At 39.9% G+C, this 144,179-nt stretch overlaps 8 protein-coding genes and 1 long non-coding RNA gene across 15 annotated transcripts in view; 3 read left to right on the forward strand and 6 right to left on the reverse strand.

Annotated features, from left to right (window-relative positions):
- The window catches only part of LOC124257507, a 6,858-nt gene extending 3,535 nt beyond the window's left edge, over positions 1 to 3,323 (forward strand). Inside the window, exons 3-5 of the mRNA XM_046691588.1 lie at positions 169 to 235; positions 1,096 to 1,263; positions 3,098 to 3,323. Of these exons, the coding sequence (XP_046547544.1) occupies positions 169 to 235; positions 1,096 to 1,263; positions 3,098 to 3,190 (328 nt within the window). The 3' untranslated portion in view covers positions 3,191 to 3,323. The remainder of the gene's footprint in view (positions 1 to 168; positions 236 to 1,095; positions 1,264 to 3,097) is intronic.
- Positions 3,324 to 31,057: 27,734 nt separating this feature from the next.
- On the reverse strand, positions 31,058 to 42,621 carry LOC124257490 (DNA damage-binding protein 2-like). Of its 5 annotated transcripts, none has more exons than XM_046691567.1 (10): positions 42,589 to 42,621; positions 41,392 to 41,798; positions 39,970 to 40,164; positions 38,790 to 38,938; positions 36,532 to 36,631; positions 35,705 to 35,882; positions 35,068 to 35,210; positions 34,176 to 34,340; positions 32,709 to 32,754; positions 31,058 to 31,374 (listed from the first exon to the last, which is right to left on the reverse strand). In XM_046691567.1, the coding sequence occupies exons 2-10, from the start codon at positions 41,761 to 41,763 to the stop codon at positions 31,160 to 31,162; spliced, it is 1,563 nt and encodes a 520-aa protein (XP_046547523.1). In that variant the 5' UTR covers positions 41,764 to 41,798; positions 42,589 to 42,621; the 3' UTR covers positions 31,058 to 31,159. The 5 variants fall into 5 exon arrangements, with proteins under 5 accessions (XP_046547523.1, XP_046547524.1, XP_046547520.1 ...); XM_046691568.1 differs by lacking the exon at positions 42,589 to 42,621 and adding an exon at positions 42,369 to 42,555 and having other exon boundaries at positions 38,790 to 38,934; positions 39,966 to 40,164; XM_046691564.1 differs by lacking the exon at positions 42,589 to 42,621 and adding an exon at positions 42,369 to 42,554.
- A 41-nt stretch (positions 42,622 to 42,662) lies between these two features.
- On the forward strand, positions 42,663 to 50,939 carry LOC124257492 (triosephosphate isomerase-like). The gene is made up of 6 exons (XM_046691570.1): positions 42,663 to 42,855; positions 44,548 to 44,671; positions 46,816 to 46,900; positions 47,350 to 47,482; positions 48,861 to 49,040; positions 49,846 to 50,939. Exons 1-6 carry the CDS (start codon positions 42,741 to 42,743, stop codon positions 49,965 to 49,967), a joined length of 759 nt encoding a protein of 252 aa, XP_046547526.1. The 5' UTR covers positions 42,663 to 42,740; the 3' UTR covers positions 49,968 to 50,939.
- Positions 50,940 to 57,223: 6,284 nt separating this feature from the next.
- On the reverse strand, positions 57,224 to 73,699 carry LOC124257491. Its single transcript, XM_046691569.1, has 4 exons — positions 73,520 to 73,699; positions 63,648 to 63,812; positions 61,165 to 61,416; positions 57,224 to 57,537 (listed from the first exon to the last, which is right to left on the reverse strand). Exons 1-4 carry the CDS (start codon positions 73,668 to 73,670, stop codon positions 57,308 to 57,310), a joined length of 798 nt encoding a protein of 265 aa, XP_046547525.1. The 5' UTR covers positions 73,671 to 73,699; the 3' UTR covers positions 57,224 to 57,307.
- LOC124257493 lies at positions 58,951 to 73,868 on the forward strand. The gene is made up of 3 exons (XR_006893288.1): positions 58,951 to 59,110; positions 59,397 to 59,401; positions 73,858 to 73,868. It is a non-coding gene; the product is annotated as an uncharacterized LOC124257493 (long non-coding RNA).
- An 11,881-nt stretch (positions 73,869 to 85,749) lies between these two features.
- LOC124257506 (arylsulfatase B-like) lies at positions 85,750 to 96,887 on the reverse strand. Its single transcript, XM_046691587.1, has 14 exons — positions 96,733 to 96,887; positions 96,472 to 96,583; positions 95,917 to 95,968; positions 93,065 to 93,168; positions 92,592 to 92,698; positions 90,901 to 90,965; positions 89,802 to 89,903; positions 89,428 to 89,491; positions 88,657 to 88,754; positions 88,113 to 88,249; positions 87,643 to 87,701; positions 87,069 to 87,192; positions 86,336 to 86,478; positions 85,750 to 85,958 (listed from the first exon to the last, which is right to left on the reverse strand). The coding sequence occupies exons 1-14, from the start codon at positions 96,827 to 96,829 to the stop codon at positions 85,786 to 85,788; spliced, it is 1,437 nt and encodes a 478-aa protein (XP_046547543.1). The 5' UTR covers positions 96,830 to 96,887; the 3' UTR covers positions 85,750 to 85,785.
- Positions 96,888 to 99,889: 3,002 nt separating this feature from the next.
- LOC124257504 (arylsulfatase B-like) lies at positions 99,890 to 106,913 on the reverse strand. Of its 2 annotated transcripts, XM_046691583.1 has the most exons (15): positions 106,883 to 106,913; positions 105,787 to 105,888; positions 105,483 to 105,594; positions 105,105 to 105,156; positions 104,068 to 104,171; positions 103,358 to 103,464; positions 103,165 to 103,235; positions 102,924 to 103,025; positions 102,486 to 102,549; positions 101,988 to 102,085; positions 101,438 to 101,574; positions 101,157 to 101,215; positions 100,861 to 100,984; positions 100,501 to 100,643; positions 99,890 to 100,098 (listed from the first exon to the last, which is right to left on the reverse strand). In XM_046691583.1, exons 1-15 carry the CDS (start codon positions 106,899 to 106,901, stop codon positions 99,926 to 99,928), a joined length of 1,467 nt encoding a protein of 488 aa, XP_046547539.1. In that variant the 5' UTR covers positions 106,902 to 106,913; the 3' UTR covers positions 99,890 to 99,925. The 2 variants fall into 2 exon arrangements, with proteins under 2 accessions (XP_046547539.1, XP_046547541.1); XM_046691585.1 differs by lacking the exon at positions 106,883 to 106,913 and having other exon boundaries at positions 105,787 to 105,934.
- Positions 106,914 to 110,380: 3,467 nt separating this feature from the next.
- Positions 110,381 to 123,044, reverse strand: LOC124257505 (arylsulfatase B-like). The gene is given in 16 exon segments (XM_046691586.1): positions 110,381 to 110,588; positions 110,930 to 111,072; positions 111,307 to 111,430; positions 111,601 to 111,659; positions 111,900 to 111,967; positions 111,970 to 112,017; positions 112,020 to 112,037; positions 112,436 to 112,533; positions 112,932 to 112,995; positions 113,378 to 113,479; positions 113,608 to 113,678; positions 113,807 to 113,913; positions 117,601 to 117,704; positions 118,223 to 118,274; positions 118,603 to 118,714; positions 122,922 to 123,044. Coding segments are annotated over 16 exon segments (1,464 nt in total). The 5' UTR covers positions 123,043 to 123,044; the 3' UTR covers positions 110,381 to 110,415.
- A 1,727-nt stretch (positions 123,045 to 124,771) lies between these two features.
- Positions 124,772 to 140,619, reverse strand: LOC124257483 (arylsulfatase B-like). 2 transcript variants are annotated; one of them, XM_046691547.1, is made up of 14 exons: positions 140,475 to 140,619; positions 139,458 to 139,569; positions 139,132 to 139,183; positions 138,856 to 138,959; positions 138,508 to 138,614; positions 137,637 to 137,701; positions 135,200 to 135,301; positions 134,834 to 134,897; positions 127,235 to 127,332; positions 126,331 to 126,467; positions 126,073 to 126,131; positions 125,668 to 125,791; positions 125,306 to 125,448; positions 124,772 to 125,121 (listed from the first exon to the last, which is right to left on the reverse strand). In XM_046691547.1, exons 1-14 carry the CDS (start codon positions 140,578 to 140,580, stop codon positions 124,949 to 124,951), a joined length of 1,446 nt encoding a protein of 481 aa, XP_046547503.1. In that variant the 5' UTR covers positions 140,581 to 140,619; the 3' UTR covers positions 124,772 to 124,948. The 2 variants fall into 2 exon arrangements, with proteins under 2 accessions (XP_046547503.1, XP_046547504.1); XM_046691548.1 differs by having other exon boundaries at positions 124,969 to 125,121; positions 125,302 to 125,448.
- Between the last annotated feature and the right edge of the window lie 3,560 nt (positions 140,620 to 144,179).

Here is a 144,179-nt window from a genome sequence, read left to right on the forward strand (position 1 = left end):
AAACAACACCCAGAAATGCGAAATGCAAATACACTTTAACCGCACTATCCAGGTGAGGTATCTATTTTTAACACTGATATAAGAGTGGTGTACTTATTTATTTTGACATTTCATGTATCCATGGTTAACGTAGGTTGATATTCAATGTTTTTGTTCTCGTCTTTTAAGGTTTGTTAGTGGAGGCGTATTTACTGGCTGGAGTCCACAGCCGGATGATGAAGCTCCGTGGCTTGAGGTAAATAAACTTACGTACAAATCAAAGTACACACCTGACGATTTGGTAAAATATTTTCTTAAAACAGCGTTAAAATTAGAAAAGTGTTTTGATTGTGGCTTACAAGTGACAAACATTGTGTGCAATAACACCAGATATAGTATCCAATTACAATGTTGCTAGCAAATTATTTGTTTATTTGGGAATAGTCCCAAAACACCAGGTGTGTGCTTTCATTTGTACGTCAGTATATTATTTTTCGAATCAATGAGTTAAACGTAATGCTTACAGAGAATATCTGGACTAAACATCCTGCACTAATAACCAAACTTTCTGTCACCAGGGCAATACAGCCTTTGGCAGCATTTGTGTTGTACATTCAACCAGTGTGGAAAGACCATGTGGTGGTATAGACTATATACACGTGTTGCAAATTGTTAAATTCCGTGACATTATTTATCAATACACTTTAACATTAGGCGCTCTTTGTTAATGTATTTGGGCGTTATGTATATTTAGTATTGTGGTTTGAAGTTTTCGTTGACTTCCTGTGCAACAAGTACTGAAAGGCGCTCATATACGAGCAAGAATTGGCCTTCAGCAGCCTTTGTCGTAACAGATCGGGATTGGGTTTTCTGGTTTCCTGACTTGGTTGATGCATGTCATTGTATCAAAATTGCGTACATCGATGCTCATGATGTCAATCACTGTCATGTCAATTATTTGTAGATCGCCGCAGATCTGGAATATTGCTTACAGCAGCATCACCATCAAACCAAGATTACACAACATGTCTCAACAAAATTATTTGATCTGCAATGATGACAAAATAGAATTAAGTTGGAACTGTTTACTGTTTACAATGGCTGACTCTTCAACAGGTTGGGCTTGGGAAGTTCCTGTACTTTAGTGAGGTTCGAATCTCTTCCACCCAAACCGCTGCCATGACGGACGTCTGGTTCCGGGACTCCGGCGGAAACTGGATACACACGTGGACGAAAAACGACAAGGAATCCGTTGACGGCAGCTTTTTGTTCCCACATTGTCGGGTGGGTTATGTATTGTAAATCTTGCTGAAACGCTTTCCAGTTATTAAAGGGGTGGTCGGGTAACCCAGTGGTTTAAGCATTCGCTCCTCAAGCTGATGATCAATGTATAAAGCCCATTTGTTATATCTCCCGCCGTGATATTTCTGGGCGATTGCTAAAACTACTTCAAGCCTGTTTAGGGGCAGTGGGGTAGCCTAGTGATTAAAGCGTTGGCTCGTCACGCCGAAGACCCGGATTCGAATCCCCACATGGGTACAATGTGTGAAGACCATTTCTGGTGTCCCCCGCCGTGATGTTGCTGGAATATTGCTAAAAGCGGCGTAAAACCAAACTCAGTCAGTCAGTCAAGCCTGTTTGAATATATCATGCGTTGAAAGGCTTTATGCCTCAATAACTGTCTATATATTGGATAGTCTGGGAGACTAACATGGTCACGAGTTAATAAAGTATAATATTTAGCCTTTCTGCCTCAGTTCGACTACGTGAAATAAGAACCGCTAAATGAACCGATTAATAATTGTGTTTTTTTATGAAGGTATATATATACTACTCAAACTTTGATAAGGATCACAAAAAATCACAACTTTACTTAAACGTAGATGTATAATATGAAATTGTATTCATTTAAAACAGGATAAAAAATAATATGATAACCCCTCTTTAGGCAGACAGCCACTTTCTTCTAACCTTATGCACTTGATACATGAGTAACCATAAAAATGGTTTTCATGGCACCAATCAACCATTTTACAAATCATGGAACGATTCATTGACAAATAAAACAACACCTGTCTATAGCAGGTATGGGATCCACAAGATGCAGTGACATACTGAAACCTAAGAACCATGCTTACAATAAGCTTAGATATTTAAACCAAATTTCACCCCACATCATAGTTTTCTGTTGAATCCATGATTTGATCCTTAGGAAAGTGTGAATAGTATATAAAATTCGGAGCGATCACTATAAAAGTCTTTAAAGTTGGTTAACCGATCAGGTGTCGTGGAATCACTTGTAATCACCGTATGTATTTATCAACAGCTGTAAGCTATTGTGTGGGGATGATTACGTCACAGTACATCGACTGTAATATAGCCATGTGTAATGTGTATTCCCTCATTGTTGTGCTGGGAATGATAGCTCACAGTACATCGACTGTACTGTAGCCATTTGTATTCCCTTGGGATTGTGGTGGGGATGATTACGTCACAGTACATCGACTGTAATATAGCCATGTGTATACCCTCGGGATTGTGCTGGGGATGATTACGTCACAGTACATCGACTGTAATATAGCCATGTGTATTCCCTCGGGATTGTGGTGGGGATGATTACGTCACAGTACATCGACTGTACTGTAGCCATGTGTATTCCCTTGGGATTGTGGTGGGATGATTACGTCACAGTACATCGACTGTATTGTGGTGGGGATGATTACGTCACAGTACATCGACTGTGTATTCCCTCGGGATTGTGGTGGGATGATTGGGATGATTACGTCACAGTACATCGACTGTACTCGGGATTGTGGTGGGGATAGCCATCGACTGTAATATAGCCATGTGTATTCCCTGGGATTGTGGTGGGATGATTGTGGTGGGATGATTACGTCACAGTACATCGACTGTAATATAGCCATGTGTATTCCCTACATCGACTGTAATATAGCCATGTGTATTCCCTCGGGATTGTGGTGGGGATGATTACGGCACAGTACATCGGCCGTAATCTAGCCATGTGTTGATTACATAGTTTGATATCCCCGTCAACCTTGATTAGTGTAGTTCCTAGTAATAATACGTCAGTTTTGTTATACATCAGCCTTTGTTTCAGATGCTGACCGTTCGCACGGATGCAGTCAGAATAGCAACGAAGAAAGGCTTAACTGTCCAAATTTACAATATACACGTGTACGGTCGGATGTAAAACATAACATTACACGCCGTGATTTGGATTATTGTTAACTAATCAACTCACTAACTCGAATCGCTATTCGGCTTGTCCCAGTATATTATAGTTCGAGTTGGTCCAGAATGCCGTGGCGGAATGTGCAATCGAATGACTGCCCGTTTGACTCCAAATGAGAACGATAAATTGAAAACTATTTCAAAACCGGAAATGGTTATTAAATGTCAATAGGACACGCTGCAATTAATACCCTGTTTCCAGTAATATATGCCGTTACCTACTATTTATCACTTGAATACGTTGTTGTGGAAAATGACATTTGATAGGTGTACAAGCTCTCATGTTTAACATCCTTACCGGAGGGGACAGGAGGAACTCCTTCCTGCACGGGCTGCCATGAAGCGTCACTGTTGACAAGATGCGCCAATCAACGATGTGAAACAGTTGGTGTTTTAGGTGTATGAAACCATTATATGTCATACTTGAAATGAGTTCCTTGTATGTCTGAAACAAGCTGATAAATGTTGTCCATCGACGTAACAATAAGGCCAGCAGGTGTTGAACAAATCAATACCTTGTCGGATCAATAAATTAGAAATTAGAATCGACGAAATATCAAGCCAAATGTGCAGGTATTAAACTAGTTACTGCATTCAGAATACAGGACACGGCATAAACACTCTTAAAGAAACTGAACTGAACATTATTGTTACAAAATACAAACTTTGAAAACTTAGAATAGAAAAGGAAAGGTGGTGAAAATAGGACCGTGTTACGTGGACGATCTGACATCGTTCTACACATGGCTGTAATGTTCCCGAAGGAAAACTGAAAAGAGTTTGGAACATATCAGAACATCTATTTATTTACTTTTAGGCCACTATCCGTGGCATGTCAAGTCCAATGTACAATATTATTTAAAAATACCCATGTATTGTGATAGGACAGTTGGTTATATTTATACTACCCATCAAAAGTTTAGACTCACTTAAAGCACTTACTATATGTTATGTAAAAACGTATGGTTACATCGAAGATTGATTTCTCCACTAACTTGGGGGAACCAACTTCAAACCTTATGCAGATGAATTGTACGAGGATCATGCATCAAATTGGGGAAAAGCATGTGCAAATATTGTGCCTGTGAACAGATGCGTTTTGGTGTCAAGTTTTGTAAAGAATTTATCCATTTTCACTGGGTTTCATCATTTATTGAACTTATGACAACAATCTTTTCAATCTTACAAACTTGTTTTCAATACATCAGTTCATGTGTAAACAATACCTTTACACAGTATGGAATATTTGGCAAAATCAAGTTTAGAACAGTTGACTGAAGAAAGTGGCTACATTTACACTAGTGAGTCTAAACTTTTGATGGGAGTATACGTACATACCAACTCATAAACATTATAGACAGGAGAGTGCTTGTTTATCTAGAGGACTTGTGGCATAGCATGAGGAGAGAGCAGAGTTTACAGATTTGTTCTTTTAAGTAGAGGACCCTTGTTTTTTTCTGTATTCGCTAAAGCAATCGCAACACAAAAGTGCGTGGTGTTCATCATCAATGCAGTTACTCTGACAAAGGTTACAGGTTCGTTCCATTAAGGGTATGTTGTTCCATCTGCCTAGTTCAACTGGTAATCTGTGACATGATGTCCCAATTTAAATAAGTGGATACCACTGGCTTTTAGGGAGCTTACTAAATTATGGTACTAAAAGAGCTTAGAGACGACAAGGGGGGTCCAAGTTGCAGACATCGTCACTTTGCGGAATGACGTCTGTACCTAAGCCACGTATGTATGTACATTGCCGGACATTCTTATTAGTTACTGTGTTATAATCACGAGGCACCCTTTTGCATTAAAAGTTATTTTGTCCACGTCGAGATATGTTAGATTTAAACTCTACCCCATTGGTCAAGTTCTATTTGTACTGTCACATACTATTTGACTACATCAGAAGTCCCTGACAGAGGGTATTAAAACTTACGTAATAACTTGCGAAGTAATTCTTATTCGATTGTGGGCTGTACAAACTATGTGAGAACGAATTTAAGATATTGACAGGGTTTGATTAAAACCTGATTTGTTAGTCACAGTGCTGAAAACACCTGAACATGATTAGTTTCGTTTGTTTATGTGTATTGTTATATTTCAATAAAACATGTACATCATTTCAGTCCTTGATTCCTGATTCGTAATAATAATAATAAAAAATCATGAATGACTTATTCTCAAAATATATGTTAGGCAGATATTGTCCGAGATAGTGCTTAAAACACAATCGATTGTATAATTGCGCCTCTGTCCTGACCATGGGTTTATGACTCATTTGCTCCCTCCCTCCCTCATTCATTCATGCTCACTCATGCTCCCTCACTCACTCCCTCACTCCCTCCCTCCCTCCCTCCCTTCCTCCCTCACTAACTCACTAACTCACTCACTCACTCACTATGAAATAGTGTTGATACTATTCAGTAAGTGTTGCATTTATGCCAAACACAAATTAAACCTCCGTCATTTCAAAAACCCGCTCGAGAAATAGGACGGACATAATGTTTGAATTGTTTGTATTGACAATACCTTGATTTATGACTGCCAATTCCTTATACACATTCTTATTTATTCTTAAGTATGGCTTGGAAAAATAAGTAAGGAGATATTGGAATCACGTCTGTGTTGTTGCAGCAATAAGCATACGGGAGTTGGGAGAACTCAGGTAGTTGGGAGAAGTCAATATATCGATCTTTATACAGTCAAAGCCACGCGAAGGTAATTCGCCTCTTTTAATCAAAACAAACAACTCTGTACGCCCAGCGTCATATATTAACCATATTTATGAAGTAAAACCTGATTGTCACAAATGTTACAAGAATAGTTAAGACTCAGTTCTTTATTCACGGATTTGAACACACCACTTTTTGTAAGGTATTAAACTTCCCATAAAACGATATTGAACGGACTTTTATGGATAACAAATTCTTTATTTCGTGAGTGCAACGTTTCAATACAGATTCTTGGCAAGCAGGAATGATATATGAAGAGGAGGAGATGCATATACACTGAATGTAAGAAAGAAAACAACGTAATTGTCACAACTGGCTAGCTAGAGAGCTAATGGAGGCAGTGAGTAGACAAAGGAAAGGGTGTGGAAGCCAGAGATGTACAAGAGAAGGAGCAGTTACAATAGAGAAGATGTTTACATAATAGATTGGGCTTGGTGGAGGATCGGATGGAATGAAGTATCCTTCGAATCTGTATCGAAACGTCACACTCACGAAATAAGAAGTACTGTTGTTAACCATAAAGCTTGTTCAATATTGCAGTCCCAACTTCCAAAATGCCACTCAAACAAGTTATTCCCATAAAAAGTACAAGACAGCCCACGAACTATCCAATTCATCTTTAGGTGTCCAGTCCGTAACGTATTAAACTCCCCAAGAATTATCCAATTCATCTTTAGGTGTCCAGTCCGTAACGTATTAAACTCCCCAAGAATTATCCATGTCATCTTTAGGTGTCCAGTCCGTAACGTATTAAACTTCCCAAGAAGTTTCCAATTCATCTTTAGGTGTCCAGTCCGTAACGTATTAAACTCCCCAAGAATTATCCATGTCATCTTTAGGTGTCCAGTCCGTAACGTATTAAACTCCCCAAGAATTATCCAGTTCATCTTTAGGTGTCCAGTCCGTAACGTATTAAACTCCCCCAAGAATTTCCAATTCATCTTTAGGTGTCCAGTCCGTAACGTATTAAACTTCCGTATTAAACTCATCCCAAGAATTATCCACGTATTCATCAAGAAGTTTCCAGGTATCCATTCCCATACGTATTAAACTCCACACAAAGTATCCAGTTCATCTTATAAAGTATTTAACTTATCTAAAGTTACCTTCTTATATATATGCCAACTCAACATTCTTCCGCAGTACACGCACGCCGTAGTTCGCTGTGGAAGGTTGCTTCCACAGAAATCTATGATCGAGAGTTCGAATCCCTATTCGTCCATTTTATGTTTTAAGTTTGTCAGAGTCATAACTCGTGCACACAAGTAATGAACATTTAAGACCTACATCGCCATTCCTCTCGTATTTAGCTAACCTGTCTTAGCATAACATTATTTATTCACCAGATTTCAGGTGATTGTAAAGGGAAGCAAATTGACAGAGGTGATGTCTTTCCACACGCTCAGTTATGATTCTTGACAATCCGTCTAAGCGCTTGAAATTACGCAATCAACTTAACAGTATAAAGTCCCTTGAAGCATGGTAAGTCAGCGGCCCTTCCATAATTAGTTGTTGACATTGCATGTGCCCTGCTGTTAACAAGTATGTATGACACTTGTGTCAGTGAATGTGTGTCAAAGGCCAATCGATTGCTGTGTATGTTCTATTACGCCATAACACTCTTTCAACAAAAGCAATTTCGCTTTATGTCGATATCAAACAAACAGGCTTTATGGGAGGTCAAAAGACTTTCAGGTAGTCAGGTCTGGGGCCTCAGAAGTTCCTGCTGTTGTATTCAAAGCATTCTGAAATCAAATGACGCCTACTGTGACAAACGTCAGCCTCAAACACCGAGACAAGATATGGTTGGAGCGGCAGAATTGGGAAATATTCATATATCGATTTATACCTGTGTTATTAAATCACCGACGACCTAACTTGTCACACTGATTACCTGATATATAGCCTGTAACGCTCAGACCTACCTGTCACACTCAAACCTACATATCACACTCAAACCTACTTATCACACATTACACTCAAACCTACCTGCCATACTCAAGCCTACATGTCACACTCAAACCTACCTGTAACACTCAAAGCCATGTCTCACTCAAGCCAACATGTCACACTCAAACCTACCTGTCACACTCAAGTCTACAACACTCAAACCTACCTGTCTCACTCAAAGCTACCTGTCACACTCAAACCTACCTGTCACAGCAACCTCAAACCTACCTGTCACACTACAAGGCACAGTCACCTGCCTTTCTCAAACCTCCAAAGCAACCTCTGTCACACTCAAAGCAAACACACCAAGGCAACCAGTCAAACAAAGCAACCTGTCACACTCAAACCTGCCAATACTCTACAAGGCACAGTCAAACCTGCCTGTCACACTCAAACCTACCTGTCACACTCAAAGCAGTCACTCCCGTCACACTCAAAACCTGTCACACTCCAAGCCTGTCACCTACCTGTACTCAAGTCTACAACCCGTCACACAGTCAAACCTACCTGTCACACAAACCTACCTGTCACACTCAAGTCTACAAGTCACAGTCAAAGCAGCCCTCACACAAAGCACACACAACACCTCAACCTGTCACACTCAAAGCTACCTGTCACACTCAAACCTACCTGTAACACTCAAACCTACCTGTAACACTCAAACCTACCTGTCACACTCAAAGCAGCCCGTCACACTCAAACCTACCTGTAACACTCAGAGCAACCCGTCACACTCAAAGCAACCCGTCACACTCAAAGCAACCCGTCACACTCAAAGCAACCCATCACACTCAAACCTACCCGTCACACTCAAACCTCCCTGTAACACTCAAGTCTACCTGTAACACTCAAGTCTACCTGTAACACTCAAACCTACCTGTCACACTCAAACCTACCTGTCACACTCAAACCTACCCGTAACACTCAAGTCTACCTGTCACACTCACACCTACCTGTCACACTCACACCTACCTGTCACACTCACACCTACCTGCCACACACACAGTCATGCTTGTCACCGGAGAACCGTCCTGTCACACGGAAACCTTTTACACCTGTTTTGCCCTTTATAGCGAATGGAATCAGTTTGTGGGCACAGTCAAGAAGGAGTATTTATTTGAACTGACGGTATATATACTCTTTAAAAAAGTAGGGGAATCTGAACTTTTGGAATTTGGATAGTAAGTATAAGCGTTAATAAACCTGATATATTATGAACGCACCACCATTTCTCTTTACCACCCCCCTAAACACAAGGTATGGGGTGCACGTGCATTACGCAGTAGCCCCATACACGTGCATGGGGTGTTATTCTTCATTTTGACGGTTTTCAAAAAGGGTTGATAAATCAATGTTGACCATTCATTTTGACAATCATCTTGCATCACACAGTTGTTATTGCAGAGGTTAAAACATAGTCGGGCCTTCACCTTGAACACGTTTATTGAATTATTGTCCGCAGACTCTTACATGACGCCGCAGCGTAGGTAGAATTCAACTTGATACGGTTCAAACTGTATAAATAAAATAAACAATTATAAAAATACAGCTGAACAATTTCCACTGCTAAATCAATATCTTGACTACTCAGATAAATGCAATGTATCTGTAAATATAACGAAAATATGAATCACGAACCCACGTGCCTGACCTGACAAAACTGAAATTATTCTAAACTCATATAAATTCATCAAACTTAACACGCTTTGTGACCCTATCAACAATGTTCATCAATAAATAACAACCATCAACTACTTACAAATTTTCTTGGCCCCTTGACCCTCTACAAAATTGAATCACCGCAGTGACACCAGCCATGTGCTTTAGTCGACCTCAGTCGCCCGGATCAAACTACCGGCCGGGACCACTTAAAATCCGGATCCTTACCGGCGGCAACATAAACAAAGCCCGGATCAGTTTACCGGTAAAAACCAAATTAAATTTTATCCTTAACAGTTGTTATAGTACTGTCGGAAATGCTAGAAAAATGCTTTTTGACTTTTATTTAAAATTCATAGGTATTACAGTTACTTAAATAACAAATATCACTTCAAGAAACATCTACCTAATGTAGACCGAGGGAATAAATTTTGAGACATGCTCTAAAATGTGATTTTACTGATGAAAATACCAAAAACTTAGAAAAATAAGGGGTAGTGGGACGTTATTTGATACAAACATTAACTGCCTGTGTTACGTCATCAGCATGCACGGTATCGACAGGTGAAATTGACACCTGAGCACACGCTCGGGCGAGGGGTCATCTCAATAGATGTTTTTTTTCTGCAAAATGTTGAATATGTGTACGTATAGTATACGTATCGGTTATGTAAGGGATCATTTGTGTATGTGTATTTGTTTTGAATTAAACATAAGAATTACTGTACATTGGAAAGAATCCTATCACTTGTGTTATCTTATCGATTGATTGTAGAACGTGCAACGTTTTAATAAATGTTTTGCACGTCAACAGTATATTTCATTGCAAAAACAACAGTATATTTCATTGCAAAAATATGGATGTAATACGGTCAGTTTAATCTAGTTGTGAACATTGGCCAAAGATTTAACGAAGTCACTGGTGTAGCTTCTTTAGAATATATATATTTTTCTTCTCATAAAGTTTGTAGACCGCCCGTCTAAGCACTCCCTTGTCAAAGTTTTCAAGGATGGTTTTACGTCCCGGTTTTGCATTTGAGATGGTCCCTCTCTTGTCTGATTTGTTTACAATATTGTAAACTTGTTGGTAAGACATGCCAACAGCTCTACAAGTTCTGTAATAAACCCTTTCTAAACTAATGAAAGGTTTACCTCTGTCTTTTTTAAGCAGAAAAAACCTATAAACCTTTGCAACAATAGACTGCAAATAGTTGGCCACAGTGGACGCTGTGATAAAGATGTGCATGCATGACGGGAAACTTATTTATCAAGACTTAACATTTATATTAATATTTCTTCAATAAAAAAACGATAATTAAGTAAAGTAACACAAACATTCAACATTTATTTGTTTAGGAAAAACGTTAATTCATATTTTTACACCACCTGTATTATTAGCATAAATGTAAAGACTATTTCAGATTTAAGTTGCTGTTTTGGTACCAAATTCTCTCCTGTAAACTGCCCTTTAAATGCATGGGAATGTTAAATCGGTTGAAATAAAAATTAGGTAGACAATAGACGAGTTGATATATTGACAACATAGTACATGTATCACCTTTATCAAGATATTAAGGCTAAAAAGCATTTTTCTAGCATTTCCGACAGTACTATAGTATGTGTTTCTAGCCGTTTTTCGTTTGAAAATAAAAATCGTAAAATGTGTGTGTGTGCGCGTGCGTACTAGCGTGCGTGTGTGGTGTGTGTGTGTGTGTGTGTGTGTGTGTGTGTGTGTGTGTGTGTGTGTGTGTGTGTGTGTGTGTGTGTGTGTGTGTGTGTGGTGGGTGTGAGTGGTGGTATGGGTTCTCACCCAACACGTTATGGCTTTCAGATCACTTGTTTAGAGGTATATACTATTCATATAAATGGTAATATTAAAATCAAGCCGACACTCACCAGTAGCCTAGTGGTTAAAGCGTTGGCTCGTCACGCCGAAGACCCGGGTTCGAATCCCCACATGGGCACAATGTGTGAAACCCATTTCTGGTGTCCCCCGCCGTGATGTTGCTGGAATAGTGCTAAAAGCGGCGTAAAACCAAACTCAGTCAGTCTATGCCCTGAGCAAACATTCAACATGTGAAGCGTCCTATAAAATCTTATATAATTTGTTCAGTAGGTGAACTGCAAGCGCATATAACGCCACTGAAAGGGACGTTCTGAGTATGTAGTGTTGCTGGTCCCGGTAAAGCAAAGCATTTGCCTGATGTGAGTAGGGTAAGTGCGCGACAAGTGTTTCCATAGTCATAAAACCTCAGACTAAAGCAGTTCAATGTACCACTCCGACGATATAATAAGCAATATTTATGATTCACTTTCAAACAGTAATGTACGGGCTTAGTAAACGGTACGGAGTAAAATCTGCATTTAGCTACCAGGAACAGCTACAACACAAGGAAACATACTCCATCAATATTTTTTAGAATCTCTTTTCGATCAGATTATCGGTTTAAACTCGACTGAAAAGGTAAGGTTACACATTTCGTACAGAAAGGAAACTATAAGCTGAAGGTTGGGGTGATACTACAATACAACTAAAACCGCTTCACCACACCCGCCACAGTGGGAATTCAGATGCTAGTTCACAGCTCAATTTTGTTAAAAGAATGATTGAATACTTCCGAGCGTCAATGGAGTCAGTGAGTGAGTGAGTTTTGTTTTACGCCGCAATCAGCAATATTCCAGCAATATGGCAGCGGTCTGTAAATAATCGAGTCTGGACCACAATCCAGTGATCAACAGCATGAGCATCGATCTACAAAATTGGCATACGATGAAATGTGTCAACCAAGTCGCGAGCCTGACCACCCGATCCCGTTAGTGACCTCTTACGACAAGCATGGGTTACTGAAGGTTCATTCTAACCCGATCTTCACGGGTTACTGTTTTAAGACGTTCGTGACCTTCTTCTGTATGTATCACCCCAACGATGACCATGAACGAGGTCTTCAGATCATACTAACTTGTTCACGCGCCCGCAATAAATGAAAGCAAGTACATCACATCTTTATTAAAAGATTGACAGAAATACTGGCCTACACAAATACATCGACCTTTCATGAAAACGTTAACATCAGGAGTGACCTCTTTCGCACATGAGAGAAAGGTAGGACCCTTTATGGGTGACAAATTATTTATGATATGACGTGTCTGGCTGTGGGTGTGTGGGTCCGGGTCCTGGATGGGACTCAGCCCGGTGGGGGTGCGGGAGTCTGTATTTTGCTGGGAGGTCGTGATCCCAAATAGAACGTGTTTCATATGACCACATTCTCAATGCATTGTGTACTGTAGTGCATAGATTACAGCGCTATGAAAAACTGTACTTAACATCTTAAACTGTACTCTAGGCCTCCTTTGCTACGAAATACAATAAACTTCTATTATTCTGTTATTATATGAGGTGCCGGTATAGATGCCTTCACTGTTGTTATAAAATAGGTAAGAATGACGTTACTACATGCTGGCGATGCTCTGGAGATTTAACGTACGCTTCCCGACATGACGCGTATTTCGAACCCGGAAGTACTACAGCGCGGAACATACAGGGTTTAACAAGGACAACGTGGTAGTTTGCATGAAAGGATTAACAATAGCTCTACAATGGATACTGGAAGTTAAATGTTCATGAGGCGGAACAAAATTATTTTTACAAAACTGATAAGATCAATTATGAGTTCATTGTAGGCGGATCCTATCCTTTGTCTCTGATTGATGTGAACTGTTTTTTCCAGTTGTCTTTTAGTGACTTCCTGGAGGTTTCTTGATACTTTCACTTCATTGTCCCACTTGATGTTGTGGTTAGGACAGTTGATAATATGGTCTGACATTCCGCATGAGATGTAGAAATCAAGAAATACCCAAAGGCTTCAAAATCATATCTGCCACTCATCGGCTTCTCGAGTCATTCTCTGTACTGCCTCCAAAAGACTTGTAAGGGAAATAATTCAACATCACTGAAAGCCCACTGAAGGCCAATGACAGGAACACCTTCAATCAACAAGAACCAATAGGCGTTGTCTACAAAATCAGCTGTGACTGTGGTGAGGCCTATGTAGGTGAAATCTCTCGCACCATTAAAATGAATTTTAAAGAACACTTAACTACGACCAAACCAGAACGAAAATCTCAGACCACGTCATCAAATGCACTAATCAAAACATCAAGTAGAGAAAACAATCTCCAAGACTTCATAAAAAACCCTCGCAGAATCATACTGGAGCGACGTAAAATGTGCAACCCCAACAAACCCTTTTCATATAAACATTCTTTCTTTGCATCCTATTTCAATATTGAATTAGTGAGGCTTCAACTTCAATAACAGCTGCTTTGCTGCACGTTAAGGTGTAATTACTCTACCAAAGAGCATGGGCAGATTGCAATATATTGAATCATGCTGTGTAATGTTTGCATATATAATTTCGTATTGAAACGTAAATATTAGCTTGAACCAAATGAAGTCAATTTGCCAGAATTGTCCTGGTTTTTCCAATTAATTGAAAAATCAAAAGGCCTGCAGCGGTATGGATAGTATGCATTCAAAGAACGACATAACGTCATAAAATCACATCGTATTATTGGAATCGTATTTCCTGCATATTTTCAGAAAATATGAACGTCTTAAAAAGTCCAAAACAAACATATCTAATTTCGAAATTAAATAATGTACATTTCAATATCTATTAATCTCGTAGGTCGTGATTCAGACCTAACAGGATCGGGTGGTCAGGCTCGCTGACTTAGTTGACACAATCATGTCATCGTTTCCTGTAGATCGATACTCGTGCTGTTGATCACTGGATTGTATGGTCCAGACACGATTATTTACAGACCGCCGCCATATTGCTGGAATATAGCAATATTCCAGCTATATGGTGGCGGCGTGAAACCTAACTCACTCACTCACCCAACGTTGGTGCATGCTACTCACACAGCTGACTGTATGTGAACAGGACACAAGTATTTGTTAAACTGGAAATGCTTACGTACAGCCACAGTTTGCTGAAACACAACACCAACGCGCCTGCAAACATCAGAGAAAAAGAAAATGATATTTTGATGTTCATCGAAACACTCTGCCAACAAAACAACCATATTCAGTTGGTCCTTCATTGGAATCGATATGAAACTTCCACACTAACTATATATTATCGAATGAATGAGTTTGGTTTTACGCCGCTTTTAGCAATTATCCAGCAATATCACGGCGGGGGACACCAGAAATGGGCTTCACACATTGTACCCAACGTGGGGAATCAAACCCGGGTCTTCGGCGTGACGAGCGAACGCTTTAACCACAAGGCTACCCCACCGCCCCTATTATCGAATTAACTCACAACGGGTTATCAGGGTAGGATAACACCAGATAAACCCGTGAAGAACCACGTTAGAATTTGTCTTCAGCAACCCATGCTTGTAAAAGGCAACTAAATTGATCGGGTGGTCAGGCTCGCTGACTTGGTTGACACATATCATCGTATCCCAATTGCGTAGATCGATGCTGATGATGTTGACCACTAGAAACTCTGGTCTAGACTCGATTATTTATAGACCGCATAGCTGGAATATTTCGGAGTCCGGTGTTAAACAACACACCAATCAAACCAAACAACTCACACCAGAGAGAAGTTCCAGCCAATCAAACAAACATACAATCAATCTGAAAGTAAAGAGCAGCCAATTGAAACACGATAATTACATAACTGTTTTAACTCACTCAAGAAGCCTGTGCTAACCAGAACATATGCTCATAAATCCTTGAGACAATATTATGCCTGGAAAGAACATTACATGTAACAGAAGTGACTTTCAGTCGACACAACAACTTTACGACGTAAATGAATGTTCTCTGAACAATCGATATAGGCTATCATCAATTAGAAGTTCAGCCAATCAGACTAGAAGGCTATCAATGTAAAAGTGGCCGAACAGCCATCCGTAGAAACGTGTTAATTCGATGACGTATTCTAATCCGCACTACAAACAGGCCATTGGTATAACAAAGATACGTACTAGATGTCTCTGCTTGGCATTAATCACAGAGAACGTCCCATGTAGCAGGACTTTCAATCGACATACCAGCTTGAGGTCCCTCAGAGATGTCCGCCACATTCTGGACATTGTGGACAGGTGCTTTGTACATCTGTATGGCCACTGGTCAGAGTACACCCGTGACACCGTGTAATACCACGTTGGTGTTCACGCCTTTCCCGATAAAGGATGAGAAGATGGACAGAGCCATACGACGACGTGGCAATGAGACGAGTCTCGGGGATTGTTTGTTGTTCTGTAACCGCGTCATTGTCAGTAACTTCCTCTACAACAACTACACCAACGACTGCATCTGTCCCCTGTCACTCCTTGTGGCCGCAGTGGCAGCACCGGGTTATGTGTATTATTACACACCAGGAAAGAATTCTAGATTATTACGCCTTTCGGATGGAAACGTTTTTGGACAGGTAGCGTTCTCACATTTAGTACCTATGAACATTTCTGGTCTTGGTTTGATATTCAGACAATTGTATTCTATGCCTATATTGTCAAACAGAAATCGTATTACCATATGGTTCTAGAAATAGACTACATGTATAGAAATATCCCTCGTCTGATGAAGAGGCACTCTGCTACCTGTATCTATTTATCTCGCAACTCGCCCGCTTCTGACGTTAATAAAATTATTTCCCTCTTCCTGATAAACATTTTCATTATGCAGTTATGCATGTGTGACTTGTCAAAAAACATGTTTTCTATCGCACCACAAACGATTTTGTATGTCTTTAAGTAAGTCCAAACCGATATATGGGCCTACATTATTACAGTTTAGTATGCATTTTACTTAACTCACTGACCCGTGAAGATCCAGGTTAGAATGAACCTTGAGTAACCCATATGCTTGTCGTAAGAGGCGACTAACGGGATCGGGTGGTCAGGCTCGCTGACTTGGTTGACACATGTCATCGGTTCCCAACTGTGTAGATCGATGCTCTTGCTGTTGATTGTGTGGTCCAGACTGGATTATTTACAGACCGCCGCCATATAGCTGGAATATTGCTGAGTGCGGCGTAAAACTAAACTCACTCACTCACTCACTTAACTCACTTTCGTTAAACAAGATTCCCAACATCGGTACAATGTGTGAAGCCCATTTCTGGTGTCCCCTGCCGTGATATTGCTGGAATATTGCTAAAAGCGGCGTAAAACTAAACTCACTCACTCACTCACTTTCGTTAAACAAGATTCCCAACATCGGTACAATGTGTGAAGCCCATTTCTGGTGCCCCCTGCCGTGATATTGCTGGAATATTGCTAAAAGCGGCGTAAAACTAAACTCACTCACTCACTCACTTTCGTTAAACAAGATTCCCAACATCGGTACAATGTGTGAAGCCCATTTCTGGTGTCCCCTGCCGTGATATTGCTGGAATATTGCTAAAAGCGGCGTAAAACTAAACTCAGTCAACCAGTCAGTCCTTAAACAATGTTAATAATGTAACATATGTTATATTTGGGATTACACTTTCTTAATAAAGTACAAATTCTAGTACAAAGTCAGTCGCCTAACCCGCTCAGGAGCCGCGACTCCCGCTGGGACTTCCACAGCGGTGGCAGAGCGGGTTAGGCGGCTGACTTTGTGTGCTAACGATTAGGTGCCTGACTCTGAGGGTGGGGGTTCGAATCCCGGATGGAGCCCAACCCAACAAAAGTACTAGAATCTGTACTTGACTAAGAAAGTGTAATCCCAAATATAACATATGTTACATTTGACCACTTTCTAAATGTCATTATGTAATCAATGTTAATGATATATATTTTTTAATCGTTATCTTCTGACAAACACGCTCCACTTATTTGTTATTTGGTAGCACTAATTGGTTCCGGTTTCTTTTACAGTTATAATTGAAACGGTTCCGACAGAGGCGATCGAGGCTTCATCAGAAGACAAAGGGTACGTTTGGTCACCCGAGTTATATTAGAATCAGAATGGTTCATATGACATATTAGCCGTTTAAATGATTTTATACTAATATTTGAAAATAATCCCATCAGACTTCCAAAGCGTTGATTCATCTACATTTGTGGAGGATTCACTCAAATCTCAACGATTAATTTTAAGCTCCGAATGTCCAGAGAGCTAAAGCTGGAATAAATAACCGGAGTCTTGGAATATCTCTTTACATAAATACATGTAATATACTCATGCCAATAATGGTTGTCACCCCCTTCAAGTTTTGTTATTGGAGAGGGGGTGTGGGGTTGGGGTGGGAAGGGGGTGACAACCATTTTTGGCATGAGTATACATCGGTGAAGATGGTGATTAAATCCAGTTGCAAACAAGTCATGACATGATGTAATTAAATCAGCCCATCTCACCTCACAACGCCGTATCCTCGCTATTTGTATGGCGTGGTTACTGTGTCACGTGTACGCTATTTCAGGTCCGGATTAATCAACGTCCTTCATGAACAGGGCTTTTTCTGGAATCCTACACAGGATGACACAGATCCATGGATTGAGGTGAATATTACGCATATATAAAAATATTCTTATTTCTCATTACCACGCGACTCAAAAATTCGACCGTACCTAAGATTATTTTTTTTACACTAGAAAACATGCAACTATGACTCTCAAAATGTGCATGAATTTTTAACACTTTTACGTTCTGATTTTCTATCGGAGAAAAGGTGTAAATTTCCACAGACATAAAATAAAATAGAATGTAAAAATAAAATCCCGCCCGATCCATATTTTATCCAAACGTGGTGAGAAACAAGACATATTTTTTATGTTGCCTTATTAGTCTTCGAACGCCATTTAGAAGTGATACACTTAAAGGCGAGATTTTGTGGATGTCAACTTTATTACTTTTACTTCTTCATCAGGTAGTCGTCTCTATTGTCAGGGACACAACCACGAGAACGTTTATGTCCCTGAAAATAAAGAAGTTGCATCTATAAACTTTTCGCCTTCATGTGAATATTATTGTAAGCATTATATTGTCACTTCATCGAAAAGACCACTTAAACCGTACATCTGTGTCTACAACCAAATCCTGCCTACTAAAAGCTACGCCAGGTGTGCGAGAAAGGATGGAGACAGTACAGCACAGGTCAATGAATCAATAACTTCGTCGGCACTTGTGCACGTGCTTCTCTAACACCTGGCTGTCCCTTTCTCTGCACTCGTAACAAGAAGTGAACTGTGCCAATAATTTAATTATAGTTTGTTAAACAACTTTATTTTAGGACATAAATTCTGCAAACAAATCACAGAGTTGGTCTGATGTTTTGAATATGATCAGCGTTTCATTGATTATTATATGTATATTAGTTTTCGAGTCAAATTGCAATTCATCGGTCCGCTTTTGAGCCATACGCACTATAGATGTCTACATGTAATTTAAAGGAGATTATAGGGAAGTAATTACACAGACTACAGGGAGCAAGCAAATCACCGCTTCACATAAGCAAGAAGGTGAGTGAGTGAGTGAGTTTAGTGCCGCCATAAGCAAGAAATATTACACAAAGTTCTTATAGAGATATTAAGTGACGCCACTGCCCTGCCCTCCCCTGGAACTCAACAGAAACAAATACATCACTGTTTGACAGTGATTGATTGGTTTGTTTATTGTTGTTGTTTCAAGCCGCACTCAGCAATACTCCAGCTATATGGTGGCGGTCTGTAAATAATTGAGTCTGGATCAGACAATCCAGTGATCAACATCATGAGCATCGATCTACCAAAGAAAAAGATAGCAAGATGGAAACATATAGTTTTGCTAATATCTATGCAAATATATCAAATTTGAATTTCACATGTCTGCATGCATGGGGAGTGGTTTATAAAATAAATGGAGAATAAAATACGGTCAAAATGTATCGGAATAGTGGGGGAAACCCCAAAACGCAACGACGTGGGAGCATGGCGGCTAAGCATGCAACATGAATTAGTGGGTTATGAAAACACGTATGTGTCATGACAAATGTACAGCAAGTGAAAAGTGAAGACATTCCACGACTGTCAGAAGCCCAATGCAACCACGCCTTTGGCTGACTGCAGACAGGCGACTCGGCTTTGGCCGTAGTCAGGTCTTTTCTGGTGTCTCCGATCGTGTTATTGCTGGAATGTTGTTAAAAGCGGGGTAAAACTAATCTCACTCACTCACCGTAGACAAGTTTTTTTCTACGTATCACAAGCACAATCACAAGACTATGGAACCGTTATCACAGGCAGGAGGCAACACGTGACCAACCCAGATCCAGCCGACCATGTGTTACAACGGCAGCGCAGGACAGGTTCATACGGGTTCGTCACTTACGTGATAGACTCAGCATGGCCACCTCTCCAGCTACAGCAACACCAACATTGCGTAGGATATCAGTCCAGGCGGTGTGGAACCGTATAGGCGCCACAGATATTCGCCCGAGACGACCAGTTCGAGGCGTCATCAGCATCGTCGGCTGTGACGTCTGTGTTGTTAAAGACACAGAATATGGTCTCGACAGCGAAGGAACCGTGTTTGGTTTAGTGACGAGTCACGTGCTTTGCTTCGCCGTACAGTCGGAAGTCGTCGTGTTCACAGACAGCTATGCTCGAAACTGAACCCGATTGAACATTTATGAGATGTTCTTGATCAACGTCTGCGATCACGTCAGCAACAGCCACAGAACCTCTAACATTTGGCACAGCACTGCAGGAAGACTGGATGAACAAGCCATTGTATCCATTGTGCCGCAGAAAAAGACACACCTTTAAAGCCAGTGATTTACCCAGCAGTGTTAACGATTTTGATCGCACCCGATCAGTCATCGGTAAAACTGTTGTCTGTTGTATATTCAACTAAACGTCATGTTAAAACATATCTGTTTACTCCGTGTATCGGTAAACAACGCATTCCGACAGTTACCGTTTATACACTCTGCAAAAAAGAAACGCAAAAAGGCTTTTCAGATTTATGCGTATGTATTATAAAATAATCAACAGATCATAAGAAATTGTTCAATTTTGGCACAAGTCACTGGCCACTGACCGACGTTCATCATGGCACACAGTAACAATCGAATGTCAAGAAGAGTGAGTGAGTGAGTTTAGTATTACGCCGCACTCAGCAATATTCCAGCTATATGGCGGTGGTCTGTAAATAATCGAGTCTGGACCAAACAATCCAGAGCTCAACAGCATGAGTATCGATCTGCGCAAGTGGGAACCGATATGTCAAGGTGAAGGTCATCTGATCTATATATGTTAGTTGGCCCCCATGAGACTCCAGAACTGTCTGGCACCATCGTCACATGTAACCAGTCAGATTACAAATTGTGGATTGGGCCAATACCGAGGTTTGCCATTGCTCTTCCCACTTTGTCAATGCAAAAGATACTTTGTCATTGCAAGCAGATGTTTCACCCCATATGCATTGCTGACAAAATTAAATTTTTGAAAGTACATTCCTCAAACCTGGCCTGAAGGCAATTTCAAATATTGATTTAACTGAATATGTACCGCGAAACACCGTGTGAGTATCGTTGATCATTTACAGTAAATGAGGCTATGTACTTGAGATAGTAAGTCCGACGAACGACGTCTGAGAGAAAAGTTTTACGTTCAGTCCGATCACCTCGGTGTAACGCTCAAGTAGAACGTGGTATGGCTATTGATATCCATTCCTATCACGATGGTGGCATGTGGGTTGCAAGGTTCGAGTATTTTTTTTCAGGGAAGACCGTTTGAATGATATGTGCGGTAGTTTTATTGTCTCCTCCTGAAAGGATTTGTAGGATCGTAGAAAACATTTTGGTTTTCGTCTGCCACCCATGCTGTTTAAATGTTTCACCTCTGGTCACACAATGTACACATATGCTGTAGTGATAAACATATATATATATATATCAAAACGCACAGATGATTACATACAAAGTATATCTTCTTGCCTGTTATGGAGAAGGTGAATAACAAGAAAACTATACTCTCCCCCAAAAAGAAACGCATAGGTGATATTGATATATAAAATTTAGTAATGCTTAGCTTCAGCTTATCAAACTGTGTTCCCCTTCAACAGCTTGGGACTGGTTTCTTTACTATTATGGCATTCATATCTACTACGACATTTCTTCCGTCACAAAGGATATCGGGTTTCGGAATTCCGACGGGGACTGGCTAGTAACATGGACGAAGAACGATGAGAAATCGATGTCGTCAGACATCTTCATCCCACATTGTAAATTTAGTTTTACATTGTTTATGTTTAATTGCTACCAGTTATAATATTGATGGAAATTCCAAGAAAGTTGTCCACATATTTAGGGACACAAAGAATTATCACGAGTAGCATTTTATAGAAAATTCCTGAGACAAATGTTGAAATCAGATACGGTACCATGCAAACTGAACATCCGTGTACGTCGACCTGTGATCCCTAGCACTTGTGCTAGGGATGATCGCGTCACTGGAACTCGACTTTGTAAAGCCATGTGATCCCTTGGGAATCCTGATAGATGGTTATATCAATGTACATCGATGATTACGTCACAGTACATCGACTGTAATATAGCCATGTGTATTCCCTCGGGATTGTGGTGGGGATGATTACGTCACAGTACATCGACTGTAACATAGCTATGTGTATTCCCTGGGGATTGTGGTGGGGATGATTACGTCACAGTACATCGACTGTAATATAGCCATGTGTATTCCCTAGGGATTGTGGTGGGACGATTACGTCACAGTACATCGACTGTAATATAGCCATGTGGATTCCCTTTGGATTGTGGTGGGATGATTACGTCACAGTACATTGACTGTAATATGGCCATGTGTATTCCCTGGGGATTGTGGTGGGGATGATTACGTCACAGTACATCGACTGTAATATAGCCATGTGTATACCCTCGGGATTGTGGTGGGGATGATTACGTCACAGTACATCGACTGTACATAACTGCATGGACTGTAACATGGCCATGTGCCGGTTCCACCTACCGGATTAATATTTTAGTCAACAGTGAATAGCTAGCTGAACATCTAAAACAATTAGTCAGTCTTGTCATACCGATGTGATTCCTTTACAGATGCTGACAATTCCCACCGACGCAGTCAGAATCTGCTTTATGCGCTCACCAGTCAGTGTTCGTGTATACTACATGAAGGTGTTTGGTGTCAACTCATACGAATCTGAGAGTAAGCAAGAGTTTGACCATGGTTAAGGGTCTGGGGAAGAGTAGGGGATGGGCTGCGGAATGAGGATCTGTGTTGTTTTCCTTCCTTGAGGTCCACCAAACGCTATCTACAGGAGTTAGCTCCCCGGGCATTCTCTTCCCACAGAGGTTACTCCTGTCATATCTTCCTACGTAACCTCTGTTCTAATACGGCCATATTTCCCGGTTCTCGTAAAATCCCCTAGCGGCAAAAGATCGCAACACGAATTATCTCCCTTCTTTCTATCCAATCAGAACACTTGTTACATCGATTCAACTTGACTAACACAAGCAAATGTGAGGCCACAAATATTACACACAAGACGTTAATGGCTAGCTTGTCCGTTGTCAACGAGGGCGATGGAGACGCCACTGATCCGCCATAACATGACTGAGTTCTGTCTAGAAGAAACGTTTGCGCATCGCGCAGGGGAAGAGGTTTAGTTTTCTCGAAGCATACGGAAATTACCGAGGCCTTGCGAATGATCACTTTTGAAACAACGTCGCTGATTGCACAACTAAATCTGATTGCCTCCAATCACGAGTCTTAAACGCTCACACCATGAAAGGGCCGTATTAGAACAGAGGTTACGTAGGAAGATATGACAGGAGTAACCTCTGTGGGAAGAGAATGCTCCCCGGGTGGAAGCGCGGCAAAACATCATAAGTTTTCCTAGGGAGCTACTCTGAAATTTATTGAGGATGGATGGGTGGGTGTTAACCTCAAGTGTAAGAGGTCGTATTCTATGTATTATTATCATTGTTAATAATGTCCAAGCTTCTTACCAATACGTCCCTCTAACACTTGTTTGTCGAATCTCACATAAGACTGGTTCGGCCAGGAGTACCCCAGACAGAAGTAAGGAAGGCAACCATAAACAATAGTGTCTGCATGAACACCAATTGGACAAATGGACATGCATTTGGTTGTTGTTGCCACGCATAAGAATCCTTCTTTGTGTTAATGTTTATATGATGATGGAGAAACCATGTCAATTCCAGTTAACAGTACACCTTCCGAGGTCAGAGTAATGCAGCAGGTGGCAGTTATGTGTTCACGACAACCAACCTGATGTTCAAAGTTAATTTTCGCCACAACGTGTGATTGTTGTCCAGGCAGTTGTCTGATCTAAGAATATTCTTCTGTGATAAACGTCAAATATTGTAGGTAAGATGCTTCCCCGCCGGGCCACCACCACCTCCACCCCCACATCTTCTCTGCCACACAAGGAGGCTAGGCAGAATTGATTGATGACGGCAGAAATTTATTGACGATGACTTAAGACCCCAATCTTTGAAGGCCCTGAAACATCTTGAAGATAACAGCGGTGAATATTTTGGAAGATTCCCACATGTGGTGGAGACTTTTCTTCTGAAGTTCCATGTGTTTTTTATTGTCTTCTTAAATTACCATGCTGTTTGTGATGTCCCTCTGGCTGTTCCTGACAATATATCCAGAGACGCCGTTGGCCATAACGGAAGGACTCCTATGAAGATACCAGATAAGTGCTCTGACTACCTATAACTCTGTCTGGTAAGGATCGAACAAACGTTGTCCCAAAGGTCCCATATTAGTTTTTTGGTTGTTTTTTTGCGAGAAACACAGGCAGTGCTTTAATAACAACTCCAGAGTATCCTTCAAGAAAGTGACTGAGCGTACATCAAAGGCATGCAGTGATAGTGAAATGACAGTGATGCTTTCTCCATAGACTTGAGAAGATTATTTAATAGACCTGATAATACTATCGATAAATCTTGTTTTGGGATATCGTAAGTCTCAAGGGAAAGAAGTAAGCTGGTACGCTGGAGTCCTTTCCAATGTGATTACCTTGCTTGGGTAGGACTGATGCCAGAGCAGAGCGATAATCCTCCTGGGTGCCATGTAAAACATGATGATGCTTCCTGGGTTGAAGACGAAACCCTGCTACCATTGGCACCGTTATAGGATCCTGAGCATTCTGGATCTGATCATCAACTTTTGGAATCGGTTCCACTTTAAGTTCTACAAGGCAGATGTTGAAGGTCGGACTGACTGCATAACAGCTGAGGTAACCTCCCGTTAAAAGCCTGCTAAAGTGTTGTTAATCTCTAGGTTGTGATGGATTCTGTCTGACTTTGGTTGTCTGAGTAGTGTTGGCCAAAGGAACAGAGGTTTATCCACCAATAGAGACAAGATCCGGAAACCATGTGTGTAAAGTAGAGTCAACCGGTGATTCCTTATTATGGCCAGAATTTGTAGGATCAACACTGTATGTGAAACGCCGCAGGCGACCATGCCATGAAGTCGACATTGTGTCCACTGTGTAGGCAAGAACGTCCGAAACTGAGCTGACATTGGAAACTGGTTGTTGAGTGACGGTCACAAACAGACCTGTGTGTTCTGTTTCCGCATACCTGCTATCGGCCAGAATGCATCCCGTTGTCGGGTTCACCAGTTAGATAGTATCTTGTCCGTCCTCTTATTGAACTGTAGACGGTATTGTGACTGGTGGCCCTAATGACCATTGGTCGGTCGTGATGATTGTCCAGTTGTCTGCTAACACTGACAAACGACTGGACCCTGAAATTCTGACGTAAGAGATCGACATCTCAGAACTTCTTTTACTAGCCCTGCCAAGTCTGGTCCTTCCAGGCCCTGGTCGATAGGCATAAGTTATTTGCAGTCTCAGTTGCGAAGCGGGGGCTGATGTGAAAACCTACGACCATACTCTGACTGAAATGCTTCAAAGGACACTTTGTAATTGCCATTGAAGAGCTGGTCTGATAAGGCCATATTTCTGCAACAATTTATATAGAAGTGCGGAGCGGATAGAAATAGTGGTCAATTCTCCAAAGCGTGAACTGTTCCACTAAGTTAGCTAGGAGTGACTTGGCCATCCTATCCAGATGTCCATGGAGCTTCTGAAAAGAGTCTTATCAGAGCTATACCTCTGCTTTCCTTTAATGCTTGTTGTTTCAGCCCAGGTGATTGGGTAATTGACAGATGATAAACCAGGGTTCATCATCTTCAAAAGCTTTATTACGTATGAAGACCACAGGTCCATATAGATATTAATATACATATTCCAAACAGGTATGAAGTTGTGAACAAAAAGAGGAAACAATGTCTTAAAAATAAAGTAAGCAAATACCTGTCTACCTGCGTAGATTATCTTACACCCCCAGTGAAAAAATATCAATGACATATATATTTATAGCTGTACTGGAATTTCTTTTTAGAATTTTAATTGCTAGTTTTCTAAATTTTCTCTTATTTTGTATGCATAATAGATAAAACGAGCTAGACTGTTTATGTCTTCAGTTTTGCTTTGTTTAAGAATGTTGCTAAACAATATCATATTAACTTGCAAATTTAAGGTCCTTAATGATAGTCGCTTCCTCTTGGTCCTAACATTAAATACAGGTACTCCTGATCACTGTATCTCAAGAGAGAAATCTTCCCGATCTTGCCATGGGGGCTAGAGTTGAGAAAGGAGACCTCTGGAGCGGCAGGCCTGTTGGCAAATGTATATAGCCGAGTTTTGGTCTGCCGAGTCTGTTTTAAAGTCAAATCAGAACAGTTCATAATCCTCTGGACCTTTTGTCATCTGGTCCCAAGAGAACTCTGTAGTGCCAAGCCTCAGTCACACCAAAGTAGTTCTTAGTACGTCCTGCCCCGTCCAAAAATAATTGTAAAGCGGGCTCGAACGGGATGGAACGTGTAACTTTTGTAAAAATTACGATGCTAGTTCAATCATAAACAGTTTTCAGTACATCTATCTTGTCTTTACCCCGTCCCCAGACAGTTGGTATTATGTTCAAACTGGGTAAAATTGCCCGTTCACCCCGTGTGGACAAGGTTTTCAAGCAGTTCAATCCCGTCCTTAGTTTATGTCCGTTCTGAACCAGACCTGACTTTAGATATGCGATCTTGGAGATATCCGATTTAAAGCCATAAATCATGGCTTAGATGTCGACTCCACGTATGTGGTGCCCTAAAACCTACAATGGTCTTAAGTGCATGTTTACATATACCTCATATGCATATTGTAGCTGTCACATTGCATAAGGCAATAACAGACGAAGAAGCGTTGGTCAACTCCCTCCACTAGTTCCGCGAAAGATACTGTGCCGTGTATGCGACGTAGTGACATAAGCTCCGCCCACTCATGAATATTCATGATTTCTGTGCATTTAAGACCACTGTAGGTTTTAGGGCACAACACACGTATCCAAATCAGACAAGACAGAGGGGATGCTTAGCTCTTCTGACGTTTGACTTCGGCGTCCAGCGGGACTTTAATAGTTTCTAAAGCATCTTTTGTCTTGCCTTTACTTGAAGACTAACGCATACCGCCGCTCAAAAGAATATGCTACACACTTCTTAGTGCATGAAGGTGAAGCTGGGGAAAATGTTGAACCTTTAATTTAACCATGATACAAGAGATAAAGAGATACCCGAACCTTAGAAAAGTTTAAAATTGTTTTCAGAGAACAAGTAAATACACGCGATCATGTGAGCTACAGGAAAATTATCAGGTTTTCCTCCACGCTTCCGTTTGGGGAGATAAATCCTGTGTATGCCGATTGGAGAACCACAAGGAAGGAAGACACATTTTATTTAAGCCAATCATGTTGGTTTTAAGGTAGAACCCGTGAAGGTCCGGGTTAGAATGAACCTTCAGTAACCCATGTTTGTCGTAAGAGGCCCAATTGCGCAGATCGATGCTCATGCTGTTGATCACTGGATTGTCTGGTCCAGACTCGATATTTACAGACCGTCGCCATATAGCTGGAATATTGCAGAGTGCGGCGTAGAACTAAACTCACTCACTCACTATAAGAAAGTTTCAGGAAAAAGGGAATCAAATGTTAGAGGAACGTATTTGCAAGAATCAGACTTGTCAGTTGTCAAATGTATCAATTTCGCTCAAAGAACACAAGCAGAGTTCACTGTAGTAGGATGCAATTTAGTATATGTCATTGACGGGAAGTGACTATAATACTTTTGCCTCTATCTTTATTGTTGAGGTAATGTTAACAAGAGGTATATTTCCAAATCTGGAAGTGACTTAATAAACCTGGTAGTGCAAACAACATATATTATCTTGTTAGTTACATATTGCATATTGTTTAACATCATTGACTTGTGTTACACGTATGTTTCCTCAAGTCGGTTTTCCTGCATGAGATTTGGCGTGCACTCACCCGTTATCGGTAATTGGCGTGTATCACAGGCATTTTCATAATTTAAACTTTACAGGTTTTTGGACCCTTGACATGGTAAAAAAGCCATATTGAGAGTTGGTAATAAATGGTAATCACATCAAGTCAGTTCAACCTTAAAATGTGACGTGACATATTTTTCATGCTTTTAGTATTCATTTAGGATCTTATAACAAGCATCATCTAAAACATATGACTCCTGATATGACTCCTGATTGTGACCAGGGCCTTTATAAAACAATATATATTGTCATTTTCTTTATCTGAACTGATCAATGATCGATTGAATAATTCTCACACAACGTCTTTTCTTGTATTACCTTTGTATTGAATAAATATATGTTCAACATCATAACACTTGTTTATTCCTTATTTAGTTACGGAAAATATGGTACACTTGCAAAGGACAAAATGAGACAGGTGTTACTTGTGACAATATAACAAGCTGGTGCTGCTCAGTTTCGTTTCCAACTGAAGAAGGTTGTACTTACTGAACTAGCCATACGTTCTAAACAAAATTACCACGAGAAAAATAGTTTAACTCATCATTTCATAAAATGGTACTCTGTCTTTAAATACACATCAACAGTTGTTTATTCTGTTATCGTAATCAATAAATATGGTTCGTTCAATGAAAAACACCATGTGTGTGAGTAACGTTCTTTCAAGTATATGCTTTTCTATAGTTGTAAGGGACATATAATTTCTTGTTGTTTCAACTGAAGCTCACTATGTGGTTATTTCGGGTGAAGATGTTAAATGAACTTTCCATATTAATCGTTTGTAAAACAAACAAGTTTTCTATGGCAGTGGATGATCAAATTTAAAACACATGGATGTGCTGCACTTCATATTACGGATTCGAAAAGTTGGTTCGTTTGTTTGTTTAACGCCGCACTCAGCAATATTCCAGCTATATGGCAGGCGGTCTGTTAATAATCGAATCTGGACCAGACAGCCCAGTGGTCAACGGCATGAGCATCGATCTGCGCAGTGTGGGAAATGATGACATGTGTCAACCAAGTCAGCGAGTCTGACCACCCGATCCCGTTAGTCGCCTCTTGCTAAGCATGGGTTGCTGAAGACCAATTCTAACCCGGATCTTCACGGGTATGATTCGAAAAGCAAACAGATTAACAAACAGAATAATACACGAGGGATGATGAGTTGGAAAACATGTATCTGTGTCAAGAAAGGACGGGTGGATGGTTATAATTTCTTATTTATCTGTAAACATTATTTTGAACCTCGTAAAATCTATTTGCTTGAATTTTCCTGAAATTTCCAATTAATTGAAAATTCAAACGTTTGTTTACATCAACGGGTGATTTATTATAAGGCTGCAATGGTATGCATATTAATTGTTAAAAGAACGATATAACGTCATAAAACCCATGTAATATATTTTAACATTGTTATCTTGAAATTGCAGTTCTAGCATACAAACAGAAAATATTAACTGTGCTTCTTTCAAAGTTCAACTCTGAAATTACACAATGCACATTTCAGTATTAATTAATCTCATCCACAAGTGGGCCGTGACGCTTGGTTTATGATAGTCAAATATCAGAATTGGCACGTATATCTTTATACACCTCGCACAATGAGGATGTTTGTTTGGTTCGTGATACTCTACATTGTAAATGTGGAGTACACAATTATTGTTTAGGTTCTCACAAAAAACACCTTTTTAACTGTACATAACGCTTATGCAGTACTCCGGCTTGCTGAAAATTAACACCTCTGCGCCTGCAGATTGGAAAGGGGCAAAAAATATCGAGGGGGCACATCGTCAATCACGGACGTCAACGTCAGCCTGGCTCCCTCATGCCTGTATCTGGGGAAGCAATTTAAAGGCTTTGTTGTCGGATGCACAAGAGTCTCTGCCCAGCCATGATGAGAGTCCCAGACGATCCGGATACATGAGAGAGGCAAAGCCTTCGACAAAATCCTTCAGTATCAAGTATGAATGTGGAAAGTAGCGTTTCTGTCTGATGTTGAAAAGGGGAACCTCTGGGAGCAGGGGAGAGGAGTACGGGGACGCAGTTTCTTAGATACTTTCTTCCCCTGACGTTTCTTTCCTACCAAAGCATACTTCTCAAAAGCTGTTGGCGAAAGTTGTTGGAAGAAGTTCAGTCGAGTGACAGAGGAACAACAGATTCCCAGCATTCACCGTGGGGATCTTCTAGAGACATCAATTATACTCAAAAACTGGCTACTGTTTGCCGATAGGCACTGACGGTAACCATCAGGCTGGCTATTTTTTTTGTCCATGGGTACCGACGATTAACCACAAGCTGACTGTTGCATATCAGTTGGTACCGACAAATACGTAGACTGGCTATTGTTTGTAACTGAGCATGGTTGTTACCAACAAGGTAACTATCGTTTGCCACTGGATACTGACAATTAAACCTGTTTGTCAATCGCTAATAACACAACAATATGTTTAAACACGCTAATGCACTCATGTTTGTTCCCGTTTTGCAGCCATCAACAGCCACTTTTTGATACATGTAGGGGACCAGCAGGCCGAGTGTTACTGCTACCAATACCGGACATAAAAGTAAAACCAGATGTCAGTTGTATTGTACCAATGCTGTCCCAAAGAGTGAGTGAGCGAGCGAGTGAGTGAGTTGGGTTTTACCCCGCTTTTAGAAATATTCCAGCAATAGTTGGGTTTTATGCTGCTTTTAGCAATATTCCAGCAATATCATAGCGGGGGACACCAGAAATGGGCTCCAAACGTTGTACCCATGTGGGGAATTGAACCCAGGTCTTCCACGTGAGTTGCCAACGCTTTAACTACTAGGCTAACCCACCGCGCACTGTCCTAATGAACTAAACATGCATGGAAGAGGTTGGTTGACCCAACAGCCAGGGTACAGTTTCAGTCAGTGGCCAAAGGAACATAAAACAGAACATATAATGTAACCACTAACAGTGACTTGTGGGAATTACAGTTTCCTGTTCGAAAGGTATTCAGGCATCTAGTATTTTGTACGAGGTATTCAAGTATTGCAACTGTTAATATTGGTATAAAATTGACATAGTATGACTTACAACACTATTTCTTTGGTTAAAGACAAAGAAAAGGAAAACCGTGTAGGAAAAGTTTTATTTGAGTTCTGAGTTGTGACTTTTAATGTGATCGTCTGGTCCTGACATGATTATTTACAAAGATCCATCATACAAAAAAGTTCAGAGTTTCTTTGTTTTTGTTTTTAGCTTAGTTTTCAGCTGAGCAGTGTCTTTTGTAGATTTGGACTTGGTCTGTGTGTTGGTTGGCTTTTTCCTTTTTGGTTGTCTCTGTGAGGGGTCTGACGAGGAGTTGGATCCCTGCTTGTACTTCTGAAGCAGGACCAGCTGCTTCTTCTCCACCTCATCCTGTCTGCACCACACCAAGAGGTTCACACCTGAAACAGTCAAGATTCACTCAGTGAGTCAACATCACACCAAGAGGTTCACACCTGGAACAGTTGAGATTCTCTCAGTGAGCTGACACCACACCAAGAGGTTCACACCTGGAACAGTTGAGATTCTCTCAGTGAGCTGACACCACACCAAGAGGTTCACACCTGGAACAGTTGAGATTCTCTCAGTGAGCTGACACCACACCAAGAGGTTCACACCTGAAACAGTTGAGATTCTCTCAGTGAGCTGACACCACACCAAGAGGTTCACACCTGAAACAGTTGAGATTCTCTCAGTGAGTCAACACCACACCAAGAGGTTCACACCTGAAACAGTTGAGATTCACTCAGTGAGTCAACACCAAACCAAGAGGTTCACACCTGAAACAGTTGAGATTCTCTCAGTGAGTCAACACCACACCAAGAGGTTCACACCTGAAACAGTTGAGATTCTCTCAGTGAGCTGACACCACACCAAGAGGTTCACACCTGAAACAGTTGAGATTCTCTCAGTGAGTCAACACCACACCAAGAGGTTCACACCTGAAACAGTTGAGATTCTCTCAGTGAGCTGACACCAAACCAAGAGGTTCACACCTGAAACAGTTGAGATTCTCTCAGTGAGCTGACACCAAACCAAGAGGTTCACACCTGAAACAGTTGAGATTCTCTCAGTGAGTCAACACCACACCAAGAGGTTCACACCTGAAACAGTTGAGATTCACTCAGTGAGTCAACACCACACCAAGAGGTTCACACCTGAAACAGTTGAGATTCTCTCAGTGAGCTGACACCACACCAAAAGGTTCACATCTGAAACACTTGAGATTCTCTCAGTGAGCTGACACCAAACCTAGAGGTTCACACCTGAAACATTTGAGATTCTCTCAGTGAGCTGACACCAAACCAAGAGGTTCACACCTGAAACAGTTGAGATTCTCTCAGTGACCTGACACCAAACCTAGAGGTCACACCTGAAACAGTCAAGATTCACTCAGTGAGTCAACATCACACCAAGAGGTTCACACCTGAAACAGTTGAGATTCTCTCAGTGAGCTGACACCAAACCAAGAGGTTCACACCTGAAACAGTTGAGATTCTCTCAGTGAGCGGACACTACACCAAGAGGTTCACAACTGAAACAGTCAAGATTCTCTCAGCGAGTCAACATCACACCAAGAGGTTCACATGTGAAATAGTCTGGATTCACACAGTGAGCTGACACCACACCTAGAAACAGCCGGGATTCACTCAGTTGTCGTAAACACATGGTGATAACTCCTCCCAATACATACTTTCCAAGTTAAGGAACATTACAGAACAGAAGATTCACTTACCCATGCCTGAAGCCAGCTTATCTCCATCTGGGCTGAATGTGTTCAACTGTAAAATAGAAATACATGTATGTTGAAAGTTGTTTTATTCCGCAAGTGTGCAGTAATGCATAACGAGAAAAGCTTGCCCACTTGTCTAAGGCGAGGCAATTTGTACAGCCTGCACTATTCCCAGTGTTCATCCTGGCCGTGGCGGTGGGGTAGCTTAGTGGTGAAAGTGTTTGGATCCGGGTTTGATTTCCCACATTAGTACAATGTGTGAAACCCATTTCTGGTGTCCCCTGCTGTGATATTGCTGGAATATTGCATAAAGCGGCATAACACCAACTCCTCACTCATCCTAGCCATTAAAGAAAGTGGGCCCAAGGTCCACCTGTCCTCAGTTATGTCAGCCATTTAGAACATTTTGTGGGTCATGTCAAACTGCTGTGACTTGTTAGTCATGCAAAACTTAAAAGTTACTAGAGTTCATATCCTACTTTCAACTTTCAATACAGGTAAGTTGAAATAATACCCAATCTCAGTGTTCATTAACAACTCAAATGAACACTTCAACACTTACTGAATGGTTTTGTTAGTTGATGTGTAAGTCTGAGTTATCAACACAACTGGACAACATGTTTGACATTATGAGACAGTTTGGGCCAGGGACTACAACATGTTAACTTCGTGGATTATGTTTTCGGACAGACATTTTTGGCAAGTTGTGTCGTGCAGGCATTGTAAATACTCTGATGATAGCTTGTGTTTAAGATAAAGTTGGCTTTGATAAGTTAGTGCAATGTTTTACATTTGTTCATGAGATAATTGAGAAAACAATGCATGTGCACCAGCTTCCTAAAACCCATGACACTACATTTCTGGTGTCCCTTGCCGTGATATTGCTGGAATATTGCGTAAAACTAAACTCACTCACCCACGACAATAGACTACTTGTAAGGTTGATTCTGAATTATCAACATGAAACTGGGAATACTCTGTAACTACATATTTTTGTGATGGGTAAACACTGTACATTCGATACGATTTGCTGCTTGGTTGAATGACAGCTATAGGCAAAGTTTGGACCAGGTTTTCTGAAATACAACAACATGTGGACATTGCTTCTTCGTGTAAAACGAAAGATGAATAGACTGACAGCCAGTGTGTGTCCTATGGCAACAAAATGTGAATCTGCATGATTGGCTTACTAAACAGACCAATCACAATCAATTTTACAAAGGCTTTGGGCCTCACTCAGGGCTTTCTTCCAACTTTATGCCAACATGTCATAACATGACTGAAATACTGTAAAAATCAGCATTGTACTAAAATCACTCACTTCAATGGGATAATTTAACAAGAACACAATTCAGGCAATTGCTAAAATCGCAAATAAAACTAGTTATCTTTCATACACTGGTTTTGTAAACTACTGTTTTGGAAAAGTGAACAGATCACACAGATATTGATATCACATGCTTCCCTCACCGAGACTATCCCTGGCGCTGATGGGTCATGTAGCTGGCAAACTCTAGCCCCTGTGGACGCATCGAAAACATCGACTGTTCGTCTCTCGCCGTCCATGTAGCCAGGGAATGTCTTGTCAGGGTAGCGGCCTACCACGATCAGATCCAGGAGGGGGTGCCAGGATGCCTGCACATACACAAACAAGAAGCATTAGACAAGACATATTGATCCCATGTCGAATAACTTATCTCTTGAAAGACATACTTTGTTCGGTGTAAAGCACCAGGCCATTACACGATCACCTCTGATAGGTATGGTGTGCAAGGACATGAGGTGAGGTGAAATTGGGTTTAACGTCGTGCTTGAGAATATTTCGCTCATATGACGACGTGTATGCGTGTGTATGTGTATGTGCGGCTGCCTGTACTAGCCCAGACTTAAGCTGGTTTATAGTGCTAGCTCACTGAGATACCATGCCGCAGTGAAGCATGAATACCCCACTCAGACACAGTATACTGACTCCGAGCCGACCAGTCCTTGTTGTACCCAATAATGCCGAGAGCCAGGCAGGGACCAACAAGTACCATATTTTAACGTCTTATGGTATGACCCGGTCGGGGATCTAACCCGCGACCTTCTGCTCTCCAACCACTACTCCGTGGAGGCTGTCGCAAGGACATGAGGACTGCATGGCCTTGATGTGTAATATGTACCAGGCCACTACATTATCCTCCCTTGACAGGACCTACCTTGATGCTTCTCATATACAGGCCATTACATTGTCCTCCCTTAACACATGCTTCCTTGTTGCTTGTCATGTACAATGCAATTACATTACCCTCCCTTAACATGTCCATCCTTGATGGATGTCATGTACTAGGCCATTACATTATCCTCCCTTAACACATCCTACCTTGATGGGTGTGATGTGCTGGAAGAAACGATGAGGATGTGGTATTGTCCTTTCAAGGCTCCACTCTGGAGCCTGATACACCCGAATTTCAGATCCCTGATCAGTAGTGAGGAGCCGGCAGCCATCAGATGGATTGAAGTACACTGAATTAAACAACATACAGAGCTCTAATAAGTAGTTTACATACTGCTGAGTAAGTGAGACAAGTGAGTAAGGGTTGAACACTGACCCAGTCAATATCAGGCTTGATATGCTGATCAGGGTTTGAGTCGGTTACCATCAATGCAGTCTCTGTGCATTTCTGGTGTCCCCTGCCGTGATATTGCTGGAATATTGCTCAAAAACAGTGTAAAACATAACTCACTGGTACAGTCTCAAGGTGATAACATGTAGGGATGTCAAGATAATAATTTATGGAATTGATACGTATCATGATACCCATGTCACGCAAAATGTAAATGATACATAAACAAATTTAAATCGATACTTTCAAAACTAAACATCGATACAGTTTTGAATGTATCGATAATTGTATCGTCTTAGAAAAAGTATCGATGTATTGTGGCATCCCTACAAACATGCGCTATCTGTTTCTTGTTAGTATTACCTCAGTAGCGTGTCTCCAAACTAGACATACCAGAGTTGACTCCCTTGTCATGTTGAAGAACACAGAGGGCACTCTTCTTGTCCCGGATCATGCGTACGTCCCACAGCTTGACAGTGTGATCGATGGAAGCAGTACATAACAACCAGTCTTCACGAGGGGAGAACTCAGCATGGGTGACCTTGCCCTTGTGTAGTCTGTGGCTCCAGATCTGACATTGATCAGTTACGTTACAACAAAAATTATGTCACAGGAAAATCAATAAACGCACTACATAATGAAGTCTTATCATCTTTAAGCATGTTGTCGGGTTGGAACATGACAGAAAGTCATTATACAGCAGCTTCAGTCATTCACCATACCATACCAGTTTGTTCCTTCGCTGTCACTTAGATCAATATACTAGAGATGCCAACCTCAAAGTATTCCAAATAGTAGTTTTAAGGATCAAAATTAGTAGTTTGACCATAAAATTAGTAGTCAACCAAATACTTAAAATCATGATGGATTCTGAGAAAGATAATATGACACTAATCAAGAGTGAAGCTTTTATTCCACGTACCTCCAAAAGCAGATTTCCAAAAATTTTTTTTTTTCTTGTTGTGTCTTTTTGGCGATGTATTTAATTTTTATGTATTTAATCGACGAAAATATATGTTCTTGTCTATATATCCAAATTTTAATGAATTTTCTTCAAATTTCGTAGAATTTCTAGTGCAATTGTATTGGCATAGTTTGAGGCTAAAATTTGTAGCGACTATGATAAAATCGTAGAGGTTGGCATCTCTGAATGTATCCATGTCGCATGAAGCCAAAGGCTCAGTCACCACCACAAGGTGATGCTCTCAGGCCACACTCACCTTCTTCCCTTCATGAGACAACAGCAGCGTGTTGCCCACATTGTCCCCGGCAACAACAAGCTTCCGTGCCTGGCTCACATCCAGAGAGCAGTACCAGAAGCTGAAACATGCATGGAACAGTTTTACTGTCTGTATGTCGACACTGTTGTGAGAATGAGGTGGCAACAATGTTTTACCTGGCAGGTTGTGTCAGTCTACTCCAATGGTGTAGAAATTTGCTCAATGATATTACCATAAAAACATTATAATATAAAACAAGAGTCATCAGAAGATGACAAATCCCCCCGGCCCCGACATCTTTGAAAGAACAAATCATCTGACAGTTACTTAAAGTCCAGCTTGATTTTAGACTAAGTGCAAATCGTTCCATGGAAATCATGGAAAAAATAAATGACAAATATCTGCAAATAGCACAAGGCACCACTTCAAGATCTGCCTCACATATCTGCCAAGTTTTACTGAAAGATATTAAGAAGTTTTGAGTTGTGCTCCGGAAACGAAACCTACCCCGCCCTTTTAAGACTAAGTCTGAATCGTTTCCATGGAAACCAATAAAAATAATGACAAAAATCTGCAAATAGCAAAAGACACCACTTTGGGATCTGCCTCACATATCTGCCAAGTTTTGCTGAAAAATATTAAGAAGTTTTGGAGTTGTGCTCTGGAAACGAAACCCACCCCTCCCTTTGGGACTAAGTCCGAATCGTTTCCATGGAAACCGGGAAAAAGAAAAATGCTCAAAATCTTCAAATAGCAAAAGGCACCACTTAAGGTTCTGTTTGATATATCTACCAAGTTTTGTTGAAAAATATTGAACGGTTCTTGAGTTATACTCCTAAAAAGCAGCCCACCCCTACCTTTTGGGATTAAGTCCGAATCGTTTCCAGGAAAATCAGGGAAAATAAATAGGCCAAATTCTGCCAAATAGCAAAAGGCACCACTTTAGGATCTGTTTGATATATCTATCAAGTTTTGTTGAAAAATATTGAACGGTTCTTGAGTTATGCTTCGGAAACGAAGCCCACCCCTCCCTTTTGGGACTATGTCTGAATCGTTTCCATGGAAACCGGGAAAAATAAAACTGCCAAAAATCTGCAAATAGCAAAAGGCACCACTTAGGGATCTGCCTCACATATCTACCAAGTCTTGTTGAAAAATATCGAACGTTTTTTTTTAGTTATGCTCCGGAAACGAAGCCCACCCTTCTTTAAGACTAAGTCCAAAACGTTTCCATGGAAACCGAGAAAAATAAAAATGACAATAATCTGTAAATAGCAAAAGGCACCACCTTAGGTTATGTTTGACATATATACCAATTTTTGTTGAAAAATATCTAACTGTCTTTGAGTTATGCTCCGGAAACAAAATGATTACGGACGGACGGGCAGATGGATGGACGGACGGACGGACAGACGGACGAGGCGACGACTATATCCCACCGCATTACATGCCGGTGGGATAAAAAGAACCAAATGTAATCCAAAACTCATCTGGGAAATGTCTTGAACAAATTCAGTTGAAGATACTGGTGATGACTAGAATTAAATACCTTTTGGTAACCGAATCAAGGTAAAACATTCAAAATTTAACAAGTAGCGAAAGTGTCCAATTTCCTAAACATATTTTGGTATCATCACTTATAGAGATTTTGAGATGATACACAATGATATTCATGGGGGCTTGAACAAGGCTGATAATACAACTGACTTATCAATAACAGCCAGGGGCATAGCTACTGTTCTAGAAAAAAGCGGGCTTACACATAATTGTTGCTAAAAAGGTTGGACAAGCCCTCAATACTATCTAAATGTAAAGCTTTGCAACCTATCGGTTTTACACGGAAAAAATTGGCTTGCTACGCGCCTGACAAGTTTAACAAGGATTTTGCCATGTGGTGATGAACCAAACTGGCTCATACAGCTTTAACAAAGATTTTTTACCGGATCACCAGACCTGCTCATTACAGCTTTAACAATGATTTTTTACCGGATCACCAAGATTGCTCATTACAGCTTTAACAAAGATTTTTACCGGTTCACCAAGCTTACTCATTACAGCTTTAACAAGGATTTTTTACCGGATCACCAGACCTGCTCATTACAGCTTTAACAAAGATTTTTACCGGTTCACCAAGCTTACTCATTACAGCTTTAACAAGGATTTTTACCGGTTCACCAAGCCTACTCATTACAGCTTTAACAAGGATTTTTTACTGGTTCACCAAGCTTGCTCATTACAGCTTAAATGAAGGTACTTACTCATAGCAGTTGAAGGTGTCAGACAGCACATCTGTCTTCCTGCCGTCAGTGTCCTGGACTACGACTCTCCCATCAATGGAGGCAGTGATGATACGCCTGTCATTCCAAGGCCAGAACTTGAGGGCCTGTATGGATCCCCCAGGTCCTATCTGAGATACAAAATGCTGCCTTTGCAGAATGGCTTTACAGAATTCCTCTTGTCCATTCCTCACAGGGTAACATGCAGCATCTTATCAAGAACCTTAGTTACCTATACTGTCTTGAACTAAGAAATTCTGTACCCCTTCAGTCTTGATCCAAATAACTTGGTATTAAGGTAAATGTTATATATATTTCGGGACCTCCTAGATCTTGAAATTTAACCCATGCAGCAAACACTTACCACTTACAACTCATTGTCCTGTAGATGAATGTGTCCCATATACTCAAACAAACAAACAAACTATAGCCTGCTTCACCCTTCAACCCGTGTTGGAGATATGTAAGTTTCAAGTAGATAAGGGAAATGGGAAATAAGTCATCTTTTGATTACTCATTACTATCCGTCATAAAATGGTAGCTATATAAGACCATGCTTCTGTCGTCCGTCACTAGTACTTCATTTCCAGACATGGTTAGACATGACAAAGACCTTTGATATGAAATGTCATATACAGAAGATGAGAGTACCGTGTTGGCGATGTGAGTATCCATCTCTAATAGAAGCAAGTCTCTAATAGATGGAGGTATTAATAATAATAATAAATAATAATAATAATTAGAAGTCTTATGATGCACTAATCTCCTGCTCAAAGCGCTAACACTCTGATTATTATTACCCCGGATAACCCAAGCTGCCTATTAGGCGCTAGAAGGTTATAGTCACATGACTTTATCCAACCGGGGTACCCATTTTCTGCTGGGTGAACAGAGGCAATTTGAACAAACTGTCACTACACAACATATCCCGTGACTGATCATGAGTTTTGTGGGTACATGGGTGCTAGTCAGTACCCCAGTTACAATTTTGCAATCCTAGAATAGCAATTACATGGGGCCATAATTTTCAGATTTGATCTCACACCATTTTAATCTTTGGAACCCCTCTGCTTAACTTTTATTAACCTCATGGCAATGATGAGGTCAGACTGACTTTCATGATTGGTTTCGAACACAGCACATGTATAATAAATCTGCCTACACCATGGATGAAGTTGTCGTTGTTGTTGATGTTGTCAATGTCCCACAGGTAAATGTCGCCACCTTTGGAACCAGCTGCTAGGACATTGGGATTGCTGGGGTGCCATGCCATGGCGGTCACTCGGCGGTCAAATGGACTACCAGTGCGTAACAGCTGCATGTTAGATACCATGCTGACTACAGGACCTGCCACGCCCTGAAACAGATCAAAGGCATTGTCACAGACAGTCTCGTGATCATAAGGACTTTAGTAAAAATGTGACATTCTCTCTCTTTCAAACAATTTTACTCCTTGAAAAGCTTGTTTAACATGGGTTGAAATATCGATTATGTACAGTACAACGACCTGTAGAGCAGACTATTCTGCTTATTTAGTCAAAAATAGGTGACAGTTAAAAGGAAGGACTTAAAAGTGGCCTTGGAAAAAGTATTTCTGACTTCTATAGATTTTTAGATGTCTTGCAAATGAAACAACGGGCTGATTGAATAAGGTAATTCTTTTTTGTCCTCAGTGACTGGTTTAAAATCGTAGAAATAAAAGTAATTGGTCAATATCTTTTCACTTTGATTTGATGTAAACAGCTGTAGCTGGTTCACATAGTTGCAACAATAACTGCTCATTCTGTTCGAAGTGTAGGATGTTAACAATTTCTACAGATATGGGACTGAACTTTTACTCAGAAGGCCTAAGATGTTTCTGTAACAGTGGATATAAACTATACACAATGCACATGATTCAGCTGTATGATGGAGGCCTGAAAAGTGAGTGAGTTGGGTTTTACACCGCTTTTTGCAATATTCCAGCAATATCACGGCGGGGGACACCAGAAATGGGCTTCACACATTGTGCCCATGTGGGGAATCGAACCCGGGCCTTCGGCGTGACAAGCGAATGCTTTAACCACTAGGCTACCCCACCGCCCCTCAGCCTGAAGATAATTGAGCCAGCAGAAAATCCAGTGACCGATATAATGAGCATTTATCAACATGCCGATAATAAAGATGTGATGACATGCATGATCCATGTCCTTGAGTCTGACCAGCTGATCCAACACACATCTCTTACAACATTTACTAAGCATGTGCTGCTGCTGACCAATTATAGTGAGTGAGTGAGTTTAGTTTTATGCCGCTTTTAGCAATATTCCAGCAATATGGCTGGGGACACCAGAAATGGGCTTCACACTTTGTGCCCATGTAGAGAGTCGAACACGGGTCTTCGTCATGATAAGCAAATGCTTTAACCACTGAGCTACCCCACCGCCCCTGACCAATTATAACCAAGTTAATCTGTTAATGGATACTCTGATTTAGTTGGACCTGTTTCTTCTAATTATCCATCAATCTCTTGGTGGAGCTGAAAAAGAAAGACTATAATCCATACATCTATATCTGTGGGGGAAAAGTGCTGAACATGTCTAACCTGTGAATGCTGGAGTCGTGGATGAGAGAGCAGGCCCACGGAAGCCTGATACTGATGATGGGTGAAGTTGAGACTTCGCTGAAGATATGGAAACATAAAATTGGTTGGGACAGATAGATCTGTTTTCCTCATAGAAAAATCAATTTCCACTTCCGTAAGACCGTTTTGGATTCTCTGACATGATGTGGACAGTTCAGTGGCTTTGGCTTTATTTTCATAAGCGTCATCAACAACTGGCTGAGAACTTTTGTCATCGTTGTCATTCCATTTTTGATTTGTCATTTTCTTGCGTTGTTTCCTCGAATATGTTGCTCCACTTTCTTGTAACAGGTTGTTCTTTTCTTGACATCTCTTCGACCTCCTAGGACCCATGTTGGAGTCGTTGTCTCACCTGATGAGGATAGACTCTAGAAGCAGGACCAATATAAATTAGTTTTCTTACATAGCAGTTAACATTCAATTGAACTCTGATTGTATGATTAGTGTGATTGAGAAACAGTACTAAAACAGTTATATTGATATATGAGTGAATATGTGATCTATTCATTTTGATGGTTCATTTGTAAGATAGACTGATTGTTCTCCAGAATCATGAATGGCCTGGATTATAAGGTAAGGTTTTCATTTCTCTAGAACAAATTAATGAAATAACACATCCCAATATGAAATGAAATAACATCCCGAAGATTGTTCTGAAACTTTGGCGACGTCTTAGAACAATTTGCAATGAAAAATTGCTAAAATTATCATAACGTTCCCACATTTGTCTCCATCAAAAATTAAAAACCTGCCATCACCTACGGCGAGGCTATGATGCTCGGCCTGTCACAAACCTCGGCCTCACGTCGGAGACTTACCTAAATAAACTGTGACTTAATTTGAGTTCATTTCTTCCATTAGTTTTACTTTACCATCAGGTTGTCAACGAGAACGGATAATTATTAACACAAACAACACAAACATTTCATCCAACTTACGTAAGTGTTGTCTGCTAGCGATATATTTCCCGCGGGTTACTCAAAAAAGGGAAAACTGAAACGAACCAAGCAAACATAATAAAACTCCCCGAACGGAGACAGTCAAAATATATAGAAATATCGCACTGACAGGCTTATTGCACATCCCACATTTGCCTTCACAAAAAATGCAAATATTATGTAGCATTAAACCGGGTTGTACACAAGATAAAAAGGTTACAGAAGTTCAACTCGGTTCTGTCTTCAAATATATCGCCTCCCTTGTAATCACCAGAGAGCCAGTTTAGTGTGGCCTTGACCGCAGTCACTCTTCAAGGTCACTTTGCCGGTAGCTGTCGTTCGTCTGAGTCTGCACAAATTACTTCTTCTAAGATGGCTAGTCAAAGAAAATTTGTCGTAGGTGGCAACTGGAAAATGAATGGCAACAAATCCAGTATTGATGGAATTATCTCTTTTCTCAACGCCGGACCGCTCGACGCAAATACAGGTTGAAACTTTAGAAATCTGAACATGATTGACAGTGTGGTGTAAATTCGTTCCATTCTGCACGTCAGTGGTGACGAATTCATACGTGTTCCTCTTAGTAATATGTGTCGCAAATTTCAGATTACTAATCTTTTCTGGTCTATTTTCAAGCTGTTCCGTTTTTATGTTCTTTCGAATGTGCATAATTTTGGGATAGAAGTATTTTTTCAGAAGCCCTAAAAGATCTGCAGGTACATCGGACACCAACCTACCATATTGGATTAGGACCTTAACTCTTAACCTAACCCTAGACATCTCAAAATAATACTGATAAATTAAAATAAACTGACCGAACCTGTGAATAATAGAATATGACGGTAGGTGTTCATTAAAATGCTTTCTAACCAGATCTGCAATTATTTCTATAATTTCTATAACTTCCTGATGATATGAAGGTCCCTATAAAATTGATGACCTGACCTCCACAGAACGGCACCAGGCGAAAACGGCACCATTTGGACATAACGGAACCTCGACTTGGCGAAAACGGCTACAAATCAACTCAAATCGCCCAAACTCAGTGTCAAAATGAACCTGAAACTGTATTCAAAACGCAAGAATGTACACATTACATATCATTCATCACAATGCCTCACCACTGTGTTGTATGCGATAAGACTGTCAGGAAGAATCAACATGCCGTATCCTGTGACAAGTGTTATTTATGGACTCATCGTGTTTGTGGTACCGGCCTGTCTGTACCAAGATGTATGATCCACGACCAATCGTTTAGTATTCATGAAGACATTCGCCAAATAAGCATGCAAATAACGTGTGAACATGTGTTATGTTGACGGTTTGTTATCGTCTTTATATTATAATCTTGTTATTTTAATGTAATGGGTGATTGAGTGATTTATGATTTTACGCCGCTTTTAGCAATATTCCAGCTATATCGCGTGTTATAACCTTGCTAATGTTGAAATGAAATAAAAACCATAAGTCAACGTCATACTGTGTTTTTTATATGTTGATTCTAATGTTATAATTAAACGAACGAAAACATCATACTTTGTTTTGTATATGTTGCCGTTTTAGCTCAGAAATCAGTAAACGGTGCCGTTTTCAAACGATTTTGGTGCCGTTCTGCTGTGGTTCCGTTTTAGTATCAGAACACAGTTAGTGACAAACAGCTTTGACCCCCTTCCCAGGGGAGATACTTGTAATATCTTTACCACAATATTACACAGTGTAATAAGATTGACGTCATAATTTTTACAATGCTAATACCTCTGTCACAATAGTATTAGACCTTGCTTTACTTGTGGAAAGTAATGTTGGAGAGTAATAAACAGAATACTAAACTTGCTTCCGTGTTATTTAAATCAAGAAATATTTAGTATCAGACTTGCTTTCGCTTGTTTGACACGAAATCATTAACTTGTTTTATACAAATTGTATTACACGGAAGGTTGTTTAGTATCCTCTATTTATCCCGTTAATGTGGGGCGCTTAGGAAGGTAACGATGCATACTATCTCGGGACAGATGCTCCAGCCACTAGACCGTGGAGGTGGTCATAAGGTATTGTTGTTATTACCATATGATTGCTAAGTCAGAGTAAGTGTGCCCTTCATAGGCTTCCTACCCAGAATTTATTTTAAACTGTGCTATTGGACATGCACACTGAAGTATTGCTCATGTTGTCTTTACAGATGTGATTGTGGCCCCACCAGCAGCATATTTAGATTATGTGAGGTCAAAGGTCAATGCGAATGTAGCAGTGGCAGCCCAGACTTGCTACAAGGTGGACAAGGGAGCCTTTACAGGAGAAATCAGGTAAACAGACATTCACACACTGGTCAGCTACTAGACTAAGGGTTAGTCTCTGAATATATATAATTTTGATAGTAACAAACAAGCCCATTTATATTGAAAAGGAGCCCAAGGGAGACCAGAGATTCAGAGGGAATCTAGACTTGCTTTATTTAGGGCTTTAGCACTGCAGAGAGGGCTTGGCAGTGGAGAAAATAGTGTTGTTCAGGGACTGTGAGACAGACTAGTCAGCTACCTACAGCACAGATGTAATAACTGAAGAAGAAATAATTGACTGAAGGGGTCATGGGTGTCCCAGTTATCTGGTGTTGCAATAAACTGTCCAGAGTTATGTCCCTTAGGCCGGGGTTCAAACCTATACACAGATGGGGTGTGGCCTCCTTGCCTTGATAAAGCTGTCTTTTGATGCAAAGCAATGCAGTATTCAAGTACATTCCATGAAATATCACAAAATTGACCTAGCGGTTCAGGCTGATATTAAGTCATAGTATAAAGAAGTTTGTTATGAAGACTCACAACAAAAAGTATGGATGCAGAGAGTCTTCAAAACATACATGTTGAAAATATATTTCTCATTTTCAAATCCAGATTTGAATTTCCCACTTTGTCAGTCAGGTGGCCAGAGAAGCTACGTTTCCATAGAAACAAGCTTTGGAGTGGGGTAAATGTTTCAGGCAGGCTGGGAAAATGACCCCCCCACTCCCCTGACACTATGCTGTGCAGGGCTAGGGTTGTATGTACACTTATCTGATGCTGACATCTCTTTGCTGAAGATTGTATATTCGGAATATGAGTAAAATTTGGTGTTTCATCTATGCTAATCAAATTAATCTCTTTAGTCATCAAAATATATAGTGAAAGGGTTGTTGGACATTTACTATAAGGCACATGTTTATTCTAGTAGTAAATTCCAAGGTTAACCTTTCACATTACCAGGCTCTTGCCAGGCACCCACAGCCATAACAATATTGTCACTCACGGGCTGATAACATCTTCACTGCTGAGGAGTAGCAAATGGGAGACTATTTGGAAACCCACAGGGGTTTTGGAGGTGTGCGCCCCGGCCTTTAAACCTGTGATCATGGATTTCGAATCCCTGTTCACTCTGATTTTGTTTCAACCAAATTGTGTTTGTCTAATTGGCTAAGATGTGCCTCATGTTAAGCTTTCCTCAATGTCAGGGAGATGTGCGCTGTCACAACAGGAGACAATATACAAGAGGCTTTATTTGACATCAAATATTACAGTGCAATATTATTAGGGGTGGGTATTGCAGAGAATTTTCATATTGCGATATATTGCGATGCGAAAGCATATATTGCAATATGTATTGCAATATATTGCAAGAAGTATTTTTAAACAACAAACTACTTATAATCGCGTTAATGCTTGATTTATAAAGCATGAACACAACAAAATCACAATGCTTGATTTAGCTTTATTAGAAACTTTTAATCATGACAAAATATAAATGTAAATAATATGTGGCACAAATGAAACAAGAAAATATCCAAAGATTTCCGAGGGTTACGATGTTTTATGAATGCAAGTCAAAATACCGGTTTTTGATCAGCTTATCGCAATACGTATCGTTTTCATGTCTGAACCGGTTATATTGAGCAGCCCTAAATATTATCATGGTCTTGTAGTTCGTTTTTATTTCAGACATACTGTTTATGAAATGTACCAAAGGCAATAAAAATACAAACAGATTAGGATGTTAAAAACAATTTTATATCCAGTTCAGTCAGTTTTACAAAGTTTACCATGTTTGCTGTGTTCGTATTCTGGGTTACTGAGTAGGTTACCTGCAACCTGTGCTGGTGAGAGGCAGTCTGATGGATAGCGGGCTGGCAGAGTCAATGATGTGATTAATTGCACAATATGAGTTAATGCATTGTCCGGTCCTGATTATAATATTTACAATCCACCAATTTGAAGCCGAAATTTTACCGAATGATGCATTAAATGACTATCGAACCATTAAACAAACAAAAATATTCAGTTAAACATATTTGAGTACAGGTTTGAACTGAAAACATGGTTGATTTCTCTCCCTTTATGTTGACCAGTGCTCCATGTGTCACTGTTACCGTGTTGTGTTTACTTTAAAGAATAATATGTGGTATGTTGCATTTCCTTTGCAGTCCTTCCATGATTAAAGATGTCGGAGCTACGTGGGTTATTCTGGGCCACTCTGAAAGAAGGCACGTGTTTGGGGAGTCAGATGAAGTAGGTATAATTCGTGTAGAAGTCTTCACACTGAATACATGTAAGAGGCTTACCAGATTTTTCAGTGTGTCCTTTCGAGTACAGACTTAGCAGTTATCCCCTCAGTAACCTATGACCGTTGTAAGAAACATCTTAACCATGTTAAAGACAGATCCTATCCAGAATTATAGATATGTAGAAATGTCTCGTAATGTGTTGACCTGTTGTTTTTCCTGTCTATGGTACTCTGTGTTTCATGTTGATAGTATAACTACTTTGCATCTTAAATTGTTAAGAAATCTTCACGCTTTAGCATGTCTTAGCGTAATCATGCTGTCAGCTGCACATTTTCCAGGCCCATTGTTGACTTGTTGGCTCACCAGGATGAGGGTGGAAGGCTGCTGACTTGAGGGTATGGGCACTCATGACTGACATAACTCTTGACCCTAGCTTGTTCTTCCTTCTTGCAGCTGATCGGGGAGAAGGTGAAGTTTGCGTTGTCAGAGGGTCTGAATGTCATCGCCTGTATTGGGGAGAAACTGGATGAGAGAGAGGCAGGGCAGACCAATGATGTGGTGTTCAGACAGACTAAAGCTATAGCAGGTACACAACACATGGTGTTCAGACAGACTAAAGCTATAGCAGGTACACAACACGTGTTCAGACAGACTAAAGCTATAGCAGGTACACAACACATGGTGTTCAGACAGACTAAAGCTATAGCAGGTACACAACATGTGTTCAGACAGACTAAAGCTATAGCAGGTACACAACACATGGTGTTCAGACAGACTAAAGCTATAGCAGGTACACAACACATGGTGTTCAGACAGGCTAAAGCTATAGCAGGTACACAACACATGGTGTTCAGACAGACTAAAGCTATAGCAGGTACACAACACATGGTGTTCAGACAGGCTAAAGCTATAGCAGGTACACAACACATGGTGTTCAGACAGACTAAAGCTATAGCAGGTACACAACACATGGTGTTCAGACAGACTAAAGCTATAGCAGGTACACAACACATGGTGTTCAGACAGACTAAAGCTATAGCAGGTACACAACACATGGTGTTCAGACAGACTAAAGCTATAGCAGGTACACAACACATGGTGTTCAGACAGACTAAAGCTATAGCAGGTACACAACACATGGTGTTCAGACAGACTAAAGCCATTGCAAGTGACACAAAATGAGGTGTTAAAGCACTCTGAGGACATTGCAAGTGACAAAGCCTGTGGTGTTCCAGCAGTCTATAATCTATATATGGATTTGTGAACGGTTTATTGTTGTAAGGGAATCATGCTTAGATTAGAACACAGAAGCAGGAAAATCGCAAAATTAAGAACAGCCAAACATCATTTTACATTTAGAACCTATCATATCAGTTAAGAAGTCATTGAATACATCGTTTTAACTTTTTGTTACTTTTTAAAAGCGATATAGAACTTGATATAAATAAAGTTTAAGTCCATTGTGTCTACAAACACTTATAAGTCTATCCTCCCTTTGCAGCCTCATGCTTCTAGCATTAAGGAGTTTGGCCAATTGCTTCTCACTTGGACCAGGTGTCAAAGCCACCAAAGTTCACTGTGCAGGGTTTTGTCCCCTGATCATCTCAGAAACATGTGATTGGGGGGTTAGAATTTCCTGATTCACCCCAGTTGTGTTTCTGACATGTCCTGATGGTAGCTGGGCTACAGTTTATAACACTGTTAAACCCACCTCACTCACTCACTCATTCATATGTGGATTGTTATCATCTCAGCTTATTAAAAGTTTACTGGGTTCTGGTATTGTACTTGTGTTTAATGACACCGACCATATAAAGATGTAATGTGATAAAATAGCTCTTAGTTTTGTTTCAAAACTCAGCTTTCTTAATCAAAGCTAACGTAGGTCAAAATAATCATTTGTTACCATGGTTACAGTATTTGTCTCTCCCACTGATAATCCTGTGATGTGTTTTTATTGTCAGATAATGTACTGGGAAGTGACTGGAGCCGAGTGGTGATTGCCTACGAACCTGTGTGGGCCATTGGCACTGGGAAGACAGCCTCCCCAGAGCAGGCACAGGAGGTGCATCAGTCTTTGCGGAAGTGGGTGTCCGATAACGTCTCACCTGAAGTTGCTCAGAATGTCAGAATACAGTATGGAGGTAGGAACTCATCACGCCATCGCAACACTACCATACAGATACCTGGTGTGGGTTTCCTGCCAAATATTTGCAACAATGTCAAAATGCTCACAAGAAAGGCATCACTTGTAATTTTAGTTTTGTTTAAATGTTATTGAATGTAAGATTCTATAGAAATCCGAGAGAGACTTCAAACAAGACAAGGAGTCATTTTTTCCCCATGTGCATCTCAACCAGTATACACAAGTCATACTTGTGCACATTTTGATGTCTCTTTGAGAAAGTACCGCCACGATATTGCTTGAATATTGCTAAAACCTGCGTAAAACTGTACTCACACGCTCCCTGAGAAATTTCTTTCATATTTTGTCTGTCAAGATATATTTCTTGCAGATAAATGCATTATGATATTACTGGAATGCTGTTCAAAGCATTAAGCCCGGTGTTAAAGCCAACTTGCTTGCTTGCTCCAGCTTAAGGTTTTGTCTCAACAGGAACATCCTGATAATGTGTACTGTCTTGAATTGTGCGCTATAGGGCCCGTAAGAAGATCAAGGCACTTCGCGAGACCGGTGACAAAGTACCCTTGGTCTGGTCTAGTAAAGTAATATTTGGCGGTCGCTCAATTTGGAACCAGAACTGGTCTTGAATATATGCTTGTCACCGGAAATTTGGTAGTGGAGGTTAACAGGGCCCCGTCTCGCATATCGCATGTTTGTGCACGCAAAGGGAGCTGGGGAGCCAGCTTTTGTACCCGAATAGTGCCTTGCGAGACTTACAGACCCTATAACTGATATTATCATAAATATTTGGGTTTCGATTTCAGGATCTGTGAATGCTGGCAACTGTAAGGAACTGGCAGCCAAACCCGATGTTGATGGTTTCCTTGTGGGCGGAGCATCCTTGAAGCCAGACTTTGTCACTATCGTCAATGCTAGAAAAGATTAGTGCAACCCCAGATCTATTGTTGTACCACCTACATCCAACACTAAGTCATGGTGACATGTATCAACCCATAGTGAGATCCAACCTGCACAGTGTAGAGCAGAGACACTGAAACATTTCTTTGGTTCAATTGAATGCTTTGTTATTGTTTTCAGATCTTTTATTTTTAATGTCACCACTGATCCAAGGTAAGTTCTGTGTATCCAGCGTGAGATTCTGTGCTAATCACAAATGACAGATTGGTAATCAACAGTTATCAGTGTTGGCTATCAACAGTTGCCAATGTTGGCTATCAACAGTTGCCAATGTTGGCTATCTACAGTTGCCAATGGCAATCTACAGTTATAAATGTCCATGGTTACCATTGTTACCTGAATGATATAACAAGCTATAGAATCTCAAACAATCTTCATATAAGTCAACACTGATTAACATTTTGGAATTAATGATTTAGCCTGTAGTCATGTTTGTACAGCCATGTTTGTGATTTGCAAGACTATTTTGGATGTTTCCTTATAACATCATGGATGTATTAAACAATGTGGTTTAGACAGAATCAGGGTACAGCACTTGTCATTGGTATCTACAAACATTTTGTTGAGATTTTGTGCTTATTGAGTCAGCATAACTACACCGTTTTGTTTAATCGTTTTCTGTACCCCATTTTCTTGTTTTTATACATAAAATCCAGTGTTGACAATATTAGAACAATTCCATGCTAACATAGTCATAGCCGACACTCTCTTTCTGCTATGTTCTTGATGTTGGAAGACAAACATGTCCTTTGAAGTAAAACAATCATGACAGTAACACACTTAGCGTTGTAACAACATTTGATACAAGAGGCTGTATGCTTACTCCATGGGCTGACTATTTACCTTCAACAGTGCTATGTACTAACCATTTTGAAATAAAGATACTCTCAGAAGAACAAGACTGATTATACTTGAGCTCTGCTGACTGAGTATTGTGTGTTCAATGAACCTCTTCCTTTCTTCTTTCTGAAACCTGTCACTTGTACATGCTTATGGAAGCCTTCAGCGATTCCATACTAATGAAATTTTACAGTTACATGCTAGTTCTAAATCCTATTGGTGATAATCTAGTTATTTTACTGTCCTTCGTCAACAGTTTTTTTATAATTTAATTGTATTTAATATGAATATGTAATTTGTTATGGTCATTATATGGCTGAAATATTGCTGATGTGACTATAAATCTTAAATCACTCACTCACTCACTCACGCGCCCATTCTAATAGAACCTGATGCTATTTTGCATTGGACATTTCTATGCCCCCAAGTTCCCAGATCATTTGTCAATTTTTCAAGCTCTTGTACGATCAGATTCTGAACCAGAACCCATCCTCAGGAAAAGTTTCTGCCCGTAACCATGTTCAGAACAGATGCATACCTACTTATACAGTCCCTTCTGCCCTCTCACTCAGTACCTCCTACCATCTCACTCGGTCCGGTGGATCAACTTGCCTACCCACAAACTTTCTCAAGCCAGTCAAGTCTGGACACACACATGGCTATATACATGAGATACTCTTAAAGTGAGTTTATTTTTACGCTGCACTCATCAATATTCCAGCTATATGGCGGCGGTCTGTAAATAATCGAGCCTGGTCCAGACAATCCAGTGATCAACAGCATGAACATCGATCTACGCAATTGGGAACTGATGACGTGTGTCAACCAAGTCAGCCAGCCTGACCACCCAATCCCGTTAGTCGCCTCTTACGACAAGCATGGCTTACTGAGGATCAATATTCTAACCCAGTTCTTCATGGGTAGACAATCTTAAACTGGCCATTAAACCCAATTTTATATCTTTATCTCACTCAGGGTCTCAGGGCTTCCCACTTGGGTCTCAGCTACATGGGGCGGTGGGGTGAAGACCCAGGTTCGATTCCCCACATGGGTACAATGTGTGAAGCCCATTTCTGGTGTTTTCTGCCCTGATATTGCTGGAATATGGCTAAAAGCGGTGTAAAACCATACTCACTCACTCAACTACCTGATGCACTGAATTCATCCAGGGTCCATAACTCCTCCAACATACAATGTGATTCGGGTTACTTTTTGTTTGTAGAGGTTTGAATAAAAGGTAATCAATCATTTTTCTCTGAAAACGTCATTCGGGTTCGTATTTGGGCAAAACTTTCTGGTATGCAAATCATGCACATTGGTACTCCACAAGGAACTGTAATTAGACCAGTTTCGTTTTTATCTTGATAATCGAACCACCTGTTAAAGTCGACACTGCTCAGTTTGCAGATGATGTTTCGTTCTTGAGACGATTTGGTTTGTTTTGTAACAGAATCAGTTTGTGTTTGGTGTTCAAAATGGGGTTTCAAAATATCCCTTTAAAAAAATTGGCAATGATGATCACTCGCCAGAAACTTCCTCCAAATTGAGTTATCTCGTGGGAACGATTACCTGTGTGTAGTAGCAGAGTTCAAATTCCTGGGTGTATTTTGATCAGAGACTACCATGGGCAAAACGAATGTCCAATCTTGGCAACCTTTGTAAGAGTGTTATTAATCTATTGAAGTGTTTGTTTAGAACACAATGGGGTTCTGATAAATCTACCATATTATTGCTGTTTAATACACTTATCCTACAGAGAATCGACTATTGCTGCAAAGTCGACAAGTCTGCTAAAAATCATCTCATTAAACTTGATTGCATTCAATCTTGATCTCTTAGAACTTCAGCTGGTGCCTTTGTAACGGCTCCAGTCTCGGGGTCTTCAGGTTGAGTGTTCTGACATGCCTTTGTTCCTTAGACGTAGACAGATCTCCCATATATACATCATGAAGATAAAGGCTGTGATTCAGTCACAGTTATATTTACTGACTGTGTTGAGTATGTCGTGCGACTGATCTCATGGCAAGATCCCGTTCGGTCTAAACATTCTGAAATTGGTAGCACAACATGGAGCTGTTCACTTGAATCCAGTAAATCCATCTACACCTTCTGAAACTGCTCCTTGGTTTCTCCTTGAGTCATGACTGTGCAATGAACTCAGTTTCATCGTTAAGGTGGATATGAATCCAACTGTAGTGAGAGCGATTCTGGGGGATTTTGTACGTGAACGATATACTGATTTTACACACATGTATACTGACGCCTCCAAGGATTGTTCCATGATCTCTGTTTGCTGGAGCTTTTGGATCCTTAGTTAATCTCTCCGAGGTGTTTAGTTCATCTGTCGCGAAATTTGAAACTAAATACAATTTTGAATACTAAATATATTTCGTGATTTTGTATGGGGTATACCCGGGTAGCTCATGTCGCTTTGCAGGGTCCATAAAAGGCATGTTATCTTGCTAGGTCACGATTGCTGAAGGATGAGGTTGATAATTTTGAATTTAGGCATTGTCGAGTAGATTTTGATTGGCCTTTGTTAAATTAGTCTCCGCGAAATGGCAAAACTTGTGGGATGCTGGATCTTCTGGAGGACATATGTACTGACTCTGTCATTCTGAAAAAACAAGAAACAGTAAAATTTGCCGTCGTAAGAGGTGGGATGACGTTGTTTTTATTAGATTTCGTCTTGGTGCCTGTGCACTAAATGCCTACACAAGTGTTTTGTTGATCGGGAGGTATTACCTCTTTGTGACCAGTTTAGCGATAAGACGCATGAAGCTGATCAACATGATTTACTGGAGTGTCCAAGTTATGTCAATTAGACAAAATCTCAGAAGTGCCTTGCTCGAGAAAGGTGATACATTTTTCCTTGCTGCAATATTGGGCCCCAGCATCCTATAAGGTTCAATTCACTGGGCTATGCTGCTACAGTTCGTGACTGCGCGTGTGAGACGATCTAAGGAAATGTCGTTTGGTAGAAACATTAAACCAAATATATGTATGACTTTTAAATTGTTTTCACATTTGTTTTTGTGATTTGTTTGCTGCTTGTTTTTGTTTGGACGATCATCATATCTTTCTGCGTGAGCTGGTATGATAATTCCACAAACCGTTGTGAAAAAGCAGCTTCAGTAGCACCTGCTAAGATGGGGGTGACACTGAAATCTTTTAGCTTCTTTTCAAAGACAATTGAATTCCATTTAGGAAATTGAGCAGTTTCATGGCAAACGAGATCAAAACCTGTTTACATCTTTTACGTTTCACAAGATCCATTTAAATTTAGCCTGGCTCATGCAAAACCTATCATTCTATTCATGATATAAAAAGAATCATTCCATGTTTACATTCTGGGAACACCAGAAATGGGCTTCACACCTTCACATGTCCATTTAAATTTGAACGCTTTAACCACTTGGCTACACCCTTCACACCTTTGCACCGCCCTTTGTGACCTTCAGGAAGGAGTAAACAATTCAGATAGTATTATGATTATGTGACTGATAATATCACAGTTCCAAAAACGCCAAATTCCACCTCAATATTCCGTATTATGGGAATCATGTGAGATGTGCGCATGCTCCGAGTAATCAGTTCTTGTGACTTGATTAGTCTATCTTGTTTTCGCTTTTAGCTGACAAAAAATTGTATCTACTGCGTCTTTGAGAAGCATTGGATAAAATGGATTTGACGACGTGATTGCCTATCGAGCAGGGGTTACAGAACCGCCCTAGAACTTCGGCAACAAGTGGGGTTTGCAAGATGATTTCCTGACTGATATGGCTACTGGTCGTAGTCAGCTAAATTGGCGATGCAACAAGTGCTCATGGACAAAGGACGAGTGGTTCTCCTATATGATATAAATAGTCGTGACTTTATAAAACATGACTAAACAATATATTGTATGGATATAATTCAGTAATGTGACCATTAAAAGTCTATCTGAATCGGCGCTGACATACCCTGGCCTTCATTCCCCAGTTGTAAGCTAATAAGCGTTTTGTGGTAAGTGTTAAGACTACATGCATGTTCAGTCCCAAGTCTATAATCAGTCGGTTTCGATATACAAGTTACCAAGTTGATAAGCGTTATGTAATAATCGTTAAAACTGTATTTCAGGAGAGAAGTAAATATAACTCTAAGATAACACGCTCTCCGAGAAAAGTCTTATTGAGGTAATTTCAGCCATTTCAGCATACTCATGTATTCTAACCTGCAAGGTAAGTCTCATAAAAAAGAAGAAAAAAAGGGTTCGGATATCGCTGTCGATTATCAGCATTGTAATCAACCAAATAAAGTGCGACCATATCATGACCTCTGAGAGTATCTATGGTGCAAACTGTGACCTATGTTCGTTGTACCTCTTTGTACCGAAAAAAGAATGGCCATAATACATGCTTTCCTTGGTAATTTTATGATATGTGGTCCGCAGCTATTCCCCGAAATCAACTTCTTGGTATCATAATTAGCCCAGGCCAACCACAGAGCTTAGAAGATTAAACAGGTCCAAAGCTTTATTACAGTAGTATCAATATGTTACCAACAAACTTATCCAACATCAATTTAACCTACTATCTGGATAAAGTGATAATCAAGAAATAATTAAAAGGCAAAACGGAACTAACCTGGATGAACTGTAGTTTATTCAGGGAATCAAACGCTGCAATAAGAATGACTCAAGTGGGTCCATTTTCAAGATTCTGGCACACAATCCTCAAGAAATAACACACGCATCAATAACCGAGCGCAATGTCAATATCTGGTTTACGCTCTGTCAGCTGCAATGACATTCCTGACAGTCCTCATTGACTGTATCATCATCATCATCATCATCATCATTAATCCTCGAAAACCCACCAATATAACTTCTTTGAGTGGTATTTTATAAGTTGGGAATTAGAATATAGAATAAACTTTATAGATAACAGCTTCTTTTATTTCGTGAGTACGACGTTATATGTACATATTCTTGTACCGTTATCAATCAGGAATAGAACACGGAGAGAGGTGTGTATATATACTCAGTGTACCAATGTAACAATGAAAACAGCATAATTAACATATTTGGCTAGGCAGCAAGCTGATGAAGCCAGTGAGTTGACAAAGGAATGGCGTGGAAGCCAGAGATGTACAAATACTGAGGTGTTTACAGACTAGATTGGGCTTGGTTTGTTATTTATTGTAACCCATCAAGAGTGGTACACGAGACAAATCAATGCAAATAGATACAATAAATACCAAGATAGCAAGGATGTACAAGGAAACATCGAAATCATTCATGATACGTAAACAAAGATATAGTATAACAAATTCAAAAAGCGTAAATGTTACAAGTTAGATGTTTATTTGGAGCTTTTTAAAAACTATCTAACTAAAAAGTAGCTTCGCAATCTTTAAGAGATTCGGTCATTGTAGAAATTGATTTGGGATAAAATTGGATCTTTCGGAAACGAAGGATTCATATTTAAAATATCAGATGTTGAACAAACAGTTGGAAGCGAACGCTGGGCTTTGCAAATATATCATGACAGTCCAAATTAGAATGCTCCCTGGGAATATTTATTTGGGGAGGTGGTGGGGGATGGGTGGGTGGGATGCACCCCGTTACCCCTCTGGATCCGCCCCTGTTATATTATTACCCGGGTAACCCAAGGTTTAGGTCACATGACCTACCGGGTACCCATTTTTCTGCTGGATGAACAGATGCAATTTTGAACAAACTCACTTGCCTAATGTGAGACCACATGTATCACGTGGGCTTCGTTGTGGGGCAGGACTGAAGTCCTGGAAGCTGCCACGGTCCCCACCCAAGACCTCCTGCGCCTATCGCAGCTAATTTTGACTGATCTGTGATCTGAACTCTATGCACAGGACCACACATCACATTGATTAAGAGAGATGCATAATTCTCTTATTGGCCACAGGCACCGAGCAGACAAAAAGAGCAGTCCAACTGATTTTGAAAAGGAACAACTGAGAATTATATCATTATAAAAGGATTTCAGCATTAGTATTTCTAATGTTTCTAAAGCTACATGCAGTTTTGGGCGAAGAGCATTGGACATGTTTACTCGACAGTCTATGCGGACGTCGGCACTGGAGCTGGTTAAAGTGGCGTGTGGTGCCACACCATTTCCTTGTCCATTGTAATACATTTACATCATTGACCCGTGAAGGTCCGGGTTAGAATATTGGCCTTCGGCAACCCATGCTTGTCGCAAGAGGCAACTAACGGGGTCGGGTGGTCAGGCTCGCTGACTTGGTTGACACATGTCATCAGTTCCAAATTGCGCAGATCGATGCTCATCCTCTTGATCACTGCATTGTGTGGTCCAGACTCGATTATTTACAGACCGCCGCCATATAGCTGGAATATTGCTGAGTGCGGCGTAAAACTAAACTCACTCACTCACTCATTTACATCATTGACAACTTCACAAAGTCAGCCATCTTGCTTCTACAGTTCAGCTATGTATTAGACACCGGATTCAAAATCCAGGCAGTCCAACCAGTCTCGTCGGTTGTACTTGGGCAGTGGGCGAGGAAACAGTTGTCTTCTGTCAAAGAAGGATTGAAGCTGAAAGCGAGGCAGGTCCGAGTCATGTGACATCTGACCGCGCAATCAGTGGCTGACTGAGTAGTTTTGGAGGCCAAAGCAGTTTGTACCTTCTTCCCTGGAGTTGCTGAAAACCTGGAGACTAAAAGTAAACCAGGAAACAATATAGACAATGCATATAAAACATGTAGGTGATGTTAAGATCAAGTTATATTTATACAAAACTGATTTATTCAATCTTTGCATAGTAATATAATAACAATAATAAATATTTTTTAGTAATAATCCCGGAGTGCGTTTCTAATGGTATTGGTATGACATTTGGCCTCGACAAATGTAATACTCTTCATTTGAAACGTGGCAAGGTAGTTAATGATGGATCGGTCAGGTTACAGGGGAGGAGTTATTGAGCATCTTGTGGAAGATCAGGCATACACCTATCATGGAATGCAAGTTCGACACAAGCTTCAAAATGCCTAGATTTAAGAAAAACTTCAGGCCGAGTATGAATCTTGCTTAAAGAAATTCCGGAACTCAGAGCTAAATGCTCTCGAAACAAGGTCAACGCCACCAATACCTTTGTCGTGCCAGTCCCTCTCCTCTATTTCCTTGGAGTAGTTGATTGGACAAAACAACACATCCAGATTCTTGACCGCCTGACCAGAAGGATCATGTCTGATAACAGAGCCCACCACCCTCGTTCCTCTCTCAATCGTTTATATATGCCAATCAGTTCTACCGGAGCTCGGGTTTGATTAATGTGGAGGCTCTTCATGATAGAATGTTATTGTTACCATCCATGGTAGGACCCTGAACATGTCCAGGGCGTCATGGAAAATGATGCTTTCAAACTTCTCTGGAATAGGCCCATATACAGCCTCAGAAGAATTCCAGCCAACAAACCTGATCTTGTCCTTTTTGAGAAAGCCAATGAATTTATTTATATCATTGCATTGTCTGTCCCTTTTGACAGCAATGTGATTGGCAAGATTCAGGAAAAGCATGATAAATATGCGGACCTCGCCTTTGAAATGTCTCGCTTGCATCCCAAGTACACTGTCGTCAGGCTCCCCATTGTTCTCGGTGCCCGGGTTCTCCACCGGGAGCAGAGTGCCCTTCTCCACGGGAGACAATCTCTAATACTCTAAATGCAGAAGGCTGCAGTGTTGGGGAGCCTTCATATTCTCCGGAAAGTTCTTGGTTGGTTCGACTAGGCAGTGTTTCCTGGGAGAAGTCCCATTCGCTGTCTGGGCTGCGTGTAGAGGGGGCTAGGGCCCTGAGCTGATGATGAGCCTTACCAGCCTGACTGTGCCAGGATCACCCGAACCCTCTCTGCTGCATTTTCATCTTTAATCTGTAAAACATAATAACAATAATAATAATGTATTTATAAAGCGCCTAATATCCACCATGGAGATGCTCAGTGGCGCTGTGACAATATTGGTGAAGGAAATAGTTCATATAACTTTACAGAAAGGCAGCAGTGAATAGATGGGTCTTTAGCAGAGAAAGTTTCTTTTGATGAAGTGTTCCTGATTTCCTTTGGAAGACAGTTCCACAGTTTAGGGCTGGCAAAGGAGAAGGCTCGGCCAGACAGTTGGTTTGGAGATCTGTGTTGGGTTAGGAGAGAGGATCGGAGACTTCGCTGAGGTACATACACAGAGATGAGATGTTTGAGATAGTCAGGAATGTTATCATTGTAGAGGCAGTCATGAGTCAGAGTGAGGATTTTGAAGGTAATTCTTGATGGGGAGCCAGTGTAGAGACTGTAGTACTGGGGTGATATGGTCATGACGATGAGTGTGGGTGATACATCTGGCAGCAGAATTTTGGATTCTTTGTAGTTTCTGGAGTGATTTATTTGGGAGGTTGGCATATAGTGAATTACAATAGTCGAGTTTGGAAGTGACAAGACAGTGCTTCAGAAGTTTACAAGTGTCAGTATCAAGGTAGTGGCGGAGTTTGCTGATGTTATGGATGTAGCAGGCTCTACTGATGGAGGTGATGTGTGCATCCATGGACATGTTGGAATCAAGGATGACACCAAGATTCCGGACACTTTCTGATGGTAGGATGTCTCTGTCACCAATACGAAGTGAAGGTAATGACAAAGCAGTCTTCAACTTTCTAAGCTGATGTTTGGAGATATGTCACAGAAGCGTTAGGAGAAACTGCCTAGACGCATTTGAGATCCTTGCCTTATACTGGATAAGAGCTCAGCACACACAGAGCAAGTGTGGGAAGAACTAAAGAAAGAGCATAATGATTTGGTGTCAGTCCAGCCTATTAAAATCACCCTTATATTAAACAGATTAAGGATACTTTATAGAAGAACTGATATAATTGATTGTCGTTCTCATACATGTGGACTTCTTTCCTCTGAAAGAAAACGAACATTGTAAACTGTTTTAAACATGCAGAGTGTATGTGATAAAGCGATTCAAACCATTTACCAACATTCGAAAACTGGCCAATCCACTGTAACAAAGAAATAAAGGAAATAGCGATTGTTTGTTTTGCGGTTATTTGCTACAATTGACACTGCGTTCCTGGTCGTTTTGTGAGAGGTTTTGATGTTCCACCTACATAAACCTGTCAAGAATTGCATGGAACTTTGTTGACGCGGTTTTCTTATCTGGATGGTTGGCGATTTCCCCCTTACTTAAATGGTGTTTTGGGTGCTGTGGTCGGGGTTGTCTTGGATATGGTCTGATAAGGCTGAGCTGGAGATTTTAATACTGAGGTCTTATGCTCTTTGATTCGGGATGTGAGGGGTTTGGATGTTTCACCTCCATAAACTTGTCAACAACTACATGAGATGTGTTAGACCGGTCCCCGTAGTTGTTGTTTCTGGCTGGTGGTTAATTCAAGGAAGAGCGAGGCTGGGAGGTTCCCATATGATTTTTCGTGTGAGGGTGTCAATATCTTGAATTTCTTGTCTCTTCCAATCATCATCATTACAAAAATATGTAAGGACGGGCACAATAGTATTCGTGGATTGACTGTATTGCATGCGTTAAGCTATTAACAAAATACATTTCTCTTCTCTGTCCATATCCTGCATTCCACTCTTAAGTTGATTCCCTAATTTCCAAAAGATGGTCAGCAACTTCTCCACCAAGTAAACTGACTGATCCTCCCTCGTCTAACTTGCCACAGTGCAGATGAAGAATACTGTATTTGTGGAGCCTTGTGGAAATGCCAATGGCATCGGAGAAAAGATCGACAACCGGCGAATCCACACTGAAGAAACAGATTCTCCCTTGGCGATAAGACAAGCATCATCCATGTCAAGGAGGTTTCTTTGTTGTTAATTGCACTCAGCGATATTCCAGCTATGTGGCGGCGGTCTGAAAATAATCGAGTCTGGACCAGACCATCCAGTGATGAACATCATGAGCATCGAGCTACGCAACTGGGATACGATGACATTTGTCAACCAAGTCAGCGAGCCTGACCATCCGATCCCGTTAGTCGCCTTTTACGAGCATGGCTTGCTGAAGACCAATGCTAACCCGGATCTTCATGGGTTGACTTCTGTGATTGAGTGATTGTGTTTACATAACTTTTACTTTCTTCTCAGTTAGTCAGGTGTATGGGTAGAGGTAGTTCGCTACATGCGTTATTTCACGTGTCTGCAATGACGAATACCCTCGCAAATTATTTACATTCCGTCCACACTGCAGATGTATAACACTTGGAGCTCACATGGAAAACAAAAGACAACATTGCAAGAATATGGCTTGAAAGTGAGTGGGTGATATCGTACCTGAACACAGGGGTACCTGTACACCTGTTGTGGGAGTCCCCATGGCCAACGCTTCCTCCAAACCAAGGTCTGGCTGTGTTGTGGCAACAAGTCGAATGTACCGAACTGGGTATGTAGGTGTGGCGTGGAACACGTGAGTCTCGGATTCTCCCGTGCCTGCTGGTGTTGTTCCATAGAGAAAGCCGACAGCACCTGGACACTGGTCAGGGTTGCTGAAGTAGGTCCAGATCTGAACTGACCTGGTTTTCCATCCTGTGTGTGGAAACGTATGATTCATCCTTTTGTTATGATTTAACAAATATCATTTGGAAAGTGGTGAAATGTACCATATGTCATATTTGGGACTGCACTTTCTTAGTAAAGTACAGATTCTTATACTTTTGTTGTGTTGAGTCCCATCTGGGATTCGACCCACACCCTCACAGTCAGGCACCTAATCGCCAACAACAAGTCAGCCGCCTTACTCGCTCAGCCACCGCGACTTCCACTAAACGGGTTAGCTGGTTGGCTGTGCGGGTTAGGCGGCGGTCTGTAAATAAATCGAGTCTGGACCAGACAATCCAGTTATCAACAGCATGAGCATCGATCTGCGCAATTGGGAACTGATGACATGTGTCAACCAAGTCAACGATCCTGACCACCCGATCCCTTTAGTCGCCTCTTACGACGAGCATGGGTTACTGACGATTGGGTCTTCACTAAGAAGGTGTAATCCCAATTATAACATATGCTACATCATTCTGTTATTCACATTTTGGCAGAGGACTTCTTTTCAAATAGATACTGTAAAAAGTGAGTGAATGATCAGATTTTACGCCACTTTAAGCAATATTCCAACAATATCACGGCGGGGACACCAGAAATGGGCTTTTCGCACATTGTACCCTTGTGGCAAAGGTAAAGAGATAATCAAAACAACACTACTCTATATATGCTATTTTGCATTTTACATACATATACTGAACAAAAAAGTACTTCAGGCTTGGAGGAATGAAACTGGTTGGTACAAAGTCGTTAATTTTAGCGAATACCACAAAATATATATATATATATATATATATATATACATATATACACACATATATAACATTAAGTGAGTGCTTTAAGTGAGTTTAAACATTTGATGGGTAGTAAATATCACACTGCCCTGTACGTGAGACTAAAATGGAAATTTAAGTGCTCTGGATGGCTGGCAAACGTAAGATAACATGGATGGTTTTTGCTTACACACCTTTCTATTCATACTTATATTAGTGTGTGTGTTTGTGTGTGTGTGAATTATAGTGACATAATCGTGGAAATTTGTATGCTTTCAAACGTTTATATATAAATAGTTGTACTTAATGTTTCTGTTAACAGTATGTTCTAAGAAACAAAACCACCAAACTTACGCTGGTACACCGTCTTTCAACGTTTAATGGCCTATACATAAGGTGAAAGTGTCCGGCCTACATGAATTCAAAAGGGGGATTAACGTACTGCTGTGTTGTATAGGTGTGTGTGTGTGTGTGTGTGTGTGTGTGTGTGTGTGTGTGTGTGTGTGTGTGTCCTTTTTGACAGGTGACCGACTTAATTTGATGAGTTTGATTAATGAGTTGTTGATCCTTCTCACATGACCTCATACATTGGTTGCTAATTATACCTATGAATACCATTTTGATTTTGGCAGAATTTTGACAGCTGACCTATTTAAAACGATGAGTGATGAATGACCTTTTAATCCCCCACACGTCATCAAATAAAGATATGCCCCTCACGGGATCCATACTCTGATGGCTAAGAACGATATCAGTGGATATCAATTCGTTATCCTATCCTATTACAGTATAGTAATAAACAAAATATTTACTTTTATATCAAATGTTATTCATAGGTATCATAAGCAACCAATGTATGAGGTCATGTGAGAGGGATTAAATTCTCATTAATCAAACTCATCAAATTAAGTAGGTCACCTGTCAAAAAAGGACTCAATACCCCCCTATACAACACTGCTGCCAGTGTGTACGTTCCTCTGTGTTCCCCCGTATCACTTGTACAGTTGACAGGAACACTCCTTGTATTGGGGTGTCGCTTGTGATCTGCAGACATATTTTTCATCTGACACAATCATTACAACTCTTTTGAACGATTGTCTTTGTTTTGAAAAAATGAACCAACATTAACGCTTGCCAAAGTGTATATATGAGACCCCTTATTTAAATGAATCTTCTGCATTAAAGTTTACTTCATCCCTTTCACCCACAGAGACAGTGCGATCTGGTGATACTAACGCATGTCATCGTGTCCTAATTCCATAGGTCGATGCTCATGATGTCAATCACCGGACTTCCCGGTGAATATTTGATAGTTATAGACATCTGTCATATAATTAGTGATTAGTGCAGCGGAAAACAACGAACATATGTACGAAAGAAGCTGTTCTCAGAGTACGAAGTCCGGTGCTAAAACTGGTTAAATATATGTAATATAACTTCACAAACCCCATGATCCCCCGCATGTTCTCAAGGTGATGTTGTGGACGTCGTAGGAATCCTGGAGGTCCACCTGCCAGTAAGGTGTTGGTTGTGCATCAGTAAACATACATGTGCCTGCATCGTCATCATTTCCTTGTGAATCAGTTGATGGTTTGCCGCCAAGAATATTTCCTGAAGAGAAATCATGACAGTGGGTGAAACATATGCCATCAAATTGGTATGTTTGGACGAGAGGAATCTCACCAGAAGGTGAAAGCTATTTGATGGATGTTTCTCAAAGTAAGTGATAGTGAGTGAGTGAGTGAGTGAGTTTAGTTTTACGCCGCACTCAGCAATATTGCAGCTATATGGCGGCGGTCTGTAAATAATAATGTCTGGACCAGACAATCCAGTGATCAACAGCATGAGCATCGATCTGCGCAATTGGGAACCGATGACATGTGTCAACCAAGTCAGCGAGCCTGACCACCCGATCCCGTAAGTCGCCTTTTACGACAAGCATAGTCGCCTTTTATGACAAGAATGGGTTGCTGAAGACCTATTCTACCCCGGATCTTCACGGGTCAGTAAGTGATAGTGTATAATGATACGACACTGATGTATTGGCCCAAGTTACTTATGACGGATACAGGTAGACTGACATCTAGTCTCTGAAATGAACATATTTTACGGAAAAACACTTCATAGTAAAAGAAATAAAATATGATGAAAAGGAGCACTGCGACTTAAGACTTGCCACATTTTCTAGACTTGCGTGGGCTTTCTTGGATATATTTGCTTCAGGGTATGTTTGACAGACTTCGATGGAGGGTACTTGGCTGATTGGCTGACATTCTACCTGGATGTATGATCATCAGTGCCACGTGACACTGCCCCCCCTTCAGAGAGAGAAAGTGGTGAAACGTTTTTAGCTAATCAAAGTACACAACTGCTAGTCATAGCTGATAATGGTGATAAGTCATGATAAGTATGGGATACATTTCCACAAACTTCAAATAATAACTGCAGTGAAAACTGATCACTCTCGATAATATATCAGCAATAATGCTGCCTTTGCCTTTGATATGTTTGATAATTAATTCAAATTCCTAAAAGACAAGCTTTAGTGCATTAAGCACTGCCTAATTACTGTCAATAGATTGTGATCAGTGTATGATTCTACTGGAAACAAGGCGCACTTCACATTGCTGCAAAGCTAACAATTTTGCAAGAGTTTCATTTTCGGCAACGCTTGGCCCACTTTGTCAGTGGAATCTGCCAATGCCCCACATAAAGTCAAACTTGCTGACGTACTTGGCTTGACCGATTCTGTTGTTGCAATGATCGATGGGTAAGAGGTCGTTTTAGAAATCCGCGCACGCTGAAAGGCTCTTGAAAGGTTGGGATGGGTTTCATGTTGCGGTTCACTGAACGATTTGTTCCTACTTGGTTTGTCAACCACTTGACATGCTTTATAGGTTTTGCAAAATTCAGTCACATGATGCCACAAAATAAGCAAATTAAGCAAAACGATATTGCAAAACTTTGTCACAAGATCCAAATGATCTGCCAAAAAGGTTTCATGTGCCAAACGCAAAACATGTTTTTGAAAGGAAATTGGAAATCTGATCATCTGTCATCAAACCAAATCATTATCAGCAGGTACATCTGTCAGTCTCAATTTCCTCACCAAAACGCTGTCTTTGAGATAAAGGAAAACTTGAACTGTGTGTCAGCGTCTGCTAAAGAGAGTGTCCTATTTGTGGGAACTTAAAGTTTGGGGTCTTCTCCCTGTAACTTAACCAACTGCTCAATGCCCAGAACCAGTTCCTGAACAGCCAGATTGTCACAATTTGGAGTACTAGTACTCTTTCTCTTTAACATTTTGATGGATCAAGATCAATGAAAGAGTCAGGAATCATTCTGAGAAGAATTTTGCCTACCCTTAGCACTAGTTACTACAGTGGAGAAATATACCTGGATCTGCCAAGATATTTTCCCCATGCTTAGGGAGAAACAAAATGCCAAATATTTTCCCCCATGCCAAATTATTCCCAATTAGCAAGTCCACGCCTTTGATAGGGAGACTTTTGACAACCCCTACCTGAACCAACCAAGTTATCAAGGCAGTTTTCATATCAACAAAATGGAGAGGCGCACTGGTAATAACCACACGAACTCTTCGGCAAAATCACAGAGTGGGCTGATGACACCTCAGAAAGTTGCCAAATACAATACAAAATCTGGGTTTGAAGAGCACCTGTATCCCTTAAAACGTTAAAGGGCTTAACATTGGAATTGTCACCTTTAGCTGACACAAAACCTTTACAAAACGAAGGGTAAGTACTACAGAATTGTATGACTGATCTACAATAGCTAACCGGCAAAGGATGACACTTTTTCAAAGCGAGCTTTCTTCACTCAGAAATGATATGACAATGTCCACAAGTAGGCTCTGACGGAAATCCAGAAGTATCATTGAAACTTAGTGGAGTGGAAACTGACTTTTTCTCAACAAACTCAGAAATGTTTGAAGGAGATCTTTGAAGTATTTGAAGGAGCAATAGGAGATGATGACTTATCCTTTCCTGGTTTATAATCCTGTGAATTCCTGTCTAAAAACTCTGTCTAAAGCTAAAAATACGCTAGCAAGTATTCTTCCTCCAAAGTACAACCCTGGTGCAACTGAGTAACACTCTGCTCTTCAAGATACGTCTGAATGTCTCTTGAAACACACTGCTTAAAATCTTCACGCACAGCCAACTGCCTCAAACGAAATTGAAAATCACCATGGGAGATCACAGGATTTTGGGCAACAACATTGTCCACTGATATTTCAGATCGTTTCTAATTGTTAGCCACCTTTCCGAAATGTAAGAAAAACTCTTCAACATCACGTTTAGAGAAAGGCGAAGCAAGTCTTATCTTCCTTCAGCCATCAGATCCTTCCTGTAGTGAGAGAAAGAGATGATTTTGTAGATCAACTTAATTTCTTTTTCAGCATGGTTATCAAACTATTTCAACCCATAGTCTCTCCCCTTTCTTTCTTTCTTTCTTTCTCAGCTTTAGTTTCTTAAAGCTGAATTTCCTCTTCTATTTTCTGCAAAGCCACACTTTAATCTGTCTTCTCTTTAATCAAGGCCAAAGTATTCCCATCTACAAGATTTTCTCAACTAGGAATGTGCTCAATTTGTTTGTATATCGGCCTTAAACATACCAGATTTGATTACTGTTCGTGATATGTGGCCAATTTAAACCTTTTGAACATAGAAACGTATTCCGTAGAATGCAAAATCATAGTTATTGTTGGTTGTCAATTTAATTTTGATATAATAATTCAATAAATACGCTTGTAATACATTAAATTGTGATCCAGAACGAGCCCTCAGTTTCTGCCAAATGTTGAATCCCAAGTTAAAAAGAGCAACGTGCGAAACCAACAAAAACACAGATATGTGCTATAGTTAACAATCTATTCTACAACTGACTCAAGTCTCAAATCAGTTCAAATCACTACAAATGTGTATAAATGTGACGACAACTACATGTGGTAACATTCACTTCTCAGTAACAGTAATCCAACATAGGGTGGTAGTACCCTGGGAGCACTGTAACGAATATCACTGCCACATAACACTCTTTCTCTTTTGAGAAAAAAAGTGTGACTATAGTTTAATATCAATATTTGATGCTACTAGATATGGACAGTATTGGACACACAGCGTATTTACATGGATAAATGAGTTGAGTCAAAGAATCGACGTTCCTTATCGATTTTTAAAATGGCCAGAATGCCTCGAGATTGTGGCAATGTTTCGGTCAATGGTATTCAAACACATTTGACGCTCAAACGTTCAAACGTAAATTCATACTTTGCCACAATGTATCAAGTCTTTAAGTTTTAAGGCGTATTTATATGACGGAAATTCTACATATTACAAGTCGTATATTAACGAACAGCGAGTAGTTGGTGAATATATGTGCTCTTTGACAGTGTCTCAACCTTTTCAAAACCCAACACAAAATCAGACTTTTATTGTAAATTGTGTGAATGGCGGGAAATATTGACCCTTGGATTATAGTCCAAAAGAAATCGAGACAAAGACGCATTATGTTAATAATAAATGAGCTGGTATATTTATGTACCAATGGAATATTTTCCTTTTCATCACTATCATGCAGTCAAAATACATTACTGCTAATTCATTATTGACACCGCAATCATTGTTGCTGCGATACAGTTAACTCAAATGTGTTTTCCATTACTGTACATTGCACCCTGACAGAGCCACTGTTCGTTTCCGACTATATCATAATGATGTATCAATCAGTCAATATGAAATATGATGATGCCAGGTGCTATTCATGATGATAAGTGAACCTGTTCTTACCCATTGCTAGCGAAGGCTAGGGTTTGATTCCCCACATGAGCACAATGTGTGAAGCTCATTTCTGGTGTTCCCCCTTGATATTACTGGAATATTACTAAAAGCGGCGTAAAACTACACTCACTCACTCACGCATCGCTGACACATGCCACAACCAAGACACAGGCACTTATGGCATAAATTGCAACAGGGAGTGCGATCGGACGTCTGTTGAAAACTTTATTGAGGCCACGATGTTGTGGCCGGAAGAAAACAACTTTAGACTGTCTTTGCGATCTTCTTAGAAGGCGAATGATCGATCATGCGAGTTGTTAAGTAAAGATAACAAAGAGTGAAGCTGCAGGAACATTGTCCCACATAAAGTGAAGGATGATAGGAGGCAAACTGTACTCATCCCATTTGTCAAACATTCTGGTCAAGAGTATCTTTTGTCAGAATGTCAGATATTGTCTATTGAGACACTATCGTGGTAAACCTGTCAGTATCAATAAATGAGCGACATTCGTATTCTGTTCAAATACACGAGAGTTGACGTATTGTTCGGCAGTCATGAAAAATAGATAACAAAGATCGATATTCGTCTTGTTTCTCTAATGGTTTTACCCCATCCATGTACGGAATGACTACTGTCAATAACCAACATTAACGCAGGAGACAGAGGCAATGTCACACTCAGGATGTCTTTCAATTCTCTTCCATGATACTGTTCATCCGCAGTTTCACCACAATGACTTGACTGAATAACGATTGTTAGCATTAAAATCAGGAACTAGCAGAATCTAAACGATTTCTAAAGGATTTGTTTGCGGAAACACAACAGCGGGATAACAGATTACCTTGACAATAGTCAATTTTAACTGTGATTTAAATTTTCTGAACGCCTGATCACTCGCAGTTTAGTTCCAATAAAATGATAGGATTGGCAATATTTTTTTAACCATTATCGGAAATGGAATATAGAAACGTGAGTTCCTTCTGCTACTAAATACGGGAAGATTCGATCTGAATACGAGGGGTGTTCCAAAAGTTTCCGGCCTCACCATGAATGGATCGCACAAACTCTACAAAACTCTCCATGTTTCTAGACTAGTATCTGAATTCCACGTACGATAATTTGCCATATATAGCTGTCGAACAGCATGTCCCTATCATTTGCTCCCAAAATGAAGAGAGTCAAATGCTGGGCTGTCATGAAGTATCTTCATAGAGAAAGGTTTACGCCAAAGCAAATTCATGATGACATGACACAAACATTAGGTGACAATGCTCCTTCATATAGTACGGTCAAACAGTGGTGTGCTGACTTTACAAGTGCAGTCGCAGCACCGAGGACGAACCGCGACGGTCAGGTGAATAACTGACAATTAGCAAAGTTATGACCTCCGTTTTTATGGACTTTGAGGGCGTAATCATAGGAAACTATTTAAAGAAGGGTTCTACAAGAAATGGTGCATACTACGCTGATGAATTGCATAGGTTGCTTGATCAGTTCAGAGAAAAACGCCGAGGTAAACTGCGTCGAGGTGTCTGGCTCCTCCAAGACTACTCCAGTTCACATGGCCTAAGTGGCAGTGAGTGCTACACAGGACTGTGGCTTCAAGATCCTCCCTCACCCAGCCTATTCTCCAGATCTTACCCTTCTGACTTCCTCATCTTCCCTCAACTCAAATCTGTCCTCAGGGGCCGCAGATTTGAGACGGATGATGAAGTCATCACTGCTGTGGAGGAGTTTTTAGGGTCACGTGAGAAACTGGTTTTCAGACGGGTAGAATATGCTGGAGAAACGGTGGAACAAGTGCATTGAAGTGAAGGGGGGTTATGTTGAAAAATAAGTATAACAATTTTCATATAGATCGCATTTTAGCTAAGGAGGCCGGAAACTTTTTGGGACACGCTTCGTAAATAGGTCAAGATGAGAACTTCAACGAGTGAAATTGATACCTGTCATGCAATTACAACTTGTGGAGTGTTGTTCAAGGGTGACTCAATCTGTGGTGACATATTGATTCTCTAGCTTCATGTATTGCATTTTTATAGCTTAGGAAAGTTCATTTCTCTCAAAATAGAAAACAAAATTTCGTGTTGCTCCACACAAGACCTGAGGAAAAATGTTTTGGTAGATATGTGAAGGGTATATCCATCAATGACAGACAAGATGACCGTAATCAGCGACCTCACAAAATCCAATTCCCCATTTATGGCGTGGACTATATGTGCTTGTCAAATGTACATCTGACTGTAGTGACAGTAAGGAGCAACAGCTGTTTAGTTATCAGTAAATGTTTAAGCACTCTCTGTACAACAAGGTTGTTACCCGTGTCCAACAATTTAAAAAGGACTGGCGCACAAATGTCAAAACACATGGTGATGTACATGAAGAACAGTCGATGGCCGAACACAGGAAATGTTAGATATAATTGGTGTGCTTTTCACTGATTGTTCGATTTTGGTTTCCATCACAACTATCACTACAAACGCATCATTTTACTGGAATAATGTTAACCTTTGTATAGAGCCTGAATCCAAGGTTTGCTCTAAGGCGCGTTGTCGAATGCTCTGTTGAAGATAACTGTTTTTAGTTCTTTTTTTGAATGGAATGATGTCTGACATTTGTTTCAAATTTTCAGGTAGCTCGTTCCGTAACATCGGACCTGCTATCGCCATAACTCGCGCTGCGGGTAGAGGGCACTGCTGCTTGTTTTGCAGAAGCTGATCTCAGAGTCCGTGATGGCTGATACCAAGTCACTAGTTCAGTCAGGTACTCTGGAGCTTGGTTGTGAAGGGCCTTGTGCACAAACACCAACACCTTGAAGACATTTGTTTTGTCTGATTGGCAGCCAATGCAGTGCTCGTAATGTTGGCGTGATGTGCTCATATTTGCTTGCACCTGTGATGAGCCTTGCTACTGTATTTTGAACTCTGTAATGGGGCCTGGATATTAAACTGGAAGAAATAGTTCAATTTATTAACGCTGAACTTTAAACATGCACTATAAAACGGATATTCATAAAAATACTCAGGCCTAATGTTATAACATGAGTAATATAATAAACCAGAAAATAACCAGTCTCGACTATCCTTGGAAACCATTCCATTGAATGAGGGGTTGAGTATGGTTTTACGCCGCTTTTGTCCATATTCCAGCAACATCACGGCAGGGGACACAAGAAATGGGCTTCTTACGCTGTACCTTCATACATGTGGAGAATCGAACCCGGATCTTCGGAGTGACGAGCGGACGCTTTAACCACTAGGCTACCCCACTGCCCCACCATTCCATTGAGAGTAAAAGACAAAAGAATTTATCTCTGGTATTTTCCCCTTTACGCCAAATGAAGTTTGTCTTTGTGCCGGGGGGATATAGTCGACGCCTCGTCCGTCTTTCCGTCCGTCCGTAATCATTTTGTTTCCCGAGCTTAACTCCCAAACCTTTCAATATGTTTCAACACAAATTGGTAGATATATCAAACAGAACCTAAAGTGGTGCCTTTTGCTGTTCACAGATTTTTGTGATTTATAATTTTCTTGGTTTCCATGGATACGATTCGACTTAGTCTTAAAAGGGAGGGTTGGGTATCGTTTCCGGAGCACAACTCGAAAACCTTTCAATATCTTTCAACAAAACTTGGCAGATATATGAGGCAGATCCCAAAGTCATTGTCATTTTTATTCTTCCCGATTTCCATGGAAACGGGGGCGGTGGGGTAGCCTAATGGTTAAAGTGTTGGCTCGTCACGCCGAAGACCCGGGTTCGAATCCCCAAATGGGTACAATGTGTGAAGCCCATTTCTGGTGTCCCCCGCCGTGACGTTGCTGGAATATTGCTAAAAGCGGCGTAGAACCAAACTCAGGCAGTCAGTCAGTCCATGGAAACAATTCAGACATAGTCTCAAAAGGGAGGGTTGTTGGCTTCGTTTCCGCAGAACAACTCCAAAACGATTCAATATATTTCTACAAAACTTGGCAGATATATCAAACGGATCTTAAAATGGTGCCTTTTGTTATTTACAGACTTTTGGCATTCATTGGACTTTAAGTAACTGTCAGATGATTTGTTCTTTCAAATATACTCATGCCAATAATGGCTGTCACCCCCTTCAGTTTTTTTTATTGGAGAGGGTGTGTGGGGTGTTGGGGTTGGGGTGGGGAGGGGGTGACAACCATTATTGGCATGAGTATATAGGGGCTGGGGGAATTTGTCATCTACTGATGACACTTGTATTTCTGATAAAAAGAGCACCCCTGTCAACCAGCAAGAACACCGGTAAATCAATTAAATATCGAAACGTTTGAAACAAGTATCATGTATCCGTTACAACAGTTTCTTTTGGGTGTAAAGCACCAGAAATCTGTAATGATACCAGGTGTTTGCGAATAGGACAAGCATGTCCTCTACCTGTAAAACCAGGCATTTACACAATTATAACACTTGTTAAATTTGGTATTGCCTTTCCTCAGTAGAGATTCTAGTACGTTTGTTGGGTTGAGTCCCATCCGGGCTTCGAACCCATGCTCTCAGAGTCAGGCACCTAATCGCCAGCACACAAAGTCAGCCGCCTAACCCGCTCAACCACCGCGGCTTCCACAACACTTTAAGTCGGACAACTTGTAGTCTTGACCACGGACTTTGTGTATCCCTGCGACAAGTGTAAAGTTACATACCAATCAGACAAGGACCTGTATATTTTTCTGAACTAACATTGAAACAATTCTTTCCAATCAGTTTTAATATATACCCCTTTGTGCGACTTCCCTAGATGTTCAGAAATGTGGAGAGAGAGAGAGACATTATCATAGGCAGTTATGTCAATATTTTGTTATTTTTAACAATGGAGTATGTACAAAGCACGGTTGGCATTTACTCTAGCGGACACTGGATAGACAGAGAGGATATCACCCGGTTTATCTTTTGATATAAATATGTCCTAAACAATTCCGTCCAGTTCCAATTTTTTAAGCATCCCGATTGCAGACAACCTCTCAAATTGGAACTGTTGATCGTTTTGAACTGCTTCTTGCTTTTAAACAGTTAAAACATTTATGCGATGTAGTTTCCACGAGTGTTAAGTAGTGGCGACTCTCTTGCCCATGGGGATGGCATTAATATTGCAAAACGGAGTCATCAAGTGAAAGTGTTTCTATATATGAAAACATTACATGATGGTCATCGTCCATAGCAATTATATGTAAATGCTAGCTTTGAATAATAATGTTTAACATATGTTGAAAGCCATAAAACAGAACTGAATTTCCTATCTTATGATGTAACAACACAAGGCAGCATGCCATTACATTGTGTGGTTCATGCTGAATGATGTCTGACTAAAACGTCCTTAGAAATTATCAATTATACATTAATTATAAATTATAAAATTATAAATTGCTATCAGATAGTTAAAACTGTCATTTTGCGTATTTTGTAAGAGCACAAACTCACCCCGAATCTATCTATTTAATTGTGTGAGCAATAACGTATAATAACACGTAGTAATAACAAGCATATCATCCTACCTGAAGTTGCTGTGCTGGTTATGTGGATCAGCGTCATGAGCAACGTTGTCTTAAACAACGACATCGTCTGTGACATGCCAGTATCTACCATACCCAAAGTCACTGTGTAGATGACTGTGTGGACTTGTATTCCGCTATGCTTTGTTGTCATGGAGGCATCAATACTTGTCTCCTAGTGGTACCGGTGCCACGTAGGTTGATAATGTGACTACACTGGAACGGTGAGAATGAAAAATAACAATCACAATATTCTAATTAAGAACATTCATGGTTTTACGAAACTGATTGAACAGAATTACTTTTTGACAATGTCTCAACTTGCCCAAGGGCCAAACCAGACTAGTGATTTTTTGCAATGTGTGTGAATGACCAAAATGATAGGTTCCTGCATTGTAATTACAGTCAAAGAGAATTGAAAAACGAAGCATGATAAAGCATGCGACCGAATCAGTTGCAAAGCGAAACCGTGAACATGGCACGATTCGTGTTTGTCATGAAATATTTGTGGATGTGGCTGTAGAAAGGGTTTTTATTGCTTTTCGTTATTGAATGCAGCGTGTACAGTATCACCTACAGCGTCCGCGGCATATTAGAGACAATGAAATAAAAGGAAACAGTAGAGTTTGCACGCTTCGTTTCAACATTGTGTGGCTTATACAACATATGCACCCTATATTCAGTGAGGTTTTTGTCGGCTGGAATCTGTATTATGTGATTCTCTGTTCTGTAAAACTAGTTGGGTATTTCCAGTAAATGATTTGTGAATCGAAAGAGCTAACACTGGAACATAATACACATTCAATCCTTATGATTAACGTGGGTTAATATCACCAACAGAGACACATTGAAAAAAAGGGGTGGGGTGTTCTATCACCAATAGATAGATGCTGGATACACTAAACGTCGGATAATAGCGCCAACAGTGGCTGGACAAACCAATCGTGTGTTTATATGAGAGTCACATGTTGGACACACCAAACGTGGGTTAATATCACCAACAGATGGATGCTGGATACCCTAAACGCGGGATAATAAAACCAACAGAGGCTGGACCAACCAATCGTGTGATTACATCAGTTCATTTCAAATGTTGGACACACCAAACTTGAGTTATTATCACCTTTACATATACATGTATATTCAATGCAAGACAAGATTTATAAAACCTTGATTTTCTGTGGCAGCTCTTTTCGTTGTTTAGGCACAAGTCAACACCATAACACAAAAATTTTTATTCAATCATTTTTCTGAGTGTAATTTTGTTTCAGTATCGTGTGTGTTATATCACAAAGTTCTTTTCTTGTCGGACTATTTCAAATATGTATCCAGCTATATTGGAACTGTGTACAGATGGAGCGGCGAATATAATAAGCAACAGAGGCTGGACCAACCAATCTTGTTTATATCACAGTCACATGTTGGACACACCAAACGTGAGTTAATATCACCAACAGATGGATGCTGGATACCTAAACGCGGGATAATAAAACCAACAGAGGCTGGACCAACCAATCGTGTGTTTATATCACAGTCACATGTTGGACACACCAAACGTGAGTTAATATCACCAACAGATGGATGCTGGATACACTAAACGTGGGATAATAAAACCAACAGAGGCTGGACAAACCAATCGTGGGTTTATAGCACAGTCACATGTTGGACACACCAAACGTGGGTTAATACCACCTTCAAAGTCTAAACACAACGGACAATACGTTATCGCTTCCCAATTGAGGTTAGTTACACTATACACACAAAGTAGAAGGTAGTTAAACAATACAGGTTGCCCTACCGCCAGACACACAAGGCTTAGCATTTTGTAGCACCTTAAGAAATATGTTTAGTTTTGTAAATACTACCACAATCGCTTTGATATGTAGTGCTTTCATGTGTTGTATGCTCAGTGTCTTTTGTTCAAATGGAAATGATAAGTTAACCCAAATATCTATCGGCAAAGGAATTCTGTGAAACCAACATACAAGAAAGAAATGCTGTCAATTAGCATTTGTAAAATATATCAACCAAGCCAAATCAATACGAATTAGTATTATGCACTTACTGTGGCCAAGCAACAATCAATACGAATTAGTATTATGCACTTACTGTGGCATTACGTAATTGAAAACACAACAATCAATACAATTGCCATGTACTACTTACTGTTGCATTACGTAATTGAAAACACAAATATCAATGCCACTAATATGGGTCAGGTGGTAAGTTCACCAGGTGGGAACAAAAGCGCTCCTGCCAACTGTATGGATCCCGCCACAAACATCTGCACAGTGAGATGCGTTGTGTCTCGGTGTACTCGTTACTCTGATGTAGAGGTGCACAGTGAGATGCGTTGTGTCTCGGTGTACTCGATACTCTGATGTAGAGGTGCACAGTGAGATGCGTTGAGTCTCGGTGTACTCGATACTCTGATGTAGAGGTGCACAGTGAGATGCGTTGTGTCTCGGTGTACTCGTTACTCTGATGTAGAGGTGCACAGTGAGATGCGTTGTGTCTCGGTGTACTCGATACTCTGATGTAGACTCTGGTGTACTCCGATGATACTCTGATGTAGAGGTGTTCAGTGAGATGCGTTGTGTCTCGGTGTACTCGATACTCTGATGTAGAGGTGTTCAGTGATGAGTGTGTTGTGTCGTGATGTACTCGTAACTCTGATGTAGAGTAGTGTGCACAGTGAGATGCGTTGTGTCTCGGTGTACTCGATACTCCTGATCTGATGTAGAGGTGCACAGTGAGATGCGTTGTGTCTCGGTGTACTAGAGGTGTTACTCTGATGTAGAGGTGTTCAGTGAGGTGTGTTGTGTCGTGGTGTACTCGTAACTCTGATGTAGAGGTGCACAGTGAGATGTGTTGTTGTTCGGTGTGTTACTCTGATGTAGACTCGTTCAGTCTGATGTAGAGGTGCACAGTGAGATGCGTTGTGTCTCGGTGTACTCGTTACTCTGATGTAGAGGTGTTCAGTGAGATGCGTTGTGTCGTGATGTACTCGTTACTCTGATGTAGAGGTGTTCAGTGAGTGTGTTGTGTCGTGATGTACTCGTAACTCTGATGTAGAGGTGTTCAGTGAGTGTGTTGTGTCGTGATGTACTCGTAACTCTGATGTATAGGTGTTCAGTGAGTGTGTTGTGTCGTGATGTACTCGTAACTCTGAGGTAGTCGAGAGTATGGTGTAGTTGTGTTCAGTGAATGTGTTTTGTCTCGGTGTACTCGAGAGTTTGGTGTCGTTGTGTTCAGTGAGTGTTTTGGCATAAAGACCAGCGGCCCACGTACAAAGAAAACATACAATGATTTGAATGATAATAATAGCTGATAAGGAATTCATTTGAACACAGTAATTACCGATTCAAATATATTTCCCTTTTACACAGTGACTGTGTGTTGTGTTTTGATGTCCTCGTGACTCTGGTTTGCAGTTGTTGAGATTGATTGTGTTGTGACTTGGTGTATGCATCTCGGTCTGTTGTGTTGTGACTTGGTGTATGCGTGTCGGTCTATTGCGTTGTGACTTGGTGTCTGCGTGTCGGTCTATTGTGTTGTGTTGTGACTTGGTGTATGCGTGTCGGTCTATTGTGTTGTGGCTTGGTGTATGCGTGTCGGTCTATTGCGTTGTGGCTTGGTGTATGCATGTCGGTCTATTGTGTTGAGTTGTGACTTGGTGTATCCATATCGGTCTATTGTGTTGTGACTTGGTGTATGCGTGTCGGTCTATTGTGTATGCGTGTCGGTCTATTGTTGTGACTTGGTGTATGCGTGTCGGTCTATTGTGTTGTGACTTGGTGTATGCATGTCAGTCTATTGTGGCTTGGTGTATGCGTGTCGGTCTATTGTGTTGTGACTTGGTGTATGCATGTCGGTCTATTGACTTGGTGTTGTGACTTGTGTTGTATGCGTGTCTGTCAGTCTATTTGTTGTTGTGACTCGGTGTATGCGTGTCGGGTATGTTGTGTTGTGACTTGGTGTATGCGTGTCAGTCTATTGTGTTGTGACTTGGTGTATGCGTGTCGGTCTATTGTGTGTTGTGACTTGGTGTATGCGTGTCGGTCTATTGTGTTGTGTTGTGAGTTGGTGTATGCGTGTCGGTCTATGTGTTGTTGTGACTTGGTGTCTGCGTGTCGGTCTATTGTGTGTGCCCTAGGTGTGACTTGGTGTATGCGTGTCAGGTCTATTGTGTTGTGACTTGGTGTATGCGTGGTGTATGCATCTATTGTGTTGTGACTTAGGCGGTGTGTGTTGTGACTTGGTGCGTGTCGGTCTATTGTGTTGTGACTTGGTGTATGCGTGTCGGTCTATTGTGTTGTGACTTGGTGTATGCGTGTCGGTCTATTGTGTTGTGACTTGGTGTATGCGTGTCGGTCTATTGTGTTGTGACTTGGTGTATGCGTGTCGGTCTATTGTGTTGTGACTTGGTGTATGCGTGTCGGTCTATTGTGTTGTGACTTGGTGTATGCGTGTCGCTGTATCTTGAGTTGTTCAGTTGTTGATTCCTGAACATTTTGCTAAATACCCACTTTCTGTGGACACGGGTCACAGGTTTAGATACAGCTTGTAGAACATAACATACCTTCAAGGGCATTGTACATCATATTGTCTAGGATGAACGACTGAACAAATACATTGGAAGCAACATACGGGCAAGCTTTAGTTAACACCTGTTATCGTTACTATTTATTACTGACTTAAACGGGCGGTGGGTGGCCTAGTGGTTAACCCGAGTTCGATTCCCTACATGGGTGCAATGTGTGAAGCCTGTTTCTGGTGCCTCCAGTCGTGTTGCTGGCATGTTGCTGGAAGCGGTGAACTACCTCACCCACTGACCCCAAAACAGATGCTTACGATATGGTTGGTTCTGCTTCTGGCACTGATTTCGTACAGCGATTGGTTTTGACATATTTATTCATTTCCTATGGTGTTTGCCAACTCTTCATTCTCCCAAGTCAGATTAGTACAAATCGATACTACAAACTCTGAGAGGGCAAAGCCTGATGATGAATACAACGAATTGATTACTGATGGACATACTAAGTGTTTGGTGGTGGAAATGGAATGACGTATCAAAATGACAATACAATATGAGTGGTGACTATAGGAGCTTCACAATGAGCCGGGATAATGACCCCCCGTGTAAGTCACCTGATAGCATGCGGAGCCAGTATACAAGCCCAAAGAATGGTTCCACGTGTTACATGTTGTGTTTATCGCGCTAGTCTCCATGGTGATGTGTAAAGATGCTCTTTGTTAATTCCGATCAAACTGTACCTAAACCAAGAGCAGGGGAGAGGTCTCCAATAAAAGGATATGATGATTGACACGATATGAGGGTTCCCGTTTGTTTTAAATAGCATCATGTTTCCAGTAGCTAAGATAACTATTTTATTTGTTTAATATTTGATCTCCGCGCTCGTCAGTATTTCAGGGATTCAGGACTCACAACAGGAGTACCGTTGTCTAAAGTACACAATGCCATTAAGAAAGTGGTCAAGTTCAACATATATTTGGGATCACACTTACTCGGGAATGTACAGATTCTAGTAGTTTTGTTAGGTTGAGGCCCATCCAGGATTCGAACCCACACTCACAGAGTAAGGCACCTAATGGCCAGCACACAAAGTCGGCCATCTAACCCACTTAGCCATCGCCACTCCAACAAAGATGGAAGTCTCTCAACTGGTTGTCTGGATCACTTCTGACAAGTGTAAATTGTCACGTCTACAGCCGAAAGCTTTGAAAAACACAATGCCATTTAAAATGTGATCAAATGTAACACATATTATATTAAAGATTAGTTTGTCCGAATTCCATCTTTATGGGAGCCGCTGGTTGAAACAGTTTTTAATCAGCTTGTTACATCGTTTTCATCCATACCTGGCTTTATTACTGATGTACATGATATTGTTACTGACCTTTTATCTGCATGACACGTGTTTCCTATTTCAAGCAGAAACTTCAGTGTTTAATCGACAAGAATCCCGTCAACAGCAGGCCCAAGCAGACAGATAGTTGATGAGAGCATGACCAAATTAGCTTCTTAGATACCAAAGATACTGTCACATAACACTGCCCCGCTTAACCCAACGCTAACAGCATTTTGCACTACAAATGAACTTCAAAGGCAAGTTTCCAGTATAGAATCACAATCATATAATCAGCGCAACTGCATGTTTGCATGCGATTAGCACTCTCCCGAAAATGCATCTGCAATTACATTAACTTCATAATCCCTGATGTGTTTGATCTCGAGATTACATTCTTGCATAGACAATCCGTGATCATTATGGAACTCTATCGGATCAGGTCTGATTTCTTATTGGACTTCAAACTGCTATGATGACAAAATCTAAGCTAACATTTGTTTTTTAATTACACTCTGCCAAAAAAGAAACGTACACGTGATTTTGAGAATATTAGACTCATATATCTGCGACAAAACCAATACAAATATAGTATTTCTTTTTCAAAAGTCATATTTGTGTGATTGTAAACAGCTTTAGGGCCAAAACACGGCAATCTCAACTCTCCCCCTTGTTTTAGAAGCGTTTGAAGAAATATTCGAGACGGTGCCGAGCAGTAATTGCTGCCAATTGTTGGTCCTACCAAGTAATGACTTTGACGCCATCTTGTGGACTCAAGTGAAGAAAAACACAACAATTAGGAGATAAACATCATGTGTTGACGAATTATTCCTCGAAATATTCCCGTGCTTCAAATACTCAATAACACCCGGAAATACGCCAACACATGATGTTTATCGACATTGTAAACACAAAAGTAAACCGAAAGGTCCACACACGTTTTTTGTGTCTGCTCTCATTGACATCGAGTACGGGTACAGCAGTGAAATGTCATCAGCCGGCCGTTTCGGCTGTCTCCCATGGTAGCATCTGGAACTGCTCATTTGTGACGTCATTCGGACTAAAAATACGTCCCAATATGATTTTAATGACGTCATCACAGCTGACGACGTAACAATACAATGGTGTGAGCGATGTTTGTATGTATTAATACGCAGATTTCCGGGAATCAAATACCATTTGATCACGTTTTTCAACCAATCAGATTAAAGAACACAATGACTTTGGTTTACAATAAAGGCTGCAGTTGTGTTGGCGAACTCTTTGTCTATAGACGGGTGAATCTTCACCATTTTACCCTTGAAAGTACATGGAATAATTGCTCTTAAACTAACGCAATAAATTCATCTAAAAATGGCGTTGACAAATTCAATACCAACTCATACCCTCACTTAAACAAACCAGTTCTTTCCATCATTTTGCTCCTTCATTCAGTTCAAAGCAGTAGGTCCTGCTCCTACTTGTAAGAGTCTATTGAAATCTCCCCCAATCCGTCTTCAGGGCACAGAAGTGTTCTTCAAATGAATGGCGTCATGGAATGTGGTTAAAGCACACGCATGTATATCAATAAATAATGATAACTAGACTTTGTATCTCGCACGGCAACAAAGTCAATATTGATTGAAGGGCTTATCAGTAAGATATGAAAAAATAACATAATTTCTTTCTCTGTATTTCTTCTTCAAAACCTACACATTTGTTTCTTTGTATCAGTATCTGTTTTTTCTGACTTCATTCACCATTAATTCTGACAAATAAAACCTAAATCGGACAATTTAGCCACGTTAATTTCGAGACGTCATTACATCTGTAGGACTCGTATTGTGTACTTTCGTTGAAATATCGATGCAAATATTGATATATCTAAGGACAATTCCCAAACAACCAGACAATGCCAGATCCGCATGAAAACAAGGGTGAAAACTCTGAAACAAATCACAATGGTGAACTTATCAAGTTTAAACAAACAACAGTTGCTTGAAGGTTTGCCACTACATAAAGAGAGAACTAGGATAACACCATTGTGTGAGATAGTACAAATGCAAGATATGTGTAAGGATTATTTACATCAATTGATTCTCCTTGAAGGGGACCTTTGTCCTGAGTACATGTCGGTCCATCCTCTTAAATACTACGATGTTACTCTTGTTCCAAATCAATCGATAGCTTTTCTGTACATGTCTGTATGTTCGACAATATTTGACTGTTTTTTGCCAAGTCTGATACTATCGCTATTCTATTGTCAGCAGAAAAAGAGATACTCGTACAGCAAATCACGATAAACAAACAACTACCCTAAAACGCTTAGCTAAACAAACACTCTAATCTGAGAAATATCAACTCTGTAATGACGGGTGGTAGTAGTTTGTTTCAGTAACCGGCGGAAATCCTCTTCGAGGTTGAACGGATAGCGAATGAAGTGAATGACCTTTTGTTTTACAATTTATAATGTGTTTTCATATCACTATCTCGAAGGCCCAGTAAACACATGAATAACATCTGAACGGAGTTAATATCTCAGGTACTTATGCATATTGATGTACATATCTGTGTACAAGTGGCTGGGGACATAGGATTATCATTCTTGTTTACTTCGTCATAAAAAACTGTCTTACAAATAGATAGGGCTCCGCAATCTAACCGGTTCAGACATGAAAACGATACGTATTGCGATACGCTGATAGAAAACCGGTATTTTGACTTTTAATTCGGAAAAAAACACGTAACACTCGGAAACCTTGATGATTGTGGCAATTGTGGTAATGGTGGTGGGAATGATCGTGGTGAAAATTACATTTAAATATTATCTATATTCTTATTTTGTCATGATTAAAGTTTTTATTAAAGCTTAATGAAGCATAGTGATTTGGTTGTGTTTTTGCTTTATAAATAAGGCGTTAACTTGATCATTAGTAGTTTATTGTTAAAAACTTCTTGCAATATATTGCAATACATATCGCAATATGTATAAGCTTTCTCATCGCAATATATCGCAATATGAAAATTCTCTGCAATACCCACCCCTATAAATAGATTACCAGATGATCTATATTTGTATAATGAAGAGCTACCAGCATTGCTTGCATTCTCCTGCTTCGGAGGGATCTATGTATCAACAATGCTCAGCGTACACCGTGACATTTGTTTAGTCCTGGAAAAATGTTGTGGTATAATTGTCCACAACACATCCATCTCATCTGGAATCAATACATTAGAAACCGCCAGCCACACCTACAAAACAAACTCATGACCGCATTTTCTATATTTTTAAATGAAACACGACTTGTTATCGCTAATAAGTATGCAGCATTGTATTCAACCTACTAGGAATTAAAAAACACATAAAGTCATTCTTCTGCGAAATGGATTTGAATGAATCTATTATGAATATTAAAATCGTTTCTTTTTAATTCCTTTTGTATTTTCTTACATTGGACGACAACAGCTCTCTGTAGAGCCTGACATTGTGATGGTGTTATATTGTTGTGCTATTGCAATTTAGTTCATTTCGAATATTCTGATCTCCTTACTACACCTAATTTGCATTATTGCTATTGAGCGATACTTCAGTGTTGTACTGAAATGAGAATAATTTGCTGATAATGCATATTGCAGATGAATGTGCTGCTTTTCCCCTATTTCTGTCCGTGTTATAGTTTACGTGTGTACGTGATGAAACATGTTTAAAACCACAATGTATTATCTGTGGGGATGAGTCATTGATCATATCTTGACTTACCCCGGGCAGTTCATAATCAGATAAATACTGACTTCTTTGTTCAAAGGTTTAATTGCTGTAAGTGAAGCTATGATTGTCATCATAAGATTTAAAAAAATATTCATATAAGATTGAACAATCGGCTTCTAAATAGTTATTGGAAAACAAAGTGCATCGTCTGAACACGGATAGAAGATGAGGCACGAAAGTCGTCATTAGGTATATAATCAATATACAAATTGTGATGTGATCAGAATCGTAACCGTGAGCTGAATTGTTAAAGTCATTCCGATCGATTTTACTGAGCCTTCATACAAAAGTTTCCAGTTAAGAGATGAAAAAAATGTGCATTGAAATTTATAGTAGTGTAGCTGTCGATTACATCTCTCCTATTAAACCATTTTAAAACCAATTGAAAAATCTTGATTTGCTCATACCTGCATAAAAAACGACGAAACATCTGTAACTTTGATTCTTTCTTTTTTTTTTGCCTGTGTAGGAGTGCCTATGGCAAATGTGAATCTGGGAAAGAATGAAACACCTGTCTTAAAAGATTGAATATATTCTGTTTCTTTCATTCATCAAAGGAATTTGTGGTGGAATTTGCAGATGTTGATTACTTAGCACAGACTGCATTGCAAGCAAAATCAACATAGAATAACATGAAAAAGCAGCAGTGAACATCAAAATAGATTAAATCAGATGTTTCATGTACAAAGTTAGATATCTTTATAAGTTGGATAATACTGACTTTCGCATCCAGGTGTCATCAAGGCTGGCTATTCTACATGTCAAGTTTCATGTCTTCTGACAAGCCCTCAATAACATAACCATTATATGTTAGCATCATTATATCATTTGATCACACACTAGCAGTAATATATCAGATAATGCCACATACAATTCCAGTATGATCAATGAGGAGGAAATTTGCCATGGCTACACCAGTTTCTTTACTTGAATTTTACACATGTCAGTTTCTCGTTTGTCCTTGGTTCTAAAATACATATGACGTCCGTACAAAGAGAGGTATACTGCTGGTTCCAGTGTGCGAAATGGCCACTGGACCGCCAGCCTGTAGCTGGTAAAATTCCAGTCGGGCCAGCAAATCTCCGCAGTCACTGCCCCGACTGGCTAGTGCATTTTACAGGGGGTCATTTTGTAAATAGATCACTCTTTTGGTTCCATCACAAGGGATACATATGTCAGTGCAAGAACAGTTAAAGGTCGTTTTAGTAATGTTAATTAACATTTATTCATTGTGTTTTTAAAAGAAATTGAACAAATTGATTTTTTTATTGATATGTATTGTAAATAGATGTAATGTTATATTTGGAAGTGTAAATTAGTAAATGAGATTGTCAGTGACTGTATCCTCCAAGGGGGTTGAAGTATCGTAAAATTATTGTCCTCCTGAGAGGGTACGTAAGTCCCAATATATTCAAAGTAAATCTACACTTACCAATTTTTTAATCGTAGGATATGTGTGTTTTTAGTTTATGGCTGTACTTGTCTCCAATCACCAGCGGCTGAAGGGATGGTGTAAATCCAGCTAGGGTCCATGCAGGTAGCAAAGGTACTGTAAGTCCCCATGGTTACAAGTATGGTGATCTACCTCCAGCCTGTTATATATATATTTGTATTGTCCATAAGAGATTGTTTCATTTTAAAGTTACATGCTGGCTTTAGTTCTCTATCTATGATAATCTAGTTATTTTACTGTCATCCGTTGATATATTTTATATAATTCAGTTGCGTTTATTATGAATTCATTGCTTTCAAACATGCCGATGTGACTAAAAATCGTAACTCACTCACTCACTCTTCGGTAGTTACCGGAAGAAGTCAGAGACATAAATGTCTTGTAACAAATGCACAATTTTTGGAAATATAAACCTTTCTAATATGTTCACCACTGGGTGATAATATTTGGGATGAATGATAGTATGATATTTAGAAAATAATTATTCTATTCACACCGTGTCCTGATTTTCGGACAATTTCCAATTTCCTGCAAGCGGTTTGTCCAATGTGCATGTGAACATGGTCGGTTTAAAATGTCAAATTGACATTAAAACTTGTCAGTGTGTTGCTGTACGTCCAAATGATGAAACTAGACTGGAAATTGTTCTGAGATCGTATTAAACGTTTTTCTTACATGCGGCGTCTGTCATGCGTGGCTGAGTAGGGTAGAACTACTCTGACGTTCTGAGCTGGCGTTTCGGTGCCTGACTCTGAGAATTTGGGTCCAAACTCCCAATGGGACCCAAAACGTACTAGAAACTGTTATCCCAAATATAACACGTGGAACAGTGCTGAAATTGGACATTTGGGTAGGAGTATCCGTTATTGTCTTGGGAACAGATGCGGATTAACAAGATATTAATGCGTTAGACATTTCATGGAAATGATCCGGGTTAGAATGGGTCTTTAACAACCCATGCTTGTCGTAAGAGGCGACTAACGGGATCGGGTGGACAGGCTCGCTCACTTGGTTGACACATGTCATCGTATCCCAATTGCGTAGATGGACGCTCATTCTGTTCATCACTGGATTGTCTGGTGCAGACTCGACTATTTACAGACCGCCACATAGCTGGAGTATTGCTGAGCATATCGTTCAACAGTAAACAGACAAATGCATTATTCATATCTACATATATTGACATAGATGCATCCGATCAGCACCACCCGGGGCTCCAAACGTTCCCATATTTTCTGGGGTCAGATGCAGGATCCGGGTCGGGGAAGTTGGCTGGCACCATCGTCTTCTTGTACCCCTCAAACCGGGCACGCAATTTGGCAACCATGTCTGGCATCTGCTGAGCAAGGTCGTTGTGCTCAGTCGGATCCTCTGGAGGTTCAAAAGATCATTTGTAAATATTTTGGGGAAAGATGTTTTCTTCAGACATAATATACGTCCATCGTGATGTTGCGTTATTTGTATTAAACATTATGTACTATGTGGTTTGAATTCATAATTAACAGTGTTCAATGTGATGATTATGTTGCAAGTTGGTCACGTCTGGAAACCTACATCAACCCATGTCAAAGACATCCATAGGTATTAGGGGTTACAACAAACACGAGGAATGCTGCTAGGAAGTTTTGCTAGGAAGATATGATCGAGATGCTATTGTAGCAGTACATATTCGTGTTTATAACTGCTGTACATTCAGCAGAATTTGGAAGGTCATGAACGTAAATAAAAGTATGCATGTCAATGTGTACCTCGAATGTTGAAGAGATGGACAGGGCTATCTCCTTTGAGGTAAACCGTCTGTTCATATGTTTCATAATGGGTTGAGTTCATGGGTCTGTGCCAGCCATCAGGACCTCCAGGGTACCCCAGGATCAGCTTGTAGTCTCCTACTCTGATACACAAGCAAGCATATATGGATATTGGTTGGCTTTTATGATAATGATTGCATTCAGTGCAACTCTAATGATGTGAGTGCCACATGAGTGAGTGAGTGAGTTTGTTTTTACGCCGCTTTTAGCAATGTTCCAGCAATATCACCAGAAATGGGCTTCACACATTTTGCCCATGTGGGGAATCGAACCCGGGTCTTTGGCGTGACGAGCGAACGCATTAACCACTAGGCTATCCCACCGCTCCTGCTGCCACATGAATATGAAATCACCTCAGGATAGGTTTGTTTGTTGTTTAACGCCACACTCAGATATATTCGAGATATATGACGGTGGTGTGTAAATAATCGAGTCTTGACCAGACAATCCAGAGAACAACAGCATGAACATCGACGTACGCAATTAGGATACGATGACATGTGTCAGGATCCCTCTTACGACAAGGTCGCTGAAGACCAATTGTAACCCAGATGTTCAAGGGTTCAGGATCGGTAAGCAAGCATGTACAGTTACACAACTTGGTCACGAAACCTCATTAGCCACGTCCTTCTAGCTTTCGAGATGCCTGCAATGTGAATGGTTGATAAAATACCTTATGCCAGCATGTCCTTCGATTGGAACTTCAAAGTCATCAATGTTGTAAATGAACTCTGTTCTTGACGAGGGAAGACCATTTCGAATAGAATCCCAGTGACTCATTCCATCGATGGTAGTTTCTGTACTCAGAATACAATGCCACACAGTGAGGACATTTTGTACTACTTTGTTGTTGACTGTTTTAGCTTTTATTACAGCTTATCAAGCCAACGACATGGTAAGAATCATCTGACAATTCTTTGTAGTTACAGTGAGTGACTGAGTGAGTTTAGTTGTACGCCGCACTCAGCAATTTTCCAGCTATACGGGGCGGTCTGTAAATAATTGAGTCTGAACCACACAATCCAGTGATCATCAGCATGATTATCGATATATACAATGGGGAACCGATGGCATGTGTCATCCAAGTCAGCGAGCCTGACCACCGACCCCGTTAGTCGTCTCTTACGACAAGCATGGGTTACTGGAGATCAATATTCTAACCCCTATCTTCACGGGTGTTGTAGTTACAAAAATATTTCTTTGTTGCAGTTGTGACAGAGCAGAGCAAATATGACGAAGCTTTATACCTGGGATTCCCCCGGCTGCAGATACTAAAGTGGGCTTCCAGTCGACAGCGTGGATCATCCTGTTTACAGGTAGCGGTGATTGTATTTATTTGAAGCCAAACGCTTATGTCACCTGTCATTGACTACAACATTACAGTTAGGTTAATTATGTCTTCTAAAACATCGTTGATCGGTATAACAAGAATATCAATTCTGAATACCTTGCAGTGAAAGTACTCTTGTAAGATTTACAGCAAGATGACAGTGTCACCATGCACATGGCTATAGAAACATTAACATCGATCTACTGTATATGTTGTCTTTTCTGGCATTCGAGTTCCTATTCGAACAAATATCTCGAACCTATCTGATGGTGGGCTAATCACAATTTCTGCGAACTGCTAAGTAGGATCAATTATTCTATCTTGGAACAAGCATCACATGAACATTATAATTATTGCGTTAGGTCGGGTGTCATGATTTGGTGTTACCCATCGTATGTCGTCCTCGTCTTCTGGAGTCCAGCGCCATGCATGAAGGATATGCCCCTCGTTCCCCCTTCCCAGATCGTGTGTTTCCCACCTCTCAGGGGCCAGTTGTTGGCATACCCTTCAATAGGGCCTCCATTCTGAGTGAATGTTATTCCAAGAGAGAATAACACGATTAGTATTTATATGAAACATAACTATCATAATAATCAATCGTATTTAACAGTGCATTTACAACGACAATCATGCACGTATAGCAGTTCAACGTATACTGTAATGACTCCTTTGTACATTGGAAAGGTAAAGTGGTCTTACTGTACAACACAGACGGACATGGGGCTAGTGTCTATGGAATTCTAGCCATGTAATTGCACTTTCTTTGCATCGTTATTTGATATCTTTTTACAAGAAATCCATATTTAATTTGCCGCCTTCGATTCCAGAATGAGATCATGTCATACTGCTCTTGGTGTAGGCAAGCTGTCTGTAATGTTAATTAGTGAACTGACTAACAATAGCATTGGATGGTGATACTGAAACTACCTACATCTGAAGTGAATAGAATAAGAGTATTGTTAAACAAGCCCCGATCCTTCAGGGCCTTGGTGACATTTCCCACGGCTTCATCCAAGGCAGACACCATTCCTGCAGGAAATGATAGTAGTGAAAGAGTGAGTATGGTTTTACGCCGCTTTTAGCAATATTCCAGTAACGTCATGGCGAGGGACACCAAAAATGGGCTTCAAACATTGTACCCATGTTGGGAATCAAACCCGGGTCTTCGAAGTGACGAGCGAAACGTTTTAACCACTAGACTACCCTACAGCCCCGAAATGATAATAGTGGGTCAGAACCTTGACCAGTTTGAAATATGATTTGGTGTATGGAATTTACTCGTGCAAAGCAGGCCTTTGGTCATGAGGAATCTGAGACTCGAACGCCTGGTCAGTTAGCATAAAGGAGATAAAGTCTAATACAGCTCAACAAAACCAGAGTAAAATGATTGGAACGCTGATCAACAGATCTGAGAAACAGAATATTAAGGTTTCAAGAATCAATTAATAATATGGAACGTCTACATGAGAGAATAATTAGTCACGAAAAGACAGACTGACTGACTGAGTTTGGCTTTACGCCGCTTTTAGCAATATTCCAGCAACATCATGGCGGGGGACACCAGAAATGGGCTTCACACAATGTACCCATGTGGGGATTCGAACCCGGGGTCTTCGGCGTGACGAGCCAACGCTTTGACCACTAGGCTACCCCACCGCCCCGGTCCCGAAAAGAGTGGACCGGCAGACATAACGTGACATACCACAATACGTTCTTCGCCCATTGTTATTCACATGCGGATACATATCCTCATACCTCTTGGGCACCTGGAATATCAAATAATTATCGATTACAAAAGATCACACAAATAGTATTGGGATTATGAAAGAAATATGTATCATAATCCTCTTAATCCACTAACCATCGTCATCAATTTAATCACTCATTCCTAGTATTAACTCCCTTATTTCCTTCGTATTGTTACGGCGACGGATAATCCATCTCTATGGCCTAACTGTAAACTGAGGCCTATACATTCAGTTACCACGAGTATCTATTTCCCTGTCTCCTTATTGAACACATATTGTTTTTGCAGTCAGTCATAGTCAGGCAGGTGGATTTTCACGTTCTCAATACCTGAATGGGAGCATGTACATTCTGATATGGAAGGTACATAAACAGAGGCTGTGATACATTATGTAGATGGATGATGTCAACGGCTCTCTGGGCGAATGTGATCTGAAAAGATAGCAGGTGTGCACGCTAAGATTGAGCAAACAAAAGGATCCTCGATGATGTAGATAAACCACAGAATACATTATATACTAGCCACATAAAGAAACTGTGCACACAGAAAATGCCTTCAGAATTGGAATGCAACACAGCAAAGACGAAATGATGTAGACACTTTATTAGCTGAAGTATCGGACCACAAGAAATTGTCAAAAGAACATGAACAATATCCGTAACGATGACGTCAGAAGTTCAAAATCGAGTAGGGGGTCACACGGCGAAGTCACAAAGTCAATAACGGGTATGACCACCATGTGCGTGGAGCACAGCAGTGCATCGACGACGCATGTAGGCTAGCAAATGAGCATTGAAGGCCTGGGGAATGGTCTGGGGCGTGGTCACTGCTGTCTTGAAGCTGTATCTGAGATGAGTCACCCGGATCCATCTGTCCTGTCTTGTCGTCGTTACGTCGGGAACGCCCAGAACGTGGGTGGTCGGCGACGTCATTACTGTTTCGATAACGCCTGACCCATGCAGATATCGTGTTACGATGGCATTGGAAATGTGCTGCCACCTGTTGTTGGCTCATTCCTGCTCGAACCATTCAAATGGCTTCATGACGTTGAGCAGATGTTAATCTTGACATGATGTGCATGTGACTTCTCATGTGGATTTGTGAACGTTTGAATGACCAAAGATCAAGCTTTCGACAGTGACAGCAATTTCAGAGTTTCACATGTTGTGTGCAGCTGTACGGGCTGCACTTGCAGTAAGACATTGCAAGGCCATACGCCACCGTCAATGACGTCACGTCGCCTGGCACGTGCATGAGCGTTTGATTGTTCACAAATGTATTTATGTATTAATACGATGTGTACCTGTATTTATATTTTCTGTGTGCACAGTTTCTTTATGTGTTTGTAGAAAAAAATCGTGAAAGGAATGAAAATTGCAACCTAAAGATAGTCACAAAATATGTTAGAATGTCCGTAGGCATACTCACAGCTGAATATTCTCCAGAATAGTTTTTTGCCGGAAGCTTATTATCCCTGTAGTCTAGGTAGGGGCCTGATGAAATAGGAAACATTTAGAATTTTCTGTAACATTAACAAGGGTTTCATCATATCGCCCAATTATAATAAACTCTGTCAAAAAAGAAACGCAACCCCTGTCCTCAGATATGAAAAATTCGTTTGAATGAAGTTATTGCTTCCAAACTAAATTTTATTCGAATGTATTGAAATTATACACGTAATTAATGAAGATTACCATCCAAACAACTGCATTTGTACGCATAAGTGTATTTTATTGCTTATTCCGTCACAACGCATGAAGTGACCCTCATGGTGACTTCGCACAAAAAAACCACATGCAAATCATGAAAATGGCAGTTAATGTAGGGGTGTATAAAAGCCCATGTGCTTTCGTATTATATTCATTCATTTGTCGCCGAAAAGCTGTGTTAAAATGCCACGATTGAGTGCTGCCGACCGAAATATCGCCATTGGTCGTGTTCAAGCCGGAGAAAGTTTTGGAACTGTTGCACGGCACCTAAATGTTCACAAAACAACGATATCCCGACTTTGGAGCCGCTACAACAACTTCAATTTGACCAACGATCGCCCGAGAAGTGGAAGGCCAAGAATCACGACCCCACTTCAAGATCGGTACATCCGGGTCCATCACCTGCGTAATCGGCATGCCCTACCAACCGTGACTGCCACACAAATACCAGGTTTGAAGAGAGTGTCAGCTCAAACGATTAGGAACCGTCTGAAAGAAGCGGGTTTACGTGCCTGTAGACCAGTTGTTGGACCTGTACTACGCCCCCTACATCTCCGCCGACGACTCAGGTGGTGCAACAACGTAAGGATATGGACTTTACAAAACTGGAGGCGCATCCGGTTTTCTGATGAATCCCGTTTTCTTTTGCAACGTCACGACGGAAGAAAACGTGTGTATAGGAGACGTCATGAACGTTTTGCGCCCATCTGCGTCCGACAGGGGGACAGATTTGGCGGAAAGCGTTATGGTTTGGGGATCCATCTCATTCAACCAGAAATCAGACTTGGTGATCGTTGAAGGAACCTGACAGCCAACGTTACATCAACCACGTATTACAGCCTCACCTTCTCCCGATTATTGACCAACAGACACAGATTTTCAACCAGACAACGCCCGGCCTCATACTGCACGTGCAACAATGAACTTTCTGCAGAATTCCAACGTCAATGTCTTGCCATAGCCCTCTAAATCACCAGACCTCAACCCTATTGAACACCTGTGGGATACTCTGGGTCTACGCGTACGTCAACGTCAGCCGCCGCCACAGACGCTGCAACAGCTCGGCGTTGCACTGCAGGAGGAGTGGAGAGCCATTCCCCAGGAAAGAATCCGGCGTCTTATCCGTTCTTGTCCAAGGAGATGCCGTGCAGTGATTGCAGCTCGTGGTGCTCATACGAGATACTGAGAAAGACGCCCCCCTGGTGACAAACTGGTGTCTGTGAGATGACTTTTGAAATGACAATTTTAAACATGCCCATCTGGGTTATTATTCTGCCAAATTTCAGACTTCTGTCTTAAATAATAAAAATGCTGTGTCGTCTTAAAACTTCAGATCAAAATCTCTAAAATACAGGGGTTGCGTTTCTTTTTTGACAGAGTTTACAACCCGACTAGTGAAATAATACGCACCAATAGAGTGATTAAAGTGGTCTTCGAAGGCAGTATAGTAACCAAAGAAAGTATCGAAGCCTCGGTAGGTTGGGGTGCACTCCCACTTGCAGAAACCCAGGTGCCATCTGAAAATGCATGTGACTCTAGTACAGTTTCTACCCAGTGAGTGATCAGCATATCTGCATTTCGCACCATGGCTTCTGTTCCCGCTTTCTCACTTGTACAAAACAACAGTGAGTGAAGATTTTAAGTCACATCGGCAGTATTTCAGATATGTCGTTACTAAAACAAGTTATAGATCCCAAATATTTAAAGTTAAATTCAAACAAGTGAGGAACAAAACAAGATAACAGTGTCCATTGTGAATGTTTTTTTTCCTGAATGTCTAATAATGACAACGGTTCATCAAAAGAGGAAACATATGTTAAGTCATTACAGACTGTGTTAAGTACATATGTATCTTTGTTTCTTTAGTGTAAAATATTACCTACTTTCCGATCATGTGTGTAGCGTATCCGAGTTTCTTTAATTCCTGGGGCATAAATGTATAGTTGAGGGGCACACACACTGCTTGGTAAGGGAACACTGTACTGTGCTGAATAACAATGGGTGTTTGTGAGATTACCTTAGGGACTCAACATAAAAGAACGTTCGTTCTATGGTCCTGTAAAACATGCATTCCTTCAAAGTCCTGTAACATATGTGAGGACAATAATGACACAAAATAAAGAATGTTTTACAGTAAACCCTTTGTGACGTAAAACATCTTGCTCGCGCACTGAACTAGCATTCTCCGCATTTCGAAATATTCTCTCAAATATTAATCTCAAATTCTTTAATATCATTTTACAAACTAATAGATGACTGCAGCAAACGTATGATCCTGGTACCGTCAAGCTGGTTCAGTCCGTCATCAGCATATGGTCTTTGCTCCCTGTACACGCAGACCAGATAGTGAATGGGACGTCTCTCAGAAATCGTTTTAAATGAAAATCAAAATCATATACGCACTATATCTACCTAGCCATCGTTGAATCGAAAACATATGTCCCTCCTCTTCAATCCTGACTTTGATAAAGAAGGAATATCAAAATACATCACGAATATATATGACCTGAGCAGTTTTGAATTGTTCGGGAAATTCCCTCCTTTGGGATGTCATCCACATAGTGTAAGGAAGGCAAACTTACTGAAAACTACATGCATCGTAAATCTTGCCATTTATGACATATTACAAAATCACCATTCTGTTAAGTAACTGTGTTTTGACATCTGAATATCGAATATTCACTCGGAGAATTGAATTTCAAAAATGTATATTTGGTAATGATTGTTCTTTTTTCAAATCACCAAATTGGATGTTTATTCTGAAACGTTGTCGATGGCCCTAGAAATCGCTTAGAAGTATTCTGAAAATTCAAAAATGTGTACTTTCCGCCATATTGAAGAGTGTTTATAAGCTTACGTTACACGTATGTCGTTACGCCTATTACTACACGTATACATTGAAACACAGCTTCCATTACATGAATCCCTGAATTCCTGATACATTTAAAAATAAAATAACAAAAAGCCTTTGTCACCAAAACCAAGCGCCTCGGTTAAATCAATGAAATACATCAGGTGTGAAATCGAACGCCGTGCTCGGAAAACGGCACCTTCGTTAATTATAAAGAAGACAAATTACTGAATGTGCGTGTGTATCATGAATCATAGAATACACATGGGAAGAATATCGAAGCAAGAGCTGGGGAAACTAAACCATATGTATTTCAATGATCATGCACATTCAAAACATTTTTAGTTTCTGTCTATTGTGACGCCATGGCTAACTCAAAATCTATCCTGCTGCTTACAGTTTCATTTATAATGCATCGTTCGTGTCTATTAAAACATTTCTCCACACGATTCATTATCTTTTGTCTTTTAGTTTCTGTCTATTGTGACGCCATGGCTAACTCAAAATCTATCCTGCTGCTTACAGTTTCATTTATAATGCATCGTTCGTGTCTATTAAAACATTTCTCCACACGATTCATTTCACTATTGGTATCTTTTGTCTTGGGACAAGACTGGAGACCAGTCAATCAAGGGAGGTAACTAATGACCTGTTGCTTTCGGAAAAATACCTAATAATGGCACAACACTTCAACACTTTACAGAACGTTCTACTTACAATGACAGAAGGGTGGATGCAAAACATTAATATCAACCAATTTCCAAATTCTGTTTTGTTTCACTCACGAAAAGACTTGATGGGTTTTCGTGTACATTCCCCCTTAAAAGCAGAGTAGATTGTTCTGTTCGAACTATTTCTGATTCATCAGCATCTGTTTACGAGTTCATATCAAAGAAGGATAACAACAAATGTTCGCAACTAGGTGACAAACGAAACATACGGAAAGGCCTGTCAATATTTCATCTGAAAACAAAATCGGGAACGTATGGTACAAAACAGCCATCAAATTTCCTCAAGATGTGTACCCCCTGTAATTATTTTGTACTGTGTGTTCAAGCATGTTACACACAGTGTGTAGCTTTTAGGATAAGTCAAATACCTTTTTTTGGGGTGACATGTTGCCCGACCGTGGGGGAACGTACCCCTAATCCAAGATTGAATTTTCACAGTCAAGCAAAATTGAAGTGGAACACTTTTTATGGATAGACAACTTCTTTGTTGCAGCAGTAGTTGGGACGTTTCGGTGTAGATCCTAACACCGTTATCAAGCAAATGATCATCATGTAGATCCTAACACCGTTATCAAGCAAATGATCATCATGTAAATCCTAACACCGTTATCAAGCAAATGATCTTCATGTAGATCCTAACATTGTTATCAAGCAAATGATCTTCATTTAGATCCTAACACCGTTATCAAGCAAATGATCATCATGTAGATCCTAACACCGTTATCAATCAATGATCATCATGTAGATCCTAACACCGTTATCAAGCAAATGGTCATCATTTGTTTGATGACGGTGTTAAGATCTACACCGGAACGTCGCAACTACTACTGCAACAAAGAAGTTGTCTATCCATAAAAAGTGTACCACTTCATCATACCAGCTTCTAAATGCCACTTAAGGAAGTCAAGCAAAGTTGTTTTCACAGATAGGAACAGTGTCCAATACCGTTTCACGCCCTGACGTCGTTTGCTTCCTTTCACTGGAATCCATGGTGGGTGTTTTTTGCATCTGTTGCAAACTTCCCACTCGGAAAACTGGCCAGTGGGAGTTTTAACATGGAAAAAATGTCTCTCTACTGAATAACGTTTAATACGGCACAAAACCATACAGATTACTGAGCACTGACCGTGCTGTAAAACAACGACATAATTACCTGCATGCCTATGTGGAATGGAAACATTCCACTCATAAAGGAGGCACGTGATCTGAAAGAAAGAGTGTATTGACAGTTGTGTACTCGAATTAACGACTTCTTAGGTGTATTAAACACATATCTTGTCTTAACTTATAAACTCCATCGGTATATGTTTATGATGAAGTGAGAGTACTGCCACTGGTAACTCTATTACTAAATATTGGTCGAAAGTCGTATAGCATAATCCATAAAGATTCACTAGAATTATTTGTTAAGCCATAATAGTGTTGAAATTTGACCGGTTGAGGTTAGAAACCAATTTGACCTTCGATATGTTTGGCTGGGCCAATTCATTGTAAATAAACTTCGATACTTGTCTGAAATTCAAGAGCGAATTCATTAAATATATGCAAGTGTGAAATAAAACCCGAAAATGTCATAGCAGAACCAAACTTTAAATCATTTTACGAATGGTTTTCTGAAATGTATCTTAATCTGTTGCTTCATTTCAATGTGTGTCCTTTCATATGTTCTCTGTTCAGATGAGGCTAAAAGATTGTAACATGTACTTACGGGCTACACAGAGGCTGGACATATGCATTCTCGAAGATGATTCCTTCTGTGGCCAGTTTGTCGATGTTGGGTGTCTTCATGTCAGGATTCCGGAATCCAAGATCATTCCAACCTGAATAACACACAGACTCTACTGAAGTAGGATGTACACTCCTGGTAACATATCTTCGTTGCAAATAGGACAGGTATAAAGTGGCAGATAGCTTCTGTATGTATTTCACATTATATCGCGTTCTAATTGCCTGTAATATCAACACTCACCTAGGTCATCTGCCACAATAAACACGATGTTAGGACGCTGTGCCGATGACAATGATAAGAAAAACAGGAATACAGCAAGGAGCTGTCGAACCTCCATCGCGTTTGGCTGTACATCAGCAATGGCATTGCATTATACCATCTGCCAAAATAGATACCTTTCAGTGTCATAGACTCGTCTTGTAAAGATCTTTATCTCCACATTTGACCTACATGTACAGGCACATTTTTCTGAGATATGCACGTCTGTTGAAAGTACTAGGATAACATTAGAACATTTAAAGCTTTTCTGTGAAATCAAAGTGCTTCGTGTAAATCCAACCATGAACCGTCACATCAACAACAAACATTACATTACAGTTCCACGTATCAGTGTAGCAAATGTACTGTAAGTCACCACGGTCCCTAGTATGGTGATATACCTTCAGTTGATGGCGATCTATGGCCCATGTTACAATGTGTTGCTGTTTATTAATTTATTCTATTGAATGCTACCAACATGTTTTAACTTATACCTGTGATAATCAGGTTATTCTATTGTCCATCGATGACATGCGCATGTTTTTCTTATTCCTAATATAATTCGTATTCATATTAAACTTCGGGGCACAAAATGGCTAAAATGATGCCGATGTGACGTTAAATTTTACATCACTCACTCACCCATGTATCAGTTCTCTTAGTTTGACCTATAAAATGAACAACAAATAGAAACAACTTTGGCTCACAAACAGAAATAGAATTATGCTCACATTGTCATTGTAAACATGTCCACCTTTTCACGGGTTTATATGTATTCTTACATCAGTCGTATAAGATCAGTATCAGTAAATGTATTTGGTTAATGCACCATAGCAACTTATGGTTTGACATTCAGTCTCTACTATGGCAGAATGTAAAGTAACCAGATAGTTAGTGGTATTAGGTGCCAGCTCCTCGTAATCAGCAAAATATCTGAGCCTGTGGAACCCACACCCTCAGAGTGGAAATATGTCGCTGCGTGGAAATATGTCGCCTCTTATCACAAACATGAGACTCTACTGTAACTGAAGTGAGTGTATTTATCAGTTGTTTTCATTTCAAGAGACTCTTGTAAATAAGCGCGACAAAACACTTTCCATTCAAACAGCTGTACGGTTCCACTAATTCCATAACCATATGTTAATGGAACACGATAAGATGGTGATGACACCACTTGGGCACAAGCAGGTGAGCATACTATGTCCCACCAGTTGCCTTTGTCACACACACGTGCAAGGAGAGGTTGTTCATGTTGTAATGTAATGACCAATAATAAAAGTTGCAGGTGACCAAGATGAACAAAGTTAGTTGTCGTTAATTTCCCGAGGAACGTCAATATGTCGCTACGTTGGCAATCGACCGGAGAGAACAACGTTTGGGGAATTTCTAAAAATAACGTCCGGTTGGGACGGTAACATCATATGACCTTTGAGACAGATCATGTATCTAACAACTAGTCTCTGAAATGAACATATTTTACTGAAAAAAGTAAAAAAATATAATATGATGAAAAGGAGCCCTGAGACTTTCTTAAATCTAGACTTGGCACAGTTTCTAGACTTGCGTGGGCTTTCTTGGATATATTTGCTTCAGGGTCTGTACGACAGACTACTACGAAGCGTCTGTTTGTAGTTACAGAGACTGCTGTATTTACCACAATACGTCAAGCAGCGTCTCACTGTTGTGTGTGGCATCGGCATATCCCGGCTCTTCTCGAACTTCTATCACGCTCCAAAAGTTTCAACATCAAACTCATTTCATTCCAGTTCCAACTTTACTGGATATAAGTTCCACTGCCAGTGAAGGAAGCCGCCATTTTGTAACGTTTGAAGATCAAGTGTCGTAGTCCCGAATGGACATTTGAGCAAGAATAACAAATTTGAATTGTTATATTTGGGATTACACTTTCTCAGCAAAGTACAGATTCTAGTACTTTTGTTGGGTTGAGTCCTATCCGGGATCCGAACCCACACCCTCAGAGTCAGGCACCTAATCGCCAGCACACAAAGCCAGCCGCCTAACTCGCTCAGCCACCGTGGAAGTCGGACTAGGTGGCTGACATTGTGTGCTCGCGATTAGGTGCCTAACTCTGAGGGTGTGGGTTCGAATACCGGATGGGGATACCGCACTCACTCACTTCAGGTATAACTGCTCATAACGGAAGTGATTATATTTATCACAGGATCTTACTTAAAAATATGATCAACAGTTTAACACACATAACAGAAAACTTCGACCTAACCTGTGGATCGTCTTTTCATGAGTTGAGTAGGCACTTTGGAGTATGTGGACTACAGTTTGTTGGTTTTGTTGGTTTGTTGTTTTAACGACTTTATTTGTTTGTTTATTTGTTGTTTAGCGCCGCATCTTCATAATGCTCATAGCCCTGTTATATTCACCTGTTGGTTGGAAAAAACATTCCCCACCCATACAGTCCGGACCCGTGAAGATCCGGGGTAGAATAGGTCTTCAGCAACCCATGCTTGCCACAAAAGGCGATTATGCTTGTCCTAAAAGGCGACTAACGGGATCGGGTGGTCAGGCTTGCTGACTTGGTTGACACTTGTCATCGGTTCCCAATTGCTCATGCTGTTGATCACTGGATTGTCTGGTCCAGACTCGATTATTTACAGACCGCCGCTATATAGCTGGAATATTGCTGAGTGCGGCGTAAAACTAAACTCACTCACTCCCATACAGTCCGATTGATAGGAGGATTGTTTGAACCACTCAGCCAGCAGACTAGTGTCTGTGAAGGTCAGAAGAAACAGATGAAACTGAACTCGTGTAAGGACGAGTTTCATTAATTATCTTTTTCATCTTCTGACCAAGTCGCCAACAGGCCTACAGCAATAACTCCAGGAATAATATAGCACGCATGCGTTTTCATCGAAAAAAACAAATAAAGTGGTGCATTCTCTCGATTTGCGTTCTTGACGTCATCTGCATATTTAAATTCTGTACGAAACCAAAAGATGTTATTTGTCGAGAACGGGATATCTGGGAAAAGTAAAACTTTGGATGCATCTATATTTGGATCGTAATTTTAGGCTGATATGGTGCATATATACTGATATGTAGAAAAAATGCTGGGTTTGATTGGAAATGTTTGCAGAATAATAACACACATTATCACATGGTCCATACATGGATATATTGACATAAAACCATCAGGTCAGCACCATCCAGGAGTCCAAGCCCCGCCATACAATCTGGGGTCAGATGCAGGATCTGTATTGGGGAAATTGGCCGGAACCATCGTCTTCTTGTAGTCCTCAAACCGGGCACGCAACTTGGCAACCATGTCTGGCATCTGTTGTGCAAGGTCGTTGTGCTCAGTCGGATCCTCTGAATGGGTATCAGAATGATGTACGTTTTGAGGGAGCCTTTGGCTTTACAAACAATATGGATTTATCTTGATGTTGCGTATTTTTGTAAACATTTTTGGCCATGCCATGTGTATACATAATTGACAGTGTACAGTGTGTGCATGATGATGTCGGGGCAGTCATGTAATAGTTGTCATGTGTTATTGCAGGTTTAAAACCTAAACATAGTAACTCATGTGTTGGAAAACATAGGTATATTATTGTAGTATTAAATAGCTTTATCACGAGGAAAGGTTCAAGTTAAAACTACAGCTGGCCATTTGACAGTGCATATTAACAGGTACTGCATACTGTGTATTATAGAGATATAGGAAGGTCATGAACAGTTAATGTTCAGACATATTTGCATGTCAATGTGTACCTCGAATGTTGAAGAGGTGGATTGGACGATCTCCTTTGGTATAAACTGTCTGTTCAAATATGTCATCCTGAGTCCTGTTCATGGGTCTGTGCCAGCCATCAGGACCTCCAGGGTATCCGAGGATCAGCTTGTAGTCTCCTACTCTGATACACAAGGATGCAGACATAGATACTTTGAACTGGCACTTCTTTACTTTTATGATGATGATTATATTCGGTGCAAATGTTATTGTGTGATACCCCATTTGAATGTGCAAATCGTCCACGAACAGCACAGTACATTAAGATGGCCTCACCACGGATGTCCTATTAGAATTTTTCGTGCTTGTGATACAATCAATTGATTAAATGTTCACAATACCTTATACCAGCATGTCCTTCGACTGGAATTTCAAAATCGTCAATGTTGTAGATGAACTCTGTCCTTGATGAGGGTAGGCCACTTCGAATAGAATCCCAATGACTCATTCCATCGATGTCAGTTTCTACGCCCAACATGCAATAAAGGTTGCAAAACATTTTGTACTACCTTTCCGATGATCTTTTAATGATAATATGTATACAAAAAGACTGATAATTTATAGTAACAAATTCGTCTTTCTCGTTTGTGACTTTGGTCAACGCCTGGTGAAGAAATATAGATGTAAATCTCCTTACCTGGTGTCCCTCCAGCAGCAGATACTAAAGTAGATTTCCAGTCAACGGCGTGGATCATCCTGTTTAGACAAAGAATAACGTCGCATTTACTCTGAAACATCCAGCTAACTTTGCAGTTAAAGTCTAAACAATTTTGGACAAAGTAATCATGCGAACATGCGATATCATTACTGGGTGAACTATACGAATTAAAATAGTTTAGTATACTGTGACATCATCACTGGAACAAATTACTGAACTAAAATAACAAAGTGCGTTCTGCTTTTATTCGGATGAGCTACCCGTCGTATGTAGTCTTTGTCTTCTGGAGTCCCGCACCATACATAAAGGATGCACCCTTCGTCCCTCCCTCCCAGACTGTATGCTTCCCTCCTCTCAGGGGCCAGTTGTTGGCATACCTTTCAAGAGGACCTCCATTCTGAATGAAGATATTTTCATGTGTCATTACATGGCAGAATGGCATTACAGTACATCTCTTGTATGTACTCTGAATGGACAAAGAGACTGTTTAAAAATATGGATTGAGCATTACTTCAATAGACATGTGCACACATAACAGTTCAACATACTTATGCTTAGACAATGTTTTCATGGTTAAATGCAAGATATCACATAGGTAATCTTGACGCTTGTGTGTATAAAATAATGACCAAGGTATTCAAAAGGCGTGATTTTTCATTTTGAACCTAATTCGACAAATTCACACAAATACCACTGCATAAAGAAATCTTCATATGGAGATACTTAAAGGATGCATTTCATACGATACACCGTGGATGTGAACACGGTTTTGTTAATCAAGCCTCCCAATGGTGAAATGAAACAGCTTACATCTGCGGTGAATAGAATGAGAGTATTTTCAAACAAGCCCCGATCCTTCAGGGCCTGGGTAACATTTCCGACCGCCTCATCCAGGGCAGACACCATTCCTGTTTGGAATAATAGTAGTAGATCAGGGCTTTAAGAAGTTATTTCATATGTATTACAATCACATGTATGACAAGAGCTCACGTTGACACACTTGGTAGATGTCTTGCCATTCCAGTGAAACACACAACAAAGCACGTTCAGGCAAGCAAATGGTATAATCAATACTCTAATCATAAGATCCTTACAGACCTAAGAGAGACAACTCTCAGTAGCTAATTCCACCGCTTCTGATAACTGCATATCTAGTGCCTTCGTTGATGTCAATAGTAAATTGATATCATAATCCTTGGAACCATAAACATGATTATCAAAAGGTCTTTTCCAAGAAACAAAATATGCGGGTATCAGACACAAATTAAGCAAAGCAATGAATAGAAAATAGAGGGATAAAGTGCATACCACTATATATTCTTCGTCCTGTGTTGACCACGTTTGGATACATATCCTCATACATCTTGGGGACCTGTGATGTCGTATATTCGTGTACATAAGTTAACAGATGCATCATCAGTTTAACATGTATCTTTGATTGTGAAATATCTGGAATAATCTTTGTACACACCATTCATTTTCACACATAATTATCTCCCTTCGACTGATATTGTTATATCATGTTAGTGGCCAATCCTGATATGACGTGAAACAGGACACCACAAGTATGCACAGAAGGTCGTTGGAACAGCAAGCAGTCTCCTGTTGGTAAGCTTACGATTCTCTCTCTCTCTCCGCCCACCCCTTCTCTCACTCAGTATATTTCCTTGATTTACCATACACTCAGCCTCTAATCTAGGTAGTCAGAATGTAACAGGCACACGTTCTAAATGCTTCTCTGATTACCTCAATAGGCGCATGTACATTCTGATATGGAAGGTACATAAACAGAGGCTGTGAAGCATTATGTTGATGGATGATGTCAACGGCTCTCTGGGCGAACGTAAACTGAAACGGTAATAGGAATGTATACAGTGGAACCAATGAATGTGATTCGTTGTGTTTTCAAATGTGATGAGAAAAAGTATGCTAATGATTGTAGATTGTCAACTAAAACTAACAATGTGTTTCGTCATTGAATACTTACTGCAGAATATACACCGGAATAGTTTCGTGCATGGAGCAGATTATCATGGTAGTCTAGTGAAGGATCCCACCCTGAAAAAATATCAAATATATGTATTAAGAACTAAATTTACACGTACATATCTTCATGGTTCAAACGCAAAACCGTGCATACAACACGCTCCCTTAGTCCACCAAACTGGAATAATACGCACCAGTAGAGTGATTGTAGTAGTCTTCAGCCGCATTGTAGTAGCCAAAGTAAGTATCGAAGCCTCGGTACGTTGGTGTGCACTCCCACTTGCAGAAACCCAGGTGCCATCTAAACGGTAAATATTTACTGATATATTTTATAAATAGATAAACAGAATTTATAACTGGTAGATTAAAATTGTTACTGAGATTGTTCATGGCTGTATCCTTTAAGGGATTTAACGTATTGTATTGTCCTCCTGAGAAGGCCTGTAAGACCTCGTCTTCAAAATGTATTTAATCATGACATGTTATCAATCGTGGAATTATATGTGCTCGATTAATTTATGGCTAAATTTGTCATATTCACCAACGGCTGTTGGACGACGAAAATCGAGTATGGGCCCATACAGGTAGCATTAATGGTCCCATACAGGTAGCATTCATTTGTACTGATAAGTGCCCAATGGTCCCTAGTATGGTGAACTACCTTCATTTGTTGGCGATCTATAGCCCCTTTGTATATTGTAATGTTTTCAACAGTAAAAATGTTTTAGATTTATATGCTAGTTTTACATCTATATCTTGTTTTCATTGTCCTTCGTCGACAGGGTTTTATAATCTAACTTTATGTGTCATGAATGTTCAACTAAATATGGCTGAAATAGTGTCGATGTGACAAAACGTCTTTACTGTTAGACAGTGTTGTTCATTAGTGTAGCATAATACCTACTTTCCGATCATGTGGGTAGCGTAGCCGAGTTTCTTTAATTCCTGCGGCAGGAAGGTATAGTTGAGGGGCACACATACTGCTTGACCAGGGAGCAGTACCTCATGCTGAAAATGAAAGTATATTTGTGAGATGACATTATACATTCAACGTAAAAGAAAACAATCCTTCCCATTTACAAGGTTACAACATGAAGTGAAGCTGTCAAAATGTTTACGGTGGACCTTTGAAGGATGTCTCCATACTTGACGCAGCAGTTACCGAAATGATGTCCAATGCAAATTCTGATTTAGACTTTTGACATAGAATTTTATATTAATGTTACAAAGAAGCAGAAAATAAGATAAAGATAAGAAGGTTTCAAATTTGAGAGATAACCTCTTAGTTAGAACAACAAGGACCACTGGATTGAATGCCTTCTGAAAAATATTTAAATATTGCAAACCAGTGGAATGCTTCGTGTTGGGAATATACGTGTATTCCACTCTGTTGCGATGTCCGACTTGAATCATATTCTGTAGTGTGAACACATTGCTCATTTCTTTTTGTTTACGTGTGGATGCTTATGGATTGTATGCTTTAGATTCATTTCACACACTGCCCTGCAGGCCTGCGGCGTCAGGGTTTTCTTGATCAAACTCAATGTAAACATTTAGATTCACAAGAGAGAATTGGTCTTGGCGACAGATTACATCCTGACTGACGAAGCATTTGCATTCTATCTGACTGTATATTCGTTGATGCAATGAGTACCTTGCATGTATAAGGCCATTTGGTCCTTAATATCGACATTTGGACACTGTTTAATGAATGTTTCATATTCATGAATTATGACCTTACATCAGTTTACAGAACAATGGTTTTACCGCATCAATGTATGTTATTCTTCACTATTTTGTCCATTGTTGGCAAGCCTCTAGAAAATGTATAGGCTTTGATTTTTTCTAGTCACAATATGGCTAATACTTTTTATAAGTATGACGTTTGACATGGGTTTTAGCCTGGCGGTTCATTGATCGTTTAAGCAATATAGAAATTACCTGCATGCCTGCGTGGAATGGATACATTCCACTCATGAAGGCGGTACGGGATCTGAAACAATGCGAGTGTTGATGCTGGTGTAATATTGTAATGCAAGTGTGTTTCCAGCATATCAACAACTTCTGAGCCATGGGCAAAAGGAAGCATGGAAGCCAAATGATAACGTTGGTTTTGGCAGAATATTGTAACATTTGCTGTTTAGCTTTGACAAACTATTATTTACGGCTAAGCTATTATTTAACGATCTCAGTATTGTATGTTTAAACCTTTATTGAACTTTCATGTACATCTACATAACTGCGTGAGTTTTAGTTAGATATCGATATGGTCATTTGCATTGTAATGAAGTTGAGGTAAATAACCGAGCATATATTTACGGGCTGCACAGATTCTGTACATATGCATTTTCGAAGATGATTCCTTCTGTGGCCAGTTTGTCGATGTTTGGGGTCTTCATGTCAGGATTCCGGAAACCAACATCATTCCAACCTGTGCAAATATACGATGTCGCCTCAGCGCTCGGATATATACGCTGTACGACGATATGGTTAATATCTTCAAGACTGGTTACAATGATACAATGTTTTAGATTGTCTTTCACATTAACTCACTTATTAGCAGCCGTATATATATATATATATATATATATATATATATTTATATATATATATCTACACTTACCTAAGTCATCTGCCACGATGAACACGATGTTCGGACGCTGTGCTGATGACAATGATAACAAAGACAGGAACAGAGCAAGGATCATCAGAACCACCATCACTCCTGCATGTCCAGAGAACATGAGACTCATTTCTCCTATCTTCCTATATATAGATTTTGTTGTGTCATAGACAAGACAGCAATAGCACATCTTTATCTCCACTTTGACCTATATGTTTTATTTTTTTGATGCTCGCGTTTGTTAAGAATTAAGTAATAACGATTTACTAGTTTTAGACCGAGTTTGGGAATGTTGCCATCGTACGGTTTTGCTTAGGAATTTGTGTTATAAACATCAGCTCTCTGACCTCGAGCCATGGAATCTGACAACAACCATGTTGTACATTCGTATGCGTTACAAAAACATGCTGACGCGAGTATTTTAACCATCTGTATACTTTCACAACGATAGAAGAACACAACTTACGTGAAGGTCATAACATACAATGCATTGTTCAGAATGCCATGCGGAACAGGTCCAGTGAGCCTCCATGTATGTTGATGTGGATAAATCTAACATCAATCTAGAGATGTGCCAGCAACGTGTAAATTGTCAGTCCGGACCGAACTAAATAGTAATTGTTCTTGGAGCAAAGGACATACATAAACCAAAGTGACTGAGCCTGGTAACTCGTTCTAGCTCCCTTAAACACCAACATATCCTGTAGGTAGAAATATTCTAACCCCATATCCTATATATGTTGCCTGGAGACTACTTGGGTCCCTTAGAGTTTTTCCAATTAATGTAAACTATGATTATGACGAACTCAAAGGAACCACTAAGTTTAGTTCGTAATAATCGTACAGTTCGTTACAATCGTACTTTACTCTTCAGGTACTTGAACTTTGTACACATAGAGGCATCTGAGTCTTTGTCTCCAATTCGTACTTAAGTCTCTCACATACCCTGGCATACATATAGATCCATCATTCTTTGACACGTGATGGCAAAGTGAAGACGCACTGGAAGGCCAACTCAATGTTAGAGATGTCCAGATGTCAACCCTTCTGGGATAAACAAGCAAAATTAGTTTTGATCATTGATAGCAGTACATACGGGCATACTGTATCATCATTGATAGCAGACGTTTCATGGTATGATGTCGTCACCCAACCATCAGTGGCTTGCGTCATCCCAGACCAGTTCCGTGCTGAAGGTATTGGTGTTCTGAAGGGTCATATCTGTGAACTGCGACTCTCAGTAGATTAGATTCCTGAGGATCTCATACATGGTGCATAGATACGTAGGCCCTCCAAGTGGGAACCGTGTTTAGCGTGTATTTCATTACTCCGAAAACCATCCAGAAAGGGTTTTGCACATTGAACCCATGTGGTCAATCAAGCAAACAAAGAGTGACAGAGTGATATTATATATATTTATGACGGTGTAAATGGTGTGTTACATAGGCAGGAAGGTCAAAAGTGCCAATATTGTTGATGTTGGCTTTCACCAAAGTGTTAAACATGGACTTCTTGCGTCACATTGAAAGTGACGTTTAAAATAATGAGCCCACTGTAGGAGGGAAAAGGCGGAGACGATCTGCTTCTCGTAGTCCTGAATTCGGACGATAATTTGGTCAACAATCTCGGGCTTCTCTGTTGCCAGGTTGTAATGCTCAGTGGGATTCGCTGAGTGAGTGAGTGAGTTCAGTTTTAAGCCGCACTCAGCAATATATGAGGTATATGGCGGCGGGAAAGTATCGTGTCTGGACCAGACAATCCAGTGATCAAATCATGAGCATCGATCTACGCAATTGGGAACTGATGACATGTGGCAACCAAGCCATTGACCACCCGATCCCGTTAGTCGCCTCTTACGACAAGCATGGGTTACTGAAGGTACATTCTAACCCTGACCTTCACGGTTGGGATTCGCTGGTGATGAACAAGAGAGTAATATAGTGAGCAAGCGTCGTATCCTGCAAGCGTCGTCGCAAGAAAGCACGATAGCCAAATGATAGTCTTTGATCATGATTTGGAGGATTTTGTTGCCTTCTGTCAAAATACGGACAGTAAGAACCAAACAATGCCCTAGGCAGTTTCATAAAGAAGCTACCAATTTCAAGTGTGGAGTGTATGAATGGGTTTTGAGATTTTAAGGACGCTTAAATTAGCTTTTCAAGGGAGGTTACTCTGATTGTCAGTAACCCACGTTGTGGCATTGCCGAGAGTAGGAGAGACACAACAAAGGCTGGAATGCAGGAATATTCATCATGGCTTTTGACCATTTGAAACATCCATCGTGTGATAGTCTTGGAAGTTACTTTTGTGATCTGGTTATTTAGAGTGTCTTCGTCGCGTTCATGTGGATAAACAGTGGAAGTTTTTACCATACATGCTCTTTGCCATACTCAAGGTGGTCAGTGCAGGGGACTCATGGAACCTTTGGTAAGCGTTTTCAAGTGAACGGTTGAAGTTGACTTCTCAGATTAGAATCCTACAATTTACACGTCGTTTATGGCGTCATCCCTCGTCATTTAAGGCTACACTGTAGGGGGATAGAAACTTGTAAACGAATGTACCAACAACACATCAACTCCAGCAGGTAACTGGTGATTGAATACAGTCGCTATCTGAGTGAGATTCATAGATAACGGTACAAGATACAATGAATATCTGTTTATGGTTAAGGGTCTGGCCAAGATCCGATTGTTTATGGGCCACCTTAGTATGTCAGGATCATTGCGGTTCAGCGTCTGACAACGAATTCTGTTTTTGCAAATGGTTTGATAAACAGCTGCTTCTAAAAGAGCTGCACACGCTTACCCTTTTACGAACACCTGGTTTCATCACTGATGACGTTCATATATAAGACAAAATATTATTTACCTCACGAAGGGTAAAGAAAAAGCCCTGAAACGTTGTGTATACATTAAAGAAGAAGTTGACATCCATAATATTTTGTCTTATATTTAAATACCAACTTCCATATGCCTCTCAAGAACCTACATTCATATACTTGTCACTATGCTCAATAATAATACTTGTCGTCTAGTTGTGGAAACGATGTTGATGCCTCTCACGCAAGTTGGCGACTTTGATGCTAGATTCATATTAACAAGACATTTAAATGTTTGATGCATATGTCTGTTAATATTACAGAATAAAACAAAATGACCGTGGTGACATGTATCCCAGTCGACTCTGCAGGTCGCTGCTCAGAAAGTGCTGGAATCCCACGTGGTTTGTTATCGCACTGCTGATTTCAGAAAATAAATGTTGAATGTATGTAGCGAGCATAACATTGGGAAATACTTACTCACAAAATATTACTGAAATAAGGTTCAAAGTGGAGTTAGATAAACCGCACCGACTCACTGACGTCAGGTATAACTGCTCTTAACTGATCAACAGTAACTCACATAACAGTACATCGTGACGTAAGCACCGTTCGCCACCTTAGATAGGACAAAAATATTCTTTGTTATCTTAAACTAACCTAGAGTCAACGTTATCTCTGAGACATCGCTAGTAAATGCACACTGTGTTGAACCAGACGAAAGGTTGTTCTTATCACCAACTGACAGTGATTGAGAAGCACACGCCCTTGATATATACACATGAACATAAATTTAGCACCACCTGAATCGTAGGACAATCCAAACTTTGGTCTAAACAGGCTATCACATCATAGCCACATACCAAAGTGGGTTGCACATGTAAGAGACAACATCTTCATGCGCACCCCCCACCCCCCTACACAAACACACACACACACACACACACACACACACACACACACACACACACACACACACACACACACACACACACACACACACACACACACACACACACACACACTATCCTAAAAGCCGTGGGTCTCTTTTTCATGAGCTGCATAGGCACTTTGGAGTATGTGCACTACAGTTTGTTGGTTTTGTTGGTTTGTTGTTTTAACGCCTTTATTTGTTTGTTTATTTGTTGTATAGGGCCGCATCTACAAAACGTTCATATCCCTGTAATATTGACCCGTTCATATGAGACAAACGTGCCGACCCACACAGTCCTATTGACAGGAGGATGGTTGTACCACCCAAGCCAGCAGACTAGTGTTTGTGAAGGTCATGTGACTTGTAAGATCAGATAAGAACACTGATGAGATTGAACTCGTGTTCGGACGAGTTTCATTCCCTATTCGATCTTCTGACCAAGTCGCCAACAGACCTACAGAAATAACTGCAGGACTAATAAACGCATGCACCTTGACTTCAAGTGATTATACGTCGTCGAAAATATGACAACGCAAACAAATAAAGTGGTGCATTCTCTCGATTTGTGTCCTTGACTTCATCCTGGGGTTTAAATGCGATATTGTCCTATTCTGTACGAAACCACAAGGATGCTACATGTCGAGAACGGGATATCTGGACAAAATAATGATGCAACGATTATGGAATACTTTTAGATGCCATGAGACCATCCTTCATTCATGCATATATATTTGTATCATAATGTTCGGTGTATATTGTATGGTGTATATATACTGATATGTAGAAGAAATGCTGTGTTGGATTGGAAATGGTTGTAGAAAAAGAACACACATTATCACATGGTCCATACATGGATATATTGACATAAACCATCAGGTTAGCACCATCCAGGAGTCCAAGCGCCTCCATACAATCTGGGGTCAGCTGCAGCATCGTCGCTGGGGAAATTGGCTGGAACCATCGTCTTCTTGTAGTCCTCAAACCGGGCACGCAACTTGGCAACCATGTCCGGCATCTGTTGTGCAAGGTCGTTGTGCTCAGTCGGATCCTCTGAATGGGTATCAGAATGATCTTGATGCTGCGTGTTTTTATAAACATTTTTGGCCATGCCATGTGGATACATAATTGACAGTGTACAGTGTGTGTCTGATGGTGTCGGGGCGGCCATGTAATAGTTGTCATGTGTTATTGCAGGTTTAAAACCTAAACATATTAACCCATGTCTTGGAAAACATAGGTATATGGTTGTGGTATTAACTAGTATAATCAAGTTAAAACTACAGCTGGCCATTTGACAGTGCATATTAACAGGTACTGCATACTGTGTGTTATAGAGATATAGGAAGGTCATGAACTTCAAAGTTCCGACATATTTGCATGTCAATGTGTACCTCGAATGTTGAAGAGGTGGATTGGACGATCTCCTTTGGTATAAACTGTTTGTTCATATTTGTCGTCCTGGGTCCTGTTCATGGGTCTGTGCCAGCCATCAGGACCTCCAGGGTATCCGAGGATCAGCTTGTAGTCTCCTACTCTGATACACAAGGATGCAGACATAGATACTTTGAACTGGCACTTCTTTGATTTTATGATGATGACTATATTCGGTGCAGTTTTAATTGTGTGATACCGCATCTGAGCGAGGTGGTCATTTGAATATGCAAATCGCCCATGAACAGCACAGTACATTAAGATGATCTCTTCACGGATGTTCTATTAGACTTTCAGGTGCATGCGATGTAATCTACTGATTAAATGTTTATAATACCTTATACCAGCATGTCCTTCGACTGGAATTTCAAAATCGTCAATGTTGTAGATGAACTCTGTCCTTGATGAGGGTAGGCCACTTCGAATAGAATCCCAATGACTCATTCCATCGATGTCACTTTCTACGCCCAACATGCAATAAAAAGCAAAACATTTTGTACTAACTTTCCCGTGATCTTTTAATGATACTATATATACAAAAAGACTGATAATTTATAGTAACAAATTCGTCTTTCTCGTTTGTGACTTTGGCCAACACCTGAGAAAGAAATATAGATGTAAATCTCCTTACCTGGTGTCCCTCCAGCAGCAGATACTAAAGTAGATTTCCAGTCAACGGCGTGGATCATCCTGTTTAGACATAGAATAACGTCGCATTTACACTGAACCATGCTGAAATCCAGCTAAGTTTGCAGTCAAAATTTGAACCATTTTGGACAAAGTAAACATGCGACCATGTGATATCATTATTGAGCATTACTGGCTGAACCATACAAATTTAAATAAGTCAGAATACTGTGACATCATAACTGGCACAAAGTACAGAACTAAAGCCACTACGTGTGGTCTGTTTATATCCGGAACAGCTACCCGTCGTATGTAGTCTTTGTCTTCTGGAGTCCCGCACCATACATGAAGGATGCACCCTTCGTCCCTCCCCCTCCCAGACTGTATGCTTCCCTCCTCTCAGGGGCCAGTTGTTGGCATACCTTTAAGAGGACCTCCATTCTAAATGAACATATTTTCATGGGAGAATGGCATTACAGCACATCACTTGTATGTACCCTGGATGGACAAAGCGACTGTTAACATATGGATTTAGCATTGTTTAAATAAACATATGGACACAGAACAGTTCAACATAATTATGCTTAGACAATGTTTTCATGGTTAAGTGTAAAATATTACATAGGCAATCCTAAAGCTTATGTGTGTAAAAACATGATCAAGGTATTCAAAAGCGTGATTTTTCGTTTTGAACCTAATTAGACGAATTCACACAACTACCGTTGCATAAAGAGATCTTCATATGGAGATACTTAGTTGATGCATTACATACCATACACCGTGGATGTGAACACGAATTTGTTAATCAAGCCTCCCAATGATGAAATGAAACAACTTACATCTGCGGTGAATAGAATGAGAGTATTTTCAAACAAGCCCCGATCCTTTAGGGCCTGGGTAACATTTCCGACCGCCTCATCCAGGACAGACACCATTCCTGTTTGGAATAATAGTAGTAGATCAGGGCTTTAAGAAGTTATTTCAGATGTATAATCACATGTATGACAAGAGCTCACGTTGATACACTTGGTAGATGTCTTGCCACTCCAGTGATACACACAGCAAAGCAGATTCAGGCAAGCAAATGTTATAATCAGAACTCTAATCATAGGATCCTTGCACACCTAATGGAGACAACTCTCCATAGCTAATTCCACCGCTTCTGATAACTGCATATCTAGAGCCTTCGTTGATGTCAATAGTAAAGTGATATCATAATCCTTGGAACCATAAACATGATTATCAAAAGGTCTTTTTGCAAGAAACAAAATATGCGGGTATCAGACACAAATTAAGCAAAGCAATGAATAGAAAATAGAGTGATAAAGTGCATACCACTATATATTCTTCGTCCTGTGTTGACCACGTTTGGATACATATCCTCATACATCTTGGGGACCTGTGATGTCGTATATTCGTGTACATAAGTTAACAGATGCATCATCAGTTTAACATGTATCTTTGATTGTGAAATATCCTGTAATAATCTTTCAAGACCCCACTCATTTTCACACACAATTATCTCCCTTCGACTGATATTGTTATATCATGTTAGTGGCCAATGCTGTGATATGACGTGAAGTTTAGTACCAAGTATGTACAGAAGGTCGTTGGAACAGTAAGTGTCGAATGTTGGTCAGATTCCCCTCTCTCTCTCTTCTTTTATACTCCACGAACCCCTCCTCTCACTCAGTATATTTCCTTGATTTACCATACACTCAGCCTCTAATCTAGGTAGTCAGAATTAAACAGGCACACGTTCTAAATACATATCTGATTACCTCAATAGGTGCATGTACATTCTGATATGGAAGGTACATAAACAGAGGCTGTGAAGCATTATGTTGATGGATGATGTCAACTGCTCTCTGGGCGAATGTGAACTGAAACGGAAATAGGAATGAGTAAAGTGAAACCAGTGAATGCCAGTTGTCAAAGTTTTAGATTTGAAGAGAAAGAGTATGCATTTTGAAGAATACCGTAGATAGTCAACTGAAACTTGAATACTTACAGCAGAATATACACCAGAATAGTTTCTTGCATGGAACAGATTATCATGGTAGTCTAGGGAAGGTTCCCACCCTGATAAAACATGAAATATATGGATTGTGAACTGTTTTACACCTGTGTTCATATCTTCATGGTTCAAACTGAGACCACAATACACCTAAATATGATCCCTTAACACCTAAAACCGGAATAATACGCACCAGTAGAGTGATTGTAGTAGTCTTCAGCCGCATTGTAGTAGCCAAAGTAAGTATCGAAGCCTCGGTACGTCGGGGTGCACTCCCACTTGCAGAAACCCAGATGCCATCTACATAATGATACACATGAAGCTTATGCTGTTTAGAAATGACAGTTACATACAATCACATGTACTCTTATAACAACAGGAGATGCCTGGAAGTAACTAAAGAGATGCTAGTTTTAGTAATAGTTGTAGACCACAGAAACACGGCACCGCAGTAAATCGGAAACACATTACAACCGGTGCAAGTGCTTTAATAAGCTATTTAAAAAAAAGTGTTTTCCCAAACAGTTGGTCATGTTCTATAATAATTCCACTGCATAAGAACTGTGACCGGAGTGACCTAGACAACTCCAGGGGTATTTCTTTTATGAGCTTTCTAGGAAAAGTGTTTACAACAATAATAAATGATATAATTTCTAAATGGGCGAACATGCGTGATAAAATTCCTGAATTTCAAGATGGTTTTAGAAATACTTATTCCACATCAGATCATATATTTACTCTTTATGCACTTATCCAAAAGACTTTGTCACGACGAAAGCATAAATTGTTTGTAGCATTTGTAGATTTAAAAAAAGCTTTTGATTCAGTTGACCGCTCAAAGCTATGGAAATGTCTTCGGAAAGCTGGACTACGGGGAAAATGTTTGTTATTATAAAAACAATATATTGTAATGTGAGGTCATGTGTTCGTGGCAGGAGGGTGAAACAGATTTCTTTGATTGTCCTTTGGGTTTAAGACAAGGCTGTATTCTGAGTCCTGTCTTTTTTTCACTTTTCATTCATGAATTATATATTGAAATAGCTTCAAATGGTACATATGGTATCCAAATGTTTCCAGACCTAATAGAAGTTTTGATGTTACTTTTTGCAGACGATGCCATTTTAGTGTCAGATACTGTGGTTGGGTGAGTGAGTTAGTGAGTTTGGTTTTACGCCGCTTTTAGCAATATTCCAGCTATATCACGGCGGGGGACACCAGAAATGGGCTTCACACATTGTACCCATGTGGGGAATCGAACACGGGTCTTCGGCGTGACGAGCGAACGCTTTAACCACTAGGCTACCCCACCGCCCTACTGTGGTTGGTCTCCAAGACAACTAAATATTCTATATGCATACACAAAAGAATGGAAATTATCAGTGAATCTAGATAAAACTAAAATTGTGATCTTTAGGAAAGGTGGTCCAATAGCGCTGAAAGAAAGATGGTTAGTTAATCAATGTAGTGGATCATTATTCATATTTAGGAATCTGGTTTTCACACACAATGAACTTGAAAAATGTAAAATTTATCACTGCGTGCAAAGAAAGCTTTAATAAGTGTAATGTATATTGTCCACAATGTTGGAACCATGTCACCTAATATATTCTTTAAGCTCTTTGATACCCAGATACAACCAATTATATTATATGGCTCGGAAGTATGGGGATTTTTAGCAGGATGAATGTTTGGAGAAGGTCCATTTATTAGCATGTTTAAAAACTCTTTGTGTTGGATCCTCTACACAAAATTGTATGTCATATGGTGAATGTGGTAGATACCCATTATATATTAATTCCCAAATTAGATGTTTAAAATATTGGTTCAAACTTCTTCACATGCACGAACAACGTCTTCCCAAAAATAGCTTATAACATAGCTTATAATAGGATATTTCATTTAGATAGCATGGGGAATATTACATGGGTATCACATATAAGGACTCTTCTATTTTCCCATGGTTATGGTTTTATATGGTTATGTCAGTCAGTTGGAAGTGTAGACAAGTTTCTTAAAGAATTTAGAACTCGGTCTGTTCATATGTTTTACCAGGAATGGCATTCCACTTTAGAAGATAGTTCACGATATGCTCATTACAAAACTTTCAAGACCTTACTTCAACCAGAAATATATACTCCCCATCAAAAGTAAGACTCACTATTGAGAATGTAGCCACTTACTGCAGTCAACTGTTCTGAACTAAATTTTGTAAAATAATCCATACAGTTTAAAGGTATTGTTATAGATGCGCTGATGTATGTATGTAAAACAAATTCGTGACGTTGAAAAGTTTATTGTCATGTGTTCAATAAATAATGAAACTCATGCACGATTTACATAACATATACGATATTTGGACATGCTTTTCAGCAATTTGATGCATGATTCTCGTGCAATTAATCTGCATAAGGTTTCCCCAAGATAGTGGAGAAATTCAGTTTCGTTGTAACCTTATGTACATACATAACATATAGCGATTGATTTAAGCGAGTCTAAACTTTTGATGGGTAGTATATATATCAATAATCCTCACGACGGAAAATTTAACGAAACATTTTATCAAATATCGGCTAGGTTTATTAGACTTGTTTGTAAATGCAAAATCCATTGCAAAATCGAAACGAATCTGTCAATTATGCGATATAGAAACAGAAAATTAAATTCACTTTATGTTCGTGTGTCCATTTTATAGTGACCTTCGAAAGAAATATATTAAAGATTATTTGATAGGGATGCCGCCAATGAAAGCTTTCGTATATATTTTAACGACTAAGAACGAATCCCATATATTAAACCTTTCGCTATATATCAAACATGCACTAATTAAGAGAAGTGTTTAAAGAACGTGTTACTTCCTGTGTGTAACAGTATGATGTGTACATACTCTTTTGTATATGGGCCGGAGGCCTTTGGTACAATAAATCTCTTGACTTTGACTTTGACAGTAGATGTTACAAGCGCTATAGGGGTGATATGGGAAGTTTCAATGGTGACGTAATGGTATCAGGAGAGCGTAATATAATAATTACTCACTCGCCGGGAGAGTACTATACCAGGTACATGAGACACCCATATGATATTTGAGAAAGTCTTTCCCACTCTTACTCTGGCCAAGTTCAGCCAGTGATGTTGACGTACATTTCTCCCAATCATGTACCAAACATGTTCAGTCGGAGAGGTGTTTGAGGTAATTGCTGGCTTTAATATTATGCTGCTGGAGGTGAGCATTGACGTTTCGTGGACGGTGATCACGGGCATAGTGGTCCAGATAGACAAAACGTAGACTCACACGCCTTACAATTGTCAACATGTTGTCCCGACAGTACTGTTTAGTGTATTCCTTCTGCAATATAGACTTCGCTCCGCTCAGTCATGGCGATACCAACCCACACCATTACTTATCCACCTCTAAATCCGTCGGGATGTCTCACATTTGGTTGGTTTCGGTTCATCTTGCATTGCTGTTGGTGACCATGGACGCCCTGAACGGGCTTGATTGTCAACAGTATTGCTACCCGTCTATAGTCTACTTTTCACAGACTGTGAAACATACGCGATAAATGATTGATACTGTACAGTGTGCTGTGTACAGTTAACCTTCTTGCCAATTAAGTTTATTATCAACATTGTCGTGATACTTCTTAGAATTAACATTCACATTGTATGGTCCCCTATTTTCCTTGAAGGTTCTTTGGTGAACCTAACAATGACACCTCTTCCTGCGCTCACACCACAGTAACTAACATGCCTTGACTCAATCTGCACTTGTGTATCTAGAATGACAAATGTTTTCTCCCACTCAAAGAAACCAAGGTGAATCTCAAATGATAGTGTACATAATGAATGTACGTACCTTGATGCGTGTGAAATGAAAACTGGTCACCTTGAAGAACAAATGTAGGTTTAGTTGTGGACGTCTATCCTGTAATGTGTTTTTTTCTAATCCAAGTGTGACATATTTTTTCTTTCGTGCAGCATTATACCTACTTTCCAATCATGTGCGTAGCGTAGCCGAGTTTCTTTAATTCCTGCGGCAGGAAGGTATAGTTGAGGGGCACACATACTGCTTGACGAGGGAGCAGTACCTCATGCTGAATATAAATGTGTATTTGTGAGATGACATTCTACATTTAACGGAAAGGAAATCAAATCCTTCCTTTACATGTTACGTTTGATCAAGGCTACAAGGCCTCAGTAAGGATGGCAAAATGTTTATGATAGATCTGGGGATGATATCTCCATATTCGAGACCAGAATGCTGTCCGATGCAAATCCCGATTTAGACTTTTGACATTCGTATTTTGTATTAATTTTCCTAACTGAAGCTTTTATGAAGAAACAGAAAATAAGATATAAAGAGGACATTTCAAATCTACGTGATAACCTATAAAGTAGAACAACCACGTCCACAGCGCAGAATGTCTTCTGAGGACTTTAAAATATTGCACACCTGTGGAATGCTTCCTGCGGAATAAATGTTATACCACTTGTAGATATTACCTTTTGTCTAGTCACAATGTGGCTGAAATGTTTTAGAAGCATGACCTTTGATATCGTATTTAACCTTGCGGCTCATCAACACTGACCGTGTAAGCAATTTAGAAATTACCTGCATGCCTGCGTGGAATGGATACATTCCACTCATGAAGGCGGTACGAGATCTGAAACAATGACTTTTGATGCTGGTGTAATGTCGTAATGCGAAGTTTATTTCCGGCATCCTAACAACTCCTCTGGAGCCATGGGCAAAAGGAAGAATTGACGCCAAATGTCAATTGACTTTGACAGAAGTTTGTAACAGTTGCAGTTCTGCTATCATTTAATGCTCTCTCAATTAATGTTTAAACCGTTATTGAACTTTCATGCACATCTACAGAACTGCGTGAGTTTTAGTTCATGAGTGAAGAGAATTTAACACAATTAGTTAAAGTAGTGTGGAAAATATCTATTTAGTCATTTGCATTGTACATGAACGGAACATATATTTACGGGCTGCACAGATTCTGTACATATGCGTTTTCGAAGATGATTCCTTCTGTGGCCAGTTTGTCGATGTTTGGGGTCTTCATGTCAGGATTCCGGAAACCAACATCATTCCAACCTGTGTAAATACGCGATATCGCCCGGATATTTCTTCTTGTCAAATCTCCTTTATATCTGCACAAGATCTTTCGCCGTTCAACTGCTCTTCAGGTGTATAATGAAAGCTGAGTGTCGTCATAGGCGACACATAACGGTAATAGCTATGTCGTCATCATGCATATGACGTTAAGCAGTTAGTGACAATAGCGGGAGACGTAAAACGTAGCCATGGGTGACAGTAAGGTTACGTTTGTGACGTCATCGTGTTTTGACGTCATAGTTAAAAACAATAGTGGTGGACGTGTATGCATTATGGTTTCAGTGCACAAATACATTCTAAGTTACATTGAGAAAGTTACAAAATTATACTTTTGAATTAAGTTTAGGTTTAAACAGCCTTATGAACATTTGTTCTTTTTCCATCCGTAATTGTTTATCATTGTTAAACAATTAATAAAACGGAAAGATAGTAAACTGGCCATTCCCGCATTCATCAATGTGTTTGATTACACTTATACATCGCACATTTGGATCTCGAATTTGTTGTCTGTGTACAGTGACTCGGTCCTTTAGTTGCATTCCAGTTTCTCCAATATAATGCTCACCACATCCCGCACATGTTAAAACATATATAACATTTTTGCTGCGGCAATTCATGTTGGTTTTGATAGTAAATAGTTTGTCTTCACAAAATGTAAATTTACAGTCTTCAGTTATGATTGAACAAGTTCCACATCGAGGTGTGTAACATTTTGTTACACTGACAGCGTTTATATCTTATGAATATTTAGATGGACCAAGGATTTGTTTTAGTGTTTTAGGCTGCCTAGTGCTTCGTATAAATTTAGCCTTGGATAAACCTTTTTTCATAGTTTCACTTTTATACAAAATTGGAAGATTTGCTTTTATAATGGGCACAATTGTACAGTTATTAGGATTGTAGGTACAAAAAATGGAACAATGTCCACCTCTGTATTTTGTTTCTTTTGTTTGCATAAGTATGTCTCTTGGAAGTGTTACTGCTTTATAAACGGCATTTTCAACTACCCCACGTGGATATCCTTGTAGTTGAAGATACGTCTTCAATTCTTCTAATCTCTCACTTCTTGTGTCCACATCCGAAACAATGGTACACACTCTTCTTGCCATTGCATATGGAATATTTATTTTAGTGTGCCGTGGGTGACATGAAGTGAATTGCAGGTACTCATGCGTGTCCGTCGGCTTGTAGTAAATATCCATATTCAGTTGGTCACCTTGCTTTATAATTTTTACTTCCAAAAATGAAATCTCATTATGATCGAACTCCATGGTGAATGGCATCAAAGGATGGATCGAGTCAAGAATATTCCAAAAAATAATTTAATTCTTCCACAGTTGAATCCAAATAAGAAAGCAGTCGTCCAGATATCTTCTCCATGTTTCACGAATATGTTTTGCTGTATTTTTATCCATCAATTTTGCTACTTTGGAATATAACAATTCTTCTATATATCCCATCCCCAGAGTAGCGTATGTAGGTGCTACTTTTGTTCCCATGGCTGTGCCGTTCATTTTCTTATGAAACTTGTTGTTGAAATAACAGGTATTATTTTCCAGAATACATTTCAAATATTCCATGATGAACTTATTTATGAAATTGCAGTCAATAGCATCAATATGCTTATTTAGCCAATACTGTACCGTTTCAAGTCCTAGATCATGAGGTACATTAGTGTACAGACTTTTCACGTCAAAGGTTACCAGAACAGCATCCGTAGGTATGACCTCGGGCAGGTGACTTAAAAAGTCTATGTCATCTCGAAGAAAACTTGGAACCTTCTTTGTGAGTGGTTTCAAAATGATATCTATGAAGTTACTTAAACGTTGTGTAGGCCTATTCGGGCCTCCAGCGATAGGTCTAAATGAAAGGTCTTTGGGGTTCTTTATTTCCACATATTCACAATTCTGTTCCATTATTGCTGAGTTAATTTCTTGACTTTTGTGTATTTTGGGTAGACCATAAAAGTTGGCAGTATGGGGATTGTAATTTAATAAATAATCTTGTTCCTTTTCGTGGAGCTCATCAGAATAATGTTTTACGTGCTTTTTTATTTTCTTCACCACATCATCTTCCTGGTCGTCAGTTTCCAGATAGAATTCCTCGTTATGTAATAATTCATTCACTTTGGTTTCATAGAATTCCGAATCCATAATAACCACTGCTCCACCTTTATCAGCCTCTTTGATTACAATAGAATGATCGTTTTTAATTGTTGTCAGTGCTTCTCTCTCCTCAAACGATAAATTGTGTCTCACTCTTTTGGAATTATTTAATGGTAAAGTCTCGATAGCATATATAAATTCATATAGATGCTTGTCTCTGTTTCGCTTAGGATTAAACATACTTTTGTTTCTCACAAAGGGACGATTAGATACGTGACTTACGTTTGGTGTCACAGCATTCTGGGAGTTGACCATGTCATCCTTTTCAGAAGCTTCAAAGTATTCCATAAGTCTCAGTCGTCTACAACAATGATGTTTATCTACTTTCAATTCTTCTTTGTTCTGCTTAAGTGTTGGCGTAAATTTCAAACCTCGTTTATGTAAACTGATTTCCGTATTTGTTAATTTCCGTTTGGATCGATTGATTATTTTAGGATCAATTCGTGTATCCTTGGGCTTTTCTGGATACTGCCTCTATCTGTATCTGTTTCTTTGGTGGCTGTAATAGTTTAAATTATGGTAGGTTTCATAGTTTTCGTTGGGATGGTTCCTGCTTCTGTTTTGTGGCCGTATGTTTTCTTCAAAACGGGGGTTCAACATCCCATAAGATTCTTCACCTCGATGATGAAAATCAACCTTTTCCCTTTGTGGATAGGTGTTGGGGTGATGGTTACTATATCGTCCACTTCTGGGTTTCCTTGGATTCAAGTCCATCTGATTTTCTTCTTTACGTTTATTGCATTTATCACTTTCCTCTGACTGACCTCGGTATAACGGTCGCTTCACGCCACCCTCCAATACATTTGCTAGGGTTTTGAGCTGCAGGGTTTTTGGTTTTCCTTGTTACCGTAGGTCGGGTAGTGTTGTTTCTTTTTTCTTTACATAATTCTTTTCTTTGCAATATTTCTCCGCATATGAGTCACCCGCATATGTGTTACCCGCGGCACACTAAAATATATATTCCATATGCAATGACAAGAAGAATGTGTACTGTTGTTTCGGATGTGGACACAAGAAGTGCAAGATCAGAAGAATTGAAGACGTATCTTCAACTACAAGGATATCCACGTGGGGTAGTTGAAAATGCCGTTCATAAAGCAGTAAAAGTTCCAAGAGAGACACTTATGAAAACAAAAGAAACAAAATACAGAGGTTGACATTCTTCCATTTGTTTGTACCTACAATCTTAATAACTGTACAATTATGCCCATTATAAAAGCAAATCTTCCAATTTTGTATAAAAGTGAAACTATGAAAAAAGGTTTATCCAAGGATAAATATATACGAAGCACTAGGCAGCCTAAAAATCTAAAACAAATCCTTTGTTCATCTAAATATTCATAAGATATAAACGCTGTCAGTGTAACAAAATGTCACATACCTCGATGTGGAACTTGTTCAATCATAACTGAAGAAATGTAAGCAAACACATTGATGAATGCGGGAATGGCCAGTTTACTATATTTCCGTTTTATTAATTGTTTAACAATGATAAACAATTACGGATGGAATAAGAACAAATGTTCAAAAGGCTGTTTAAACCTAAGCTTAATTCAAAAGTATAATTTTGTTACTTTCTCAATGTAACTTAGAATGTATTTGTGCACTGAAACCATAATGCATACACGTCCACCACTATTGTTTTTAACTATGACGTCAAAACACGATGACGTCACAAACGTAACCTACTGTCACCCATGGCTACGTTTTACGTCTCCCGCTATTGTCACTAACTGCTTAACGTCATACGCATGATGACGACATAGCTATTACCGTTATGTGTCGCCTATGACGACACTCAGCTTTCATTATACACCTGAAGAGCCGTTGAACGGCGAAAGATCTTGTGCAGATATAAAGGAGATTTGACTAGAAGAAATATCTTTACATATATTTTATATATGTATTGCTTATACACCTGCAGAAATCACTTGTTTACACACACACACACACACACACACACACACACACACGCACGCACGCACGCACACACACGCACACACGCACACACACACACTTACCTAAGTCATCTGCCACAATGAACACGATGTTCGGACGCTGTGCTGATGACAATGATAACAAAGACAGGAACAGAGCAAGGATCATCAGAACCACCATCACTCCTGCATGTCCAGGGAACATAAGACTCTGTTCTACTATCTTCCTATTTATAGATTTTGTTGTGTCATAGACAAGACTGCAATAGCATATCTATATCTCTATTCTGACCTACTTGTTTTATTCTTTAGAAATTAAGTAATAACGATTCACTAGTTTTAGACCAATTTGGGAAATGTTGGCAATAGTACAGTTTTGCGTAGGCTTTTTTTTGTGAAACAGTTATAAACATCATTTCTCTGACCACGAGTCAAGGAATATTACAAAGACCATGTTGTACATTTCAATCCGATACACAAAAAATGCTGCCGCGAGCACTTTAACCATCTGTAGACTTTCACAACGATAGAGAAGTCAACATACGTGAAGGTCAGGACATGCACTCCATTGCACAGAATGCCATGCGGCACAGGTTCTGTTAGCCTACATGTATGTTGATGTGGAAAAATCTAACATCAATCTAGAGATGTAAATTATCAGTCTTGGCCGAACTAAATAGTAATTGTTCTTATCCAGCATAAACCAAAGTCACTGAGGCTGGCATCTTGTTCCAGCTACTTTAAAAACCAACATCTGCTGTAGGTAAAAACATTCTAACCCGGAATCACAACTGGACCATAACAGAAAGGAAGCATATTTGACATCATTTCGTATATATTTTGTCTGGAGACTGCTTGGGTCCCTTAGGGTTTTCCCAATTATTGCAAGTTAAGATTTTGACGAACTAAAGGGACACTTATTTTAGTTCGTTTTAAGCTAGTTCGGTATACGCATTTCGATTAAACTATACAATCGGACAGGTTACTGTTCAGGTAAACCCCTTGAACTTTGTACACAAGGTATCTGACTCTTTGTTTCCATTTCGTACATAAGTCTCCAAAGTAAACTGGCATACACATAGAATTTATGACACGTGATGGCAAGTGAAGACGACCAGAAAGGCCAACTCAGTGTTAGGCATGTCAAGATGTCCCCACTTCTTGGTTAGAGCAGTACAATTACTATTAATCATTTGTAGCACTACGTGTCGGCATCCTGTACCATCATTGTTAGTACATGTTCTTGAATATTCATTGGAGGAGATCGTAACATAAAGTTACTAGTTATGGTATGATATCCTCACCCAACTATCAGGACTGAAGGTATTGATGTTTTGAAGCGTTGCATCTGTAAACTGTTACTGTCAGCAGGGAGTGAGTGAGTTTTTGTTTTACGCCGCTTTTAGCAATATTCCAGCAATATCACTGGGGACACCAGAAATGGGCTTCACATGCTGTACCCTATTGGGGAATCGAGCCCGCGTCTTCGGCGTGACGAGCGAATGCTTTAACCACTGAGCTACCCCACCGTCCTGTCAGCAGGGAAGGACAGCTGAGATAAGTACATGTAGTTGTAAAGGGTAGTAGTGAGGAAAATCAGATTAGGTCCTGAGGATCTCATACACGGAGAGTGAATACGTAGGCCATTCCTAGTGGGAACCATATGCAGTGAGTATATTATTACTCGCAGAACCATCCAAAATGGGGTTCGTACATTGAACCTGTATGGTCAATCCAGCAAACAAAGAGTGATAGAGTGATATATAAGTATATTTATGACAATGGAAATGGTGTGTTACATAGGCAAGAAGGTCTAACGTGACAATATCTTTGCTGTTGACTTTCACCAAAGTGCTAAACATGGACTTTTTGTGTCACATTTAAAGTGTCTTTTGAACAATTAGCCCACTGCACCAGTGAAAACAAGACATGTCAAATTGACACCCTATTTATTTTACATGTGATGCCAAAGAATAATGATTTTCAAACAACACATCTTCACATACTATTTCAGCCGAATGAATATCAAAACAACATTACATATGGCTAAAGACTATCGCATGCAAGTCGGGTTAGCCGACATTGCTCTAGTCTGTCTGCACAAATACAGGTCAGCACCATCCGGGGCTCCAGACGTTTCCGAAGTTTTTGGGGCTGGATGCAGGATCAGGAGGAGGGTAGAGGGCGGGGACCATCTGCTTCCGGTAGTCCTGAATCCGGGCCATAAGTTGGTCAACAATCTCGGGCTTCTCTGTTACCAGGTTGTAATGCTCAGTGGGATCCGCTGAAGATGAACAAGAAAATAATGGTAGATAGGTGAACATGCATATATAGCGGTTAGACAGATGAGTGACACATATTTGAATAAATACTGTTTCGTAATGTTTATACATCAAGGTGAATCCCCCCTTACAATTCTACTAATACGTTAGATAATAGATAGGTAATTATTTCTGTTCTGCACCTACATCTTATGTTGAACAGACGCGCAGGGAAATCGCCTTCAAGGTATATCATGGAATCATAAATGTCATCCTTCGTCTTGTTCATAGGCTTGTGCCAGCCATCAGGTGCTCCTGGATAGCCCAATATCAGCTTGTAGTCTCCAACCCTGTGAACGTATACAACACAGGATCACTTCCTGCACAATCTGGTGTTCATTTTATGCACTATTTTGACATATTGTCTTGCATTTCCATGGCTATTACCTGATCTCGAAGCTTTAAGTGGCACTGGATTGGTACAGAAAAGAGGCCTTGAGGTCGTTATGTGTGAAATATACAGACAGATAGTACTATTTTCTGCAATCAAAAACGTAAATTGTATTCACCTTATTGCAGCATGTCCTTCCATTGCAGGTTCAAAGTTGTCAAGGTTGTATATGAACTCGACCCTGGATGATGGATTACCATTCCTGATTGATTCCCAGTGACTTATGCCATCGATTGATATTTCTACAAAAGGATGGATTGGGCTGACGCTAACGTAATCTCTTCTATAAGTATATCTATTTTATGAAATTCCACTAAACCACAAAACAAGCGGAAATGTACGTGCGGCCGACACATGTAGACCTTGACAGAAACTGTACATATAGACATGTCATCGTAGGAACTGATTTTCAACAACACATGGTTGTCATAAAAAGCGATGAATGATATCGAGTGTCTTTCACGATGACTTGGTTCATCACACCCAACCTCCTCCTCACAAGAAATATACAAGGAAATCTTACCAGGGGTTCCACCAGCTGCAGACACCAATGTTGGCTTCCAGTCTACAGCATGCATCATTCTGACAGTGTAATAACAGTAGTAATGCCGTCGGTCAGTGGTTACTTGACTGCTTAAGATCTTCTTTACTAAGTATGTCAAATCTGTTTAACGAGACATCTTAAATGTAGATCAAGAATCATTAATTCGCTTTTATATCCTTTACCATAATGACACATTTCTCACAGATGTCTAACATACATTTGATGGTATCTACGAACCCGTTATAAGTCGTTTTAGTTTTCTTTAGTCCGGCGCCATACATGAAGGATGTTCCCCTCGTGCCCCCCTCCCAGATTGTGTGCTTTCCTCCTCTCAGAGGCCAGTTGCTGGCATAGACTTCTACAGGACCGCCATTCTGAAAGGATATAAAACTCTCCTTTGGAATGATTCAGTATAAAGCTCTTACTGTTCCTCAGTATAGCGAGGTGTAATTGATCTGTGAAATAAGATTGTGTTGCACACATAATCAATAGCATAGAGCCACTGTATTTCGGGAATTTGTATGAATGCCAGTAATTGGTTATGTACTCACAGATGACCCTTTTCAACATATCTTTGTTAAGGATGTAAACTGTATATGTGTTCTTAGTATACTCCCCATCAAAAGTTTACACTCACTAGTGTAAATGTAGCCATTTATTTAAGTCAACTGTTCTAAAATAAATTTTGCAATATTTTCCATACTGTTTAAAGGGACTGTTTACACATGAACTAATGTATTGTAAAACAAATTTGTAACTTTGAAAATATTATTGTCATGAGTTCAATAAATGATGAAACTCAGTGGAATTTTTCGTTGAGTGCGACGATCAGTGTACCGTTGTCAAGACAACGGTTGTACAAGAATCTGTATCGTACTCACGAAAATAAAGACGTTGTGATCCATAAAACAATATATATCAGTGGAAATTGACGAATTCCTAACAACACTTTACACCAAAACGCAGCTGTTCACATGCATGATATTTGCACATGCTTTACAGCAATTAGATGCATGATCCTCGTGCCCCCCAAGTTAATGGAGAAATTCATCTTCGATGTAACCATACATATATACATAACATATTGTGAGCGCTTTAAGTGAGTCTAAACTTTTGATGGGTAGTATATTTGTTTCCTTACATCAGTTGTAAACAGAATGAGTGTGTTTTCAAACAACCCCTTCTCCTTGAGAGCATTTGTTACGTTCCCAACTGCTTCGTCGAGGGCAGATACCATTCCTCAAAAGAGAAGATATCATCATAAACGTGTATCATAACTTTGGTTTTGTGATAAGTGATTCTAATGCGTAACTCAACCATCTCACACAGCACCAAAACCGGATATTAAACCATTGAAATATACGTAAATACAGTAGGAAATACATGCCATGACCGGGTTTACGTATGTTTTCAGATATTTCTAACTTCGGGCATATATTTCATATGAATCTATACCTTTGAAACATATGCTCATCGTACATTTTCGTATGCACAAGCACCTCGTTCATGTATGCCCTGACCGTATTGTCGGGGATTTCCAAATATGAATTGCAAAACAGATACCCCGGTAAATACATGATCATACAGTATTTCCAATGCATTCCTTTGAATTTCAGTGGGTGCTGAAATTTCCGATTTCGTTCTACGTTTACTCGGGTTGGAAACATGTGAATTTACTTGGGTGGGGAAACACAAGTAAATTTTCAAATTTGCAAATGTTTACACACCTTAGATATTTATGTATCATACCGGATTTCAGGGTATGCATATGAACGGTTCATACACCATCATGTTACCTGTATTCAAGCAAGATGATCAAATGTTTCCATTATGTGAATTACTTGGCTCATGTAATTTCACTTTCACACATTTTAGTACGTTTGAAATCAACGTTCACATGACCTCAATATTCTTATCACCAAAGAGCCTGACACAGGAAGCGGTATTACGCAAGGTAACACGCCTTATTAAGCTGCACTCGCTCTTTCTACCAGTATCAGTTACGCCTTGTTCTGTGGTGTTGGCAAATCTTGTGAGGTGCATGTTTCGAGGGATTGAAAGGTTCAGTGTTGAACAAAGGGCGATGCGTTGCCCCTTTGTCCTAGCAAGTGTCCCTAGCTGCCCCCTTTTAATGGCGCTTTGTCTCTCTTGGAGCACAGTCAAATATGCTACACGAACCAACTCGTAATTTCTTAAGTCTGTTCAGCTCGCGCATCACTACTGTACAATAATTGTGGCAGTACATAATTGGAATATTATTGCACTTGCTGTAATAAACGCCATACATAAACTTTAAAGTTTGTTTCACTAACGCAAAAAAATATACAATAAGAAACAATGCCATATCAAATTATATATTCTGTGAGACATGAAATGAAAATGTTTTTTATCGAGTAGCGATTATGACCGGATAGCACAGGCGGGTGCGTACTCTGAGTATATCATAGACATGTTGGATCTCCGTGCCTTTTGGGAAATTCGTCTATATTGTCCTGTTTAAATTGACGATCCATAACTCAGATTGCGAGTAAATATCACGTAATTAATTGTGATGTCGCATTGCTGTAAATTTCCCCTGTCGAAGAAGTCATTCTCACAAGATGTATATTCCCTTGTTTGAGAAGATCTATGGCTATTACGCCCCAGTGTTGCTAAACATCTTACAGGCCTTTAGTCTGACACAGACGCGAGTGAGTGAGTGAGTTGAGTTTTACGCCGCACTCAGCAATATTCCAGCTATATGGCGGCGGTCTGTAAATAATCGAGTCTGGACCAGACAATCCAGTGATCAACATCATGAGCATCGATCTGCGCAATTGGGAACCGATGACATATGTCAACCAAGTCAGCGAGCCTGACCACCCAATCCCGTTAGTCGCCTTTTACGACAACCATCGTCGCCTTTATAGCAAGCATGGGTTGCTGAAGGGTTATTCTACCCCGGACCTTCACGGGTCCACAGACGCGGACATCGCATGTTCAGGTTCTGATCTGACAGGGGCTGAAAATATCATTCCGACATGAATACAATATCTCAGTGTTTCCGAAGTAAGTGGAAGATCTTTCTACAACATTGGAAATAACTCTATCGTTGTCCTTCTGATATTCCCCGAACCAAAGCTCTACCCATTTAGGGTACAATGTGTGAAGTTACAGAATTGTAGGGAATAGTCTTAAGACTTTTCTACTTTGACCATGATTCTTCGAACTTGTAACAGCCGTTTGAGAAGATCAAAAGAGAAAAGGGTAGTGCGCGATGTATATGGCGGACGTATATGGAGAACGTTCGAAGAACTTTATAAATACAATAATAGAAATACCGGTTATGTTTAAAACGCACCTTCAATCTGATAGCCAGAGGGATTATTGTGAAAGGTCGCAGTATGTATCATCATAAACGGGCCAAGATAAAAGTACATGCCATTCATCTCCACATTATATCCCTTTATAGACACGGGACATCGTTGTTACAGGTAGGGCAAACACTTTATTCTAAAGTATCTGCCGGTTTTACTCTACATACATGTGTTCAGATTATCGAGAAAACTAGCGACGCAAGTTCTCCATCACGCCAGAGACCACATAATCTATCATATGGCCTTTGATCACACATATAATTGTATAGATACTCCAGTGTTTATTGATAGCGATGAAGCAAACTTATCAAAATTTACAGCCGACAGTATCATTTGCATTACTCTCTTACATAAGGTAAGAGAGTAAATAAATATCACAGGGTTGTCATGGTAACGATAATTTGGCATACCATTTATTGTGTTGTTCTTTAATCTGTGATTAGAATTTAAATCAGTTTTGACGTGAGCATGTTAAGAAAAGAGAAGCTGTAAAACGAAATGTATTGTGATCGAACCTATAGGCCTTTGTAAAAGCGAGTTTCAAGTCACCTACATAAAACCTGTTTTCATGATAAGTATCTGCTAATCCGTGGCACGATTCCGACCATATCGTGGGCATGTGTTTGTGAATCATAATCAAATAGTGATGTTACAAGCAGTCCATGCCGCGTCAACAACACATGCAAACAGGGGGCGTAGCTACCATTATAAAATCAGCTCGAGCATTCACATGATCTTTGCTAAAAATAATTTACAGTAAATTACAGTAAACAGGTTATTCTTCATATCATAGCTTTCAGTGATGATTGTTTTTCCATCGACATGTATGAGGTAGTTTTGTTACAGTCATGATTATATGTGAATCATCACTGAAATGCAGTTGTTTATTTATCATTTGTTTATCAATTATTTTAGAAAACACCAAATACTCGATGTATGGTATTGTATCAATGCAGCTGACATGTATAAAATATGTCCAAACATATTTGTATATGAGGAAATCACACTTGAATTTCCATGGTGGTAAGACTTCCGTCCGTAACCCCAAACCTCCCCACCCCTCCCCTTAAATTTTAACGATGAGGAAAACTTTCTTTGAGTGGCATTTATATGTCTTTCAGTATGTTCAGATTAAATAAACAAAACACGTTAAAACCCATCCTTATCGGATGAGGAATATATATTCAGGTGATATGATTTGACTAGAGAATGAAATTTAAGGGGAAACAGGCGGAAGTCTTTCCACCATATTTTTGGAAGCTATTGAAATCATCAAACGTCAAACGATAACTCTTCAAGTCTCACAAAAATGAAAGTTGGACAAGCCCTCAATACCACCTAAATATAAGGCTTTGCAGCTCATATTGCTTACACGAAAAACATGGTTTGCTACGTGCCTGGCAAACACACGAGAATTGCAATACGGGCCTCTAACCACTGATTCTCCGTGACCTGAGACACATGTGATTGAGCGTGTGTTGGGACGTCGTCTCGTCATACAGACCCGAAGCAAATATATCCAAGCCCACGCAAGTCTACACAAAATGTGGCAAGTCTAGATTTTCACAGCTTCAGGAGAAAGTCTCAGGGCTCCTTTTCCTTATACATGTATAATATTCTTTTTACTATCAACTTTTTCTGTAAAATATGTTCATATCAGAGACTAGTTGTTAATCTAGTTCTGACGGGTAGAAGACAAAAGACAAAATGGATACTAGTGCCGTTACATTTTTAATTATATATAAACATTCGTCCTTGTCTCTGGATAAATGTATATTTTCCACCAAATGTACATCTGGAGGATATCGAAATCTAGGTTAAGCTAGTTGAATCATATTTTACAATTAAAAGACCCAAAACAATGGTGTGTTGTCCACATTTTTGGTTTTCCATAGTCACAGAACGATATTTTCTCCCTTCCGTCTCTAGGAAAAACTCACTGCAGGGTTCGGGCTATGGAGAGCCATACCGAACACCCCACAGCTGGCGGGACCAACATCCCCAGTAACATTTACATCTGCCAACGCTTGTGGTGAGGCAATAAGCTAATGAGGCTAAGGGTCCTGTACCATGTTTGTGAAATATCTGTGATGCCTTATATGAAGTCTATCATCTAAGCAAGTCTAGCTATGTATGGCGTTAATGGCGCCTTTAGAATTTTATCTGGTCAATATTAGTATTTCAATCATATCGGAAAATACATAGACTAACGCTTAGTGTCTGAATATATATAATTTTGATAGTAACAAACAAGCCCATTTAAATTGAGCCCCAGGGAGACACCAGATTCAGTCCGGCTAGCCATGGCTGCAGTTAGCTATAGATATAGTTTACTTTGTAACCCCGACCCCAAAGTGAGTTAGGGTTCGTGCAGATGTTAACAGACCCTGGACCTGAGGAGATCTAGACTTGCTTCATTTAAGGCTTTAGCATTGCACAGAGGGCTTGGCAGTAGGGGAAATAATGTGGTTCAGGGACTGTGAGACAGACTAAACAGTAAGGAAAATAATGTGGTTCAGGGACTGTGAGACAGACTATAAAATGCATGGCAACCTACACTTCATTGTGCCTATCACTTTTAAAACACAAGGGTTATTTCCTTTGGTTAACTGACAGGCTTTTCGGTGTCAAATTATTTGGAACTCAAGCCAAAGGTGATGTTATGCTGTCTGGAAATATGGCCTTTTGTACTGCCATAATGATAAGTGATTGTTGTACATATGATGTTTTTGAAGGATAATATCAGCGTACTAATACTTTGCACGTGTTCCACACACACACACTCTCTTCCATACTCCGTAAAAGTTAACCTTCCAATATATGCCTGTAAGAAAATACTGTCAAGTAATGGGATTGCTGAATTTGGCCACCGGAGGTAGTGACCACAGCACTCTGGTTATACTGCATTGGGAGAGGACAGAGCTTGGCAAGATACCAATAAATATGCTTGTCATTTAAACCTTTATCTGATATTTGTGGAATGTGATTTTATAATTGAAGATGCTTCCCTGTACCTGTAGCCCCAATATAGATGTTGTTAGTCCAAATTACTTCGCCTTTTTTCAGTTGAAATTAAGATCTTTGCCTTTATCAAAATAATATATTTTCAGTCTTAATGTGCCTTTGTCGGGAATCAAACACCGGTTTTTAACCTGACAAGCGAACGCTTTAGCCACGAGCGTACCCCATCATTCCTTGATACTGTTGGTACATTTATTATGCATTCAAGATTGAACCCAGTTTTGTCACCATATATCCTTCAGTTTTTATGTTAGTGACATGATCTGCACACTGATAATTTAAAAGTGGAAATAAATAATGATTGTTTGCGATCTTTATCCAATTTAGTTTTCCATTGATCTAGTAATTTTCATTTTCTGTTTCCACGAAATTCTGTAATGAAGGTACTTTAACAGTTTCACCCAATAACAGTAAAGCATACAGATAATACGTTTCGGTACTTTGATAGATTAATAAGTACATATTATATTCCATGATATTGAGATACCAAAATGATTAACATGATTATATAATGTATAACAAATTAGACAGCAAAGCAAAAAGCAAAAGAAAACGCATGAGCAACATATAATGCTGTCAGGTAGTAAGCTTTCAACAATTATCGAAACTGCTTTAGTTATGAGCTAATTGCAATCACTACAATTTCCCTTTAGTCTCGCCCAACAGATGGAAACAAAATAGGTCTAATATGAAAATTATGAGCTAATTGCAATCACTACAATTTTCTTTAGTCTACCCAAGAGGTGGAAACAAAATATGTCTACAGTATATTCCGTCGGTAACTGAAATTTGAGAAAACGTCCGTACGGGAATAAATAATACCTGTATTCCGAATCAAAAGAGGTCACACCAAGTATGTGCATGTTCACACATTTACAAAAGTAATTTACACCGGGAATCATTAATACACTGTAATCATCTTTTATGAAAGTATGGATAATGAAATTTGTTCAGTTATGATCAGTCGGATAACTCATACAAGTGAGCACTAAAATTAGGGGACCCTACTGGTTCATGTCTGTGTGAACACATTCGTCTAGATCTGTGTTTTATTGTAATAAGCAGTGTCTCCTAGTATAGCATATATAAGAAGTGTACCTAAGGTCAGTTATTTAAACTGTTATGTAATTTCCATTACAAAAGTATAAAATGATATTACCTATTGGTCAGAAAGACTTATCAATACACCAACACCGACCACCGTCACCACTCCCACCCTAGGCCTACCCCATGCCATTACACCCCTCTCCCTCGCACACACACACACACACACACACCTCTAACATACATATCGCTCTGGCCCATAGACCCGATATTTGAACCTTTAAACAGACACCATGTGTATGTCAAGAAAGACACGTACGTTATTAGTGGTGCTCAGTCATGGGTATCACTTCACCATGTGTTACTAATTATCTCAGTACATTATGGCGTGGTCGGACGCGCTAACGAACCCTATGTGACAGTTACATTACAGCACCATTGAAATATATGTTAAAGTACTGCTAATGTTGTAACACTATACTTACTCATTTCCAACCATTTTACGCATGTACAAAATATATGACAAACCTAACCCTGGTCATACGAGATTTCAAGGGTATTGAAATGCATGTCCTACAATCACAGCATTTTACATATGTTACACATGTTAGGAAACACATGGAAACAATGGCCAGATTTACACACCTGTGAAATACATGTAAATGCAGAGTCGAATGTTCGTTTATTTTAACACCCTTTAAACGTGTGTAAATCTGACGGTCAGATGATACGTAGATTTCAAACGTTGTTCATATGGCCGCCGGATGAAACGAGTATTTCCCTGACGTTAGTAAATTTGGGTAATACAGTCATTTTGTGTGGTGTCATTTCATACCATAAATACAATCTTATTTTGAATGTGCTGGTTCCTTGACATGCCGAGGATGAGCCATATATGCGCTTACCCCTTATCTCATATTCTATTACGCGTAAAGATTTTTTCCACATTTCATCAAGATATTCTTGACCTATAATTCAATATAACAAATAGCGTAATCATACATAAACTGCATTTTCACCAAAAACCCACTTCATATATTTTATCCATCGCATCCATTTGAAGACCCTTTTGGTTTGATTGCAGTGAAATGATTAAAAAGTCAACTGCATGAACTTGTCTGGGGTTTTGGCGCCGGTCTGGACACGTCCTGGTTTTAACACCATATTGCAGAGACGCATATTGTACTATTCAATACAATCTTATTTTCTTTCACATTAGACATACCACCTCCGGGCAATCAACTTGTTCACTAAAGACCAGGGATGGGAACAGATGGAGGAATGTATGTTAATTTCTAGTTTGCAGAAGTTCGGATTACCTGAAAATGTTCTGCGGCCTTCGTTTAATACATTAGGGTACATGTTGTAGTACTTTTCGGGAACCTAAACATAAAACGATCAGCCAGTGAGAATAAGAATCTTGATGTTACATGATTATGATAGAAACCGACACGTCTGATAAATTGTACAGCTCTCTCCATGAACAGGTAAACATTTAAGATATCTGATAATGTTTCATGCAGACACATTTCTTGTGAAAACGTAAATAAAATGTCTGAACATTTTGCACAATGCAGATGTGTTATATCAACTTCAACTTGTATGCACGACTGAAAGGGGACCAAAAATGACAGGCGCAAAATACACGTTGTTTTGCAAAGAAATCAGTTGAAAGACTACTTTACCTCAATAGGGGCATGTACGTTCTGATATGGCAGGTACATAAACAGAGGCTGGGAGACGTTGTGTTGGTTGATGATGTCAATAGCTTTCTGGGCGAATGTATACTGAAACAGAGAGACAGGACGAGTAAATCTGATACAATGTTGCATTTGATGTGGGGAGCGATCTGGTAGCGTGTACGTTACCGCCTGTGAAGATTGGGATCAGGGCAGACAAGTTAGTCGTTGTGTTGATACTGATAAAACCTATTCAGAATACAATGACAAGCAGTCACCCCAGTCGGACAACCTGATCCAATTAGACACCAATTAGTGGACTAATATACCAAATGATATATTTGTGATTAGACTGTCTTAGTGAAGTAAAATTCTAGTGCCTCTTCTTGTTGAGTCCCACTCTCAGAGTGAGGTAGAAGTCGCCATTACACAGGCGCCATGATTCATCCCACACTTCAAAGGCTTCTACAAAATGGTAATCCCAGATGTGACTTAACTTGAAGAAGTACAAGAATTTGTTATATACTTTGAAAGCGCAATCACAAATATAACATTTGTAACATGGTTGTATATAGTGGTAGACTATATATCTCTGTAAGTCACGGGAGTATATAGTGGTAGACTATATATCTCTGTAAGTCACGGGAGTATATAGTGGTAGACTATATATCTCTGTAAGTCACGGGAGTATATAGTGGTAGACTATATATCTCTGTAAGTCACTGTAAGTCATATAGTGGAGTATATAAGTGGTAGACTATATATGGTAGACTATATATCTGTAAGTCACGGAGTATATAGTGGTAGACTATATATCTCTGTAAGTCACGGGAGTATATAGTGGTAGACTATATCTCTGTAAGTATCTCTATAAGTCACGGAGTATATAGTGGTAGACTATATATATCTCTGTAAGTCACGGGAGTATATAGTGGTAGACTATATATCTCTGTGTCACGGAGTATATAGTGGTCACGGGAGTATATAGTGGTAGACTATATATCTCCTGTAAGTCACGGGAGTATATAGTGGTAGACTATATATCTCTAAGTCAAGTATAGTGGTAGACTATATATCTCTGGAAGTCACGGAGTATATATAGTGGAGTATATATCCTGTAAAGTCACGGGTATATAGTGGTATATATATATCTCTGTAAGTCACGGGAGAGTGGTAGACTATAGTCTGTAAGTCACTATATATCTCTGTAAGTCACGGGGTAGACTATATAGACTATATATCTCTGTAAGTCATGAGGGAGTATATAGTGGTAGACTATATATCCCTGTAAGTCACGGGAGTATATATATCTCTGTAAGTCACGGAGTATATAGTGGTAGACTATATATCCTGTAAGTATATAGTGGTAGACTATATATCTCTGTAAGTCACACGGGAGTATATAGTGGTAGACTATATATCTCTGTAAGTCACGGGAGTATATAGTGGTAGACTATATATCTCTGTAAGTCACGGGAGTATATAGTGGTAGACTATATATCTCTGTAAGTCACGGGAGTATATAGTGGTAGACTATATATCCTGTAAGTCACGGGAGTATATAGTGGTAGACTATATATATATCTCTGTAAGTCACGGGAGTATATAGTGGTAGACTATATATCTCTGTAAGTCACGGGAGTATATAGTGGTAGACTATATATCCCTGTAAGTCACGTGGAGTATATAGTGGTAGACTATATATCTCTGTGGAAGTCACGGGATGAGTAGTGGTAGGAGTATATAGTGGTAGACTATATATCTCTGTAAGTCACGGGAGTATATAGTGGTAGACTATATATCTCTGTAAGTCACGGGAGTATATAGTGGTAGACTATATATCTCTGTAAGTCACGGGAGTATATAGTGGTAGACTATATAGAGTCACTATATATATATCTGGAGTCACGGGAGTATATAGTGGTAGACTATATATCTCTCTGTAAGTCACGGGAGTATATAGTGGTAGACTATATATCCCTGTAAGTCACGGTATATAGTGGTAGACTATATATCCCTGTAAGTCACGGGAGTATATGTGTCATTTGTCGAGCAGTCGTATTTGTTTTTGACCAAGTAACTTGCATGAGTTCTTACTCAGCTCGGGGCGTTGGGGTAGCCTAATGGTTAAAGCGTTGGCTCGTCACGCCGAAGACCCGGGTTCGAATCCCCACATGGGCACAATGTGTGAAGCCCATTTCTGGTGTCCCCCGCCGTGATGTTGCTGGTATATTGCTAAAAGCGGCGTAAAAACCAAACTCACTCATCACTCATGGTACAAAAGGAAACTAGCCATTAGTTACTGAAAATGTAACTCCTCAGCACAGATACGGAGTCATTATCAGTAGATAGCAAGAATGACAAACATTTTGATTCTCAATGACACAGCTGTCCAATATTGATTTATCCAACTGGTGTGGTCACTAGTTTGTACATTACTCACAGCTGAATACTCCCCCCTGTAATCCCAAGCGGGAACTTTGTTATCTCGGTAGTCCAAATAGGCACCTGCAAAATATGTACGTGAAACATGATATGCCCAACATATGTCCCTATTTCTCTTTTATTCTCCATTGGTTATGACATCATTTGCATGAAGCTATTTCAAACATCTAATTACATTCATGATTTACCTGCATTGAAATACAAATGGGACGATGGGTTAAATTTATTGACTCATAATCGTATAATATATGAAGCAAGTATTTATGCTCAAACATGTTTTGTCAAGTTCAAGAAATTTAAAGAACTGTTATCTGAAAGTGTCAGATTTCCCGTCGTAATGGAAGACATCTAGTCAGTAGAAATTCGACATAGTCACACATTCCATGAAAGTAAGCTGAGGTTCACCTAAATACATTCTGAAAGCAAATGGGTCAGAAACCGGGACACATACGACATATGCGACTGAGAATGAACACATATGGCAAGTATGAAAGTTATGTTAAGTGCAAGTTAGTCTTTGTCATAAAATTCCATATTGACGACATCACCTATGGAGGCCAAACCTAAATCCATGAAATGATAATGTTCCATTTGGTAAATGATTTTTGCTGTTTGTATATAAACATTCTCAACATAGTGATACTGGCGAGGGTATTTCTCCCACTTAACTAGTTGATTGGAAAAGGAGGTTAAAACATGTGATTCACAACTTTTTGACTGACGTTGATGAAATATACTGATAGCGTGTCTTGTTGGTTGGTATGTACTAGATTAGAAAAGGTTTAACAGAGATGATTAGAAACAACATATTACTTTCACTGGTATTGATATAATTATTGGTTGTCTCGCGCTCGTAGTCATGTACGTACCCAAGGTATGCTTGAAGTAGTCCTCCGCTGTACTGTAGTAACCGAAGAAAGTATCAAACCCTCGGTACGTTGGTGTACACTCCCATTTACAGAAACCCAGGTGCCACCTTGAGAACACAGTGGAAGGATATCGCGTGGTGCAGCAAAGCGAAACATGGAGATACTGCAATCTTGATCATGTATTAATTAATACAATTCCCTGCAGATGTTCATATCCATGTATCTGTTAGGCATCTGCGCTTCAATTCTTCCCTGGAATGTGTTTGAACAAAGTGTACACTACACAATCAGAAATACAATATCGCTCTCTACAGAAATGTTGTACCATTATGAGTTTGCTAGACATACTTGCCGACCATGTGTGTAGCGTAGCCGAGTTTCTTCAACTCTTGAGGCAGGAAGGTGTAGTTGAGAGGCACACAAACAGCCTGATCATCGTTCAGAACTTTATGCTGTCAAATATATATGCAAGACCCTAATGTATCATAGTATCAATTTCGTCATTACTTAAAATAACAACACTAGTTAAAACCCTATTGATGAAAAGGTCCTTTGGTTCCGTCATCATTAAAGTTTATTATGCTCGACTTAAATAAGAAAGAACAAATATTCCCTTTCACTTACCTGCATGCCCACCTTGAATGGAAACATTCCACTCATGAAGGCCGTGCGAGACCTGTAAACAATCATAGGCGCTTGAGGAGGACCGTGATGTATCTTTCATACACAAACTAACAACCACAGTGGACACGTTCTAAATAATCTCGAAAACCCACTTGTGTTATTAATTTCCAAGATTTTGAATGTAAGGCAGAAAATTCTACGAAACGCTTTGACAATTCGTATTTGAATACATACATTAACGTTGGATGTTTTCATGACATATAGATGGAACTTGCAAGGTGCGGTTATTTTGAGATACAAATTTAAATAAAACAAATGATAATTACGGGGTGCAATAAGGCTGGACATAAGCGCTTTCGAAGATGATCCCCTCTGTTGCCAGTTTGTCGATGTTAGGAGTCTTCATGTGCGGGTTTCGGAAACCAACGTCGTACCAACCTGATTGTAATAAAAGGTGACATGCTATGATTAAGTATACATAAGCATCATTGAAGTGTAACATTTAGTCGTCTTACTGTACAGGTCTCCCCTATAAGCCTGGATGTTAGCTGCTTTGCGAGTAACCCCTGGAGCTTTGGGGTAGCCTAGTGGTTAATTAACACCTTTCGTTTGTCACGGCGAATTTCCATGTTCTATAAAATCTGTGAAACTCTTTCCTGATCCTCCCCGCCATGGCATTGCTGGTATATTGCTGAAAACGCCGTAAAAGCTTGGAAACTCCATGAAATTTCAGAGCTGTCCTTCAATGATCTTCTCTATAGTCAGTTTGTCAGTTTTGGGAGGATTCAGGTTACAATGTCAAAACATAACATCGTACCACCCTCACTGAAATTAAAGATGAGACAGTATGTTTGATTTTTATACCTTATTGTAGAATCGTTTTAACACTATGTTCCTTTCTCTGAACGCCTTTGGCATATTGTTAATATCAAAGCGATAAACAGAATACCTCTCTACGAATCACACTGCATATCCCCGAACCGCACACAGGATAAACAGTTATGGCAATGGACGGAATCTTAGATGTGAACCTGAAGCGATGTGTCAAATATCTCCTCTTTAACTTCACATGCCTTAGACCTTGTGTTCGCACTTGTTCAGATTTGGTGATTTTATGAAATTATTTACTGGGAGAATACGTTTAGTGATCAGACCTCTGTGATAATAGTTCAAATGTGTCTGTGTGTATAGAGCTAGAAACGGACGGATAACACTAGCAATGATAACAACACTAAGTCACATGTTCGACCTGCTGATGCATACATACATGTATGATATACAACATCTGACTGACAACGAATACATGTGCAAAGGCACTTTGTACATAAAATATATCTACTCACCCAAATCATCTGCAACTATGAACACAATGTTGGGGGGTTGTGTTGCCGCACAGGGCACAACAATCGAGAGGAACACAAGGATGAACTTCTCCATGTCCATGGTCATAGATTAATGAGCACGCCACGCAGGACTTGCATTCATTCGGTGGCCATTGCTCGCTTATCACCCAGATAAATACACATGTATATGATATGTGCACATTAACGTGCTGAGTAGCTGTTTAAGTTTTGACTCCGGTTTCAGTGGAGTCAGATGTACGTAGTGTTCCCTGTCTGAAGTGCACAAGCAGCTAGCTACATGTCTTAAATGAAATGCATCTTGTTTTTCTATATTAATGTATAGGGCGAACAGCACGAATTTGTTTGAACAATTCATATATGCACGTGTTGTAAATAAGATTTGGGAGGTAAACGTGCTGTGATTTAAAATGAACTCTCTGTTACATGAAATAAATCCCGATAAATTTGATACTGTAGAAGTTGAAATGCCCAGATTGGGGACGTTGGGTGGATATGTCAATCCAAGATGATACCTTTAAATCTAAATCTCAACCAGAACGGCACTTACCAGTTGTAGTTTGTTTTGTTACGGATATGTGAGCTTATACAACCCTTCATTGTAATAGGGTAACTAAATAATGATATTTGTTAATATCCTGTCACATAATTTCACGAAAACGTCCTTTTCACACCTGTAACTGTGAAAGGGCTGCGTCTGGGATCTCCGCATCTAACATCTTGAAAAGAAGGAAAGGACAGTGTGAATGAATGAATGAATGAATGAATACTCTTTATTTCCCCCAATGATTTGGATAGTACATTAGATTATATTACTTGTCAGTCGCACTGGCAATAGAGACAAAACATATGACAATTCAATTCAACAGGGTTTTCACAACAAAAGAGAAATATAAAGAGCTGTATTTACATGGTGTGTGACATAATTTCACAGATATAATATACACCTTAAGTTCCATGAGCTGACATTTTTAGCCACGATGCTCATGAATGTTGCCCAGCTGTCAAGTGTCATATCATGGACCACATCCGTAATGGCACCGAGGTATGTCAGGACCTTAGCTTCATCACTAGCTATAGCAGTGTCCTCGAGTCTGAGATAGGTGTCAAGGTTGAGGTTATCAAACAACGTCTCACTTAGCACATTTCTTTGTTCAATGAGGCTTTCACAGTAAAGCAATTGATGCTCAACAATGTCTTCACTTTCGCAGTCACAGAACAGACATTGTCCCGATGTTACAGGTAATATGCCGAGCTTAACCAAGGCATAAACAGGAGGAGATGCGAAACCATACCATACACACAGATTCCAGAGACGATGTGGAGCAAGCTGGGTGTGAATATCACTAAACCTATGCATATCAGGACGTTGCTGCAAAGTGTTTCTCCATTTAATATTTTCAAATCTACACAAGGTTCGTTGGACTGTGCTTTCACATATACGTTTACATGGGAATTCTCCGGTTTTGATAAATTTATCTAGTACGTCAGATAATCCATACATGTTTAATAGATCATGTGTTATGGATTTGGTACTATGTGTGGTAGTGGTGGCATACTGGCACAGTCTCAGATAGAAGATCGGCTTCACAATGGTTGTGCCGGCTGCTCTACGGAGTCGTCCTAGGAAGAGAAGCTTCGTCTTGTCTATTCTGCCCAGCATTGTCCATAATCCAAGGACCTGGGTGCCGTTTCACGAAAACCTCTTAGCGCTGCGACGTCCTAAACCACGTCGTAAAACAGCTCTTAATCTTTTGTATCGTTCCACGAAGACCTCCTAACTTTACACCGTACCACATCATAAACAACCTCCTAGCATACGATGGGTAAGAGGCACTTGTAGCTAGCTTACGACATCGTAAGTCAGCGTTTAATATGGCGACACTACTGAGAATCCAAGAGATTTTGAACAGGAGAAATATTAAGCGAGAGCGAATATTCAGAGAAAGGACCCAAATATTGGCCACGTTGACCGACACAGAACTGATTGCGAGGTATCGTTTTCCTCGACATAACATCCTTCAGCTGGTTGATCGGGTCAGCTCGGACATCACTCGGCCGACCAAGCGTTCGTGTGCCCTACCTGCCCATGTTCAGGTGTTAGCAACACTTAGATATTATTCTAAATGTGGATTTCTCAGCGAACTAGGAGACATACATGGTATTGCCAAGTCAAGTGTTAGTCGCGTACGGAAGCAATTGTCAACTCGCACGATCTGATCCGGTTTCCATCGCCCGACAAACATGCAAAACTTGCGGAGGATTTCTTCAACATCTGTGGTTTTCCGAAAGTTGTTGGCTGCATAGATTGCACTCTTATACCGATTCAACGGCCACCATTGGATGAGGCAGTATATGTGTGCAGGAAAGGATTCCATGTCATCAATGTGCAAGCTGTGTGCGACGCTCAACTGCTGTAAATGTCCCTGACGTCCTTGACCCTTGCAATGTAAACAAACTTGCTGAGACTTCCAAATAATAAATGTCATTGTGTCGTATATGATTTTCAAATCGCTAATGTAGGCTTGTTTGTCCCATTGATAGGCCTTTTATAAAAAAGGTTTGCCTTCTAATGCACGTTTACATAAAAAATCTATTTATTTGTTTGGTTATATTAAAAATATTTATTCATTTGTTTTGTGCCATTGTGCCATGTGGTAAATGTGCAGTTGTGTTAAATATTTTTATAAAGATTGATCTCTTAAAAAACATAGTACTTTATCTATGTATTTATAATTGCAGATTCATGAACATCATCGTCCAATGGCCTGGATCAACACATGATTCCCATATATTGAATAACTGCAATTTGAAATGCTGTCTCCAGGAAGGGAAATATGGCATCTGGCTTCTTGGTGATTCAGGGTAGGTATATCTATGTTCAAGTTATGTCATGTCAGCCTTTGTCTTTTTTATTAACAAAAAATGTCATATTTCTACCCTTAACATTTAAACATTTCAAAACATTTTCCATAGGTATGCGTGCAGACCCTACCTCCTGACTCCAGTCAGCAATCCAGAAAATGAAAAAGAGGAGAAATATAACCGCTGCCACACTGCTACAAGAAACTCAGTGGAGAGGGCATTTGGATTGTGCAAATCTAGATTCAGGTAAATATAAGGAAGTCTTATGTCTTAATTCAAGGCGATATTGAAGCTTCTCATCTAAAGAGGTAGTACTGGTGATTATATGTATTATACCCTTTTCTACTTAATTATTTCACATTGTTATTCCTTCTTGAAATTCTTAATAACTGTGCTATAAACATGCATGATTCATCACTGTCTGTGAATACAAACATGTAATTATAAGAAATCTGTGTAGGTGCCTTCACAAATTAACTGGATGCCTGCTATGTAGTCCCGAGAAGAGCATCAAAATTATTACTGCCTGCATGCAACTTCACAATATGGCAATATTACTGAGGTTGCCTGAGCCAGATGTTCTGTGTGAGACTAGTGGACCAGACAACACTCATTCCGATAACTACAACACCGATGGATATTAAGTCAGGAGAAATCTTATCAATACAAGGTTTTAACACACATAACCAGTAAGTGATCCTTCTCTGCACAATAGTTTTGGGAATTGGTTAAAATATTATAATTGATGTTTGGTCCATTACAACCAATCAATCATAGAAAATAATTGGTTAGCTGCATTTATCAAATGTTCCTGTTATATTT

The sequence above is a fragment of the Haliotis rubra genome, unplaced genomic scaffold (assembly GCF_003918875.1).
Source record: "Haliotis rubra isolate DU_JTF1 unplaced genomic scaffold, ASM391887v1 Scf662, whole genome shotgun sequence".
Taxonomy (NCBI): Eukaryota; Metazoa; Mollusca; class Gastropoda; order Lepetellida; family Haliotidae; genus Haliotis; species Haliotis rubra.

Bases quoted from the DNA above. Each gene is read 5' to 3' on its own strand.
- LOC124257490 (XM_046691567.1), bottom strand. From the start codon at position 41,763: ATGGGTCCTAGGAGGTCGAAGAGATGTCAAGAAAAGAACAACCTGTTA. The intron at 40,165-41,391 runs GTTAGACATGTT...GATCTGTTTCAG, and splicing joins CACGACTCCAGCATTCACAG to GGCGTGGCAGGTCCTGTAGT. The intron at 35,883-36,531 runs GTGAGTGTGGCC...GATCAATGTCAG, and splicing joins TGTCTCATGAAGGGAAGAAG to ATCTGGAGCCACAGACTACA.
- LOC124257492 (XM_046691570.1), top strand. From the start codon at position 42,741: ATGGCTAGTCAAAGAAAATTTGTCGTAGGTGGCAACTGGAAAATGAAT. The intron at 42,856-44,547 runs GTTGAAACTTTA...TTGTCTTTACAG, and splicing joins ACCGCTCGACGCAAATACAG to ATGTGATTGTGGCCCCACCA. The intron at 47,483-48,860 runs GTACACAACACA...TTTTATTGTCAG, and splicing joins ACAGACTAAAGCTATAGCAG to ATAATGTACTGGGAAGTGAC.
- LOC124257491 (XM_046691569.1), bottom strand. From the start codon at position 73,670: ATGACAACAAAGCATAGCGGAATACAAGTCCACACAGTCATCTACACA. The intron at 63,813-73,519 runs GTAGGATGATAT...ATTTCTCTTCAG, and splicing joins AACCAGCACAGCAACTTCAG to GAAATATTCTTGGCGGCAAA. The intron at 57,538-61,164 runs GTACGATATCAC...GTTTACTTTTAG, and splicing joins ACAGGTACCCCTGTGTTCAG to TCTCCAGGTTTTCAGCAACT.
- LOC124257506 (XM_046691587.1), bottom strand. From the start codon at position 96,829: ATGGAGGTTCGACAGCTCCTTGCTGTATTCCTGTTTTTCTTATCATTG. The intron at 88,755-89,427 runs GTATGTCACGTT...CATTTCCTGCAG, and splicing joins TGGGCGAAGAACGTATTGTG to GAATGGTGTCTGCCTTGGAT. The intron at 86,479-87,068 runs GTATTTTATCAA...CTTGTGTATCAG, and splicing joins GAAGGACATGCTGGCATAAG to AGTAGGAGACTACAAGCTGA.
- LOC124257504 (XM_046691585.1), bottom strand. From the start codon at position 105,916: ATGAGTCTCATGTTCTCTGGACATGCAGGAGTGATGGTGGTTCTGATG. The intron at 102,550-102,923 runs GTAATCAGAGAA...ACGACATCACAG, and splicing joins ATGTACATGCGCCTATTGAG to GTCCCCAAGATGTATGAGGA. The intron at 100,099-100,500 runs GTACACATTGAC...ATACCCATTCAG, and splicing joins CCACCTCTTCAACATTCGAG to AGGATCCGACTGAGCACAAC.
- LOC124257483 (XM_046691547.1), bottom strand. From the start codon at position 140,580: ATGACCATGGACATGGAGAAGTTCATCCTTGTGTTCCTCTCGATTGTT. The intron at 127,333-134,833 runs GTAATCCGAACT...TTCTCTTTTGAG, and splicing joins AGGCCGCAGAACATTTTCAG to GAATGGTATCTGCCCTCGAC. The intron at 126,468-127,234 runs GTAAGGAAACAA...ATATCCTTTCAG, and splicing joins TCATTCTGTTTACAACTGAT to AATGGCGGTCCTGTAGAAGT.